The sequence below is a fragment of the Eleginops maclovinus genome, chromosome 3 (assembly GCF_036324505.1).
Source record: "Eleginops maclovinus isolate JMC-PN-2008 ecotype Puerto Natales chromosome 3, JC_Emac_rtc_rv5, whole genome shotgun sequence".
Taxonomy (NCBI): domain Eukaryota; kingdom Metazoa; phylum Chordata; class Actinopteri; order Perciformes; family Eleginopidae; genus Eleginops; species Eleginops maclovinus.
This window is the reverse complement of record NC_086351.1, coordinates 26108718-26250838: the sequence shown is the minus strand read 5'-3', so window position 1 is coordinate 26250838 and position 142121 is coordinate 26108718. Positions and strand designations below refer to the sequence as shown.

The following is a 142121-nucleotide window of genomic DNA, read 5'->3' as shown; positions in this document are numbered from 1 at the left end:
ATGTAAAACGTAATGTATTGCAGTCCCATATTGTAATGATCCTTACCTATTTGGTTAGTTCTAAATACTTCCCTCAATAAGGAGGTATTTTTTAGTGAATACAAGTCAGGTGCATCATTTCTGTGTTTTTGTAATGCTGTACCATTTTAAATGTTTTAGTTTGTTTCCAAACAGCTGTTAATTCTTTATTTCCAGAGACGACAAACGTACAGCAGTCTGTAGATCCTACAGCGGTGATCACATATAGTCCCTATGTTTGAAATGCAACAGAATATTGTTCATGTTTCTCTGATGCAAATCTTCAGTCATTTTTGCGAATATTTGTTATGATGTCATAAAATAAATCATTAATCATGTTTATTTATTTGGGCAGACACTGTTTAAAGAAAACATTAAAAAGGGTGGGATGAACGTTTCTCTGAGTTAGTGATCAGATCAGAGGTCAGTGCTTTTCTATTATATATTACTCACAAATACATCAAACACATCGACTGTTGTAAATATTTGCATACTGAATACTAAAAAAGATTCTTATTTAATTATACCACAAGATACTTTACTTTGAACATTTCTCATATAATCCTGAAGCAATTACTGTCGCTGAAGGTGTGTGAAATTGGTGTAAAAACGCTCAAGCTGGCTGTTAATTAATTCTTCCTTTGAAATGGCATTAAAACTCCCCTGAAAATATAAATCCCTAATTGCCGTAGTAAACTCTTACAGGGTTGGTGAGGAGGATATAAACTGGGAGAGCAAAACAACTTTGCTGTACCAGGTTCATTTGGAAGCTTTCATCCATTCGCGTCTTGCATTTCCTTCCCTCTGCCGTGGGGCAGGGAAGCGGACATGTGGAGGGAAGGCGGATGGTACAGGAGACTTTTACATTTCACTCAACTGCTCCTTTCTTTTATTTTATTTTTGCTGTCTCTCTTTCTCCGTCTGTCCCTTTATTGAGCTGCCAATCCTTTCATGGGCCTCCATAACAGGTTCAAATCAGCCAATGCTCCTCTGATGCTCTCTCGGTTTGTCTCAGTAAACAGGACCACTGGGACGGGTTCTGTCCCTGCTGATTTGACCCTTTATTGAGGCTCACACTTCCCTGGCCCCTCCACAGCAGTGTCCCCTGTTGGCCAACTGGTGCCACCAGCGGTGCAAAGTAACTATGGCGGCCAAATCCCCATTTAAATGTGGCTCAACAAGAGGCTAAGCCAAGCTTTGTACTGTGACGCGTTTGATACAAATGTCCGTACAGTTTTGTTTGATTTGATTAGGTTAAATATACTTTAGTAGAATAAAATGGTCAACAGAAAAAATGTCGGCTCTAGCTCACCCTCTGTCATTAAGCCCCAGCATGCAACAGGTGACCTATACACAACACACCCATGTGACAATAACCAGAAGTGCTCAACAAATACAAATAAAAGTGATGCAAACAAATAATAATAACACAAATAAGGAACTCAGGCTAAATAGCATTTTGGTAACTTTTACTGTAACAGAGTATTCCTACACTCTGGTACTTCTACTCCCACCTCTGGGTGCCACCATTCTGCATTGGGTTCCTACACACATCCATGTCTCCTGTCCTCTCAGTCTAGGAGACACACTGCCAACATCTATGTTTCCATGAGGGGAACCTCAATAGCCCTGTAGCCTTTGAAAGGTTGATGCAAGACTTCACTTACCTTTTTGCGACAACCCCACATAGTCATTGAAGTCAACAGATGCTGTTAAAGTTATATTGAAAGTGGAACCAGGATCAAGCAGGACAGACGAGCATCCATTCCAGTCTCCACTTTACTCACAGTAGGTATTGTTAGCCGTCCGTCTTTAATGCTTCATCGTGACTGCAAATGACCAGACTGTCAAAATTCCCAGAAACAGGTAGTCCTGTCACCTCGGCACTGTTAGTTTAGCTTTGAGTCAAATTCCAACATGTAGCAACTCAGGGATTGATTAAATCACAGCCAAGCCTCAAAACTCAGAAAAATCAGATAGTGATGATGTATTTAGATAAAAAACAACAGTAATTGTCAAAAACAACATCAAAAACCTTGAGAAGCCCCCACTGCAGGTAGTTGCATCTCAATAAAATATGCTTCTATAAATCCATTTAGATCATTCAAAGGAAGCAATACACAGTTTGGCCCCGAACACCTCAATAGAAAGGCTTTGACGGTGACGAAGAACAGTGAAGCCTACTCTTCCCATGAGATTTTATTTTTATCAGATAGCCTCGACCTTTGTGCCAGGTTCACTACTCGTTAGTGTCACACTTGGCCCTGGTAACCAATCAAGTCAAGTAAAAGGCGGGCTTTACTACTCACCACTACCTTCCTGTGTTGATGCCATGAGACCAAAGACAAGTCAAAGCTTCACAGTTGAAGTGTTGTGATAGTAATTTACTTTAATGTAGTTCTTCTTCATTACATCGACATTGCGTGAATGCATAATAAACTCATAAAGTCGTCTTCTGACTCTGACTGACTGGTTTTTGTTTAAGATGTGTTTGACCCTTGACCCCCACCATGATTACTTGTTATATGCGATACGAAACTTAATTTACTTTCCTTCGATATAATGCATGTACAGCTTTATTGCTTTAATCCTAACCTTTCCTTCTCCTCTTTCTTGTGGGCTTCTTTATTTATTCCCCCGACCCACCCACCCCCCTTTGGTGCTTCACAGCTTTCCCATCCTCTCCAAATCTCTCTCCCTTTCTTTTTGATTGACCGCCATTTCAATAGCAGTGGCCAAGGTTATTTGGCAGCCGCCACAGAGCACATTTGTTTGTCCCTCTCTGCAGTGAAGAAGACACTCTGCTATTTTAATGGACTCCAGAAGAGAGAGTTCCTTTGAATAAGTTTAAAAAGAAGGCCAGCAGAGTCTCTGGTTCTCTCTTTCTCCTCTCGCCTTCCCTGTCTTTGTATATGCTGACAAAGGAGTCTCTCTGTGTCTGCCATGGGACCAGATGTAGCAGGCAGCAGACAGGATGCTAACCCCTGGAGTCCATATGTTCCTCCTGCTATAGGACATTAAAGCTACACGTGGCAGCTTGGCATGTTGGCAGAGTGAGGTGACCCACCGTAAACACAGAGCATGGGAGGAGGTAAACTGCATCTCACTTGACTTACCAACAAGGCCCGGTTATGAAGATTTAAATTAAAGGAACCCAAAATAATAAAAGAACAGTTAACATTGGTTAGTTATAACAATCCTCAAACGAATTAATAAATAGGTCCTGTCACTACCCTATCTGTACCAGAAAGAAAACACCAGAAAGTGTCGACATTTTTGAAAAACTTTAGTGAACAACTGTTGCAACACAAACATCCAACAAAAAAAAAACTATCGCACTGAAGGCATTATAGACAGAGAGAGAGAGGGAAAGAAAGAAAGAAAGAAAGAAAGAAAGAAAGAAAGAAAGAAAGAAAGAAAGAAAGAAAGAAAGAAAGAAAGAAAGAAAGAAAGAAAGAAAGAAAGAAAGAGAGAAAGAGAAAAAGAGAAAAAGAGATTTGATTTTTCAAACCACTTTTATTCACAAATAAATTAAACACACCACATCAGAACAAAAACCAATTCAAAACAACTTCAATTCAGGAATTGACTGAAAACCAGCTCATCATTCTCCACTGAAACCAAAGCATTGTTAAAGCACCACATATTTTGAAACTCCCCCACATTTTCTGTCAGACGAAAATAACTGAAATCAGTTTTGACCCTCGCTCTCACCATGCATTTAAAGATCAGCACAGCATCACAAGCCATCGAGTCCCCAACTTTATTTCTCCTGCTGAGGTAGATGGTCATTTTGGCCTGGCCCAACAAAAAATTCAGGAGCTGACATTTCACCTTTTGTCTCTGGGTGTACCTGTAACCAAGACACTTTGGGGGAAAAAACCTCACCAAACAAAACAAACACCTGGGTCAGTAACTGAAAGAGACAAAGGAGTCGATCACATCCTGAGAAACAGTGGAAGATGGTTTCCCTTTGGTCACAGAACGGACAGGTATCAGAAACAGCTGGGTTGATCACTGAAACAAAGGCATTGACAGCAACCGCGGCGTGTAGGATCCTCCACTGTAGATCCCCCAGCCTCTTTGTCAGCGGGGGCTTGTAAAGCGCTCTCCACTCAGGCCTCTGAGTCTCAGACAGGGCCAGGTGGGCTCTCCACTGGGTGTCAACTCGGCCCTGCAGTCTGCTCTGGTTTAGCACTTTTGTCATAAAATAATACATCCTTTTGTTGGACATGGTGCTAAACTTAAAATCAGTGACATTATTTAACCAGAAAACTATCACATGTGACATCAGGAACACAAAGTATCTCTGGAAAAGAGTTATTTTCATTTGGTTCAGTAAGTCCGTTACAGAAAGCAACATCCAGTGCCAGTTCTGGTTCGCTGAGCTGCTGTTTCCAACCACTCAGCAGGAGGCCGGTCACTCGGACTGACCTGATGCCCAAACGTGCCGCCAGGCTCGCAGCATTGTCCAGGCGAGGGCCACACACCTCCAGCACATGTCCCAGTGTGAGGATCTTCTCTTCACAGAGTCTCTGCTGTAGAGAAGGCCCTATTCCCCACAGAAAACGAGTCCCGTGGACCACCGGCTCTTTGAGGAGCCAGAATAAAGAGGCACAGTTCTCCGTTCTCTCTTTCCGGAAAAGCCCCCACACCTTGAAAAGTCCCTTGTAGAAGCATGAGATTCAGCCAGGCCCAGCCCTCCACAGCGCTCCAGTACAGCACGAGCCACGGGTCTCCATAACAGGTCAGCAGGTCCAGTCAGGAACCTCTGGATGAAACGGAGCCTGAACGCAGCCCCTCTGCTTGCCAGGTGAACAAGTCCATGTCTCCCTTCTTCCTTTGGCAGGAAAAGGACGCTCTGCGGGACCCAATGCATGCGGTCCCAGAAGAAATCCACCATTAGAGCCTGCACCCTGGACAGCAGGTTTACAGGCGGGTCTGAACATGCCAACCGGTGAGCCAGCATGGAGGACACAAGGTTGTTCAAAATCAAAATACGCCCCTTAAAAGAAAGTTTTGGAAGGATCCACTTCCACTTCTTTAATCGGCCTTCCACCTTTTCCACGAGCCCGTCCCAGTTTTGTAAAGAAAAGGTCTCGTCACCGCGATAAACACCCAGGTACTTCAAACCTCCCCTCTTCCAAACAAGGCCCCCAGGTAAAACTAGACCATTAAAGTGGCCTGCCCCTATTGTTAAGGCCTCACTCTTCCCCCAGTTTACCCTAGCAGAAGAGAGCTTGCTAAACACACCCACAGTATCTATTAGAGCATTGATATCCTGTTGAGATTTCACAATCACCATTACATCGTCTGCATACGCAGACAATTTAAGAACATGATCGCAGCCAGGAGAAGAAAAACCATGTAGTTTGGACCTAAGGTTGTGTAGGAGAGGCTCTATGGCCAGGGAGTACAGCATCCCGGACAAAGAGCAGCCCTGTCTGACTCCTCTCTCGGCTTTAAAAGGAGCACATAAACTACCGTTAATCTTCAGTACACTCTCAATGTCCCTGTACAAGACCTGGATCTTGGCTTATCAGACCAGAGCTGAACCCAAAAGCCTCCAGCGTCTGCCACAAGTACTGGTGCTCAACTCGGTCAAAAGCCTTTTCTTGGTCCAGAGAAATCAGACCAAGCTCACAGCCCAATGAACCGGAGAGGTCCAAAACATCTCGAATCACAGTAACGTTGTCAGTTATCAAGCTGCTGGGTACACATTATATCGGGTCTACATGAATGACATGCTCCATCACTTTCCTCAGCCTGGTCGCCAACACTTTGGAGAGCAGTTTGTAGTCGGTACAGAGAAGGGATACAGGACGCCAGCTCCCAAGTTCCTGCAGGTCTCCTTTCTTGGGGAGGAGAGTGAGCACCGCCCTCCTGCAGCTCAGAGGCAACCTCCCCTTACTGAGACTGTCCCTGAGGACACCCAGCAGGTCATCACCCATAACAGGCCAGAAAACCTTATAGAAGTCTGCAGGCAGGCCGTCTATGCCAGGAGCCTTCCCACTCTGCATGCTCTGCAGGGCCTCCTGCAGCTCCTGGGCAGAGAGCTCAGCTTCCAGGTCTGCGCTGTGCCCCTCAGGGACCTTAGGAAGGCCTTCAAAGAAGGACAGCGCCGCCTCTGGCTCTGCCTGGTAATCTGACCTGTAGAGCTCTTTATAAAACCTGACAGCACACTGTTGAATGTCAGCCGACTCCTGAAGCAGCTGCCCAGTGTCTGACCGCAGGGAGTGCATCAGCCTCCTCTGACCGTTCCTGCGCTCGAGACCGAAGAAAAAGTGAGAGGGAGCATCCATTTTCACGATGTTCTGAAACCGGGATCTGACCAGAGCACCCTGAGCAGAAAACCCCAGCAGGTCGGACAGAGCTGCATTTCTACTTTTGAAAACCTCAACATGTTCTCACTGTCCTGTGGAGTCTGCCAATCCCTGCAGCTCCACCACTTCCCTCTCCAGAGCCCTCAGAGATCTAGCCATGTCCTTGGTGACATTGAGAGTGTACTGCAGGTAAAGCTGTTTGATTTGGACTTTCCCCACATCCCACCACTGCTGAAGACTACTGTACTCACTTTAACAATTACGGTAGTTTTGCCAAAAAAAATGTTTAGACTGTTTTAAAATGATTATCAGCCAACAGACAAACATTGAAGTGCCAATACGCACTATTGCACTTCACATAATTAATAAAAACTGAAACCTGAACAAGGGAATGGTCAGAGAACCCAACAGGACTAATGGAGCAGCTCCTGCTTGTATTAATGTGCTGATTGAAACAGTACACTTGGTCCAGTCTGGCTAGAGACAACAGATTGTCCCTACAGTGCACCCAGGTGTACTGCCGCTGGCCCGGGTAAAGATGCCTCCAAATGTCACACAACTCGAAAGATTCTGTGATCGTCATTAAGGCACTCCTAGAGGCAGCATGCGGTTCCCAGTGGTTCCTGTCCAGCACAGGGTTTTCTGTGCAGTTAAAGTCACCCCCCAGGAACGGATACTCCTCACTACTGCAGGTGCTAAGGGCATGCTTCAACTGTTCAAAAAATAAAAGCCTTCCAGAGCCCACACTGGGAGCATAAATATTAATAAAACATATTTTAACCTTCTCGAAAACAGCATTTAATGTCAACAAGTGACCTGGAATGACGTACTCAACAGTGCAGGAAAAGGGTGTGAAACCTCTGGCAAAGAGAATAGCAACCCCTCCACTATTGCTGCACTTATGGCTGAAGAAGCCCTCCCCACTCCATGCCCTCCTCCAGTCACTCTCATTGTCAGCAGTGCTGTGAGTCTCCTGGAGAAATGTCACATTCAGATTCTTACTCTCCATTAAAGAAAACAAAGATGCTCTCTTGGCATCCCCTCGAGCACCGTTAATATTCAGAGAGCCCGGCTTTATGTCACCCATAATGAAAGTATAGCTGCATCCTAACCAAGTCAAAACGATAACTGAAGAAAAGGAAAGGAGAGAAAAGACAAACAACATGTACTTAATCATTACTTCCAGCAGTTTCTTCTCGGATCTTCTGCAGTATTTTCCTCAGCCTGAAGATTTCCTGTTCGCTGAAAGTAAGCTGCCCAAGAGAGAGAGAGAGAGAGAGAGAGAGAGAGAGAGAGAGAGAGAGAGAGAGAGAGAGAGAGAGAGAAAGGAAAATACATAATTTGAAAAAGATAAAACATGTATTTGTTTAGGAAAGCCTTTTGTGATCACTGTGTCTTGATAACGCATCTTTAGAAAATGTTTGCTAATGAGTACTTTTAGTGAAGTTGTAGAGATCGTATTGAAACGCAGGAGACGTTCATTCTGTTCATTGTCTCGTTTAATCACACAGTCAAAGTTATAACAAAACAAGATGGCGCTGTCCTGTAAACCAACAAGCATGGGGCTCCACGTCATCGTAAACACAGATTAATTAAAGGGACCACGATCCCTTTTTACAGTCGTACTTTCAAGCATAAACCAACGGTCATATTTACAGGCATGAAACAACAGTGTGTAGAACCACACTTAAGAAGGAGGTGAATTATGTATATTACATTCACTACAAAGTAATGGATCTGATTACTTCTTCCGAAGCTGAATACACTTAGTATACCTTGATATATTTCATTGTTCATAGTTGAATGACTTTTACAATTATTTTATTTAAGCTATGCAAACATTTTGCTAGCTTTTCTTTTTCAATACATTACGAAATTAGCTCCATATTTTAAACATTCTTCACCAAAACAAGAGGGAACGTGTTTATTTAAGTACCAATTTAAGTCTTCTATTTTATAACTAATCAAACCAAAAATTACATTAGTTTATTGAAATCCCAGAAAACTGCCGTAAATTGCGTCTACATAAACACATGCGTAGAATCGATCGGGTTTCTGGTATGGATCAGGTAATGACAGGTCCATCCAAATGTTGCATTTTGTGACATGACATGAATGATATTAAAGGTAAGGATTGGTTCATTCACAAACATAATGCAGTTATTAAAGAGTGAGTGTAAGTTGTGATTAAGTATATTTAGAGGTTCAGAAATATCAGCTGCAACTCAGAGCAGGGACTGAGTTTGGACTTAAATCCGTGACCTTGGAATAAAACTCTGGATTAGTTTTAATGTTTTGTGTGTGACAAAGAGGAATTCATCTAACTGCATGGGGCTGTGTTCAGGGCTGTTCCTACCCTTATATTTTTTATATTTTGCCACTAATGGTTCTGGTAAGAGCAAGTCTGGTTATTGTTTATTTTTCCCATAGTATTTTTATTCTTTATAACACAAAACAAGAACAAAAACAAGGGACACAAAAGCCAACATGCCTCATCTGTATCCTGTAAGGCAATCATATGAAAACACTATGCATAAAAATAAAGTCGCAAATACACTACAACAGGGGTGCCCAACCTTTTTTGAACTAAGATCTACTTTTAAAGTTGATAGTGTGTCGAGATCCACCAAGCCATATCGAAAGCCATAGCGTAGCCACAATTAATTGTGCACCTATATAATAACACAATGTTCTGACACAAAGATCAAGTTTTTAAAATAATAACACATTTATTGAAGTAAATGTACGTCTGCAAAGAATAAACACAAGTAGGCCTAGGACTGGCCCGTAACAACACAACAACATACAACCCAATTAATACAATGCCTAATTCAAGTTGGAAAAGTGGTTGTCTACCTTAGTGGGACTTCTGGCACTGAGAGGAGGAAGCTAGTCTCTCAAAGTCCGGACAGTAGGAGCTGAGTGCCAGCCGTAAGCAGGCCGCAAGGTGGTCATCAGTCATGGTGGATCTGTATTTTGACTTAATGATTTTCATATGTGAAAAGGCAGACTCACACAAATATGTTGATCCAAAAAGTGCAGTCAAATTCTTTGCAGTTTGTCTGAGGTTGGGGTACTGCTCTTTCTGCATTAGATTCCAGAATTGGACATTTGTGTTAGGTGTAGCTCTTGATTTGAGCTCAATGTCATTATTTAGTGTGAGGATCTCATTCTCAATAGCACCGCTATCCAGGTTGAAGAGTGATGCCACTTTGGACGTTATACAATCCACATCTATATTTTCCCCAAATGGAAAACTGACAAAACTGACAACAGGCTCAATGGATGCAAAGTCCGTAAAGCGCCTGTCAAATGCTGACAAGATGCTTTGCACTTGATCATCATAACGTGCACTCACAAGCTCCGCAGTCTTTGCCCTGACGCTTAAGTTCTGTGTCCATGTGTGGAAAGTTCTGCAGATCACACTGTTGCAACCTGCTCAATAGAAGCTGTAACTTGCTTTTAAAGGTGTTCACGGAGCTGATCATGTTGATGATGTGCTTGTTCTTACCCTGCAGCTCTAGATTTAAGTTATTGAGCTTGTCAGTCAGATCAGTAAGAAAGGCTAAATCCAAGAGCCACTGACTGTCTTCTAGCTGTGCATACTCAGCATGGTTTGAACGTTTCAGAAATTCTTTAATTTCGGGCAACAATTCAGAAAACCGTTCCAGAAATGTACCTCTGCTGAGCCACCTTACGTCTGTGTGCAGCAGCAGATCTGTGTGTTCTGCACCGGTCTTCTCCAGTTACGCACGGAATAATCGCCTCTGCAGACTCCTGGCCCGAACAGAACAGGCAATCTTGTTAGCCACATCCATCACGTCTTTCATATTTAAAATCTTCCCGCATAACCCTTGCTGGTGAATTAAACAATTGTAATTCAGGAAATCCGGGAAAGATTCAGACTGTTTGCACAATCCAATGAACCCAGCAGTACGTCCAATCATTGCTGGAGCCCCATCGGTTGTAATGGAGAGGAGTTTGAAGAGGGGCTACTTGCTCTTACTAACGAATTCCATAAAAACCTGAAAAATATCTGTGCCTCTTGTGTGCCCTTTCAAAGGCAAAATGGTCCGCAGCTCTTCTTTTACACTCATATTGTCGAAAACCATTCTAATGAACACACATATCTGAGCCACATCCACAGCATCAGTGGATTCATCGAAGTGCAGAGAAAAACACTCACATGTGTCAATATCATTCCTCAATTGCTGTTCAACATCCTCCGCCATTCCCTCGTGTAACAGAATTTCTTGATAGCTGCACATCCTGAATAGCAGACACAATCTCCTTTCGATTTTTTAAATCGTCAAAAAGCGCATCTGCGGCTTCCATGAACGCTTCTTTCACAATCTCACCATCCTTGAAAGATTTCTCTCCTTTTGCAAGAACACGATAAGAAGCTATGGTTGCAGCCTTAATCGTGGTATTGGGCCTGGTAAAAATGGACTGTTGTGCTGCTAGCTGACTTTTCAAGTCCTTGACTTTTCGGCGCGCAGTGGTGATTTAGCTGGGAAGTTTGTATCGTAGCTCTTGTGGACCGTCTTGAAATGCCGCTCCAAATTCCATTTCTTTGGTAAAGCCGCATTTGCATTGCAGATAAGACAGATGGACTTGGCATTCGAATACACGAAAAAATAATCCTCCTCCCACTCTGAATGAAAATGATAAGTTTTAGATGTTTTAGCTTCTGCCGCCATGGTAGTATCCACTCGCTCTAGTCAAGCTTCTCGCGCCCTTCTGAGTCCTTAGTTAGAACCTAGCAACCATACCATGCGCGCGCAGATAGAAAGAAGCACGTGAGATTTTTTCTTTGATTATGCCTGATCTACCTTACTATAGCTGTACAAATCTACACACTGCTTCACGCGATCAACAGTTCATTGTGCCTATTTAAGATGTTTTAAGTTGGAAGTTTTAATGTAGGCCTATTTTACACAACAGTAGGAGGATAGCCTACTCACATTTTCTCGCGATCTACTGGAACTCAGACCGCGATCGACTGGTAGACCGCGATCGACTGGTTGGGCACCCCTGCACTACAACCTATAGTCATGGTTATGGGTTTCTGTAGCTAGTTTCCACTTTTATTTTGAAATGTTTTTTCCTCCTAGGTTGCGGTCGAACAGTGAGTATATCTTAGGAAGGTGGAGTGAAACGACCCGGAAGTACCTCAGTGGCAGCCATGATAAGAGCTGTTTGAATGATAGGAAGGGAGCTTTGAAACTTCATTTATAACCTCCTTTAGATTAGAAACACTGGACCTTACTTTACGAAAGGAAAGGAGAAAATGCGGCCGCAACATTTACTGTGAGGCAACATTCGGCAGTTCACAGAAACAGCCGATCCTGACGAGAAATGCGTTTTATGAAATGATCAAATAAAGTCCATAGTTCACAGTGTTTGGCATAAGTTTTACTTTACTTTTTTATTTCCATACAATTCCAGCCTAACGAAGATTATATGTCTCTCTGTTGTCTACAGAGAACTGTAGTTCCCCACAGCAGACGCACATTAATAACGTCCACAGGAGCATCCTAAATACGTAGGATAGTGTAAGTGCAGTCGGATACTCCTGGAGCCTGGTCGTCTTTTCCTAAGTCCTTTTGAATTTTCCTATCCACTATTCCTTAACCCCGTGATGTTTCACACAGAGGTCACGGAATAGAGCAGAGGAGAAGATGATATGAGCTGATTTTTGGACAGTGCCACCACAAGACTAGGGTCTTGTCTAGTTTTACTTCCTGTCTTTAGTTTCCCTCCTGTGCCTGATGGTCTGATTGTGTTCACCTACTGCCCTGTGTTTCACCTCCCCTACCCAACTGTGTCTCATCTTGTGATTACCCTTGTGTATTTAGTCCTGTCTTCCCTTGAGCTACTTGTGCGATCGTCATCGATGTTACCTGCCTGCTCCTGTCCGTGTTTCTGCTCCTGTTCCTTGTGTCTCCTGGTTAATGTTCGTTAGTTTTTCTTCATTTTGTGTTTTTTTACGTAGGCCCGTCTGGTCCCCCTTTTGTATCAGCTTTTCTGAATATAGCTCGCTTTTGGTTTAAACCTTGAAATCTGCCTTCCCTATCTTTGTACTGTGTTTGGGTATTTATCCCAACCGTGACACCTATTCATCCTCGTGACCATTAGATACATTCAGATCCTTTACAGAACCAATGAAGGGCCTCCATACGTGCTCAAACACATGCTGTCTGGATCTAAATATATGGTATACAGTACCTTCTCCAATGGGAAGCCACAACATCCGTCACAACCCATGAGTGATGCTTGGGCTGTGAGCCTCTTCCGAATAAGCCTGACTCCAATTCAGATTATCATGTCCAAGACCCCTTGTGTTATCTGGACTTAAAAGAAGCATTTTACAAGACTAAAGTTGATGGTCAGGACTGGTACGCCTTGTCGGTGAGTGACTATAAGCTAAGCTAAGTTAAATCAAGAATTCATGTAAAAATGAACAAGTATGATTTCATTGCTTAATTTGGGGTTTGTTTTGTGTTTGCATTGCAGGTTTACAACCTGATGTCACCACTAACTAATGTCACTGAGTAACTACGTTACCAACAGGGTAGTGTAGCTGTAGCAGTTGGGCTAATTAGTGGGTGAATTTATTGTGTATGTGAGCGCAATAAAACTAAAGTGACACGAGTTGTATCCGCCGTACTTGTTCGGATAACCCTTCCAGAGGGGAGTTTATTAAACTATAGCGGGTAGTTTAGTGAAAAACTGGACAGTTGTAAACCGCTGTCGGAGCCGTGCTGGAGAGAACACGGACCCCGAGCAGAGAATAGCCATCGTTGACGGGCCATCGTTGACGGACCGGCGTCGAGACCGGAGACCCGGAGTCTGTGACGGGAGCGCCCGTCAACAACGCCACTATAACGGAGAAGCCGATGCCAAGAGCTAACGGGGCCGTTAAAGGGCTGAATAACTTCCACAACCGTAAGTAAGGCCGTGTGGATAGCAAAAAAAACTGCGGAGCTAATAAAGGACAAAATGGCAGACGAAAAGCTAGATCTAGAGAGCCTAAAGCGGAGGCGATCAAATGCGCAAGATTAAAGGACGATTATGATAAACTCGTCGATGCCAGTAATGAATCGACGCACAGGGGCAGGTAGACCCAACTGACGACGACGGTGAGTTTCGAGACGCCAGTGAGCAAAAGTTCTGTGAAGCTGAGAACACAGTCATGGAAATGCTGTGGTCCAAGTATGCAGCACCAGACATAGGTGCTCTTGAAACGCAGTTCAAATCTGTTTTTGATCAGGCTGAGGCACTTGGGAGAGATAAAGTACTACTTTAAAAGTAGTGCCGTGGACACAGCAAGGGGTCGAAAGCAGTAAACTGGACAAAAAACTCCATGAGCTCAGAACTCTATTGGCTGCATGGAAAGGAAAAATGGGTGCTCTTTTTATTACTGAAAAAGGTGCGGTTCTCTAGCTAAGCTCTGTGGAATAGTCGGTTATGTCCGCAGAGCTGTGAAGAAATGGTTGGCTTATATAGGGAGAGCCTCTATGCCAGCAAAGTGGGAGACAGTACTGACAGTAAGGGAACTCAAAGCTGCATTCCAAGACATGTGCCTGGCCGCCCAGAAGGGAGTTGCCTTTCCTGTGACAACACTAAACAGACTCGTTGTCAGCAGGGATGAAGCTTCAGGTTTCCAAAGACTGATGGAAAATACACTTTAATGAAAAGCTGAAAAGTGTGAGTTCCATGTTAAGACTGTCTCCTTCCTGGATTACATCATTTTCACCAACCAAAATGGATCCAAAGAAGGTCAGTGCAGTGGCAAATTGGCCAACCCCCACCAACAGGAAAAAAGAGCAACAATTTATAGGCATTGCAAACTTCTATAGGGGGTTTATAAGACACTTTAGTGCCATTGCAGCACCTTAGCATGCTTTAACGTCATGTTTGAGAGGAATATTCAGGTGGGAGAAGCCTCCCAGAACCTCAAGAGACAGTTCACAACTGCCCCAATCCTCACAGTGCCAGAGCCACAGAGGCAATTCATCGTGGAGGTGGATGCCTCCATTGATGTCATTGCAGAAATGAACTATGATGTGGAGAACAAGGAACTTTTAGCAGTTAAAACAGCTTTGGAGGAATGGCGTCATTGGATGGAGGGGGCAGAATAACCATTTTTAGTTTGGACTGACCATAAGAACTTGGAATACATTAAAAAATCAATGTTTTTTAATCGTTTTCATTTTGTATCGTCATACCGACCATGCACACAAAATGTTAAGCCAGACGTTCTGTCACATTTGTACGATCCTGAACCTTTTGCCAAAGAACCCGAGAGCATCCTTTCACCTAACCGTGTGGCTGCAGTTCCATGGCAAATAGAATCAGTGGTGAAGCAAGCAAATGGTGAGAACCCTGCACCTAGTGGGTGCCCCAGAAATAGGGTGTTTGTCCCTGTTTTCGTTTGCTCACAGGTATTACACTGGGTTCACACGTCTTTGCTCACCTGTCATCCCAAAGTCCACTTCATTGTCAAGGTTTCCACATGTGTTATACATACAGAAAATTGAAATACTGTTTCTGGCAGTCCCACAGTGCAAATATAAACAAGAACATATAACATAAAAAGATAAGAGCCTAGAAAAAGGGGGGGGGGGGGGGGGTAAAAAGGGGTATAAAAAACAAAAACTAAGTAATATAATACATATGTTAGACACAATCAACACAGTTTGACGGTAGTGCAAGTAGTTCTTTAGTCCCGGGGTGAAACGCTCGACCTTCATGATCCAGCAACGTTTCTGGTAGCCGGCTATGAGGAAGCAGGTGGCAGAATATGTGGCGGCCTGTACCAGATGGGTTTGCTGCAGCCCTTATCGGCCATGGGCCCACATCTTAATGGAATTTGTCACCGGATTACTGATGCACTACCCAAGCTTCCCTCTGCCAAGTAAAATGCAGTGGTCATGTTACATCATGTTTTCTATATTCATGGTTCTCCCAAGGACATTGTATCAGACCGAGGCCCTCAGTTCATTTCTCGTTTTTTGGAAGGAGTCCTGCCATCTCCTTGGAGCCACTGTGAGCCTGTCTTCAGGATACCACCCTCAGTCCAATGGCCAGTCAGAGCCCATAAACCAGGAACTTGAGAAAGCTCTCTTGTGGCTCACTTTCCAGTTGAGGATTGCTTTTCTCAAATACGTTTTCCTGAAGAGTTTTTTTTGTTTTCCAATCTTAATCCCTTCCCTTGTATCTTTTTTTACTTTCACCCTGTATAACTAATGTCCTCTCACTAAAGCTTTAAAAGATTCCCTTCTCATACAGGCAAAGGTTTGGGTAGTATTTATTTCAAAGAACTCGTCTATCTGTCCTCCTATATATTTACAAATTCTTCATCTTGCAGCCATTTGTGCTGGAAATGCCATCTAGGTGGGTCCTTTGCCAATCTTTTCTCCACGCAGATTAAACCACAGGGTGCATGATCCGAGATAACAATATATCATATTAGTTTACCTTTCTGTCCGTTTATAGATGCATGTGAGATTTCATTACTCCAGCGTCCTCCAGGATCTTTGGTGTTTTTCTTCTTACATTCTCAAACAATTACAATGCAGCTGATCTGATAACAGTTCATAGTACAAACCAAAAATATACCAACACTAAATTTGTACATGTTTCATAGCGCTCTGTCTGAGTTGCTCATGTATTGAAATTAAGACATTTTTCTCTAAATGTGTTCTTGGCATCTCCAGGCAAATATGGACCTGAAAATCTGTCACAGTGGTATGAATACATCAATTCTAGTTAGTACACACATACATTCCCCTTTCAAAATTGGTCATTGTTTTCAAATCAAAAACGATCCATTTAATCTGCTCAAAGCCCATAATTACGGGAAATTGCTAAATGAGTCATGCAGAGATAAAAGACATTGGGTAATCCCACTTTTTAAAGCGTTGTCAATTGTTCCATTAAGAATCACTTTCTTCCTCGCTCCTCACATGGAGTATAATCCAGCTCAGTATTAAAGGCTTGACTTCTGCCAGCGTCTGGCAGTGCAGCTCTGTACCCGCTGCTCGAAGCACACGATGCACAACTATCTGGGGTGGATAGATGTCACGCAGGGGTCAGCGGCTCCCTGTGCAGGATAGGAATGTTTTCTCTCGGCCAACAGGGGAGCAGAACATGAAGATGGGGCTTCAATAGATATAGATACGGCAGCGCTGTGGAAGTTCATCTCTAATTATTATGTATCTTTACAGTGTTGAATCTCCGATTTTCTTTGGGCAAAAATCTATAAATGGCATGGTAATTGTGTCTGGTCTGCATGATTTTAGGATTAATAAATGGAGCCAATAATGAAGCAGCACACCAGGGGGGGAATTTCACATCACCTTGTATATACTTATCTATGAATTTATTACTGGGAGCAATTCCATTGAACAACGTTGATTAGTTTAGCTGAAGTCTGTATGGATATGAATGTGTATGTTTGATCCGGTTGTGTTCATTATTTATTTGCTGTATTCAGCATGCACTAATGACTCTCTGGACTGCAGCTACGGTCAGAGTGAAAGGAGGAGACAGGAGTTATTTTTACTATAATCTAATATTGTTAAGGGGCTCACTTTGTTGACGACTTTAATAATGTGTATTGTCACATGTTTTTCAAACTGTATTTACATGAATGTTTATTGTGTTATGGACAATCAAAGCTGAAACTGTATCAACTTGTAAATGAAAATCTGTCACAGTGGAAGGGTCTGAACATTAACAGAACACTGATCAATAATTATTCACAATGGACTACAGATACTTTAAAACTCAAAGCTTTGCTTCAAAACTAACTGTTTTACTAGTTTTGAACAAAAAAAAACAGTAGTCTAGGATCACATTATTTTGACCTTAATGGCTATAAGCAACTGCCACTGTATTACAAATAGAACCGTCTTTTTAATAGTAACATTAAACTGGAATTCATTTACATCTTAAATTATTAATATATACACAAATATCCAACCTTCAATTTGCCATTTTAAATCCACATCGCTCTGCACACTGACTAAAGAACAGCAACTAAATGAGAAGTGACATTATCCCAACCTTAAAACTGTGCTTTGTATTGGTTGGCATACTAGAAGAAAATATGTGTGTGGAAATCTCAGTTCATGTGTAGAGATGTGTATTTTGTATATTGTGTCATTTCTCATTTTTTATCTTTAATATTAATATTTATGCTTGCTTCTTGAGTGATATTAAGATCCCATTGGCGCTTTGCTGTAACTATTTCCAATTTCCCCTGTGTGGGACGAATAAAGGCCACATGCACAGCCCAATTCAACCCCTGGTTGCACCGTGAGTCGAGAGTCTGCAGCCTTGAAGGGTGTCATGTACCATCAGAAAGAAATCCACCCAGTCTTCCTGAGTGAGGGTGTGATCCAGGACTGTTCCAGGAAGAGGTGTGCCCACATTGTTTGCAGAAATGGCGTAGAGGGCAGTGCTGATGCCCTTTTGGACCAGATTGAAGACCAGCTTGGTAGTGGCTCGTAGTGAAAATGAAGCCTGTTCATTTATCATTATGCACATAATCTTTAATGAGAGAAATGTCAAATATTAAAATATTGAAAGTAGCAAAACTCTGCTGTTTCCATTCAGCCATAGTTATGGAACATTTCATCACAGTTTCACAAGTTCATGCGTTCTTCAAGGTCAGGGGGTGTTATTGTCCATGGGAGGATGGGGAGGTGGGGGGGGGGGGGGGGGCATGATCCTGGCTGCATCTCCTGTTAGTTGTTCCCTGTGCTTTCTTCTCTTGCATCCAACAACAAGCTCATTAGATGCGAGCAAAGTGACATTTCACCCACACTTCTCCCTCTCTCTCTCTCTTGTTTCACATCATTAAGTGGCGGCGTTGGGCTCAAAGGTTCCTGGGAAAATTCTGAGAGAAATGGCTCTCCTGGCAAGCAGCGTTTTGATGAGCTTGTCACTCCCTCACCCCAAACATGCCTCATTAGTAGTTCAGATGAAACACCTATCTGCACACACACACACACTCACACTCACACACACACACACACACACACACACACACACACACACACACACACACACACACACACACACACACACACACACACACACACACACACACAAACAGTTTCTTTCTCTTTCTGTCTCTCCCTCCTTCTCCCCCCCCCCCCCCTGTTTTGCAGCACTAATTAGCTGGCTTCTCCCTCTTCTGTGCTTCCCCAGTCACATCTCAAAGGGAGACGGATATGATTTTTCTTTCACCCAAAGGCCAACTTAATCAGCTGAATTAATGACTTTATTACCCGTTAGGCTCGGGGCCATGCAACACATTTCTCTCCAATGCCCCACGCTCCTCCCGCTATCTCTCTCCCACTCCCTCTTTTACCCCCTGCAGGATTTTTACATTTCAAAAATACAAATAGACCAGAGACAGAGAGGCACAGGGAGCAGCTATGGGTGGCAGGGAGATATTACCAGATAATAATTGAACGGATATGGAGTTAGAAGTACGCCCTAATGACTACTTTAACAATTAGCTTCAAGCCATTTATGTGTAAGCAGTGTGGGGGGGTGTCTCCAGAAAAAGAAAAGAGTACCAGCACTGTATCTGGTTGTAAAACGAAGAATACATGGTTCTTACAATTTAATTGAACAATGTCTTTCAAAGATGGAAAATGGCAACACACGGAAAGAAGACTCACTGCAGAGTTTAATGTGTGAACGCACCTTTTTTAATGGCCAAAACAGAGTAATTATAGTTAACACATCAGTGTCTGTCAGTAGATATAGTACCACAATTGAAAAACAGCGCAGATAAGGAGATGCACCATTAGTCTTTTCATTTACATGACAAACTCTAACAGAGCCCAAGGCCTCACACGGAATCAGGTCCGTCCTCTGACAGCAACATAATGAGCTGGTTCTGCAGCAGAGAGACCGGCCTCCTCGCTGTGTGACCACGGTAACAATGCACTGGGTTTATGTCGCCGTGACTACCAGAGACCTGTTTGTGCACATGCATTCTTGGCAAGATATGTAAATTCTGAAAGATTAAACACATGCATCTATAGGGGATTAGAGCAGAAAGACCTGCTAATATTCTCATAATCGATCAATGTGTTTTTAAAGGAAACATTGCAGAAAATGCTGTTTTCAACCTTCTCACTTATGGAAAAGATATACTTTATCTAATGGAAATTAGATTGAAACAGTGTTTGTCTGTTTGAGAAAATATTTGTTTTTAAATAAAGGTAGAATAAAAGCAGATTGTGGCATATCCTGCTTTCTGATTTAACCGCTCCTCAGGCTTTGACTATTTTCTCTCTTTTCTGACAATTTAAAGACAAAACCATTATCTAGAAAATGATTGCAGATTGATTAAAAATGATGTTCAGATAGTTCATATTTAGATTGTTATACCATATTTAATATGCCTTTATAATTAAGTGATGCTGCTCTGTTATCACATCCTGAACAATAACAGTGATGAGTGAGTGTGCTTTCAAATTTGCTGGTGATCTATACAGATCTATATATATATATATATAAGTGTTATATATACAGATTGTTTTTAAACGTAAGTTCAAAAATATTTGTATTAATTGAAAACCAAAAAAACAGTGGCTGTTTTCAGTGCAAGAATCCTGAATATATCAAATATTGTTCAAATTATTCAGATTATTGTTTGTGTTTCTCTAAAATAAATGACTTCTCAATGGAAATGGTTCCTTGCCTGCGAGGCATAATATACAAACCTGCCACAGTAATATGGTAAAGTTGGCTATGAGCTACAATATATTCTCCCAATCAACACCATTAATAACAACTGATGATCAGTTATTGACAATAATTGTGAACTGCAGGGGAATTGTACAGATGAAAAACACTCGCTAGCAGCTCCTGCAACCTCTTCCGAGGAACATGATAATCCAGTATGTGTGAAAAATAAAGTGGAGGTGCAATGATTCAAACTGAGGAACAGAATCTCCACCTGCAAGGTCGTTTCATTTATATACTTTTATACATATTTTTCCTTTTATTGGGCATTTTTATTAAACTTATTACATTGATATAAATGTATTTATTTCATCTAATCATTATCATTTGATCTTTTGTTGCAGAAATCTTACTTTTAACTTCATATGTTTGTAGAAATATTTAGATTTTATTTTTTCATATATTGTATTTATTCTATTGTAAAATGGAGCAATTGTCACAAAATCCAATTTCCCCCAGGATGAATAAAGAATTCTGATTGTAATATACGTTTATAATTAGTACTACTAATTGAAAAAAAAAAAACCTGAAAAGGAATTTATAGTGTGACATCTAACATTTAGTTTATTTTCCTTTATTAAATTCACAGTTTATACAGACATATTTCTTTGCAAAGTCTCACCTGAATGCAAACAGTGCAGTACAGAGACACGAGGTGTGAGTGTCTCCTCTTCCTGCTATATCCATCGCTCCTGTCCCACAGGACCTATTAGTCAATTACACCTGAGAGCTGCTGCTTATTATGGGCTGAAAACATACCTGAGTTCCAGCATCAAACACTTCCTTACCCGGAATTTTCTTCCTGTGATAAACATTAATGAGTGGAGTGTGTGTGTGTGTGTGTGTGTGTGTGTGTGTGTGTGTGTGTGTGTGTGTGTGTGTGTGTGTGTGTGTGTGTGTGTGTGTGTGTGTGTGTGTGTGTGCGCATGTGACATTCAGAAAAAAGGAAGAATTATTCATTAGCTCTCTATTTCGCTCTTTCAGCCTCCCTCCTGATCTTGGTGTTCAACAACTCTGGGGCAAATGCAGAATTGCAAATTAGCTCCCGGAAAAATCTAATTAATTAGCCATCCTCACAGGCTTCTTGTCGAAGTTTGGGCTGATGTGTCAACCGTTCCCCCAGAACTCTGAACAACAATGCGCAATATGGCACAGAGCGGAAGAAACAGAGGAGCGGAGAACTCCACAAAACAAAACTACCCTCTGTGAGTCAACTAACAGAACCCTTCAACTAACAGAACCCTTCAATCAGGGCCAACTTTCTGAGTCGACTCCTCTCAGGAAGAGAGAGTCCAGCAGGCAGCTGTCACCTCCTCTAGGCCTACTTCACACCCACTCAGAGGAGAAGTCAGCCAGAACAATGGCTTTACTGAGGCTGGTCAAAGTGAACATTACAATACATCCATCCATCCATCTACTCCCGCTTTTCCGTCAGGGTCGCGGAGGTAACAGCTCCAGCAGAGAGCCCCAAACTTCTCTTTCCCTGGCCACATCAACCAGCTCTGACTGGGGGATTCCAAGGTGCTCCCAGGCCAGCGAAGAGATATAATCCCTCCACCTGGTCCTAGGTCTACCCCTCGGTCTCTTTCCAGCTGGACGTGCCTGGAACACCTCCCTAGGGAGGCGCCCATGTGGCATCCTCACTAGGTGCCCGAACCACCTCAACTGGCTCCTTTCAACACGAAGGAGCAGCGGTTCTACTCCGAGTCCCTCCCGGTTGACTGAACTTCTCACCGTATCCCTAAGGGAGATGCCAGCCACCCTGCGGAGAAATCCCATTTCGGCCGCTTGTATCCGCGATCTCGTTCTTTCGGTCATGACCCATCCTTCATGACCATAGGTGAGGGTAGGAACGAAGATGGCCGGGTAGACAGAGAGCTTTGCCTTCTGGCTCAGCTCTCTTTTCGTCAAAACGGTGCAGTAAAGCGACTGCAGTACCGCTCCCGCTGCTCCGATTCTCCGGCCCATCTCACGCGCCATTGTTCTCTCACTCGAGAACAAGACCCCGAGATACTTGAACTCCTTCACTTGGGGTAAGGCTTCATTCCCTACAATACAACATTAATAAAATCAATTTGAACCCTTTAGTCCTCCTTACAGTGGGTTTTTTCTTTAAGATGGTTTCATTTATTATTTTTACATGTACATATAATCCTACATTTACTTGGTCACGCACAACATTCTCTGTGTTATTTAGCTTATTTTATGTATGTATTTTCTGACATGTATATAAATGTATTCTATTGTTTTATGTCCTATCTTTATTATGTTGCGTTGTTGAAGGAGCCTGTGACTTTTCATTGCCATATCTGCATTGTAGCTACTGTGAATATGACAATAAACCCCTTGAATCTTGAATCCTTGGATTTATGAAGCATTGACCTAACACACGCCCTCTGATGTTATCCTCTGGACCAATGGAGTGACCACAGTCCTGTTATCCATCTGTATTTAGAGATCAGTAAAAGCATGGGTCTGCTGTGTTGCATCAGGCAGGATGAACAGAGCAGCATCCAGTGAGCCAACACTAGTGTTAACACGCCATCTAGTGTCCAGTTAAGTGTGGTCCACATGAATATACCACTATTTTACGGTTTAGACTCTAAATCCATAGTGTGTGCAACATTGCAAAACTCCTATTTTAAAGACACAATTCCTGACATACAAAGTGCCAACATGAAAACACAAGTTTAGGCCTCATTGTAAATCTAATTTTCAAAATGCAGTAATTTAAGGGTTAAAGCTCTTTTTAAACCGGCTGCATGGTTTAAGGCGCTAACTATGAGTCGCTTTGGACGAGAGCATCATCTTAATGAAATGTAAAGCAATGTAATAATACCGACAGGTTTCAAAGCTTATGTGAGGCATACAGTTCCCTTAATTACACGTGTTCCTTCAAAATAAAATACTGTAGTATTACCCTGGCAACAAGCAGCAGGACGGCAACCCCCTCCCAAACATTTCAAAATTAAATGGTATCATTCTTTCCTCCTAGTACTTGTGTTTGAATACGGTTGAATGTTAAATACTTTCCACTTCTATGGAGTTATTGTACCTTCTCCACCTGATTAAAGTGATCCTCAGCCCACAGGCCTCACATAGGGGGATGTTCCAATTTTAAGGTTCAATATTTTATAAGACAACAAAGAAACTTTGTTTCACAAACAGTAAAGCGATAGACCGTCATAACTGTCATTTTATCTTGTTTTAGCATTGTTTTACGCCCTATTTCGAGAGATTTGTTTGTTGTGTGCTGTGAGATTTTGAAAGCAAATTTGATATTAAAACAGATCCATAGCATATCTCAATAATTATATGTAATTTAATACAATATATTTATTCATATTTTGGGAAATTTCCTCATGAAGGCCTCTTCAAAGTACAAAGTATGAATGAAAATGTTCCATTTATTTACAAAAAAAAAATATATATATACTGTAAATACATTTCTGGGAGTAAATGTCTGTACAAATGATGAGTTTACTCGACAACAAAATAAATGCCTGAGTTTCAGAGAAGAGACAGCGCTTCAAACATGTCTACACATATCGCTTAGTACACGTTTAACGTTGGTCTCATTATGGGCTGGTATTCCTCTGGACATGTTCATGCACACTCCGCTGCTGACCGGGCCCCCCTGCAGCTGCTGGGGTCTGCCGGTCAGAGGACAGAGCGGTATTTCACTGCAAACATGAGCCACACTGCACATGCGCTTTCTGGATAGGCAAACACACGAACACGGACAGCCAGCCTAACATGGTCGCCACGACAACACACTATCTCCTCACAGAATGGAGACCTGCACCGAACAGGAGAGACAAAGTAAAAAATAGAAAGCCATTAGAAAGTAATAAAATAACATACAACAATACAAGGTAGGAGAGCTTAGCTACAGCTTAGCATAATGGAATTAAAAATGAATTATTGTTAAGATATTTCAGTTCAGGGACAAACACACTTTAAAATGCACGGCTTCTATTAGTTAGTTTCTTTTTGGTTCTTTAAACCCTAAGATGCAAACACAACACACATTTTGTTTGTTAGCTAGCTAAATGACCACACAACATTTCATACTGTACATATTTGACAAATGAATGGCTTCCTATCAAGAACCAGAAACTGTGAACTAACAGGATAAAACCAGAAAGATATGATGCTAGTCTAATGTCACACAGACGTGAAGTGGTGTGGTTGGCTCTGAGAGTGAGGTGTTCTTCCCTCTCACACCCTCTATAGCAGAGGTATTCAACTCAAATTTAATGTGGACCAGTTAGGGAAAATTTCCTGAAGCAAAGGTCTGGAACATCAAAATGTCTAATGTCACGTTATGAATGAGTGTGATATACAGACGTGGACAAAATTGTTGGTACCCTTCCGTTAAAGAAAGAAAAACCCACAATGGTCACTGAAATAACTTGAAACTGACAAAAGTAATAATAAATAAAAATGTATTAAAAAATAACAAATGAAAATCTGATATTGCTTTTAAATTGTGGTTCAACAGTATCATTTAAAAAAACAAAATAATGAAACTGGCCTAGACAAAAATGATGGTACCCCTAGAAAGACTGAAAATAATTTGACCACAGGGTCAAGTTAAACTAAGGTGTGTCCTGTATTTCCTGTATTTCATCACAGTGTCTTCAGACTTGTAATCAGTCAGTCTGTCTATTTAAAGGATGAAAAGTAGTCACTGTGCTGTTTAGTATCATGGTGTGTACCACACTGAACATGGAGCACAGAAAGCTAAGGAGAGAGTTGTCTCAGGATATTAGAAAGAAAAGTATAGACAAGCATGTTAAAGGCAAAGGCTATAAGACCATTTCCAAGCAGCTTGATGCTCCTGTGACTACGGTTTCACATATTATTCAGAAGTTTAAGGTCCGTGGGACTGTAGCCAACCTCCCTAGACGAGGCCGCAAAGAGGAAAATGTATGACATATTGAAGAGACTGATAATACGAATGGTAACCAAAAAACCCAGAACAACTTCCAAAGAGATTAGAGGTGAACTCCAAGGTCAAGGTACGTCAGTGTCAGATCGCACCATCCGCCAAGGAGGACACCACTGTTGAATGCAAATCATAAAAAAGCGAGACTGGAATTTGTCACAATGCATGTTGACAAGCCACAAAGCTTCGGGGAGAATGTCCTTTGGACAGATGAAACGAAACTGGAACTTTTGGCCGAGTCACATCAGCTCTATGTTTACAGACAAAGCATACAAAGAAAACAACACTATACCTATTATGAAACACAGAGGGGGCTCGGTTATGTTCTGGGGCTGCTTTGCTGCATCTGGCACAGGGTGTGTTGAATCTGTGCAGGGTATCGTGAAATCTCAAGACGTTCAAGGCATTCAGGAGCGAAATGTGCTGCCCAGTGTCAGAAAGCTTGGTCTTAGTTGCAGGTCATGGGTCCTCCAACAGGATAATGACCCAAAACACACAGCTAAAAACACCCAAGAATGGCTCAGAACAAAATGTTGGACTATTCTGAAGTGACCTTCAATGAGCCCTGATCTAAACCCTATTGAACCTCTGTGAACCTGAGACAGCTGGAGCAGTTTGTTAACAAAGAGTGGGTCAAAATACCCGTCGACAGGTGCACAAGTCTCATTGAGAGTTACAAAAATGGCTTGATTGCAGTAATTGACTCAAAAGGTTCACTTAAGGGTACCATCATTTTTGTCCAGGCCAGTTTCATTATTTAAAACAAAAAATGATTCTGTTGAACCACAATTCAAAAGCAAGTCTGATTTTCATTTGTTATTTTTCAATACATTTTTATTTATTATTACTTTTGTCAGTTTCAAGTTATTTCAGTGACCATTGTGGGTTTTTCTTTCTTTAATGGAAGGGTACCAACAATTTCGTCCACGTCTGTACATTAGCTGTGACCAAGTAGCTGTATCAACGTCTGCATGTAATCAACAACGGACTGTCTCATCAAACAAACAAAGTACTCTTTGCTAACCATTTCACATCTTAACAGTTTCAGCCAATTATAGAACATATCATCCGAACACATCACAACAATGGAACAGTTTTAAGGTTTGTCTTTCTGTCCCTCTTATATTCCACTCCCTCACTGACTGTCTTTAGTTCAGTGAGAGAGCTGAGCTCTAGCCTGTCTGGCCAGGATTTGAAATCGGGGCTGAAATGGTGTCAGGGCCATTCTCATGCACATGTGAAGGTGCTCATTGGTGCTCCACTCACCACCTTCTCTCTCTGTCTCCCGCTAACTTGTCTCTCCCCTCACTCTCCTCTCCGCATTCTCTCTCTGTCTCCCGCTAACTTGTCTCTCCCTTCACTCTTCTCTCCGCCTTCTCTTTCTGTCCCCCACTAACTCGTCTGTCCCCTCACTCTTCTCTCCACTTTCTCTCTCTGTCTCCCGCTAACTCGTCTTTCCCCTCACACTTCTCTCCGCCTTCTCTCTCCCGCTAACTCGTCTCTCCCCTTACTCTTCTCTCCGCCTTCTCTCTCCCGCTAACTCGTCTCTCCCCTCACTCTTCTCTCCGCCTTCTCTCCCGCTAACTCGTCTCTCCCTTCACTCTTCTCTCCGCCTTCTCTTTCTGTCTCCCTCTAACTCGTCTCTCCCCTCACTCTTCTCTCCGCCTTCTCTATCCCGCTAACTCCCCTCTCCCCTCACTCTTCTCTCCGCCTTCTGTCTCTGTCTCCCGCTTACTCGTCTCTCCCCTCACTCTTCTCTCCGCCTTCTCTCTCCCGCTAACTCGTCTCTCCCCTCTCTCTTCTCGCTCTGTCTCCCGCTAACTTTCAGCTCTCACAGCTCTTTCCTGAAGTCATACTACAAACACAGTTCAGCTGTTGAAACTTCCTTATGAGGCAAGGATGCCACAAAACAAACACTAAAGTTACATTTAGCAAAAACGCAGGAGTTTGGAGTATATTGATGCTATGGTTAAGGAAAAGTCAAACTGAGGCATAAAGCTTACTGAGAAAGAGAGGAAGGGATTTCTTAACCAAACATCCCATGCTTTCCACTTGCTCACCTGAGGCAGGTGGCAAAGGCTCTCCGGGCATTGCGGTGCAGGAAGTGGATTGGGAAACCTTTGAAGGTGTGTCCGTCTGGCACTGCCCTCCTCACTGCGTCCTGGAATTCCTCGTTTCCACAGGAGACGCCGGTGCATCGCTCCAGTTCGTACGCTGACAGAGCCGAGGACAGCAGGTAGGACAGGTGATCGTCCCACACTGTGGCCAGATCCAGGTCCTGCAGGGGGGGGCACAGAGATCACACTGCATCAGTACGCCTCACATGACAGGCCATACATTAAGAGCGCTGTAATTAAGAGGGTTGAGTTCAGTCTGCATATGCATTCAACCATTATGTTGAAATATATACTAGATGTTTGACAAACACTCGCTCTGATAAATTCAAATTGGGTCAAAACATTATGATAAAAATATACTAGATTATTATATACTGCACACCCCTTGGGTTTCATCTTATAATGCAACTCTGAAATACACTCCCTGATCTTATATAATCAAATCTAATTTTATTGATATTTAAGCCATTTATAAAGCTTTTAATTATTATAAACTCAGTTTCAGAAATTCTTTAAAAAAAAAGAGAAATGTTTTAATATATTTCTATTCACTACTGTTCTGTGAAATAAGATGACATAATGAGAATGCCGACAGTCAAACCTCTGTGATGGGAATCTGGCATTTCACTTTTTATATTGTTCTCATATTGTCAAATTCATTTGAGGAAGATTACAGTCTCCTCTCCTACAGTTTGTCTTTTGAGTCTTTTGAATTCCTTTTCCATAAACTCTTCCAGCAGCCAGGCCTGAGCCTGAACGTAACAACACGTTACAATAAAAAATGTGCACCAAAACAGGTGGAATAACAACAGACTTCTTCTAGAGGAATGACCAACAGCTGTCCTTTGAATGCCCTCAGCAGCTCGCTCTCTCAGCAGCTCGCTCTCTCAGCACCGATGACTCAAACCTAAAACTCCCAAATGTGCAGGGCGTATGTCTGAGCGGTCTATTTACCTTCCTCTGCTCAGACACCAGGTAGCGCATCTCCAGCTCCAGCTGGTTGCTGGCAGCAGCAGGATCCAGAGAGGGGGCACAGAGCGGAGGCAGCGGGGGCAGGGAGGTGGTGGAGCCGGGGGCACAGACAGACTTCAGAGCCTCTTCACTCATTGCCTTCCACCGAGACTGATTCTGAAGGGAGAGACAGGGGAGAAACTGAGATTTAGCTGCTGCTCTTATCTGGCCTTACCTTTCCCTCACATAGGAGGGCCGTGTATAATCTGGGGGGCTGATGCCGCCTTCAGGGAAGGTGTCAGTACAGGAACTGCTGAGGAATGCAACTGTTGCAGATTTAATTTCCCTGGCAACCATCCAGACCCAACACACTGCTCTCTGCTCTGTCTGACTTCAAATCAGCACTGTCCCTCTGAATAGATCTTCTGTGGCACATTTAATATGGAGTGTAAAATAAGGTTTACATATTAAACTCAAATCCCTGTCCCTGACTATTAAGGCAATACCAGGCAATGAAAACATATGACCAGCACAATGACATTTCAGTGGCACCTGTTCAACACTAAAGTGCCATAACAATCAACGAGTACAACAATGAATGAATCATCAGGAAAACATATTTAGGAGTGGCTGTAGTTCAGGAGGTGGAAGGTCCTGCTCCAATCAGAAAGTCTGTGATCCAGCGGTCAGCATGTTGATGCATTATGTGTCTTTGGGCAAGTTACTTAAACCCTAATTGCTCTCGATGGCCAACAGTGTGTGAGTGTTGAGCCTCTGCCTCTGTATGAATGTGTCTTGTATACTGAAAGCACATTGAGGGGTTGTAAAGCCCGGACAAGCGCTTTATAAATGCAGTCCATATCCATTTCCTCTGTAGGGACCATAGACTGTATAAATAATAGACGTAGTATCCGTGACGTCACCCATAGGTTTGTGAAGAGCCGTAATGAAGCTCAAAGCGGGTGACTCCCAACGTCGACATCTTCTCAGTCTACCTCCCGCCCACTCCAGGCTAATCCAAATATGGACATAAGGTTGGAGCTGAAGCGGGCGTAGCTGTTTCACTGCTCAGCACTGGAGGTTGCCCCTTGGTAGGGGAGCCACCCTCTTACCTGGAAGTCAAAGACACAAAGCTCCACAGCGTCGGAGGGCTGGCAGTTGGCCCGGAAGGTGTGGTGGTTGAAGACACAGCCCACGGTGCGGTAGGGGGACGAGGGTTTGGGTTGGGGGACCAGGGGCGGGGCGTCTGGGTCGATGGCCCGGTGCACGTATCTGACCAAAGAGGGGAAGGGAAATCAGTGTCATTATAAATAATTACCAAATTGTTGGAAATGCCTGAATAATATAGTTCCAGTTAATGAAGTAAGGAAAGTCAAAATAAAACAAGGAAAACAAGGACAATTTAAATGAGAATATTTCAGAGGATGAAAGAGCTCCTCAAAAGCCTAGTTCCTCTCACTGACTTACTGTAACTTTACAAAATATATGAAATCAAATCTATCTCTAATAAAAGATCATAGCCAGAACAATAGTTGACAATAGTTGAAGTGCTGATTCTGTGACTGTAGCTTTAAATGAACTAGCTGCTGCTGGCCACGCCCCTTTGGAGCTGCTGCTGGCCACGCCCCTTTGGAGCTGCTGCTGGCCACGCCCCTTTGGAGCGTCATGCTCTCTCCTCTGAAGAGAGTTTTCTACCTGGAGAAACTCAGCCGTGATTAAACGCCATATTATGTTCCAAACCACATCCAGCATTATCTCTGAAACAGTATGGAGCTCAAACGTTTCTCTCTCTCGGTTTACCACAAGGACAGGACCTTTATATTACACACAGTCTCTCCAGTACAGCGTTAGCTCTGAGTGTTAGCGATGCTTGCTAATGTAAACACAGACCATATTACTTCCAGAACAGAGTGGTTTCAGCTCGCCGACCGCATATTGGGTAGGATAGGGTGGAACGTTGCCAGGAGTTCAATGTAAAGCCAGCCCACATTTCCCTTACTACCATGGCCGTATGCAGGTTTTTGGAAATACTGAAGTCCAAAAACAGAGCTGGCTAGGTTTGTTAGGTTTCCCCCCCCGATTTAGATATGTGCTTTTTAAGGCGTTTAGGAGGACATACAGAAGAGTCTAAAATGATCACGAAACGTCTGAAAATTAATGTTGACAATGTTTAATTAAATTGTTCAATAAAAAGAAAATGCACACTAAATGTAATCATAAGGGAACAATAGGTTGATTTTGTATGTGTTGATTATCCATGGAGAGGGAAGTGGACATAATCCGAAGAGAGGGCAGTTCAATGTAGACTCACTGAAATGACATGAATTAGTCTATATGAATGTTGATTGTTGACAATACACCATCATATTCCAAACATGAATAGCCTTAAATAAGAAATATTTCAAGGATTAATTTAACATTGATGTTATACATTTCTATCAAAAGCCAATGCAATCCTTCTGTGTCCAGAGGCATCCCAGCACTGGAGAACTTTTTCAGGATCCAGTGCTCTGTTTCTATGGACGTGCATCATTGCAAGTCCTGAAAGCCTGTCGTTTCCCATGCTTGATCGTAGCCAGGTCTTCAGCCACCTCAATGCAGAGAACAACCTCTCACATGAACAGGTGGTCACTGGTAGTGTGAGGTAGATGGAGAGGATACAGTGGATGTTGGGGTAGCACTGCATTTCTATCTGATTCAATGTTTCTTTTGCTGTTGATGCCAGCACTGTTGGAGGTTGGTTCTTTACCTTCCATCTGTGAAGCTCCTGGTTGATGGAGTCTGGCTGAGGTAGGTCTTCACTGTAACATGACACCATCATTTCTTGCTTTTTTTTGGTAAGTCTAGACAAAGCTGAAGGTATGAGATATGTAGCACGCATAGCTGGCTCAGAGTTTTCCACAAACCTGCTGTTTAGTTGGCTTGTCACATGGTCAATAAAGGGGTAGAACAGATTGAGTCTGTAATGTTCTTCAATTGACTGTGAGGGTGTGTTCGCTCTGCTTTTCTGCCTATTGGTAACACGCTTTTTTACTGGGTGGAAAGATTTCACAATAATCATTATGGCATGTTTTTATTGCTAGCCCTACAGAAAAAAGTCACACTAAAAGATACAGGATTAGTATGATTGATAAAAAGAAAATCCAGATTATATCTGAATCAACTGCTGTTGCTTATTGTTTGATATCTAGTTTATGTAAAGTACTTTAAAATCAATAACATCTACACTGATGTAAAGTGTCTGTAACTCCAAAATAAAGTACTTTCACCTCCAAACGGTACTCATCTGAAGTACTTTAGTACATTTGTGTACTGTTGACTTCTCCATATATCTCTGAACTGTTTAGAAAGTCGCTGAAATCGTCGCTGTCGCTCATTTTCAAGCAACCAATAATTTATTAGATGTGTTTAGCTCTGTTATGTTAACTGTTAGATCGGTTATGTTAGCTGTTATCTCTGTTACGTTAGCTGTTATCTCTGTTACGTTAGCTGTTATCTCCACTAAACAAACACACCACAGGACTTTACTGCCTTGGCTGCTAACAGCTATCCATTTAAATTAGTCCTTACCTCCGACTCGGGGTTTGTAGTCCCATTCGGCTTTGAGAAGCGGTAAAAGACGCAGTATGAGTACGGCCCCTTTCCGAATCTTCATATTTTTAGTAGTATTTCTCGCGCTGAATAGCGTCATAGTAACTATAGCAACAGCATGAGATGACGCGCTACGTTGTAACGTAGTCAGCGCTTAGTTCAGCTTGTGCTAAGCGCAGCATCCTGAGGCATGTCCTCCCGGGGGGAACTAATTACTCAGATAAAGCCCAATTATTTTTAGGGAATTATTTAACGACTTTTATTTTATACACCTCGAAAAAAAAATACCGAGGTCCGGACCTCGGTGACCTCAATGGTGGATACGGCTCTGCTTACTACGTCATCAGAACAGCAAATCTGGATCAGCTCGTTTGTACCCCCGTTTTTAGAGATGTGGGTAAGGAGGAAAAGAGAGAGGGTTGTATTTTCGGACACTTTGTGAGTCTCCTTACACCGGGGACACTTTTATGTATAAAAACTTTAAAAAGTAATAGGGGACCTTTAAAGAAAAGTTTTCCAGATGTATATCTTTTGTTAAAAAGTATCCAACACAGTAATAGGGGGGCAGTAAAGCAGCAGTTTTTGGTTTTTGTCTGGAAAACAAACAAAAGGAAGACTGTACCTGTGAGCCGTGAGACTCTCCCAGAAGGTGATGCTCCCATCGGTGCCGCGGGTCAGGACCCAGGTGTGAGGGTTTCCTTTGGCCTTGGTGCCCAAACACACATACGCATCCAAGCCAAAGCCCAGCAGGAGGCTGCACAGCAGGGTGGCGTGATCCTCACAGTCCCCCTGCACAGACAGGGAGGAGGTCAGGTCCTTCAGGCGGGTTCAAATGGAATCTGTATTATAACATGTTTATAGTTTAAACTCGCTTAACCTTAACAGAATGCAAAAATCATTTTATACAAACCCTTTCAACCCTGGTGTGATAAACAATGAGCTTCTATACGACAATTTACCATGACGTCCTAACAATATTAGACGTTCTTCCGGGTGGCAAAAGCCGACGAGTTCTCCGATGGCATCATAGTAACTAGTAAACAAATGAAGATGCTACGTGAGGTAAATTGCTTGGAAGTGAGACCCACCGTCGGCCGTAGCCTTATCTACATTTCAACAGGTAAGTTGATTTAAAAACAGACGTGGTGGAAATTCAGACATTGTTAACATGATCATTTAGGGACTGATTAACTAACTGATCGTTTTCTGTTGCTCGGATCAGATGGCACAGACGTGCGCTTTTGACGGTTAAATAAACAGCGTGCTGTAGCCTAGCGCTACTCAGTTAGGCATTCACTGAAACTAAACTCGCGGTGATGATACAATGTGGTACACACATCAGTCATCCATCAGCAGAAGCCTACAACTTTGTTTTTCTTTTCCTATTTCTCCCATTGACATTTGATCAGTAGCCTATGTGGCACTAGAAGTTCGGATTCTTCCTTGTATAATACTTTTACTTCAGGCATTGACTGGCAGGTCTTCAAGAGACCTGAAGTTTACTAATAAGTACGAATTTCCCCAGCTGAAGATAATTATGCTCTGCTATGATTTTGTAGATGGACAGGTCTGAGAATATACATGAAGCAGAGTTGAAAGAGCAAGCAGGGTTGGCAGCAGAAAGGTAAATGTTGGATGAATCATATCATTTAGAGGATCATTAAGACTTCCTCTTAGGAGTGTTAATATTTGGTTGTTTGCACATTCTTCCAGTCACTCTGCAATTTAACAGAACCACTTTTTTGACAGTGAACACTCGGGACCTGACAGAGCAAAGCTGACAGGTTCCGCTGGATAAATTTAAAAACCGTACACCTTTTGCTTTATATCTGGCGGTACGTTTTCGTCATCGTTTCACACAGTAGTAGCCGGCTGGATCTCTTCAGGTCAGTGGGAAGCCGCTCGCATTCTGCCACCCGGAAGTATCTTGGCGCATACTGTTTACAAACATTCTGAAATGGTCTATAGAGATGTTTAAAGCTCTAAAAGCTGACAGACAGATTGTAGAGTATTTAACTATATATTGTACTCTTTCTTAGAAGGCAGGGTACGGAGCCAAAGTATGAGTATTATCTTTCAGTGGAGTATTAGAGGATTAAAATCTCCTGAATTAACATATTATTTGTAAAATGATCAGTTTATAGGAATTATTCAACTTTATTCCAAATATTTCAACTTTATACACAAGTATAACCAAAATTACAATTTTATCTCCAAATATGAACAACTTTACCTGGAAATTTTCAGACTTATTGTAAGTCCTATATTTAGACAGACTTGAGGAAATTCACTAGCGCCCTCATACCATCCATGATGCTTGTGTCATTCATCCTGTCACTACGGTCTGTTTAACAGAAATGCAATATCCTGTTTTCACTAGCCTTTCAGTTAGCCTTTCTCAGAAGAGTTCAACACATTCTGTTGGAGGGAAGGGCTCTGTAGTATCGAGTCCTCCGTGGCAGTAAGCAACTCTTATTTTACTTGTAAAACTTTCCCAGGACAGCACTGAGTTGAGATGTTGCTGGCTCGGGCTGCCGGCGAGTCAGAATGATAGATGTTCCCCAGAAGTGCTAATATGGAAGGCAGCATCAGAACAGGCCGGGGACTTATGAGGCTAAATGAATTTTCCCTGGAATGAAACTCATAAATCACTGCTGACAGGGGCCACTTTGTGAGAGTTGTGTTGTGTCTGTCTCGCCAACCACTCACAGAGGAGAGGCAGGGAACATTTATCCTGCGGTGGTCTGGGAAATTCCCCACTATCTTGTACGGATGAAAATGCATCAGTCAGTCCTTTCTCAGAAATGACACGATCAGCTGTGCTCAGAAACGGAGTGAATGTAAACGGAGCTGAACCAAGTCAGCGCCATGCCTTCTGGCTCCTGGATCAAATGGTTTAAGACAACAGAAGTGTGTGGAACTAATTCAAAACATGCATTACAGTCAGAGGGGCCAGACTGAAGTTATCTGAGGATAAGATCCTTCAATAAAGAGACACTGGATATGATGGTTTTTTCTCTCTGCTGCGCTCTTTTGAAATCCTGAAGTCTGATATTAATATCAATGAAATTACTTGAAACAAGTTGAAATGACAAACATCACATAGAAAGCATGGTTGGTAAACATTTAGCACATTAAACACGAGTGCACTCACTGAAGGCAGATTTAAATAAGTCTACTGCTCACATTAATGCTCATAATTACTATATCCGTTTAGAATTTGGAGAATATGCTAAAGGTTTATCTCTGGGATCAGAATGCTATAAAATGAAAAGGTTTCCAACAGGTTCATCATCTAGAGTTTGCTAAAAACACAGAAGCAGAGAAAAATGAAAAGCACCTGTCAGCTTGTCATCTTCAGATCGGGAAATTAAAATAGGCAAAATGTCTTGATAGGAAAAAAAATACAGATAGTTTGTGAGCTCAGAGTTAACAGCAGAATGTTGACGGGCACTGGAAAATAGATGGGTGGAAATGACTGGAAGGTTGAGCAATACTGGCAGCTATCTGTGAGATGAGTGTCACATTTAGTCTGAATGTAGAAATGTAAACATAACAAGTAAAAGGGAAAGAACTAAATATTATTCAACCCAAACATCTATGTGTGCATTCCTTTTTGAATAGGTTCCTTCTTGAACAAACTTCATCTTGTACTCCTCGTCAGGTGGTCTGGACTGAGTCAACACGTGCCTGTACATGTATGTGGTACCATCAGATGTTCATGACACTCTGAGTAAATGAACTATGATAAGGTGTTAGAGGATTTCCTTTCATCTATGTAAGGTGTCGGACAAAACATCATTTTACAGCCGGTGAGATCATGTGGATAAAAATATACTATCTGATATAAATACCAGGGAAGACATGGCTCACAAAGAAACTGTCGGAAAAAAGTGTTTCTTTTTTTGTATTTTACTTTTGGAAAGCAGAATGTGATCTGGGTGATTTTATGACACTGTTTAGAAAGCATCTTTTGGAATATGATTTAACTGTTGGGGATTAACGGAAAGACAGTTTGAGATCTTAAAACTTCTTTCTATCAAGGCAACAAAATAAAAAGAATACTGAAAAAAGTATTTAGGATTATGTTGACTTTAGGATCAATTCATGTAACACCCAAATCTACGCACTACATTTTAATCATATTATTATATTCAGAAATACTTCATAAGTCTTAAAGCAGTATACATGCTTAAAAAAGAAAAGACGTCTTCCATTTGCTTATGTGCAATTCATGTCTAATGTTTAAATATTAATACAAAAAGAAGTTAATAAAAGTCCAGGTAGTTTTCTATGGGAATTCTTCTATTTTAGACCTAATGACACACTTCAGAGCAGGTTTGGTGTGAGAGGCTATCAGATCCGGCAGTATAGTGAATGAAGGCCGGAGCCAGTTATCCCTACCTTGACTCTACACAGGAACGCCATTAATGTGCACCACTGCTCCTGTTTGACCCCCCCTCCTCCCACCACCGGGGCCTTCTCGTGGGCCAGCAGGCTGACGAAGCGGGCTGCCTGTCGGGGGTTCTCCAACAGGCGCCCGGCCCGCAGGACATGCACGTAAGAACACACTGGTCTGTTGACACCGTTCTCATCCTGCGAAGAGCAGAGACAGTCAGTGGGGATGCTGGGGGGAGTTCAGGATTCAGGATGTCCCTATCCACTGTCTGATATGTAACTCATATGCTGCTAGGTTCATTTACTTCACAGTGAAAAAGAAAATGAATAAAGAATCTATTTAGTTTACATTTAACAAACCTGTGCAAAAATCTTGACCATTTTGGATTGGTGTGAGGGACGTATCTCCAGGAATTCCCTCCACCACTGTTTGGCATAAACCAAGAAGAGCCTCTCCTTATCTGCTGTCCTCTGCCTCTCCAGGGATTGCTGAATGACAAACACACACTTCAGTGTCTATGTTTAGAGCTCTAATGTTGCTCTCAGAATGCTGCCTTCAGATACAGACTCCTGATAGCAGCCATTGGAATCTGTTGGAATAATTCACCAGTAGCTCACAGTGGTTTTATTCGTGAATAACTGAAGCTGATGAATAAATAGATGGAGAAAGGAAGGGGTTGAGTGTGCTGACCTGTGTGCTGATGATGTCAGCGCTTAGAGTTTCTGTGAGAGGGGGGTACAGCTCCAGACCCACAGTCAGAACTCCAGCAGGGACTTTACATTCACTCCCTACAGACACAGGGATGTTCAATAAAGCTCTAGCCGAGCCACTAAGAGCAGGGAAGAGACACAACTACAGATTCTAAACCTTATATTTCTAACTGATGTTATTCATTTACAGGTAGAAAACACATAAAACTATTTATATTGTACAACATCGGTTTCAAAGCTGGGGGTAGGTACTAATATTTTTTTTATCTATAATTCTTGTCTGACCGTTTGCATAATGCCTAAAACATTATTCAGTGTCAGCCAAGCTAAACAGGTTCAACAATTAAATAACCCGCCAAAAATATGTAATACAAGATTTTTGTTGCAAAAAACACAAACGTGTTCCGTGTAGTCGGGAAGATCAGCTTTATATGTCATGATGGTAGATTGTGACAGCATGACATTCAGTATTACACTGTGGCTCTTTTCCATACCGACTCCCATCAGCTCCACAGCAAAGCAGGTCTTCCCATTGGGCGAGCAGAGGACAGTCCTCCAGTCCAGGAAGTAGGAGGAGACTAGCATTGTCTCACTTGAGGTGTCCGTCTTGATCAGCACCAAATGAACTGGGTCACACAAAGACAGCATGGTGGTCCCGTCCGCCATTTTGCCGCCTTCACCTGCAGTGCCAAAAGTTATTACAACATTACAAAGTTATAGATCATGTACAACAGCCAGTCAGGTCCTGATTGATCCCGAGACACCTACCTAGGCCCTCTCTGTGGATCTCTAAGAGGAAGCCCTCCCTCAGGTCAGGCTCGCAGGCACAGGGCACTGGCTTGGAGCGGAACCTCTGGTTGCGGAAGTGCAGGTAGAGTGTAAACGTAGAACACACCTGACCAGGTAAAGGCTCTGGCTCTTGGAGGTGCTCCAGAAAGGCCTTCCCACCAAGCACTTGGAGATACAGGTAACGCCTGGATGGGTCAATATTAGCTGCAATTATTTAAAAAAATGTCTCCAGTTAAAACTTCCATCACTTACAACAGACTGAAGGAAAGAGGCATTGTTCCAATGTTGGTTTATTGAGGCTTTTAAATTATGTCTCTTACTTTTTTTCAGCTGAGTAATATTCTGGTCAACAAAGTGAGTGGCAGGCTTTGGAGGGGATCCTGGTTCTGCATCTGTGAGAACTTCCTACCAAAGCAGACCAACATGACTGAACTTATTCAAGAAAGTGGTGATTGTGACAGGAAGAATCTATTTAAATTTTAGAATCAAATTAATTCAAGGGAATTAATCATTAAGTATGTCCTGTTAAAGGTTGGCCAACCTGGGTAAAGTGCAGGTCCTTCATCACATCATCTATGATGCCCCTGTGCTGCAGAGCATGTAGAAAATCTGCCTCGGACAGAGACCGATGTGCTGGCCCGTGGTCCTCCCTCACAGTCTCAGCCAGCACCTCTCGGATCTTCCCATGGATATTAATCTGATAACCAAAAAATATAGAATAAACACTACATTCTCATACAAGAGTCAGAAGGAGAGATATCAGACCTAACACATTTTTGTCAAGGTGTACAAATATCTTGTATAGAGAGACACATTTAAGGTTAATTATGCATCATTGGTTTCCCATACCCTACAGCAAATGTATGAATAGTAACATCTGACAACTGCTGACATCCCACTTCTGTGTTTGTGTACGAGCCATCAGCCAGCTTCACTGTGTTGGCGCAATTGTTGGTCAAAATGCAGCAGTGCTTAATATCTTGAAATTCTTCATGGGAAAGAAGGAACCTATATTTTGATAGAATCTTAGTACAAAAGCAGTTCTCAAATAGAGAATAGCTTTTTAGACATGAATATCTTGATGTAAACACAAACACAGTGGTTCCATATTCAGCCAGTCACTAGCATAAAATGTGTGTGCACTTTCGTCAATGACCGAGTCAATTTGTTATATGTTTGAAAAAGATAAGATAAAGATGAGATTTACTGTATTGATCCCAATTTGGGAAATGTTTTCGTCACAGCAACGTGTAAACAAGGCATTGCACATAATGTGAAAATGTAAAACAGTAGAAAATAAACAAACATAAAATACAAACATATCAAAATAAAAATAAAAGAGATCTACAAATGAAATATATACATATCGACAATGAAAGATATATATTTCTGTTGACTATCTGTCAAATATATACCATATGAAGGGCCAATTACAGCTTTGAAGATTTTAAAGTAGGATATTACTGAATTTGACATTGTCTCACAAGTGTGCAAGGAATAGCCTATTAAATTAAGTAGCTATAATTGTAAAAGGGACAGTGTAATGACACATTGACGAAGAACAGTTTTGAAGGGAAAAGTAGTGGAGTCCAGTTAACAAAGCAACATAAGAAACTATGTTATCCCTGTAATAAAGTGTTATGGCTGTTGGAATGACCTCCTGCATCTGTCCTTTTGGCAGGGCAGCTGGATCCGTCTGTCAGCTGCTGGTGGAGAGGATGCTCAGGGTTATCAATGATGGACAATAGTGTGTTAAGTGTCCTCCTCTCCACCAATAATGTTATTTAGCGCACCGATCTACCTTCGAAAACACAATGCATACCTACCAAACCTAGCATTCTAAGCATTTGGAAGTTACAGGGGTTTGCTAACCTTCAGAAGATGGTTGTGGATGATCTGCTTCAGCTCGGAGGCTCTCTCTGGAGGCAGAGACATCACTGCTGAGGAGCCCGGGAGGGTTCTGAGCAGAAATACCTAGCTACGTTATTAATAGTGTACAATAAGGAAAGATACGTGTGTGCTTGAGCACTATCTCAATCCTTGTAAACGTGTGTCGTCTGTAGCATAGTCACATTTCTAAAACAGCCACGGCAGCACGTTGGGGATGATAGCCACAACTGCCGTAGTTTAAACTATGGCGGAACAGGAAGCGGGAACGCGGCTCAACAGAAGCCTGACAGAGTCCCGAGGGCAACTGTCGCTTTCAACAATTCTGTCTTAGAAATAATTAATATACGACCAATTTGATATAACTGACAAAATTTCTTGTGTTAAGTTACTTCTGATTTAGTTCTAAATAATTTCGGTAGAATTTTGTCCAGCTTTCTTTTCAGGGATTATATCGGTCGCCTTATTTCTTTGTAATTTGTGAGGACCCATTTGTAGTCAAATTGTAGTGTACCTGTAACAAATTTTTTCACTGATTAAGCAACAAGTTTTACGTTAAGACAAATTAAATGAATCGTACTCTAATCCTTTACTTACCATATAGCCGTTTTATGTATATGTTTTCTAGTAATAGTATATAGAAATTGGAAGTTTATTTTGAGTCGATAGCCCAGTGATCTACAGATGCCAGTCAACAGACGAGAGAAAAATGAAGTTACTTAGTCAATATGAGCAAGGCCTCTTCTTGAAATATTGAATCAATTCCTGGAATCCATGTTGGGAGGCCTCCAGTCTGTCTGCATTGATTTAGCTCTTGGTCAGAATTCAATTATGCACAGCACAGCAGTGCAGGGATGCAGAGCTGAAGGTGGACCCAGAGTTAAAGAAAAAACACAAGCAGACCGCATAGTTTGGTAAAAAAGATGAATGTTTATTTTAAGAAGTATTTCATGTTTTGTTTTGTTTTGTTTTCTTCTTCAAACGTCATCTCATGTTCTCACTGCAGCTCAGCAGTGTACAAAACTCCCCTGAAATCTTATGTGGAAAAAAAACAAGAATTAATGGAATGTTATGATCAAATGTGTCTCTCCTGGGTTAAATAAGAACTAAATAAAAGCCATGTCCATCAGTGTAAACTAGCAAATTAGCAAGACACAATTTCCTCTCAGACATCATTACATGCTAATGACACATTGGGTCTAAAATCAACTCACACCTCAAGTAACTACAAACCCGTCAATACAGTGCTAACATGTTATGTGGGATATTGTTCCTCACGTTAACCTTAATCTGTATAGTAGGAAACCTTGGAGCACACATTTTTTTTCCATTTAACTCACTTCAAGGCACATTAAAAGCTATCTCAACCAGCAAACAAATAGATACAAACGTGTATGCTATCACTCTTTCCTAACGAAAATTGTATCCAAGGTGCTCCGCTACAACTTTTAAATTGCACTATTATAGCTTTATATTGGTCCTAGTCAACAGAAAACAAATTTGAAGATTCTAATGGTTCAAATTAAGAAGTCACACACAACGTAAAGCTAATATGAATCATTTTTGTAATGCAGTTTTGTCAGAAATCCAACGGACAATACATTCCACATGGGGGTACAAGATTTCAGCGCTGAACAGTTTGCCAGGCTGTTACCTTCCAAAAAAGGACAGCCTTGCTTTGGTTTCCATAAAAACAACATTGGGAACATACACACATGAACCCATCCAGTGGGTAAATACACGCACTAAGCGGTGAGGGACCCGACAGTTTATATGATCCATGTGACAACAAAAACCTGTAAAAAAGGTGCACAGAACAGAAAATAATCAGATTAACATTCTAGCAGAGTTTGAAACATCAGCAAGGCAGCTCCCTATGAAGTGTCCAGTCACAAAAAAATATAAATCTGGCCCTATTGGGATGCCCTGCTTAATGTGAATGGAAGAACAAGTGGGGTGCTCTGGAAAACTTCTATATGCATGTCTGATATGCACCTTTCACTACAGAAAAACAAATGAAGGAACATCTATAGGCCTGACCTATAGGAACCGGAGTCTTCTTACATATGGTAGGACGGACAGTCAAAACAAGTCATTTTATAAACCCATTTGTAAAATGTGTCCACAGATGATCAACACACATCAGACCATTACAAATAAAGAATGCAAAGACAACCTGTCAGATTTTTTTTGTTTTTTTGCTTTGTACTGCACTTTCAGTAAGTTTCTTCCAAAGCGATTTGCAATGATACAGTACATTCATCGAGTGAGAAGGAAACAAAATGAAATCATCGTGCTGGCACCAAGATCCTGAGATGTTACTAGTTTTGTTTTGATCTTACATGAAAAATATACACACAATCATTTGATCTAGCGCTCCCGCATTTTGACCTTAAGAAATAAATACCCTCAGTTATGCACATTTTACCATCTACATCTACTTGGAGAAGTACCTAATCCCAGGTACTGGTGCAAAATAGGAGTCAGTTTAAAGTGACCCAGAGTGTTTCACTGGGAGTACATCCAGACCACCAGCAGGCCCACAGCCACTGCTGCCCCAGCACCCACGTTGAGCAGGATGGGTCTCCAGTATAGCCACTTGTCCCGTTTCCGCTCTGAGTCGCTCAGTCTCTGTTTCATCTGCTGGACCTTTTGGGAGGTGCTGGCAATCCTCTCCTCGCGGTGTCGCTTTCTCACACTGAAACAAGATCGAGGAACAGTAAGTAGTCCGCTAATCTCATGCACAGTGCCACTGATCTTCCAGAAAAATATTACATAATAAATGTAAAATGAAACTGTAGGATGGTTAGAGATCAGAAGCTGTATTCATACATCTAATTCTAAGAATGATTTCCTCTTACAGTTAAGACAAGATCCTGGTAAGGATAAAACATAAATCACCTCAGCCCTTAAGAGAGCTTCTAAGTAAACTATTAGGAGTTGAGAGGAGCGCTTTTCTGAGGCTTCAGTTTCTTAAACAGAGGAGAAAATCTTGGAAAAATACGTAGATAGGTAGGATGAAAATCGGTTATTGAAATCAAATACTAAAATTACCAGGATGGTTAATAAACAAAATCAAATAAATAGCATGTGAATTAGCTACCGCAAATGTCCTGTGTAATTAAATGTTCTAATTTATAAATTAAACTCAGCCCTGAGCTCGGACTCCTTGCTATGAATGTTAAGGCTCAGTTAGGAGCTCTCAGAGTGTCAGAATGTTTGTGAATCTGCCCCTGATCTGTTACTTACTCCCCAGAGATGTCTTGCGTGTCAGGGTCCTGGCTGTCAGGTTCCCCTGCTGACAGGGTGTCTCCTGAGGTGTCCTCTGGCTCCGCACAGGGTCCCGGCTGACCGTTGGGCCTGTTGTCGTTGGGAAGAGGTCTGGGAGGAGGAGGTGGTGGTGGTGGGGGCAGATCTGTCTGAAAACCATCTCTAGACATCACTATTGGCTCATCCTGCTACAGGGGACGCAACAGAAAGACACAAAAGAAACAGTATGTTACTCCCAACTTACAGAAAGACAGACTTAGGCACGCTAAAGATTATGTTTCACTGCCTAAGATTGTGCCAAAGATTACTATAGTTAGTTAATAGTGAATCTTTAGATGACCAAATTCACCTCTGTGTTTACACATTTGTATTTTACAAAGTCAACACCTACTAGAAGCTGCATATCGTCAGGAACAGGTAGAGGTGCAAATGAAAGATATCAATACTAGGTGTGCCAGCTGAGCCCTCAGTTACCTGGAAAAGGCTGCTGATTAAGAGGCCTAAAGTGACTGGTCACTAACCTCTGCCTGCTTACAAAAAATGGTTTGAAATTTAAAATGAGAGCTGTAAAGTGTTCTAGCTCATTGACTAAATCTGTTTACATACACTGCACAATAGTTTCAATAACAGTGTATTTTATGGAATCCAGTTGCAGACTTTGGCTTTCCTGTCTGGTCTCAGGTATCAGAGGTTTGCTGCCAACACGGTGTACATATCATAACAATCCCGAGATATTTACAGTGTTACTCCCCAGCCCTGTGCTACCTGCGCTGCTGAACACTCTGGCAGGGTGAGCTTGGCTCCCTCGATGACGGCCATGTAGGAGAAGCGGAGCTGGTCTGGGGTCTGGATCAGGCCCATGCGGTACTCCCTCATGTCCAGAAGAACCTTTTGAATGTCTACTGATGATGGGTTCTTCCTCCTGTCCATCTGCAAAACAGATGAACATGTTAATAACACAGATGGAAGAGCTTTGCAGCTTAGCTTAGCTTCTAACTAAACAACAAAACATTCAGGCAGCTTAACCAAAGCTAGTGTCTTGTTTGCAAGCCTGTTTGGTAATGAAAAGGTCCGGGTTCCTGCTGGAGGTTTCCACATGTCCTCAGGGATCTTGATACATTATTATCATTATGTGCAATCAGCTGTTATCTAGACATACACATGCCCCATATGGTGCACTCATGTTCTTAATTTCCCATTAAAAAAAGTTAGAAATAGAATCAAACTCCAAAGATATTACCATTACATTCATAACCTAACAAGCACCAATCAAAGGAAAACATGAAGTTGATACTTATAACGTCTTTAACTGAAAAAGGTAAAAGGTAGGTAGCTCCACATTTCTCTTCTAAACTGGTCTGATGTTTAATAACTAGGGCAAAATTCCCAATCCTGATTTTAAAAAAAGCAAGTACTCTGAATGCGACATTGGGCTACTTCCAAACATACTGTACAGCTCTGGGAAAAAATTAAGAGACCACTCAAAATGTTTTCTTAAATCTCAATCTCTACATGTATGGCAGTGTCTGTTGAAAGCCAACACAGAGAAATGTTGTCAGTAGTTTACAGAATAAAAAATATTTGTTTTAAATGTACTCAAACGCATACCTATAAATAGTAAAACCAGTGGTCTGTTCATTTTTCCAAGAGCTGTACCTTCCAGATGAAGGTTATTTTTCAGTGAATTTTGAAGGATCTGTGTATTGACCTGTAGATTTGAAGTGGAGTGCAGGAAGTTAGAAGTTATTCCTTGGCCAAAGACTTCTTCAATGCATGAACCATTGAAAAATGATCAGTTAATTAATGTATAAAACCACCTTACCACAACTCCTTTTCAAATTGCAGCTATCTCCCAGTAAGTAGTCATAACATCATCCTCTCATTTGACACTCTTGTCAAAGTTTGAATCCCCTGACTAATGTTTTAACGCTTTGATTTCAACATTAGGCAACAATTCCCTTCAACATTGACTGCAGGTGCGGACACCCAACTCCCCTGATCTCACCAGGACCAGGCAGGTGTCCACCAAGGCGAGGGTCCCCGAGCGGCCAATTCCAGCGCTGCAGTGCACCACTGCGGGACCCTGCTCTGCTCCCAACGAGCCCGACTCCCGGACCTTAAAGAGGAAGTTGAGGAAGGAGGCTGGGGATTCTGGGACTCCAAAGTCAGGCCACGTGGTGTAGTGAAAGTGGTAGATCTCCCTCGACTCCCCCGTCTGCAACAGATAACATGTGAAGACTGACATCATTTGGAGCGCTCACAGACCACTGCAGGAGGATTTGTCACTAGGAAATCATCACACAACATATGATGCAATCACAGCGTTTATCCTCTCCATACATTTAGACTTAGATGCTTGTCCTAACAACAATACGACCAGTCAAGATGTTACAAGTTGACAGCTCAAATAATGCTCAGAGCCAGTAGTCTGAATAAAGAAAAACAAGCAAGAAAAAAAGACACAAAGCATTATTGTCTTATAGACTGCTTCTCATGCTCACCATTGTGTTTTGCAGTTCTAGCACCCGGATTGTGTAATAGGATTGGTCTTCCTCTGAGAGTAGCCTGACAACAAACCCTGTGTCAGTGAAAGACATTGGTTGCTCCTCTGAGGTGGGCCAGTACTGTGCACACTTTTCCTGTTGACACAAAAATGAATTGACTTAGTAAGCTGCATTTATCTGCAGAATAAATTAACACTGAGGATCCATTAGAGGTTGTTCACATGCTAAGAGACCATGAAACCATGCAATCCCACTTCATCAAGAAATACGACTACCAATGTAAAGGAATGTGCTCTGTAGACTCAATGCTTTGGATCATGCTTACCCTGAGGGTCTTTACGATCGAAGGTGAAGCTGATAGTGATACTAGTTTATGGGACTTGGCAGCTTGTTTCAAAAAGCCATAAATAGGCAGTACCCAAAAAGCATCGCACAAATATTTAGCTGATTTTAACCCTTTACCGTGATGACAAAACTGTATATAAATGCATTCTTTTCACGATATGACACGCTGAAACAGACATGCTGAAACCGACAGCCAGAAAAGCAATGATAAGCAGGTGTTGTTTACTTACAGATCCCTTTTCAATGATTCTGTTGAGCATTATAACAGCTTTGGTACACTGCTCCCAAATCATCAGCCAGAAATGACCACAGGTATTTCTCAAAGGCCCCTGTTGATGCACAAGAAAGAAATATACATAGAGAAAACATGTCTTTATAAAAAGTTCACAAAATATCAGAGCAAAAATGGTGCACATTCTTTATCAAATAGTTAAAAGATTAATCCATTCTTTTGCAGACATTGATATTGCTTGTTTTGTACCTGAGAAAGAATGTAAGCTCTTTGGGCTTCCTCCACCATGACTAAACTTGCATTGATGTAGTCATTTTCAGAGTTTTCAAGTTTCACCCGACTGTGATCGACTGAAACCAGATGGGAGCCCATACATCAATCACACATATGTCATCTACAATAAAACTTTGCTACGTATTTGTTTAATACTCACATGGGCTGACATCTCTGTAGCGGTTCAAATTCCGATTCACTGGGAGTTTAGCCACTTTATAAGGATATTCACTGGCTTGGTTACGGATCTCCTGTTGGAGGCAAAGAACAATGTCGGGAGTTAGGAGTTAGACATTATCGAATGAAAAACAAAGGGAGACATACAGTTAGACACACAGGTACATGCCTGTGACATCATGCATGTCTGAAGGGCCAGTGATACTGACAACATTCATGTAAAAACACACACACACGGGTAAAAGGTATTCAATCCACTATTGTATGTTGTGCCACGTTTATTGGAATTTAATGTCAAATAACACACATTTATATTGTGAGGCTTTTATGTTTTTTATGACGTGTGTATAGGTTGGGGATTAGGATGATTTACAAGATTCTACTGAAAAATAGTGATAGATCAAAATTAGATTTGACGCTTTCAAAGTCTCAGAATATAATAATATCATCTGAATAATTGTAGACCTTTAATGCAATTAGTACTCTGCAAAATAATATATGTTCCATAAACAAGCTTCGGGTAGTTAGTTAACTTGTATGACAACATTTAAAATCCTGTTTAATCGACAACATGATTGTTTACGATAGCGTGGGTATTTTCAGTTGCCTTTCGAACTTCCAACTATTAGCGTTAGCTAGACAACCTCTCAGATTACAGGCAATCCTCCGCTGAGTAGCTAATGTTAAATATTATATGGCTACAGCCTAAGCAGAAACCGGAACAGAAATATTATAAACTACTAACTGGGCTGTGTTGGACAGCTGATGGTGAAACACATGCGCTTTTCTCTGGAAGTCCTGATGAGTTCTCAGAAACAGCAGCTGACGTCTGCTAGCGTCATTCAGCATTAGCTAACTGAGCTCAGCCATGAAGACTGTGCCGCTGCACGTTTTCAAGCTAACGTTACAAGCTTTCTAGCTACGGAAGTCAGCGATTGCTAGTTTATAATTCGCCTCCATGGTGTTCACTATCACAGCAGCATAGCACCACATATAACCTCTACACCATGTTTCGAGTTGTATAACTGAACACAGTTAGATTGTTCGTGTAGAAGGCTAAAAGTAACCAGATACCGGGAAAGGTATCTTACAGGCTAGATACCCAAATTAGCTAGCCAAGTAAGTTAGCAACCGATCGTCATAGAAACACCAGAGGCCCAGTGTCCCGACTTACATTGTAAAGGTTTTGCCATCTCCCGGACGAATCAATGTCTTCAAATTCTTGCTCCATTTTATCGTAATAAGTGCCCGAGACACTTGCTATATAATCGCACAGTGTTTTCAGCACCGTTCACCAAGTTACTCCTTTCTGTCAGCCATCTAAACAGCAGTGTGTGTAACCCTGGGGATCCCTGCGGGGAGTCTGCTGCTCCTTCACAATACTGCATGCACGCTCACCGACTTGGGTTGCCAGTTGCGTATTTTTGTCAACTTAATAACAAAAATAAACTAAAATCACCTAGTTCTTTGTTAACAACTATATATTAAATCATATAAAATGTATTTAAAAAAAAATATATATATATATATAAACTGGTTTACTAAAATAGCAAATGTAGTTATTTAAAAAAGTATAATGCATCTTTAATTGTATTTACATTTTAAAGAAGCCATGATTAGAGTAAAACATATAGTATCATACAATACAAAATACATCTTTTTTAAACAAGTTTGCCACGTTCCTCTAGTAGTCTAAAAGTGTTCAAATGTGTTTTATTCTACTAAACTGGCAACCGCGGTGACCGGACGATGGAAAATGTAAAGAGATGTCATTTACTAGAGTTAACTAATAAATGTCAGCTATGCGTTTTAATTTTTTTTGAAATTATATGCTAGTAGTTTAGATCGACATGACAAGTTTCCACATACACGTTATCATGGAGTTCCTTAAAACAGGATTTTATCTAAACATGGGTTTTACGCGCCCCCCCGTGGTTAACTCCAGGATAACACGCTACAGGACCCGCCAAACATACAGACACAAGTGAACACATGACAGGCCTGCTAGGAAACCAGTTAAGCTAGTGTTGCTGGTAAATATTAGCTAATTGTAATCATGTTTGTAGCCCGTAGTATCGCAGCAGATCATAAAGATCTCATTCATGACGTGTCGTATGATTTCCACGGCCGGAGAATGGCGACTTGTTCCAGTGACCAAAGTGTGAAGGTAAGTTCAGTTTGCTAGTTAGTGTAAGCTCTCACAGCTAGCTTGTTAACATCACCCGTATTATCACACGCCTAACACCCTATTGGAGTGACTGACTCTCATTCCATTGTTGACACACGTAACGTTAGGTCATTTGCGATATATATATATATGGATACGTCTGAATCTCGAAGGAATATTAACCTTGTTTAATTTAGCTAGCTTGCTAGCCATGGTGCTTGTAGTGCAGAGGCTAGAGTACCTGCAGATAACTGAGATGTGTTGCAGTTTAATGTAGCTTCACGTTATCATTCAGGAATGTCGTTGAGGGCCCTGTTTTACCAGGCACACAAACATATAGAAAGACTTTCGTATCCGAAATATTTTGTATTACTGTACATGTTTTGTTATCTGCAATTTTTTTCAGGTTTGGGACAAAAGTGAGAACGGAGAGTGGCACTGCACAGCCAGCTGGAAGGTAGGCCACTTGCTGCTTATAACATTCATGTAACCACTAAAAGGCTTTTCCTTTTCATTTAATTGCATAAGGGAATATTACATTTGCATTTTTGCAATTACTGTTTAAGTCCTGTTCTGTCTGTTTTCACTTTTCTGATATTATTTTCTGGATCTAGTTTTGGGCTTTATTGGTATGACTAAAGATGTTTTGTGTGCAGACACACAGTGGTTCAGTTTGGAGAGTGACCTGGGCTCACCCAGAGTTTGGGCAGGTTCTGGCCTCCTGCTCCTTTGACAGGACTGCTGCTGTCTGGGAAGAGATTGTAGGGGAGTCCAACGACAAGCAGAGGGGACTGAGTCACTGGGTGGGTGAAACTCTGGCATCCTTATAAACTTACAAAGCACACATCACAAATATGTATTTCAGTTGATGATGATAGTACTGACCCAGTACTGTGTGGTTATAATAATGTTTTCCACTAACAAACCACCATTTACTTTCCGCCCCTAGTTAACATTGTAACTGCTAATAATTTTTTCTATAGTCTTCTCTTTGATACATGATCTTTTATGTTGTTTTGTTATAGATTAAGAGAACCACACTAGTGGACAGCAGAACCTCAGTGACTGATGTGAAGTTTGCCCCTAAACACATGGGCCTGATGTTGACCACCTGCTCTGCGGACGGAGTGGTTAGGATTTATGAGGCTCCTGATGTGATGAACCTGAGTCAGTGGTCCTTGCAGCACGAGATCTCCTGCAAGCTCAGCTGCAGCTGCATCTCCTGGAACCCCTCAAGGTGAGACCATGGTTTAAGTTGGCTACACCAAGAAAGGACAATAATAATGTCATTTTTTGTCATATCCTGCTATTGATATATTACAAATAACACAGCCTGTTGGATAATACAGTGGACTTTGAGGATTTGTCAGTGTATAATGTGTGTTTTGTCACCCTCCCACCTAGCTCTCGTGCCCACCCACCAATGTTTGCAGTGGGTAGCGACGACAGTAATGTGAATTATGGTGGGAAAGTTCAGATCTATGAGTATAATGAAAACACAAGGTGGGTTTCCCTGAATTTACGGATCGTTATGTCACAAAAAATCAATCATCCCGATTAGTTGAAAGAAAATGTCAATGATTATTAAAAAGTAGTTTTACCCATTGTTTACAGGAAATATGCTAAAGCAGAGACGCTGATGTCCGTCGCAGATGCAGTCCATGACATTGCATTTGCCCCAAACCTGGGGAGATCTTTCCATGTGCTCGCTATTGCAACAAAAGATGTCAGGATCTTTAAACTTGTTCCTATGAGGTGACTGATTCCATTATTTTCTCTGTTTAGTCAAAATGTTAATGTAAAGGACTCGCAATAAACACATCAGTCTAGTCGATGAAATCCTGCATTTCACTGCAGGACAGTATACATTATAACTGTTTTTAAACAGTTACACATGATGGAAATGAAATCCTTCTACTTTAAATAATTGTCTGAAACTTGGATCCATCTGACAGGAAGGAGAGCACCTCTACGGGACCCACCAAGTTGGAAGTGCAGATTGTGGCTCAGTTTGATAACCATAACTCTCAGGTGTGGCGTGTGAGCTGGAACATCACCAGCACCCTGCTGGCCTCCTCCGGGGACGATGGCTGTGTGCGCCTCTGGAAAGGTAGGAGGCTATTGTTGGTTTCTGATGACTGTTCATGGGTCTTATTTCAATTTTAGCGGTAGTTAACCAAACGCTTTCTTTGAACATTTTCAAAATGCTGGTTTGAGGGAAAAGTGACTCTCAGCAGTTATTAAGCGACTGTGGCTGATGCATTGCTGACATCACTATATTGAGGAATAATTAATCAGACGGTCCAATGTCACAAACAGAGCTCAAGTACTCGCACCGTGTTAAGATTGGGTTTCACCACTTATTGAAACTCTGTTTTGTCTCACTAAGTGGTGTTACAGGCACTTAACTCATCCACATAATGATGTGCAGCAGCATAACCTCAGTTTCGTGATGTTGTTCTTTTATTTTTACTTTCAAACATGTCATATATTATTTTAATGTATTGTATTGTATTTTAAAATTGTAGGAAATTGTTCAAACTAATTAAATTAGCTGAACAATAGATGCTGTCTTGGTCATATCTTTGGAGTTGTTTAAGTCCACAAGATGCATTAGAGTGTTATTATTCCATAGATCCATCCCATCTGTATGACATTTCTATTGTCCATTGTAATGCGGAATACACATACAGTTGAGAAATATAGCAAAACAAATTATAAGACGGAAAAGTAAAGCTGTATTCAAATTGTTCCATCAGCTTTCCCCCTTCTCTATGTGTGAAGGACATTATTTACTTTGAGTCATTTTAAGTAACAATACCTGACGCAGTACTGATTTGACTCCTGCAGCTAACTACATGGACAACTGGAAGTGCACGGGCATCCTGAAGGGAGACGGCAGCCCCCTCACCGGCTCATCTGGTCAGCCCACAGCTATGAGCACTGTCGTGGGCTCCTCCGTTCAGACATCCCAGAACACCCTAAACGGGATGTCTGCAGGAAGGTAGGTGGTGTGGTTCGCTGCCGCCACTCACCCAGCCCGACCCGCACCAGACAGAACTGACCACTCATTCCGCCTCACACTGACCGGGACTGCAGCTGCTCACTGACAAACTCCCCGGGCCCTCACTGACCAAATGCTGCACTCATGCAAAGAGCTTGGCTTCGAGGCAAAGAGTCGGCATCAAGCCTTTTGGATGTGTTGTGTTTTTCTTTTATTAGGCAATTTGCTCTTGATTTGTACAGATGCATGCAAGAGTAGTTTCCACTTTGTATTGTCATTGCTAACCCTATATTTGCTACAAAATGTAAAATAAACCTGTTGGTATATGTTTGACTTTTTCAAATGATCAATTTATTATTTTGTTACGGGAGATTTTTTTGTAAATATTGAGAAATTTGATTAGCTTCAAACTACTACATCCCGACATCCATTGTTGTGGCTATTTTCATTTTGATATCAGCAATTCAATCAAAGCTCACTAATTGGTCTCTTAATTTCATTAAACATTTTTGAAATTTGAATATATCCTCAAACAAGTATTGCCAAACTCTTTGCTGAGCAGAAACACAGCTTGAATGAACTTCATTAACCAACTAAAATGACAACAGAAATATAACAAAACATGCAGTATGGGTGTGAATACAGCTTCTGACATAAATGGCTTGAAAAAGACTACGTCGCTTTTTTAAAAGAAGAGATAACTCATCTTTCTCTTACAAATGAAGTCGTGAATTGATAAGCAATAACACTCCCTTTCTTCATTGTGAACAGAGCACTCTGGTTGTGTTCTCAAGCCATACTTTGTTGGGTCTGATCAATATCTTTCAGTTGCTAACTTCCTGCTAACTCTGACTACATCTTCTACAATTACACTGTTTTTAAAAACTATTTTCTTATAAGTGTCACTAAAGCCACAGTGGTCGCTGTTCAGCAACTGTAACAGGCTTGCGTTAAAATTTGGTTTATAAATAAACAGCTGTAACTATTTGATGTCGTATAAAACAGGTTAGAAGTTGCCAGTGGATGAACAGCTACCACTGTTTCTATCAAGAGTTGGTATGTGACTGTATTTATGTTCAACTAAATAACCTCTTACTCAACAAAACATCCGTCTTGTCGTTTTTGACTTGACCTTTGAATCGCCTCGAACCTCAGTAACAATACTTTTTATTGGATGAAATTCTCTGTTCTAATACTTTTGCAACCAAAGTTATTGTAACAAAATGTCATACTAGAACATAACTTTGTAGAAAAGCTTTTTTTGCATCCATATTCCTTGTTGACAAAGAATGAGTTTGGGTGGTTGAAGTAATGTGGTATTGTGATGCTTGTTGCATGCAGGATTGGCAAGAGAGCTCCCTTTGTCCCTCCCCTGCGGCAGCTGACCTCTCCAAAGATATCCCAACAGCATCCTGCATATTATTAATGTCTCCTCTGCACTGGCTACCACTTGAGTTTGTGTTAATGCATTTGAGATGTGCGAGTAATGTCCCATCCGAGGTTCTACTTGTAAAAGCTCTGTTTGTGTTGACTGCATTTTTCTGTTCTACACAGCGTACATTTATATTTGATCCAATATGTTTGCTGACGGTTTACCTCTTTTACTAACATACACCTTTAAAAAGACATGGACACATCACTTTTGTCTGCCATTCACTTTTTTCAGTTGCTTCTAAAACATACCTGTTTCTTCCTCCTTTTTAATCTCATATCTCCTTTGAATTGTTTCCCCTCTGTATTCCTTTGTCATCGTTTTCTTCCTGTCCACATGTTTGTCGTCTTCGTCTCCATCCATTTTCTGTTGCTTCAGGTATTTCTTTCCGCCTTTGGACCCTCCCAGAGCGGGGACCAGGTATGGTCACTTGCTGCCTCCCTCCTCCCTCATTGAGCACTGTGATGCTGAGCCCATTCAGCCTCAGCAACAGGCTCTTCCCCACAGACTGTCCTCCAGAGCACTGCTGCCCTTACCAGAGGCTGAAGGACAGTGATTTAGCAGTGTTATAGATAGAAATAAAAGGGATAAATATTGGGGATTGGCACAAACCACCCATGTGCCATTTATTTCTAATAAAGACTAAAATGTATTTCTCTATTTTCTAATGTTTTGTTATTTTTCTGTGCATAATATAGAAAAGGACTCATAAAGAAATGTGTGTTTCATGGCTAGCAGAGCCATTTTCTTTCTAAACTTGAATAGAATCGGAACATTTCATATATGTGGTTTTGTATTGTAGTGCTTTAAAGAATGTCTAATACAAAGCACATGTTTTGTTTTTGGATTAATGAAACATCTGTGTCGGCTGGCATTTTTTTCTGCAGGATAAAGAGGAAATGTACCCCTGTTTGGAAGTAAGGATAAATAGCCCAAGTTGTTTTTGCCATCGCACACAACCAGTGCACTTCATTAATATATGATTGCCTTGCTTAAGTGTCTCTGAGCAAGTAACTGGTCTTTATCAATTCAATGGCTATTGTATTTATGGACTTGAATTCTGATAGCAGAAACATACTTTCCAGCTTTACTCTAATATTAGGGAAATAAACTCAATTGGTTTTACAGGGAGGCTACAATTTAATATCATTGCTCACTCATTGATGCCCTTCAAAACCTGGAATGCATCGGATGCAGCTGTCTGCCAAGTTGGCGTTCTTGCAGCTGCTAAGCAGAACACTTGATATAACAAACTCCGCCCTTGGCAAGTTACTATCATACTCTACATCACTGCTTTTATGTCCTTTTTTGACTTTTATTTTCTTAATCTTTTATTTCAAACACATTCCATTGTTTAGTTTTTAAGTCATGTATACTACCATTACAGTATGGTGTAAAAAAAAAATGATATCCTCTCTCTTTCATTCAACTTGTTAGGACAAACACCCGATTGAAGAAATTAGTTACTCTCCAAACTGAGTCCAAAAGAATAACATGAATCCCATCCTATCGTGATAGACAATGTCCTCCCTCTACGTTTTTTTGACCAATCACATGTGTTTGAATTTGGTTAAGTCCCGCCCACATAACATGACGCTCACGCGGGCTTCCTGCGGATTCTGGGCGCTGCTTGCTCCTTCGAACTGTTGCTCGGTGTTTGTTGCGCCTGTTTTAAGTAATAATGAACAACTTAAGTGTTTGTGAAGTACCTTTTGAATCTTAGCTTCGTTTCGCAAAGTGTGTTCAATAGTTTATAAGGGAAAATTCGAGTTGGAATAAGAACCGTGGTCTCTTGGCCCTTCTGGAGTATTGAATGTAAGTTGAAGTACAACTAACGATAACGTTTGCGTTCTGATTTAACGCTTATTCTCTCTGAATTTGACAGTCTTTAAGGATTTTAGTAAGAATAGCTACCACTTTTTACTGCTGAACCTTTCTATGTTGTCTGTAACTCTTGTTGTTGAACACTTCTCTCTGTAACTGAATAAAAGAAGATAGTGGAGTAGCGTTAGTTTGGACAAACCCACTTGTTTTTAGCAAGTACCGTATACAAGCTAGCGTAAAGGGTAAGCTAACCTAGCATCATAAGCTAATCAATTGCTTTACAATTATTTGATGACTAGGCCCAACTGTAAAGCCAGGCTACAACATGTATGCATTTATTCAAAAAAACTTTCCTCGCTAGTTTTCACTAGGTGGTATCAATAAACTGACGATGACTTATGTGAATATACATGTAACGTTGTACACAAAGTTGCAGCTAGATTACACCATCTGTACACTGTACATTTTCAAAAAGCTTACTCATTAGACGTAGGCTACTAATCTGCCCTACATGTCTCCTGTTTATTTTCTCCAGTCATTAGATGGACTTCAAATGACCTGAAGTCAAGCCACATTTGGCTGTTTCCCTGCTCCATTCGAAAAGATGGCAGACAGTTTTTACAAGTTGGAAGATGAAGCCTTCCCGAGTTTCCTCTGCACGTCTCTGGACAGCACCAGTGGCCGTGCCACACTGGGGAATGTGACATTGGGTTCAGGCCCAGGGCTCCCAGTGGCAGCTTCTACAGTTGCTAAAATTAAACCAGCATCTGACAACAGGTGGGAGCATGCTGCTGCTTTGGACAGATGTGACTTGATATGGAAATGATCTCATGCATCTCTTTCTGAATCATCACACATGCTATCTGACTAGTGTGGACATAATGGATGCTGAAATATTTCAAACTCCTGTTTCAGAGGTTTCTACTGCATTTTAAGGCTACTTGAAATAGGAAGTACTGATATGCAAAAACTAGATAGACATTGACACGCCTGCCAAATAAAGAACTGAATATGGATACATGTTTGTTAGTAAAAAGCTGCTGCAGCCGTTTTTCTTTTGACATTTCATACAAAGTTTACAGGAAAAGCACTGAGGATGTTCACAGTTGCTTTGTGCACTTTTAAACAAACCATGATGTTGAGCGGTTTAGTATGTTAACAATCAGTTGTTTTGTTGGACCAATGCTAAGTTGTCTTGCTTTACAGAGAAGACCCTTTTGAGGTGTCATATCTGGAGGGCAAAGATCAGCAGGCCAAGTCACAGTCCTCTCTTAGGGAACAACCCATGTTTGCCCTAAGCTTCAAGGATGACTTGTGAGTATTTCCATACATGCTATTAGCCATCAGCTGATTGTATTTATTTATTTTTCTGTTGATGTTGTCTGTGAGTAACAAAGCTTATATTATCTTCGGTTTCCTAACTGTTTTTGAAAGCAGATTTTTTTTTGTTGGAAAATGCATTATGTTGTCAATTGTCACCTAAAAGCATAACCCCTGCTATAGAATAAGATGTATATTTCAATGTATTTTTTCCTGTGTTTGTTTTACAGTTATTTACATTTGGCAAAGAGGACCTGAATTACAGCCAGTCATACTAAAAGCTGCTTAATTGTAATACGCACATGTTAAATGTATTACTATGAAAAGATGAACATCCATAGCTATGTCTAACTCTAGTAATTCATATTCTACCTTTTCACATGAAACGTTTATGTGGTAATCATTTTTATACATCACTGACTGTATTTCAGGGACAATGCGGATGACTTCATTGCAGCACACCGTTTCTCAGACATGCTGGTAAAGATTAATTTGGATGAGAGTGCTTCTCAAAACAAAGGCTCCATGCTGAGGCTGTCTTCTACACAGATTGGCTCAGTCCACATCCGGCCCACGGAGCTTGGAACAGGTACATGGTATTGCACATGTCTTGCTTAATGTATAGGTATTACACTGAGGCAATACTCCCATCCTGATTATCAGTAATGATGCCAAATTGGCTTCACCTAATACTTCATGGACTTACAGGTTATGCAGATATGGTATATTTTAGCTTTAAATATTCTCATTATTAGGTGATAACACTTTTTTCTTGAAGATACTAATGCGCTCTGTTTTTACTGATTGTTCCGACAGATCTTTCAACAGGGCTGCTGACGTTTGCTGAGTTTGGACAAAAAGAGAACGCAAATGCAAAGGTACCAATTTTGGTTTGAGCAGTTGGCAGTTGAACTTTTTATCTGCGATAATTGTTTTGCAGTTATCCATACAGCCAACATCTGGTCAAATAGGTACAAATAAATACATTTCATTGCTCAAACAAAATATGGACTTTTCGTCATGTTAATATTATAAAAGAGAAAGCCATGCGACCCCTTTTGAGGCTTAACTTGTATCAGTTTTGCTTGTCTTTTATATAAGCATTTTCACCTTTTTCTACTCTGTATTTCTTCTTAAAATAACCCATTATACCTTTTAGGGAAGAACAAGTTAAATCCTTTGTTTAAATTAAGGTTTGTATTTTGTATTCTAGATGATGGTTTTATATCAAAATTGTCTTCTTTTTTTTTTCTCAAACTAAAACTTTGCAAATACTTGTTCTTTTCCTGGGAATTTAATTTAGGCTCAGCCTGTACCAGCTACAGCTGACGAGGACGATGTGCAGCGTGACGGAGTGGACAGTGACCATTTCAGTGGCAGTAACTCAAGCTTCCTGGCAAATGAGAAGCTCATGTCCATAGACAGCTTCAGTAGCGATATCACAGGTTCACACATTCTTTATATTTAAATTGCAGAAAAAAACACAGATTGCCGACATTCTGTAAAAGCTGGACTCATGTTGTGAACATGTGATTGTTCTCAAGATGATGACATCGATTCCAACAACCTGCCTGATGATGAGCTGGAGCTGTATTTCAATAAGCTGGTGCCTCCTGCCATGCAGAGAGGCAGAGTGGAGGGCCAGGAGATTCCTGCAACAGTAAGACTCTTCTCCCATTTCACACTCAACACTTTTATGACTTGTTCTCTTACACTTGCCAGCATTAGTGAACCTTTAGAAAACTGTGATATTTAAATAAACCTTTTAATAAAGTGTCATTCCCATAATCCATATCTGTCTGTGTCCCCATTAATTTTCATTTCTGACTTCATTGATCATAGGGACGGCCAGCTACTGACAACATTTCAAACCCAAGTTCTACAGAACGAGAACAGCATAGACATCAGTTTCTCGAAGACTACAATCAGGTGAGCACATTTACACACAGTTTTGAAATATGAACTTCTGGAAAGTACTGTTAAGTTTCATAATTATTAACTTTAAATTTGGAGAAAGAAACTCGATTCCACCCGCTTTCCTAATTCTAGCTCACATACTGACATTCTACAATTGTGATTACTTCTGTTCAAATCAAACAACTCTTAAATCATGTCCCTGCAAAATATATGTTTCACTTCGTATTTTTCTAATTTGTTTCTGTATCTTGTGTACCTATTTTTTTCTACAGGAGGACTTCCAGATGCCTGATGTGCGTCTTGCTGCTACAGGTATGGACTCCTGTCCAGCCAGTGATGAGGACACTGAGGATGAGCTGATGTCTGCCAGAAGGAACAGCCATGCTACCCGGACACGGCTGCCCAGCACTTCCAGACAACTGGTCAGAATAGTAAACATTGTTATCAGTTTTTTTAAACTCCAAAATATCAGTACCGGCCTCAATAATCCATTATTGAGTAGCTCCGTTATTCATGGGTCTTGTACCGTTGCTGTTTTTTGTGTGTTAATGTCTACATGTGGACACAGGTTGGGGAGAGCAATCATTCCAGTTTCCGGCCCGGCTTAGAGGGAGGCAGTTCTGATGACGAGGCTTCCAGTGGCCGTGGCCGTCCATCTCTGTCTGGGATTGAACACAGGCGATCGGCTGAGGGACAGGTTATCAACCCTCCAGTCACAGGTAGAATATGCAGCTTAAATCATTGTCGCTGCCTTGTTTATTTTTTCATTTGTGTTCTGGGGCTCTTTTTTATTTTCTTTCTTGTATTTCCAAGTAAAAGGATACCAAAGCATGAAATCATTCAACAAGGTGCTGTTTTTCTGTAGTTTTGAGGGACACAGATACGCCTCTCCTTAAGGTGTCCACACTTTTTGTCTTGTGTCTTCATGTATCTCAAGGGGATGGAGGAGGTGGGGATGGGAGCAGTGGGAGTGAAGAAAGTGGAAATGGCGGTGGGCTTGCGACCATCCCTCTCCCGGCGACTGTAGTCCAGACCACCTATGATGCCCTGCGTGGGCTGGGGATTGTGGGGAGTAGTGCTGTTGGTGAGGAAAATGATGGCAACCTGAATCTGCAAGGACATGATGGGACCAGTCCTTTCAGACATACTGAAGTAAGAATGAGACTCACAGGACTCATTTTATCAAAGATAAAACACAGGAGTAAAAAATACTATTGGCTGCAATTAAGTTAATTGGTGCAGTTTTTATTTAGATTGCTTACACAACATCTTGCATATTGAAGACAACATTTGTCTAGGCCACAAACACTTTCTGTTTGCCCTCATAATGTGGTTTATTTATTTAATTCTCTCTTTATCAATTATACACTAATAGTTTGAATGTTTTGCAGATGGGGGATCGTGTGGGTCCTGTAGGAATAGGAGAGGCCAGCTCTTCTTCCGGGGCCTCAAGGGGAACTCAGAGGCTTTCTCCTGTCAACAGGAGCATGGTCCTAGACAGACAGGACGCACTGGTGAGTGCAGATGCACGACAACCCAAATGTTACTCTAATAGCCCGACGTGTTTTCATTTTATGTGGGATGTTATGTGCATATATTTATTTTTTATCTCTATGATATCATCTTTTGTTTTGTTGAAATTCTGCTTTAAGGGAAATAATTAGCAAATGTAGACCATGCACATTCCAGACAAAGAGTTGTCTAGTCTTAATCTTCTGAAAGTAAGATAAGGAGTAAAATATACATTTCTAAAACCGATGGTCAGTCATAGTTTGTGTGCCTGTTTATTACTGAGGACCATTAGCCTCAATGATTTAGAAAATGTACAGTTGACTGTTGCATGGAGATGTGAAGCACGGCACAGCAGAATACAGTGATCAACTCAAAGCAGCGAAGGCTGAAATATTAATGCATATATTATAAGGCTCTGGTTGTCAATGTTATTCTCATTTCAACACCAGGATGCCATGGAGAGCTCACAGTCTAGGCCTGCTGTTGACAGACTGTTGGACTCTGCCTACCTGAGGAGTGGAGCTGGACTCCAGAAACCTCAGGACTCGGCCAGTCTCATATTTTCCTACCTTCAAGGCACCCAGGGGAGCTTCCACCTCTCTCAGGTACAATACACAACAGGGGAATGGGTGAAAGTCAGGATTTCTGAAAGACCCAAGTACCTATTTTCCCTGGGGAAGTTTTACTAGATGTCAGCATTGTTTATGAGCACACAATGAAACAAGGACACTACCATGGCAATCTGGTCATCATTGTTGCTTTTGGGCTTTTTGGCATCTTTCCCTACTGTCAAAGTGCATGGAGAAGGCCACCTTGAAGACGGAAGTAAATGACCCCCTCAATATTGCTTGTGGTACAGTTCCATGTAAAGTACTTTTCAGGACATTTTTAAATGACTGGTCTGACACAAGCAACCAAAAACATTTTAGGTACTGCTTCCTGAATGCCACGATGGGGACAATGAAGACGAAGATGATGGAGTAGATGAGCCTGATGGTGCCAGGTCTTCATTGGGCTTAAGAGGAGGGCCTTGTGGGAATGTATCTGTTGCAGAGGCCTCAGACGGTACCAGTGAGGATGACAACACTCCCCTTTCAACCTCCCTGGAACCCAAGTATTTCTCCCAGAGCATCCATCAGGACACAGAAGATTCAGATGATGGGTGGAATTATCGCCCCGACAACCTGGAGCAGGAATTTAAGCAAGGTTAGCTTTATCTGTGATGTTAAGATCTTTACCGAATTAATGGTCTGGTCTCAAAATCAATACAACTGGTACATATTAACAGCATGGCTCTCCTCTTCAGGTGCACATGCCACACAGAGTGTGGTTTACCAGAATGATGAAGGACAGTGGGTGACTGACCTGGCATATTACTCCTCCTTTGAGAAGGAGGTTGATGAGAAAACTTCAGAGAATGTTGGCCACTTACAGACTGAGGAATTTCTTCCTCCCAGTGAGTAAACAAGTCCACAGCTCAAATGCTATACTATTACTGATGTAATGTCATTTTCTTTGTTGTACTTGTATAAATCAATGCCTTTGGCTAATAAATAATCCTTTGCAGGTGATGCTTTGGAAAAGATAGCTAAGGATCAAGAGAAATTTGAGAAAGAGCACCAATTTATGCAGGTATACAACAGTCCCCCTTTTTGAAAGTATTGTTTGTCATATTCAAATGAATTGTAAGAGGCTGGCACACTCTCAGCCACGCTGTATTTAGTAAAGCCTCCTATGGTTTATTATGAGTATTGCTGTTCACACAGGAGGAGAACATTGAGCCTGCCAGCAGCAACAGCACCTTTAACAGCGACTCCTCTTGGAAGGTTCCCCCCAACAGCAACATCCTGATGAGGGCTTCGCAGGTCTCCACAGAGTACAAGCAGGGGGACCAGAGCTACCTGCGACTGACTTTGGGGCAGTTCTTTGGACAGCGCTCTGAAGCCCTTGGCTGTCTTGGCAATGCTGATGATTTGGATTTTGTTAAACGGGTTGGTACAATTATTTATTTATTTATTTATCTTAATTTTTTATACAAATAACAATTGACTTAGTATCAGCCTCTTTGGGAGTTTATTCTAAGACTATTAAGAATTTGTTCATTCATAAACCAATAGATGAGATGTGCATCAACATTGATGTGCAGCTGGCGTTTGATTGCTGACGAGGTCTAGCTGCAGATGTTTTATTCGTTGTTGTGTTTCTGCTAACTTTATGTCAAGTCAATATAGTCTAATGGTTGAGGGTGTGTTAACTTCTGACTAACATATAATAAAAGCTCTTTCTTCTCTCTTCTAGCCTTCCTTTGGCTACATCATTACCTCTCCAGAGAAAAGGGACCCATTTCCCCTAATTCATCCCTCAGAGTTCTCAGCTAGAGACAACTCTCCTCACAACGACACCATGGAACTCAGTGAGGCAGACGAGACACTCAACCCAGGTGTGTTCATAATATTATTATTTCTGAATCATCACCTTATAGCCTCATCTTTTGTAAATGATTTGGACTGCTTTGCTGATTATTACTCATGATCGTCTCCTTTGCAGAAGACCTGGACAAAACTTTTGAGGCACCAGGTCAAAGGATGTCACTGAAAGGTGAAACTGCACCGAGTGAACACGAGGTACAGGGACTTTTGATATGTTAATATGTAGGACCACATGCATGGCAGGATGTCTTTCTGACATAAAATCACTTCTTCTCTTCATAGGATCATACTGTTAGAGCGGCACCTGACCACCATGAGGGATCTGATTCAAGCCTAGGTAACGAAAGCGGTGCGTCCCCTCAAAGTAACAGCAGCCATCTGATGCTGAGTATCAGCACTATTGCTTCAGCCATTGCTGATGCGTCCGTCAGCACTGACCCATCGCAGCTGGCTGCCATGATAATGGAGCTCTCCAAGAGAAGTAGGGCGAGGAATCGACCTGAGTCAGCCCAACCTGTTGGACCTACCATCAACTTTGAAGAGGAACCACACTCGGTGGAACATGTAAGGCCGTGATATTTTGTATTTAAATGTATGCATTCTGGTTTTATCAACTATGTACTTCACAATTGCTCTCTATCTGGTTTGTTATCTTGAATTTGAACTAAACGAATAAATACCTTAATCCATATACATATTGCATAATATATTGATTCTTTGTGTAGTTTTTATTTAAACGGTCTCCCTAGAGGAAAATTCAAAACCTTATTTTCGAATTATCATTCTCTCTTAAAACTTTACACAGAACATGTAATATTTTGTAGTTCCGCAAGTCAGATTTGAGTTAATACTCTGTATTTACGATATTGAAGTGATTTCTCCTTTTTCAATGCTCCCCCTACGCAGATCCTCCGTGAGCCAGTTCAGAGCAGCCTGCTGGACACACTGCACAGAAGCACCTGTGTAGGAGAGCTGAGTGCCTTTGACATGGAGAAATACCTGAAAATGACTGAAGTGTCATGCAGCCCTGACGCCTCTGTGGCACACACTACCTTTGACCTGACTGCCTGGGCTAATAACCTCAGCAGCTCTCAAATGAACGCTCAGGGAGTATATCCTGAGGAACAAGGGAGCTCAGCTCAGCAAATGGACAGCAAGACTCAACAGAAGCCCACAATAACAGACACTGGGGAGAAAGGCCGAGGAGGAGAGACCTCAATAAACACTAGCTCATCAACAGTGCCAGATGCATTATCTTTAGGTCATAAGGGTCACTCAAAAAGAAGTTCTATCCCTCAACCCCGTAGATCTTTCAGCTCTGTTAGAAGATCTGTGGGCTCAGGGCAGACTTCAACTCTCCCGACTCCGGCAGACAAAAGGACATCCTCGGGCAGGAACCTTACAGAAAATGTCAAGCCAGGAGAACTGAACCAACAAGCAGCCAACAATATTCGGTCTTCCTTAGAAACACCACAAAGGAGTGATAAAGGATCCTCTGCTTCACCTGGATTGCAAAATGTCCTACCAGATTCCTCTAAAGGTTCCTCTTCTCCGCCACAGAGGGTGAGGCAGCAACAGCAGGAGAGACAAAGCAATTTTCCAGAGAAGATTCCTCCACCCGGGAATATCATGGCTGCTCCACTACATGGTACCTCTGTGAAGAAGCATGTTGGCTTCTCTGGCCAAAACAACCAGCATCCACTAGTCCCTGCACCTGGTGAGTACAGATACAGAAATAGGGAGTTTCTAATTAAAACCATACACATGCAACAGTTCTAAGCACCCTTATTCAAACAACTGTAAAGACCAGTAGCCACAATAATGCTAATAATGCACTTGATTCACTTTTCAAGGAAATAAACGATGATGTTGGCTCAGGGCAGACCAAATGGAAATAAACTACTAAACACTATGTTTTGAGAAATATTTCACTGATTCTGCAAGCCTCACAAACTATTGCGCATGATTACAAAGTATTGTCCCTGTGAGAATATTGAGATGGTAACTATACTTGTTTTCCAGAGCTGCTGAAGGGTTTTGCCGAGCCCTCTGTGGAGGAGACGCAGTATAACTTCAGACCCTCCACCTCTCCGCTTACTCACTCCTCTCCAAGTCAGACCTCCATTCCCAATGCTGATGGGTACTGCACTACAGATGGTTTTCAGTGAGTCAAAGAAATTAATAATCGTAAATTATATTAAATGGATATCTTAAAATGGCTTCAGTCAAAACACATCTCAAAATTATACAAATAATTACTTAATCATTCAAAATAAATAGTATGTTGTTCAGTTGATTCGCATTATATCTGTTGGACTCAGGCCTTTTGCATGTTACTTCATTATTCATGTATTTATTTTTTCTCATGTTTTCTTGTCCTAGTATGGTGTCCCCTGATTCGTCCAGTGGTGGTCTAGCAGGCAGACGTCCAGATGTTGACCTCTCTCCTCAGTCCACCTGCTCCAGCCCCAGTCTCAGCAGGCTCACATACATCTCAATGAATGATGGCACTGTCATACCTACACCTGACAGGCAAAAGGTACCGCAGGACGAGTCAATGCAAACATAACCTTAGCTGAAACCTTACTGACAGCTCCCCTCTTGTTCCACAAAGCAAACAGCTCTGTGCTTACGTGCTATTTGAAAAGGTAAACCTCAGGTCCTGCTAAACACATTTAAAAAAAGAAAAGAAGCTTAGTCTGTAGGTACCTAACTTTGGAACTAGAGGGTCGATGGTTCAAGTCCCAAAACGGACCAGACCGAAAGTGTGGGCTTGTACTTTTAGGGTTGCCAGTTTGCCTTCAGGGCACTGCTGAGGTGCACTTGATCCAGGAAGTGGAACCCCCGCATTGCTTCCTGGCGTTGTATAATAGCTGCACTCTGCTTTTAACAGTAGGATTGGATAAATACAGAGACAAGATTATATGAAAAATAAATATATAAAGTATATTTTATTTTTCTGTGTATGTATTCATCATACTTGTTGAATGAATTATCTTGAGTTGTTTTTTTGTTGTCCACAGAACAACTGTACCATGGCACTGAGCACCACCATCATCAGGTTCAGTCCAACTCCACCTCTGGATCAAGATGAACAGTCTGCCAAAGATATTCTTGGCTTTCCTAAAACCCTGGACCAGGTGCGACCACAGCACTCTAAAAGCCTGGACCCACTACCAGCACAGCAGTGTAAAAGCCCTGAGCCTTCGCGTACTGCATCAGGTCTGAGCTGCACTCGCAGCCAGAGTGAATGTAACTACCACTGCCCCGGGGACAGACCTGGGGATCTCTCTGCAGGTTACGGGAACCACAAGCACATCTCTGAGTCCAATGTGAGACAGCTGACTAAAGTTGACTCCGGCTATTGCAGTAATCTGAACATTCAGCAAACAAACAGCACTGCACCTCCGAGCTCTCAGTGGGGAGCTGCTAGCTCAGTGGCATCGTCAGTCTATGCTAGTGGCCTTGGAACGCCATCATACACATCAGAGGGACTTCAGTATGTGCCCATCCCTAGCTTTAAGCCCCAGTGTGCTGGCTTGATTGACCCTCCCCACCAAGGAGATATACAGTCCCTTCTCGCTGGACGCTCACTTTTCACCTCACAGCTGGCTCAGCAGTATTTGGGACCTGAAGCTCCATTACATCCTGGTGCCTATCATGTGGGAGCAACAGGAAATGGTCTCTTCAGTGTGTCCTCTACAGGCATGTCTTTTGTCTCTACTTTCATCAATAATATATACCAAAACTACTACAATACATAATAAACAGTTAATAATGATGCAACATGATGGTTGAAGCCCCCATGATAAATAATACAATGAGATACATTTGTTCTATCCTCACTTCCATTTCTTCCTTAGGCTTATCCAACACTGATCTAACAGGGAGACACGTCCATCCCACATCAGTCACTCTGGGGATTTCGGGCTCTGCTGGAACAAATCCCCTCAAAAGACCCCATCACGGCCAGCAGGATGTAGGAATGATGGGAAAACCCTTCAGTCAGTATGGTGCAGAGCCAATGGGGGCTGTTGGTCTTGAGGATCTGAGAGGTAGCCATGGACTTAATTTCTTTTTACCTATTTTATTATACTGTGTACACTCTTGAAATGATAAAAAATAGATTTGACTGTTGTCTTTTTTAATGTTTTATCTTGGAATACCATAATAAGTCATATACAGTATATGGAAAACAGTTTTGTTAAATACAGGACAATAATTATTTGTTTTGATTCAGAAAATTGCATCAAGCATTTTCACTCTGAGTTCGTAATTGTTGCAACACTGTCTCCATTTACAATAAGACTCTACTTAGCACTTGTTCTCCATGGAGGGGCAGCATTTCCCTGTGTCAGCTCTCCCTGTTCCACTGTCATCCTCAGGACAAGTGGTGGTGCCAGAAGAACTGCGGTTCCCTCACACCTGCTGTGTAGGCATCGCTTCACAAACCTCCCTGAGTCTCTTCAACCCCTCGGAGAGATGGCAGCAAGTAGCAATTACTGTCACCAGCTTGGCCATTGATGGAGAGAAGGTGAGCAGTGTGGGCTTGATGCTATGAAGGCAAAGAGCATACAGGTGCATCTCAATAAATTAGAATATCATGGAAAAGTTCATTTATTTTATTAAGTCAATTAAAAAAATCAAACTCATATAATATATGGATTCATTACAAACAAAGTGAAATATTTCAAGCCTTTATTTGTCTTAATCTTGATGACTACGGCTTACAGCTAATGAAAACCCCAAAATCAGTATCTCAGAAAATGAGAATATTTCATAAGACCAATAAAAAAAACAAAAACGATTTTAATACAAAAATGTCAGCCTTCTGAAAACGATGTTCATATGTATGCACTCAGTACTAGGTTGGGCCTCCTTTTGCATGAATCACTGCATCAATGCGACGTGGCATGGAGGTGATCAGTCTGTGACACTGCTGAGGTGTCATGGAAGCCCGGGTTTCTTTGATAGCGGCCTTCAGCTCGTCTGCATTTTTGGGTCTTGTGCCTCTCATCTTCTTCTTGATAATACCCCATAGATTCTCTATATATCTCTATGCTGGCCAATCAAGCACAGTAATTCTGTGTTCATTAAACCAGGTCTTAGTACTTTTGGCAGTGTGGGCAGGTGCCAAGTCCTGCCGGAAAATGAAATCAGCATCTCCATAAAGCTTGTCAGAAGAAGGAAGCATGAAGTGCTCTAAAACTTCCTGGTAGACGGCTGCGTTGACTTTGGACTTGAGAAAACACAGACAGAACAGATTGTTGCTGGGGTGATGGGGGTCCTTTAATATCCTACTGGCCTTCTTCCTACACCGCTGGGTGTACAGGTCCTCCATGGATGGCAGCTCCGTCCTGGTGACGTGCTGAGCAGTTTTCACCACCCTGACATCTTGGTGGCAGGACAACAACCGCCAGACTCTGGGACCTTGATTTCCCAATGAAATGCAAAATGTACTTTCATCTTTTCAGATGAAAGTACATTGGACCACTGAGCCATAGACCTGTTCTTTTTCTCCTTAGCCCAGGTAAGACACTTCTGACGTTGTCTCTGGTTCAGGAGTGACCTGACACGAGGAATGCGACAGTGGTAGCCCATGTCCTGGATACGTCTGTGTGTAGTGACTCTTGATGCACTGACTCCAGCCTCAGTCCATTCCTTGTAATGCCAAAAATATCTTTAAAAATTGGGTCCCAAAAATGTTAAATATCAGCTTGTAATAACTATAAAATAAAAATATTTTAATCTAGTTGTAATCACACGGAGATTGGAGATCAATTGGATAATCCAGCACTAACTCTTTGTCCACCAATGTAGCAATCAAGATACGTGTTCATGAACACCATCTAACCACCTGCTGTGATTGACTGTAAGACTGGCAGTTAAACAGGTTCCTTAAATGGCCGAATAGTTATGATTCAGGGTCACCCCTACTAACAACAGTGATCTAATTCCTGCTTGTGTCTTTGTTGCCAACCTTACAGGTGGATAGCCTCCCCTTCCAGTGGCTTATAGTGAAGAACAAGACCATCATTGCCCCCAAGAGTACAGAGGAGCAGAAGGTGTTGTTCGTCCCTCCTCAGGCTGGAGTCTACCAGTGTGTCTTCAGTGTTTGCTCCTGGCCTGCATCCGCCGAGACAGAGATTGCAGCCAGGGCCAACATCTTTGCTAAAAGAGTGGTTCTGCTTGCCATAGCAGAGTATCCTGCACTAGAGGTGAGGGCCCCAAGTAGAAAAATCCCACTCTCCAGAGATTCATTCAACATTGTGGAGATTAAATTGCTAAACCCCCTTTTATTTAAATCAAATGTTGCATATTAAGCAAGACAGGATCTTAAATTGCGTTTGATTCCCAGGTTGAATTAAATGAATCAGCCTGTCTGGATTTTGGAGACCTTTCCGGAGGTAGTGGCAGATCCCTTCCTCTCAAACTGCTCAACAGGACTCATGCTACAGTGCCCATCCGTCTGGTCATCAGTGCAGTGAGTAAAAACCACAATTAGACATTTTCTCAAGCGCTTCCTTTTCTTTGCAATTCAAAAGAGCAAAAAATAAGCAGTGAGCGTGATGAATAATATCCGAGTGGTTCACTTTTCACATCTCATTTACCCAGAATGCTACAGCGTGGCGGTGCTTCACCTTTTCCAAGCACCCTGTTACCAACACATCTGAGACGACAGAGCAGCCTGGACACATGGCGGTGATGAATCATGTGATGCATGCCAGCTACGAACAGGTTAGAATTGCCATAATCCTTCTAACCTCAACCAGCATCTTGGTCTTAATTATTAATTTTTAAATGTTTTGTTTTGTGTTTTTAACTAAAGCATGCTCAGGCAATTGTGTTATCCACCCACATGTTTTTGCTGTGAAAAGAAAGGTAGAGATGTGGGTAACACAGATAACAGTTCCAATTCTCTGTATCCGCTAATAAACAGTGGAACGTGCTTCATCCATAACATGACACATTTTCTCTGTTTTCAGAATCCACAGGGCTTTATGGTCTGGGTTCACTTTAAGGCCCCTCAGAAGCACACAGTTTCTTCCGGTAATCAACTTGGATTAAATACTTAACACTTTATGATAGTAACTGCGTATCTATCCTTGCGTTACTCATTATTGCACAGCTGTAGTTCTATGACACTAAAGAATATCAGGAGAAACATACATACACACACTTTTCAATGTATATACAGACCAAATATTTTCTGTTAACCCTATCTGTGTTTGGCTGTGCTTTTCAGGAGAACTTGGTCCTGCTGATGAGTACAGTGCTCGTGTGGACATTGAAGTGGACTCTCCTGGTCCTAGTCATGTGATCTTTAGTGTTCCCCTCCAGGCCAGGTGTGGAACTGCAAGGGTACATGCTCCTAAAGACCTGCAGGTACTCAAACTGCCATATTGTTTTTGTCGACTGACAGTGTAGCTTTGCCCACCACTACAGTTCAAATACATTGTTATGCATTTTTGGATCTGTGATTAATAAGACTCACCAGCTTGAATTGCATTGGCCAGTTGATTGAACTGAAAATCACTTTACCAGAGCAAGATATATTTAAAGATAATGAAAAACATTGTCTCAAAGACGCAAACCCATGGAATATTCTTAGTAATTAGGCTAATCAGTTACTTATTTGTGTTTAAGCGCAGTCAGCCTGTAACTTTTCCAAACAGGTTAATTAGTTAAACTAAACTGTTAGATAGCATTAGCATTAGTAAAATGAGTATCATCCAAATGTAAAGAGGTTATATTCTGGATTCTTTAGAGCCCGTCATGGTGATTTTGTCAATAGTATAAACAGCAGCAAGCAGATGGAGAATGAGTTTTACATCTGTACAAGTACATGTGAGCACTCTTGGCTTATAACTTTGAAATGTTGCTAGTTTTTCTTATTTCAAACTGCATCTAAATGTGAAAGTGTGGATTGTGTTTCATATATTGTCAAAAGACATTGGGAAATGAAATGACTAGATCAATAATGAATACAGACAATTTTGTTCAACACATTTATTTGGATTAAAGCTTTTTTTTATCATCATGGTTAGTTCAGCTTTTCCTGGCCTCTGAAGAGTTGGCAGTAAAATACTTTTTGTGCTACTTTTGTCTAGACCGTCAGTCTGTCTGCTCCACTGGGTAAATCTAGTCAACAGACGCTGCCATTAAAGAATGCAGGAAACATTGACGTGCAGCTGAAACTCAAGGTAATTCTGACCTTTACTTTTCTTATTAGATCTGGGGTTCGGGTAAGCCTCTATGACATTTTGTGCTCAGACTGTGGCACATACAGTGGGGATTCATTGCTATTTATTTAGCTTTTTTTTTTCCTCCATTGTATCTCCATATTTCTCCATCTTATTATTCTCCACTTCTTCTTCCTTTTGCCTCCCAACATTCTCATGTCTCATTCAAACGTTTGTCCACTCACTTATATTCCTTCTATAGTGCAGTGATGCTGAGGACAGTTTTACTGTGACACCTGATGAACTGTCCCTGAGGATGGGAGAGGAGCAAGGCATCGTGGTCTCCTTCAAAGCACAGGGCAGCAGGAAATATCAGGAAAGGTATACCAACATATATTGCTTTTGCAGTACACTATTTATGTAAGTCAGAAATCCCAGTTCAGTACAACATAGTGCATTTTACAACTCTTATCTTTTTATATGAGGGGGACTTATTATGCTTTGATGAACAGTTCATAAGCATGAGTCTTGGGTTATACCCTTGTAAATCCCAGACGTCGCACGTCTTCAGTGGCCATCTTTACAACCCATTTGGGACTGACTTGGTTGTGCTTGATGTGTTGCAGCCTTCTCACCATCTTGGTGCTTCCATCAGGACCTCAGTATGAGGTCACCCTGAAAGGCGAAGTTGATCCAGAGAACTGTGGGAAAGCTCCCAGTCCCTCTGCTGTCGTTTGTCCCACTGTCGCCAGTGATGTTCCACCAATCCTCTCTAATAAACAGTTTGTAGCCTGGGGAGGAGTCACTCTGGGACGAGCTGTGTAAGCAACTTTTCCCTTCATTTCATCATTTGTTTTGGCTACTGAAAAAAACACTTGTATATGTATCAATTATTCATTGGAAAGTAATCAACCTGAAGTCCGGTCGTCTATGTTTTTCTATTAAATCTTGTGTAATGGTATTCATAAGAAGGGACAGAAGACGTCTATAGAGAGTTATTTCTCAGTAGCTATTGCAACATAATGGACAATTTCTCATTGAAAGTACTGACAGCAGTAAGGAGCTAAAATCCCAAATCCAATTCATGCATTCTTTCTCTTGGACCCAGGTTTAGCTCAGCTGCCTTATTAGGTCAGGACACAAATATGATTACTTGATATCACATCAAAGTTTTCAAACATTTAGTTTGAAATGGGACTGCTGGACACAAGCTGTTATGACATAACTTATTTGCCATTGCTTTTCAGCCAACAGAAGCTGGTTCTAAGGAACAATTCCACCAACGGCACGCAGCAGCTACGGTTGCTTATCCGTGGTCAAGACCAGGACTGTTTTCAGGTAGATTGTAATATTTGCAAATTGGAGAACATCTCATCTGTATTCTCTGTTTTGTGTTTGGACATCCTGTCATAATGCCATAGTTTGTGTTTTTTGTGAAATTAAACAGAAATACACTGCAAGTGTATTTAATCATATTTTCTTTGCACAACCAGTTTGACTGCAAAGATTCATGTAGCTAAACTTGGATAGAAAAGAGGCTTTTGATCAATACAATTTGGGGCAGGTTTAAATTCGGGAAGTTTTATCTTTTAACAGTCCAATTGTATTGTTTATGTAATAAAACAGAGACTGTAAAACAGTATTTAAATGTTTCTCTTTCAGCTGCAGAGTATGTTCAGTCCTGAAGAGCGCCTGACCCGACATGGAGAGCTGTCCATTCGTCCCAGAGAAGATGTGACCGTCCACCTGCTCTTTGCTCCCACCAGAGTGGCCTGCATGTTGGCCAAACTGGAGATCAAACAGTCTGGAGTCCGGCCTTCACAGCCAGGGGTCAAATTCACTGTGAGTACCTCAGGCCAGACCGGTTTTCTTGCTTCTTTCTCTGTAGTTATCTACCACTTAATGCACTGTACTTTCTTACTCTCCCATCCTGCCTAATGTATATTACTGTCTCTTTTTCATGTTTTCGCAATTTCTATAGAAAGACTTGCGAGATTCTGATTCCTTGTTTCCTATCTTCAGATTCCACTGTCGGGCTACGGTGGGACGAGCAACATCATTCTGGAGGACCAGAGAAAACAGGCAGACGGCTATGTGGCAACGTTAACTGACATCGCTGTTGGTCGTGTCAGTAAAGTGTGTCTCTGTGTGAGGAACACTGGCTCCAGAGCGGCTTTCATCAAAGCTGTGGCATTCTCAGATGTGCACACACGGTCAGTTATGGAATCCTCTGTCATCAGCATCGCCCCGTCACAGTTTGTGCTTAAGGAAAGGACACAGGAGGTAAAGAGACATTTTATTACAGATTTGAACCACACTATAGTTCTTCAAATACTACAAAAAGACATCAGAATTAGTAATAATAATAATGCTAGTGCTGGGCAACGATTACAATTTGTAATCGTATGATAACATTTGGTTTGCAAATAAGGAGCTTTTTAACAGCCTTAAGTAGTAGTTAAAATATTTTTCGAAAATGTCAACCTCAACATTAATTAATGTCATCAAATATAAAACCAAAGCTATTTGTCACTTAATTAATTTTAAAAGCTGTTAATGCGTAATAAGTTTATCAATGCGATAATAACGCGTTAACTTCCCCACCCTAAATAATACTTGATTTAGCCGTAGCTTTAGCCTCACATCATCAGATCAAATTGCAAATGCTTATTAATCTTAATTAGTTGTGCCATAGACAATACTACTTCATGGAGGAGGAAATGTAATGTACTATAAAACCTTGTATCCAATATAGAAATATTTCATTTATTTATAAGTATATTATTTGAACAACAAATGTATTATATGGAAATGAAGATTGAATATCCTGTAAACAATTGCTTTCCTGGAAAAAAAAGAAGCTTTAATGTAGATTTCTTAGAACCTCTACTTGGCCTTGACTTTCTTAAATCTTGTGAAATAATGAGTGGAAAATGTGTTCATTATTTTTACTGCTGAAAGTATTTGTTGTTTTTTTATTAGTATTTGTGGAATTCCTGTAGGAAATGTTACGCTTGCATCACCAAGCACCACTATTATTCGTTAGCCTTCACGCTTTACACAAAACACACAATCACATCATTGTGAACTCCTGGTGACGAGCACAAGTTTCAAGGTTTTATTGGTCATATGCACAGCATATACAACGTATATGTTGGCAATGAAAATCTTATATCCCATGCTCCTCCAACAACTCAACATACGTGGTGCAAATAAAGTCTAGCTTTAAACTTGAAATCCTCCTTTATATTTCAAGGAGCATTACTAAGAGTTCTCAATATGGGTTGGTTGCGCTGAGGGACTAGTGAGCCAGTGGAGTGGGACAATCCCTGCACTATTGTCTTAAATCTTTTATGTGCAGCTGATTGTTTTTCTCCGAACAAAAATATCCCACCCACATCTTTCAATACTGACGCGATAGCAGCTTCAACAAAAGTTCCATGTCCACAGCTGCAGCTATGGACGGTTGTTTTTGAAACAAAACTCCTTTTTAGCAGTTAGTACTTTTCTTTAAATCTTTTTCTTACTAATAATATTTGTTTGTGTTTCCAGGTGATCACTGTACTAATAAAGTCCACTCAAAGAGAACAAGCCCTCTGTCAGTCGGCCAATGTGCTGCTGGCTACCGTCTGTCTGTTTTGTGGAGATGAGGTCTCCAGGCAGCAGTACAGGAGGTGAGGCCTGCCGACGCTTAGTTCAGTCAACTTGCTGAAAGAGTTCTGTTGGCGTGTATGGGAATTACAGTAGTATTCATCAGAAGGAATGTAGAGAGAGTGTAACTGTTGACATTGATGACGTTCAAGCACACTTGTTCCGTGATAACTTTGGAGAAAAAGCAACTAATTGTAAGTGATATGTAGATATACTGGTTTTCTTTAATAAAACATGCAGTTTAGGAACATCTCAAATAAAAGTAAATCAAGGAGAAAAATATTAAAAAATTAAGGAATTTCAAGTTTGTTGTCAATGGCCACTCTGATGTGCATTAGTCAGTCAGCAAAAATGACTGTTTCTGGAACCTCTTTGAAGCTGCCCGGTTTCAACACTGATAATCACGCCATTGATTTCTATTCTTGATGATAGCTTTGAATGAATACATATTCTTCAAGAAACTTTTGAAAGCATTTATAGTCTGTACATCCAAATCCAAATGGTTCTGCTTTAGTAAGAAAGCTGTTTTCTCTTCTCAGATTGCTTCAGAGCAAACCAGAGGCTGTGAAGAAGGCTCTTTCTGAAAACAGTCTGCTGAAAAACATCAATTTCTATGAAACGTTTCTGGGAGAAGAAAACCTTACAGAGGGTAAGATGTCTTTATTGTGCTGCTCAAACATTATATGTGCATTCTTGTCTTTAAAGAAAGAGAGTCTGTTTGAAGCAAACTGTTAAAAAGAACCTCTCAGTAGATACTTTAAAAGTCATTATCTGCATTGCTTTTATATTTTAGTTTGCTAATGTATTTCTGATTATTTGATTAATAGTTATCTATACCCTGTAGTCAGTTCATCATAAATTCTATTACTGATGCTCAATACTCTGAAGGTGTTCTTTTGAAAGCCTTTATTTATAGATGAGTATAAAGGTATAGAAAAATATAAAAACTAATATATTTCACTTAACAATGATGTTGTAATGCATGTCTAAAATATTGCCGTTTCTGAATTTATTGACCTTTTCTGTAGCCTACGACCTGCCTCAGCGACCCAATGAAGCTCACATCTTCTATGGAAATATGAGTAAGGTAGTGGTGTCGTTGGTTGGAAGCACGAACGGTGAGCTGCTGCTGCCCTCTGCCAAACACAGAGCAGAGGCAGACAGGTACTGTCAACCTCATTTCTAACATACTCATATATAAATAGATGCCTACTTTTGTTTATCAGTATTGTAATGATTCTCCGTTATATACTCATCTCATCCATTTGGGATGTACATGGCTTTAGCATGCACTCTACTTAAGAGGCACACTGACTTGGAAATAGAAATACTCTGTCTGTACAGTCGTTATGGTGAACACCTTTAAATTAGATATGTATCACCTTGGCCACAGTTTTTTGTATTGTTTTTTTTGTGATTTCCAGTGCTTTGGCAAATCGCAATGTGTCTCTGGATGTGCTGCCAGTGAAAGGTCCCCAAGGTCCAGCACTGAGAGTGCCAGAGCCAACCTTAAAGGTACCATAAGTCTTCTTTGCTAGGACAATGAGGAGATGAGTGTGGAATATGTATGTGCTGTTTCAGAAAATAATCTGCACACGGCATAAAATATAATTTTTTCGATGCAGAGTGTCCCTCCTCAGGTTTCAGAGCCATTACACAGGCGTTCTGAATCCTGGACCCTGCACCCAGAACAACTTGTCCTTGCAGCTCCCACCATCAGTAAGTAGGGTCTATATTTTAAAAGCATATTGTGTGAACTTTTATCAGCTTTGTTTTATATTGCTCTACATATTTTAAGTATGATTGGTGAAGCAAGTTATTCCTACCATAGGACAATAAAACAGTTATTGGTAGACAGCAGCACAAATGATGTTTTGTTGCTGTTGTTTGTAGATGGTGCATCCGCCACCTGTCAGGTTCAGATCCAGAACAATACTTCCAGAGAGCTGAGCTTCGATCTGTCTTGGCCTGCTCACTGCCTCACCATCACCCCTCAGCATGGAGTTATTGAGCCTCAGTAAGAATACACATTGCTCGTAAAAATATATTGGCTATGGTAAAGGCAAAGCTATTGGTTTAAATTTAGAGCCCATGTATTTTATTGGATCCTTTTTCCCACACTATGTCAACATAGCTTCACGAAATGACTAATAACAGAGAGAAGATCCAGTGCTAATGTGATCCTCTGTCCCAGTGTGTATATGTGATTCGAATCATTCCACCTATTTTTATGTCATTTGAAAAAAAGGTGCCACCTACAGATTTTGATCAGTCCGAACCCCTCACTAGCAACTAAATCTACCCTGCTGCCATGGAGTGGACAGATTTATGTCCAGTGTGACAGTCAGCAGAAGGTATGGAACACTCACTCAAACTTTGTAAACCTCAAGACAACTCAGTCATTTGCTGTGAGAACCTAAGAACTGAATGTGTGTGTTGTGACCACTGTTTCAGTTGATTAAGGTCCAGATTCGTGGGGACCTGGCTCTGGATGTGTCCGCAGCCCCAGCAGACTCCACTCTGTCAGCCCTGCCTGCTCAGGATTCCACTCCAGTGCTGCCTGTGTCCAGACACACCGTCAGGCCGTCACTACCCCAGCAGACCCCACAGGTGCCTTTAGCCCTGCTGGAGATCAGCAACAAGACCATCATGTTCCCCAGCACTCCTTCAGGGGAAACATCGGGTAGGGATGGGAATGACCGCGGCTCAAACCTTTCTGTCTTCTACATCGAGGCTGAGCAGTTCAGCAATATGTGGTTGTCCCTTCTGAGCAGCCTTAAAACAATGATCCAGAAGCCTGATAATGGGAAAACGGTTTCAATCTTCAGACTAATGTGGTCCTCAGTCATACTCTGTAGGCAGAATACTGTTTAGTATCTGTGGGAGACTTTAACTCTGTTTCTCTTCTTCAGAGGCTCAGCTGGAGGTGCGGAATAGAGAAGTGGAAGTCAGGTGGTACCTGTCATCATTTGCTCCTCCATATGTCAAGGTGCTTTTTTCTTCTTCTTATAGTTTTAACTCTTTCTTCTGTCAACTCTGTCTGTCAAGAATCTGAAGCTTTAAGTTGTTAGTTTATTTCTTTATTTATGTCTGTTGTATATCCAAATGATCCATCACCTGTTTCATGACTTTGGTATTGCGTTGATCTTGTGAGTTGGCACGCTGGATGTTGTTGTTCAGACATCCCTTCGTGTCTTGTTCCCGAGCATTGAATGAAAGCAGTGACTCAGTGGTCCCTTTTCTCTCCACAGGGGGTTGACAACACAGGAGATGTTTACCGGGCCACTTACACTGCCTTTAGATGCTCCGGGGCCTCAGGCACTCTGGGGGCCCATGAGAGAATGCTGGTAGGCATCCACAACCAATTTAGAGTACTTTATTATACAGTGATGGGACAACATTGACTGCTAATGTTTTGGGTTTCTAGAAGAAAAAAAATGTTGTGATCCTGGCCAATCTTAGGTAAGAATAACCAATACAAATGATGTACAACAGCCACTGGGGGGGGTATCAAGGACAAACTCTCAAGGTCCAATTTAAAACCTTTTTTGTTTTTTTACTTAACTTAATATGTCAAGTAAAAAAAAATATGATTAGATTTATTAAAAGCGTTCTGTTGGTTAATGTGTATGTTGATAATTGATATGGCTAAATCAGTTCTGACTGTTCTTGTTTTCTTGCTCTTCCAGGTGCCTATCACGTTTCTTCCCAGGGACAGAGGGGACTATGCCCAGTTCTGGGACTTGGAGTGCCACCCTGTGTCCGAGCCTCGGCAGAAAACCCGAATCCGCTTCCAACTCTGTGGCACTGTGAGGACTGATTTTAATTTTGTGGGACTCAAACACCATACTACATAGAGAAAATGAGCTTCTTGTTTTATGTTGGTTTCATTTAGATTGAAATACGGTTATCAAAACCACTGTTAAATTGTACTTGAGTGTCAATCTTTGTTTTTGTTGATGTATTGCCAGCGAACCTTAGGAGACAGATATGTTAATATGAACTGAAAAACATTGTGGATTTGGCGCTGTTACCTTAATCTGTTTCTGTAGTGCCTTGACTATGGCTTTGTAGTGTTGCTGGCAGAACTAACAAATGAGAAAAGTGTGTTGTGAGATAGTAAGCAGAGCCCCCCTGCTGAGATAAGCCTGCAGGCTTTGCATGTGCGTTGCTTTAATGTGAAGTGTTATGACAGACCCAGTTAACTTAAGAGCATACATACACAGTGAGAGGGATGTCGGATGGATGGCTCCACATAAGTAGGTTAAGTGGCTCTGATGTTAGAGCTTTTGTTGTTGTTGCCTTATTTCTTACATGCAGTGTTAAAGTGGAGTGCAACATCCTGCAGAGTGTTAAATGCTAATCTGTGACTGCAGTTTGCAAGACTTTGATTTAGATCTGTACCTCACAGTGGGATGTGGGACTAAATATGCAAAATGTTTCAGTTTCTACATACGACTGAGTGAGGATGTTTCCTACAATCAGTTTAAGTGTGTGTGTGTGTGTGTGTGTGTGTGTGTGTGTGTGTGTGTGTGTGTGTGTGTGTGTGTGTGTGTGTGTGTGTGTGTGTGTGTGTGTGTGTGTGTGTGTGTGTGTGTGTGTGTGTGTGTGTGTGTGTGTGTGTGTGTGTGTGTGTGTGTGTGTGTGTGTGTGTGTGTGTGTGTGTGTGTGTGTGTGTGTGTGTGTGTGTGTGTGTGTGTGTGTGTGTGTGTGTGTGTGTGTGTGTGTGTGTGTGTGTGTGTGTGTGTGTGTGTGTGTGTGTGTGTCCAAAGGGAGTGAAGTCTGGAACAGTGGAAGGACCACAGGAAGGAGACTGCTCTCTGGTGAAGACGGAGGCCACAGTGAAGAGCAGGAGGAGAGCTGATGCCTCTGCAGGCAAAAGCAGGTGAGACACGGCTCCAGTAGTCCTTTTGCTTGGGAAGCTTTAGAACTGTATGAAGTGACAGTCATGATAAGAACTTCTATAAATGCTTCGGAAAAGTGTGTCAATGCTTTCTCCGTTAGCAAGGGTCTTTAAGACACTCAGAAATGCTGTCATGACTTGGATGGTTATGCTATAAAGTCGGTTTCTCATCTTGAGGTGATGATTCTGCTCTGTTTCATCCCACAATGTGTCATTCTCAGTCAAGAGGAGGCCGTGCGGAGGGGTGTATATTCTCCACAGGATCTGTACACCTTCCCAGCGACACGGGTGGGTGAGTCCAGCACTCTGAAGGTCAACATCCGCAACAACTCATCCGACACACATGAGGTGAGGCTGCCTGTTTTTGAAGATGAGAGAAAAATGATTCCTTTCTCAATTACTGCAGCAGAAATTAAAATGCAATATCCACATACAGTATGCAGTACTGTCTATTCCGAATACAGAGAAACTCTCCCTTAGCTTGAAGGCAGTTGGACTGTCTTTGGTTTCAGTAGTTTCTGGAGATGTGGCGAGGATAAAAAATCGTCAGAAAGTGAGAGTGCTGATACTAACTTGCATTGTGTACCCTGTTTTCCAGTTGCCAATACAAAGTGCATGACTGTCTTAACTTGTACTGAATGATTAGTGTAATAACCCCTAGCTAATCTTCATTATGTTGTGCATGGATTTGATATTTGATGTGTGGCTTCTCTAATTGACTTGCAGCTGACATTTGTAAACCCTATGGAGCCTTTCCACATCAAGCATTCCAAATATTCTCTGAGGTGAGTCAAAGGGGTCATTATCCCTGATAGAAACTCCGTTCTGCATTTTCATAGTAGCCAGGTGAAGCATTGGGAATCTTTAAAATAAGTACCTTTTCCTGTTTTTACTTGTCACTTCGCCATCTGTCCATTAATTTGTTAGAGGTGTTTTTTTATGTAGAATGGTAAATACTATGTGATGTAAACCTAGAGTCTGGTTATGTTATTTTCCCATTGTGACTGCTCACTGTGCGAGGTCCTGTGAGACGTTGGGACCTGGAGGATAATGTTTTTATACACAGTACACGCCTGGGAGAGTTCTGATGTAATGCCTAACTAAACCTTTGGGAGTGGTTGCCTGGCCACAGGTACCAGTTGAGCTCTGCTGATGAGGGACTGTGTTCAGAATGGCACGACACATGTTCTGTATTGTTGAAATGGGAAAAGCAATCCAAAAGTGTAATGGGGAATAAACATTTCAAACCTGATCTTCCCTAAAAATAAAGTGTGTGTGGTATTCATGCTCAACATTTCATATCAAAAATGGTTGTCTACTGTCAATCCTTTATCTGGCCAATAACAGCTCTTCTTCTCTCCTGCCTGTTAGATCGCAGCACTATCTGAAGCTACCTGTCCAGTTCAAGCCCAGCACTGCAGGCAGACAGGCTGGCGTGCTGCTCATCCAGTCAGAAACAAGTGGAAGGCTTGTTATTCAGCTGACCGGTGAGGCATCGCCTTGAATCTATGACACCTCCTCATGCTAGCTGGCTGGCTTTGGGGGGGATGCTCTTCCCTGTACTCTTCACCGTGGGACAAACCAAAGGAAAAGGCAAAACTGCACAGTTCTAAGGAATAAATAAAGAGACAATGGACTTAAATCTGTTCCCATCATCATCATATTTTAAGGTTGTATATATGGCTCCACTGATATATTTGCTGATGACCTGGAGATGACTGTGGCTCTGCTGCCAACACAGATGCTCCTGCCTCAGGATGTGGTTCAGGTGTCCTCAGCTGGCCCATGAAAACGGATTGTGCCTGAAGCTGAATGATTTTGCCTGACTGGCTCACAATTAGTCTGTACGACTGACATTTCACAGAGCTAATGATTGTTGTCCCTTCACTGTGGATCTGGTATTTGCCTTATCGCCTGCCCCTGCCACGTCAGACATTACAGGTTGGGATTTGTTGGGGACTACTTGGAATTGTTCACACAGGAATTTCTTTGTCTGATTTGATTATTTTAATTTGCCATGTTGCATGGTATACATCTGAAAAAGGGCCTTGCATTATTTGTATTCTCCCAACTGATAAAGTAATTTCTTGCAACCTTGTGATAGTTAGACTACTGGAGATTTATGAATTCAGTTTTTCATAAAGGACATTTCTATTTCAAATGTATGTCTGTCCACATTTCACAAAATGTTCCTATTCTTCTGTACTGGTGTGGTTTCTATGGAGATGGCTTCTCATCCTGCACAGTGGCCTTCATCAGCACCATGTGTTGAGTTCCAAGCATCTTCCAAGACTCATTCCCAACAGTCCAGATGTATTTAATTTGGTCCTGATCAGTGAGGCTCACAGCTATGTTAGAATGTTTAATGATTGTTATCACATGCTGAAAGAGTTTCCTCTGGTGGGGGGTTTTGTTCGGCAGCTTGCCAGGCCTGCTTAGTGTGGTTACCATGGCAAAACAGTGTTAATCACCGTTCCAGTCAACAAAATGACCTACCAATTTCCTCTTTTGGCAAATGGTCAAAATTGCTTGAGGTATTGGATTCACATCCGTTCTTGATTTTTAGAGCTGGAATGGCTAGATATTTAAACTTTTTAAAGGATGAGTTGTTAACCTTTGAGATGCCACATACTGTCAGCCTTAAGGAAGTGAAGAACACTAGAGATGAGCATTATTTTCCTGCTAGTAGACCTTTAGAGTTTTTATGTGAAGGCAGTATATTGTCAAAGGCAGCTCTCAACATCCCCTGACAACTACCCTGACACATTATGATTCACAATTTGTACATGCTTTAAATAGCATATAATGTAATATATTGTATGTTCACATTTTGAATAAAGTTTTGTCTTTAAAAAGGCTGTCTGTTTTTAAGTAGCAAAGATTGGGGGTATACAAATAAGACTGGTAGCTTTGTGTTTCTCTGACTGGGCTCTGCTTGTGTTGTTTACAGAGGATAATACAAGCCAAAACACCAAGTAGATCTTAAAACAATAGAACTTTAAAGAAAAGATAATGATTCAAACAGGATTTCAGCAGCATGAAATACACTTGATACCATGCAGCATATAGTTGCTGTCAATGTAAAAAAAAATGGAATATCATTTCACCTTCCATTTCTCTAATTTAGTCTGTACAACATCAAAGCATGTACACAATGCAAGGGGAGAATCATTTTTTCAAATGCAGATGTCTTGCCACTGATTTGGTTTAAAAACACACTCAGCACCACACCCCCCCAGGTCTGAGTGTTCTGAGTTGCACGGTAATTTCAGATAAAATGGGATCTTGCTTTCATTGTTATTGCTCCTAAACTGGAAAGTCTTTTCTCCGTTGTTTAGGGCGGCACAATTAATCAAAATTCGAATGAAACCACAAAATGGACTAGTGCAACATTCAATTGCAGGAAGTGCAATATTTGTTAAGGTGTTAAAAAGCATTTTGAATGAAGTATTGTGGAGTTGCAGAGGTATATCCCATCAAACCAAACATATTTGGTTTGGTAAAGATCCACTAAATCACAAAATTGTGATTTTAGTATGTTATTCATTGATCATGAGAACAATGATGCATGATCAATCACTCTTATTGTGTATCATATCGCAATCGCAATCATTCAACATAATCACAGTTAGTTGAGTCTTCCAGGTGTTGCGGCCTCTTGTTTTGCTGTTATATCTGATCCTGTGATCTGCAACTGACCTGTGACCCGTGTCAGCTGGCTGCTATACTGAGAGCGGCCTGCAAGGGTCGCCAGAGCCCCTGCCTCACCGGCCTGTCAGTGTGCAGCAGGGCAGCTCAGCTTTATTTTTGCCCCCTCACTGGAAACCGCTGTAGTGCAGTTGGACTTGACGTCTGAACACAACATCACAGACTGTAAGCCAGCAGACACGGCGCCTTAGAACGTTAGCGACTGCATTAACAGGTAGGAGCCTGCGACACTTCTTTCTCTACACTGTTATTTCTGTATGCAATGCGCTGGAGCCTAAGGCGGCTGGACGGATCCTGTGGTTAAGCTAGCGGGTGTGGCTAACTCGCCCTGCTGTCCGGTGATGGCTCTAACGGCTGAAGTTGCTGTAAGAGTTGGGGCTCCTTCCAAGCTGCGCCAGACAGCAGAGCTAAGCTAACATGGCTAAATTAGCAGCTAACTGCGACTCTCAACCATTCATCGGGGCCACAGAACCACATAACCCCTCTGTGACTGTCCCCCTGTGGGGTACCGTGCACCTCCACTGACCGTGACCTCCAGCTCCTCTCTCAACATGTCTCATCCTGAGGGTGGAGACACAGATTTTTTTCTGCCTGTCTGCTGTGTCTGTCTTGCCCTGTTTGATTTGATGAGCAAGCTAGCTGGGAGGCTAGATTATATATCTAATAGCAGGAGCTGTCACTCAGGTGTTAGGCCGGGGGCTGCCCAGCGTGTTTATGCAAAGTATGAAAGTGCTTCCATCCACTCAGAGAGATCCTCTCATCTTTAACATGACGAAGGTTACATTAACAGTCCCCATCAAGATTTCACCCTGAGACATATGGCCATGTCAAATTGATTTTAATATGGGCATATGTGTATTTTCTGTATCTTATCAACATCTCAAACCTGCTACAACAAAAGTTATCATCTTTCTGCTGCAGATATTTGCAAATTAAAACCTCCTGAAGATAAATGTAGCATCCACTGAAAATGACCATGCCATTTTGCAGACTATGACCTACAGTTTAAAACTGTTAGTCTTATATGAACACATGTATGCTATGTGAGCCTGGACAGTGGCACTGTCTGTCCACTGATCAGCTTAGCATGCATTTTATTCTGTGTGGTTGGGGAAGTAATGTCTGTGCAGAGTGTGTGTTCTGTTTCCTGCCAGACTTGTTAGCTGTACATGAGCCCCTTCTCTGACCATGCTTCAGTCAGGCACCTGTCGATAAGGAGGAGATTTAGAGCATTGAACCAGTGGTATTTCGTATGACAATCATTTGTTTTCGTTTGTTCTTCTCTTCATCCTCTCTGTTTACCTGCGTGGGACCCCCATACATTCTCTCTAAAGTTGTCTTTCCTCCCTTTTTATCTCATTTACACATTCTTTCTCTCAACGGGGAACTTGTGTGCTTGTGTCAGAGCCGTTGGGACAGTTGTCTCGGTGGATGCCGCAGCTCTGTGCAGGGTTCAATGAAAGGACGCTGGTGAATACTGATGAGCAGGTACCTGTAAATCATGGAGACATACGTGAGGCAAACACTGCCAACATGCCAGGGTGTCACCCTGAGAGGTATGGGATTATAGTAAGGGATAACACTGATGAGTGCTTTCGGTGCCAGTCATCTATATGTTGAGCCTCTTTTATACGTTATTTTAAGTTAAAACAGGCTTCACCCTCGCCCAGTAGGTGTTTGTCTTTGTATATTATATTATTAAATACATCTTGAGTCCATGTGTTATATTCTTATTGCACAGTTATTGCCAGTTAATGATAAAAGTATACTTAACAATAGTTTTCGCTACAGACACTATAATATATTCTCTAATAACTTAATGGATCTTCATCTATGTTGAAATGTTTTAGGTAACGGGCCTAGTTTTAGCCATACAGTTTCACACTATTCCCCTGACAGTTGGAGGCAGTAAAGCCCCCAGAAAAGAAGCAATATGCCAGGAAAGAAAGAAAGAAGAAGAGTAAACTGATTTGGAGACAGTTAAAGAGAACAGCTCTCCTTCACAACACATCTTTAATGTCTTTACAGATGTGAGCAGATGTTAGGGAGTCACACAGATCAACAGGGGCTCCTCAGGTGGTCCCGTTTCCTGAGAGGGGAAGCTGCTGTTAATGCACATCGTTGACTCTATGAAGAACATGTATTTTATTGTTTTAAGCACTTTAAAAACACCAAGATGGCTGTCTCGTGCGTTCACGTGAGTTCGTTATTCCGATACATGAACTTCAGATAGTGCTGTTATTGGCCAGTTAAATGATGGGCAGAACACAGTCATTTTGATATGGAATGTTCACCATGAATATGACACACACAGATGCATAATCACATAAAACTAAAATCAAGTACTGAGAGAACACACATGCCTGGCAATGTAAACTAAGGGAAAGTCCCAACAGTTCTTCCTGGTCAACACTACACCCGTCCACTTAGTTTTATTAAGACCTGCCCAGTGTTTTTTCCATAAAATAGTTAAAAACATATATTTTTTAAACTGTTTTATAGTTAAATGTAAAAGAAATGCTGTTATGTCTTCACACTGTTAATCCAGAACTTTAATTTGGTATGTTGAGGGTAAAAATGAGCCCAAGCGTTCATTGCCACAACAGTGTTTTCGCATCTTGAACTTGACCGTGTTACATCAGCAGATGTTTGTTGCCATGGCGCTACATGTTCAAACTCTCTGAGATGATGAGCACTTTGGGGACTTCTTATCCATCACAACATCAACTTGAGAAGATCTTAAACCTTTAAGCTTCCACTCTGAACTGAAGGTGGAGTTTATTAACATACAGGGAATAAAACACATCAAGTCATGAAATAACTGTGTGGACAAACTCAGTGAGCAGGCTGTGTGTGTGTGTGTGTGTGTGTGTGTGTGTGTGTGTGTGTGTGTGTGTGTGTGTGTGTGTGTGTGTGTGTGTGTGTGTGTGTGTGTGTGTGTGTGTGTGTGTGTGTGTGTGTGTGTGTGTGTGTGTGTGTGTGTGTGTGTGTGTGTGTGTGCGAGCAAGTTTTACACAGCTCCCTGTAGTACTGTTCTCAGAGCCAGACGTCTGTGTCCATCTGTCTGTTTGTGTTTTTGTCTGCCTCTCTTTCCAGTCTTTGTGTGACTGTAACCGACCGCCAGTCAGTCTGTGTGTGTGTGTGTGTGTTTTACCCTTTGCCAATTAGCGGCTTCTCACCTCCTGAGGCGAGAGGCCGAGTGTGTGTGTGAGACAGAGGAGGGAGACTTGACAGGGCCTGTCTGCTGCTGACAGCTCAGCCTCAACCTGAACCCTCTCTACTGCTCTCTCTCACACACACACTGCAGTCTGAGCATTGAACTCCCACTCTCTCTCTCACACACACACACACACACACACACACACACACACACACACACAGGTCCTGAGCTGCAGCCAGTTGTGGATAATGCAGCCTTGTCTGTCTCGAGCTCATGTGACACGCCAAAGCGCGACAGTATTGTGTTTGTTGATCGAACACAAGACGGGCAAAAACGAGTGCCAGCCTGCACCGGAGTGTGTGTCTTTGTCTGGGTTGTGTGCCTCTGTACCCGCAAACACAATGTGTGTGATTGTGTGCCTGCAGTAGTTGGCATGTGTGTGAGAAAAATGTAAAAGCATATGAAGCTAAGGGGGGGGGGGGGGGGGGGGCTGTTCAACGTGTTCTTTATGCAATCATCCAAAATGGATCATTCATGCTGCTGTATAATTAATCATGAAAAGCTCATTACATTTCTGCTACCAGCGCAGTTTTCTGAGTTTAATCTCGTCTAAAACAACTTTTGGGAAAACAGATTGATTGGACCATTTCTTTAAAGTAATTTGGCAATCCATGAACAATAATCCATGTTGCAGCATATCCTTTGAAAACACTACAAGCTCGGATTTCCTATTTGGGCGCCAAAAAGGTAAAACATTCTTATCTGTGTTATGTCCCTGTTCTATGTCCCTGTTCTATGTCCCTGTTTTATGTCCCTGTTTTATGTCCCTGTTCTATGTCCCTGTGTTATGTCCCTGTGTTATGTCCGTGTTCTATGTCCCTGTTCTATGTCCCTGTTCTATGTCCCTGTTCTATGTCCCTGTTCTATGTCCCTGTTCTATGTCCCTGTTCTATGTCCCTGTTCTATGTCCCTGTTCTATGTCCCTGTTTTATGTCCCTGTTCTATGTCCCTGTGTTATGTCCCTGTGTTATGTCCCTGTTCTATGTCCCTGTTTTATGTCCATGTTTTATGTCCCTGTTCTATGTCCCTGTTCTATGTCCCTGTTCTATGTCCCTGTTCCCTGTTCTATGTCCCTGTTCTATGTCCCTGTTCTATGTCCCTGTTTTATGTCCCTGTTTTATGTCCCTGTTCTATGTCCCTGTTTTATGTCCCTGTTTTATGTCCCTGTTCTATGTCCCTGTTCCCTGTTCTATGTCCCTGTTTTATGTCCCTGTTCTATGTCCCTGTTCTATGTCCCTGTGTTATGTCCCTGTGTTATGTCCCTGTGTTATGTCCCTGTTCTATGTCCCTGTTCTATGTCCCTGTTTTATGTCCCTGTTCTATGTCCCTGTTCTATGTCCCTGTTCTATGTCCCTGTTCCCTGTTCGATGTCCCGGTTTTATGTCCCTGTTCCCTGTTCTATGTCCCTGTTCTATGTCCCTGTTTTCCACATGTTGGAGCCTCGCTGTGTTCTGAATGAATGTCTCCACACATGGTGTTCGATCAAAAGACTGATTGAACTCTCTGAGGAACCCTTTGCTTTTATTTATAACTATTGAAGGGTGGTTCCATCCTCAGTCAAACCGCCCCTTTAATAGGCCTTGTACAATTTCAGAGGCTCATAATGACACCAGGAGGATGCTTAACAGAAATCCAGATCCTAACCAAGATCTTGTTTTATTTCTTAGTTCTTTTCAGAGAAGTTAAACCCATCTGTCTAAAATCACAGATCCATTCGCCAATAAATTAACTGTAAGTCCACTTAGAATTAATTTATTTCAAGCACAGCCCTAGCATTTTGTGGGTTTTTGTGCTCATAAAAAGTGTTGATTGCTATTTCAAACTTTCCTTTGGTCTCAGTATTTATAGAATCTTGGATTTTAGATGTGTCTACTGTAGGTCACACTTTAATGAATCTGTTGAGATGAATATATCTCACTTTGCTCATGCTCAGTAATACACTGACTGGCCCATGGGGGGAGCTACACTGTTTGTTTAGGACATGTTTCACATGGAGTGTCTCTCAAATCAGTAATTGGATTTCGATCAAATCTGGCTGAAGGATCATCACATGGGGGTCTGGGCATTGTTAAATAGGTGGCACAGTGATGGTGGTCTGTGTTGAGGGGATTGCACCCTTCTTTATTGATGGCTATCATGAATAAAACACAGTTGTATCTAGCCTCTCTCCTCTGGCCCCCACATGCCAACTCACAGCCCCGAGCTCTAGAGAAGAGAAACTCCAGCATTTGGTTAATGGCTCCACATTTCCCACACTGATTAGGAGCCACAGACTGCAGTAGGAAGTGTGTGATAACGGAGTTAAGAAGCTTCTGGAACAACTGCAAAGTGCTGAGACAGCTCTCTGATAGTGTCTCACAGAGAACATTTAGACACTTTAGTGTGTGTTCTCATACACTCTGTCCCTGTTAGCATAGCTTCATTTAACCATAAGCTCAGGGGCACTTTAGTAATTCACACACACACACACACACACACACACACACACACACACAATTTTCACTTTAATGCTCTTTTCGTGCAAACCTCCACTTCTTTATTCAACTGAAATTAAATGTTGACATCCTCTTTGTGTGTGTGTGTGTGTCATAAATAGCCCTGCTCTTGTTCTGGTGGTGCTGGTGTGAGCCGTCTGCTGCCTCTTTGTCTCGGCGCTGAAGGCTGGATGTTAGCTCTCTGCATTATTTATGCCGGGTGACTGCGCTCCGCGGGCCACAGACTACGACTTAAAACAATCTGAAGGTGGAAGGAACTCTGGCTGAACTCTCTGAAGATCTTTCTGGAGACAGGAGACACGCTGCTCTCAGTTGCAGTCTCACACGCAGGTGTCTTACAGCAGGAGCTGAGACCACCTGATTCTAGAGCAGGACCATTTTACCTATGATCTTAATGAGCCGGTCCCAGGGGCGTGCTCAGACGATTAGACCTGGCTCATGGGCCGTAAAGCTTCGGACAGTCTGCATCAGATAGGGCTGAACTGCACTCGTTGTTTTAAGAGGTTACATGCACTGTGCCTAAAAGGATAAATATATAAACTCATCAGTCCTACGGGAATATGTGAATCAATAGTTGAATCATGGTATCACTGATACCCTTAGGGTGTCTATGACTAACTAATATAGATCAACATACAATATTCAAGCTAACAAAAATATATATTATTTACACAGCTCAGGAAAAAATGAAGAGACCACTCCACATTGTTCTTAAATCTGTATCTCTACATGTATGGCAGCCATTCCAGTTTCTGTTGAATTCCAACACAGAGAAATGTTGTCAGTAGTTTATAGAATACAATGAAAAATCATTTAACTCAAAGACTATTAATAGTAAAACAAGAGAAACTGATAATGCTGCAGTGGTCTCTTCATTTTTTCTGGGGCTGTAGATATACCCTGTTTATTTAGATTAGTTAGTGAGTTACAACTGTGATTGAAGGAGTCAACAAGAACACAGCATTTTCTGTTCCCTCACAGGCTGCATCCCGCATGCATTCTGCTAAATTTTAATTCATCAAATCACACATTTTGTATAATTAAAAGTCTGATTAGAGGATTTCTGAGGATATGTTTTAACCTCTTGCAAAGTTAAACATTGTTTATAGAATGATCTGATCAGAGAAGGATCTCTTTCAGGGGTTTATTGGTCTTTTATCAAACTATAGGTGGTGTTGTTACACATTTCTCTGCATGTTTCACCCAAGCCCCCAGGAAGTGCTCCGTACTCTGAGAAAACTGAGAAAATATTCGTAGTGGCCAAACGGCGGGAACTTCAACTTCTGTATCAGTACGTGACGTCACCCGGCCCAGAAATACTTTTTCCCATTTACTTACTTTGGGAAAGAGGCGCCTGTGAATCAGCGGATAATTTTTTTAAAACAAAATAAACTACCCAGTATGAACCATTCTACAGCCCCTATTAAAACATTAGGTCCTTAAAGTTGTAACATACACTAAAAAGTAAACCCAGATTTATTTTCTCTCTCCATTCATTCTGCTGAGCCGAGATCAGGGGCGCGGCTTAAGGGGAAACTCAACTGCGCATGCTCTATGCCCTTGACAGCCAGGCATGATGGGTAATTTGTGACATTTCGCTCTCGAGAATCTCAGGCCATTTTGTCTTCATGCCCAATGAGCAGCACTCATAGAAATGAACGAGGCCTCGCCTCAAACGCTGGATCCAGTTCTTGTAATAGACCCATGGTTTCAGCTGGCACTGCAGCCTTCTTTTGTAGGAGGTTGTTTCAGGTTGTGACAGTGGTTTGGGGAGAGATATGAAAGACCCCCTTTCCACAGAGGTGGGTCCAGGCCTGGTTCAGTGACTGTGCCTGATGTCTAACAGTTTCTTCATGTTTCCACTGCAGCAGGCTCTTGGACCTAACTGGTTCAACTTGCAAACAAACAAGCTGCCCACTAAGTACTCTTCAGTTTGGTGGCTCTAAATCGTATTATTGATTAGTCGGACTAGAGGCTATGCTAACATCATCGATGGAACACAAGAGAAACGTCTAATTATACAGTCCTTTATTTATGGTGCTATGCTGCACCAACCATTGTCAATAAAAACGGAATTAATGAGAAGTGTGCATCAGGACGCTGCTGGTGGGACAGTGGATTACTTATGAGAACCAGCTGGCGTCAGGAAACAGGAGACCATAAGGTTGCAGAGGCTGCTGAGCCACAGTGGCATGACACCGATGACGTGGCTCTTGTGTACACTGTGATGTCGGAAATGTCAAAACTCAAATTAGCTTTGTAAGTCTAATCGAAACATGAAGGCAGCTCCAAAGCCATTGTTGTCAGGGTTGAGGGATCTGTGGTGATGTCATGACGTGGCTCTTCTTTGGTTCTGGTTGGTGGGAAAGCAAACAGCTTCTTAAGTGGTTAGGTAAGTTGAACCAACTGTGAAGCACACATTCCCCATCACAGAACTAGAGGGGCATCCATGGTCAGTGTGTTAGGCCCCCCACAGTCCAACCCAGATATTAACATGTCTACCATTGCTGATGAGGAGAACATTTCCTATTCCAGTCCGGCTCCGTGCTCCACTTTGGCTCCACCGTCAGCGTCTGAAGAAGTTGAAAAACCAAATTAGAAAGTAAATGGGCTTCTGTTCGTTGGCTGATATTCTGACCACTTGCTGTGGACCTGATTGTGACAGCATGGGGAGGAGAAGCACAGCGGGGGGCAATCTGAAATCAGTGGAGCTGCTTTGGTATCAACTATTTCCTGGTTATGACGACCGCTGACCCAAGGATGTACCTGCTAGTTTGGTGACTAAGCTTATTTGTTGGAAACATTGACACAACTTTACGTAGTTCCTGCGGCAGGAACAAATAACAAATGTTTTTTCCATTGTGACTGAGATCCTTGGCACCACATGTATATTTATCTTAGGTCTTATATGAACTTAATTATAGCCGAAGTTCTTTGACTTTAACAAACTTGCACACACTCTGAAATTGGTTCTGCTGATCTTTCATTAATGCTAATGAGTGGATGACGTCGCGGCGCCCTCAGGACAAGCCACATTTAAAATGTGCACATTGGCATTCTGTAATAAATCCCTCACCCCTGTTTCAATAAATGATATAATATTAGAAAAATGCCCTGAGGAAGTACACTTTAAAACCTGACCAGTTAAAACCATTCTAAACTTTTTGAAACTGATCACACTTTGACTGAAATGTTTTAAGTTCAAATATAATCTTATTGATTGAGTACTATTTACTAGTAATTTTGAAGTGACACAAACTTATTTTTTTAAGTCAAAGAAACACTACATATGAAGTTCTTTAAGTAGGAATTTGTAAAATAAAATACAATCAGTTACAGTTAACTTAAATATGTGTATTACCATTTAAATAAAAAGCATTTAGCTGTATAAACGCCAATATGAATTCAAAACTCTGTTTGAGTAATACTCAAAACTTAATGTAGAGTACTCAAAGGTTTATATAGTCATACATATTATGTATGTCCCTGTAACTCATTAAAAACACTTTAACAGACAATTTAAATGCAATTCACTGTTTTTCTAACCATAAATGGTTTACCAAACAAAAAACATTATATAAGTAGTTTGGATGATACTTTACTTTTACTTAATACTAAATAAGAAAAAAAAAAGTGCCAGGGCCTTGAGAAATATGTTTTACTCATGGTAAATTTCCTTTTAATAATGTATTGTGATGTGGCAATTTTTATGGAAAATGAATAAGAGAACTGTGGATGAAATAACTAGATTAATTCATTTAATAAAGGAAATGTCTTAAAAATTCAAGGTAATTCTTCACACATTGAAGCTAAAATTATGTAAATATCCAATATTACCTTAAACAGTTCTCCTCCCAAAAGGTGTTTTTTAAGCCCCAACACCATCTGCTTTTTTGGTTTCAAGGTTTTATTGGTCATATGCACAGCATATACAACATACAGTGGGGCAAAAAAGTATTTAGTCAGCCACCAATTGTGCAAGTTCTCCCATTTAAAAAGATGAGAAAGGCCTGTAATTTTTATCATAGGTATACCTCAACTATGAGAGACAGAATGAGAAAAAAAATCCAGGAAATCACATTGTAGGATTTTTAAAGAATTTATTTTCAAATGATTGTGGAAAATAAGTATTTGGTCAATAACAAAAGTTCATCTCAATACTTTGATATATACCCTTTGTTGGCAATGACAGAGGTCAAACGTTTTCTGTAAGTCTTCACAAGGTTTCCACACTGTTGCTGGTATTTTGGCCCATTCCTCCATGCAGATCTCCTCTAAAGCAGTGATGTTTTGGGGCTGTCGCTGGGCAACACGGACTTTCAACTCCCTCCAAAGATTTTCTATGGGGTTGAGATCTGGAGACTGGCTAGGCCACTCCAGGACCTTGAAATGCTTCTTGAGAAGCCACTCCTTCGTTGCCCTGGCGGTGTGTTTGGGATCATTGTCATGCTGAAAGACCCAGCCACGCTTCATCTTCAGTGCCCTTGCTGATGGAAGGAGGTTTTCACTCAAAATCTCACGATACATGGCCCCATTCATTCTTTCCTTTACACGGATCAGTCGTCCTGGTCCCTTTGCAGAAAAACAGCCCCAAAGCATGATGTTTCCACCCCCATGCTTCACAGTAGGTATGGTGTTCTTTGGATGCAACTCTGCATTCTTTCTCCTCCAAACACGACGACTTGAGTTTTTACCAAAAAGTTCTATTTTGGTTTCATCTGACCATATGACATTCTCCCAATCCTCTTCTGGATCATCCAAATGCCCTCTAGCAAACTTCAGACGGGCCTGGACATGTACTGGCTTAAGCAGGGGGACACGTCTTGAACTGCAGGATTTAAGTCCCTGGCGGCGTAGTGTGTTACTGATGGTAGCCTCTGTTACTTTGGTCCCAGCTCTCTGCAGGTCATTCACTAGGTCCCCCCGTGTGGTTCTGGGATTTTTGCTCACCGTTCTTGTGATCATTTTGACCCCACGGGGTGAGATCTTGTGTGGAGCCCCAGATCGAGGGAGATTAGCAGTGGTCTTGTATGTCTTCCATTTTCTAATAATTGCTCCCACAGTTGATTTCTTCACACCAAGCTGCTTACCTATTGCAGATTCAGTTTTCCCAGCCTGGTGCAGGTCTACAATTTAGTCTCTAGTCACCTTTGACAGCTCTTTGGTCTTGGCTATAGTGGAGTTTGAAGTATGACTGTTTGAGGTTGTGGACAGGTGTCTTTTATACTGATAACGAGTTCAAAAAGGTGCCATTAATACAGGTAACGAGTGGAGGACAGAGGAGCCTCTTAAAGAAGAAGTTACAGGTCTGTGAGAGCCAGAAATCTTGCTTGTTTGTAGGTGACCAAATACTTATTTTACCGAGGAATTTACCAATTAATTCATTAAAAATCCTACAATGTGATTTCCTGGATTTTTTTTTCTCATTCTGTCTCTCATAGTTGAAGTATACCTATGATGAAAAATTACAGGCCTCTCTCATCTTTTTAAATGGGAGAACTTGCACAATTGGTGGCTGACTAAATACTTTTTTGCCCCACTGTATATGTTGGCAATGAAAATCTTATGTCCCATGCTCCTCCAACAACTCAACATACATGGTGCAAATAAGATAAATAAAATAGTGCAAAAAGAGAGAAGAATATTTACAATAACAACAATAAAGATTTGAAGATGTGAAATATATACATATGTGGAATACATTGAAAGTATTTAAACACTTTACACTGTTGAATGAGGAGGTATGGACATATGCATATATTACTTATGAACAGATATGTATGGCAGTTTTGTATAATATATACATATATATATATATATATATATATATATGTATATATACATATGTATATATGTGTACTATAAACAGATGTGAGTAGACATTCACAGAGGTCAGGAGTTCAGCAGTCTTATAGCCTGTGGTATAAAACTGTCTCTGAGTCTGGTGGTCTTGGTCTGGATGCTGCGGTACCGTCTGCCAGACGGCAGCAGACAGAACAGATTGTTGCTGGGGTGATGGGGGTCCTTCAATATCCTACCGGCCTTCTTCCTACACCGCTGGGTGTAGAGGTCCTCCATGGAAGGCAGCTCCGTCCTGGTGATGTGCTGAGCAGTTTTCACCACCCTCTGTAGAGTCTTAGGGTTGAGGGCGGTGCAACTGCCATACCAGGCGGTGATGCAGCCAGTCAGGATACTCTGGATGGTGCACCTGTAGAAGTTGCAGAGTATCCTGGAGTCCATGTTGAACTTCCGCAGCCTGCAGAGGAAGAAGAGCCGCTGTCGAGCCGTCTTGGATATGACCCTGGTGTGATGTGTCCATGTCAGGTCCTCACTGATGTTTACCCCGAGGAACCTGAAGCTGCTGACTCTCTCCACAGGAGTCCCGTCGATGGTGATGGGTGTGTGTGCCTCTCTCTGCCTCTGCCTGTAGTCCACAATCAGCTCCTTTGTTTTGCTGACGCTGAGATGGAGGTTGTTGTCCTGGCACCAAGATGTCAGGGCTGTGACCTCCTCTCTGTACGCAGTCTCGTCACCGTCTGTGATCAGGCCGATGACGGTCGTGTCGTCAGCAAACTTGATGATGGTGTTGGAGCTGTGTGTGGCCACGCAGTCGTGCGTGAACAGGGAGTAGAGGAGAGGGCTGAGCACACAACCCTGAGGGGCTCAGGTGTTGAGGGTCAAGGTGGAGGATGTGATGTTCCCCATCCGCACTGCCTGGGATCTGCCCGTTATGAAGCTCATGATCCAGTCACAGAGGGCGCTGTTGAGCCCAAGGTCCCTGAGCTTAATGATGAGCTTGGAGGGCACAATGGTGTTGAATGCTGAACTGTAGTCAATGAACAACATTCTCACATAAGTGTTCCTCTGGTCCAGATGGGAGAGGGCAGTGTGGAGGGTGAGGGAGATGGCATCATCCGTGGACCTGTTTGCCCTGTAGGCAAACTGCAGGGGGTCCAGTGAGTCAGGGAGGGAGGAGGTGATAAAAGTTTTGACTAACCGCACAAAGCACTTCATGATGATGGAGGTGAGTGCAACTGGGTTTAGTCTTTTTGGGGACAGGGACAATGATGGACTCTTTAAAACATGTGGGGACTACAGACTGGAGCAGTGACCTATTGAAAATGTCTGTGAACACATCTGCCAGCTGAACTGCACACACCTTGAGAGCACGGCCAGGGATGCCATCAGGTCCAGGAGCCCTGTGTGTGTTGATCCTTTTCAGAGATCTACACACATCTGCACTGGTTAAAACCAGTGAGCAGGGATCCTGGACCTGATCCTTATGTGCCTCCACAGCCAGGGGCCTCTCAAAGCGTGCATAAAATGTGTTCAGTTCATCTGGGAGAGATGCAGACACTTCCTCAGCACCACTCGTTGTCCTTTTGTAGTCTGTTATTGTTTTTAGTCCAGACCACATGCTTCTGGCGTTGGAGCCCTTGTAGTTAGACTCCACCGTGTCCCTGTATTGTCTTTTCGCACTGCTAATAGCTCTCCGGAGTCCATACCTGGAATTCCTGTACTCATCCAAATCACCGCCATTGTGCGCGATGGCCCGTGCTTTAAGTTTAGCTCGGACCTCGCCGTTTATCCAGGGCTTCTCATTTGGGAATGTCCGTACAGTAATCCGCGGCACGACGTCATCGATGCATTTGCCGATGTAGCAAATGACCGCGTCAGTGTGTGTGTTTATGTCGTCCTCCTCAAACACACACCACTCCGTGATACCAAAGCAGTGGCGGAGAGCAGAGTCAGACTGCTCGGACCAACGCTGCACTGTCCTCGTCACAGGTCGGTCCCTCTTCATTCTCTGCCGGTAAACGGGGAGCAGAAGAAGAGATATGTGGTATGACTTGCCGAAGGGGGGGGCGGGGGAGGGCTTTATATCCATGCCGGAAAGGAGTGTAAACATGGTCCAGTGTATTTCCACCGCGCGTGGGGCAGCTGACGTGCTGATAGTATTTCGGCAGGACTTTCTTCATGTTGGCTCTGTTAAAATCCCCGGCCACAATAAATGCGGCCTCTGGCCGAGAAGTCTCTGTCCTGTCGATAATCCCATACAGCTCCTCCAGCGCTGTGTTGTTGTCAGCGTGCGGCGGAACATACACTGCTGTTAAAACAACCGATGTGAACTCCCTCGGCAGATAAAAAGGCCGGCATCCGATCATGATGTGCTCTAGGCTGGGAGAACAGTCCGAAGAAATTATTTCCACATCTGAGCACCAGTTGTTGTTAATCATGAAGCACACACCTCCACATGTGTTGAAGTCACATGTGTTGGTCAGGGCATAGATCATTGTAAAAAACATGAAATTGATACATATTTTGCCCTGAATCTCAATGGCAGTCCTCACTGGGTAGAAGAGCAGGGCCTCTGTTGAGCTGGCTCTGATCAGAAGGAGCCAGTCGGGTTCATCAGACTGCACCACCAGAAGACCAGAACAGAGAACTGCCTAAGCTATCTATGAAGCTGCTTGCTTTGTGATATATCAGGGGACAGTCAAAGAGAACCGTCAACAACTCATAACAACATTCCATGAATGAGATTTGGATTCATGATTAATTTGTAATTGTAGTGTTACTAACAATCATTCCCATTGTATTATTTAAAACGTTCTGAGAGTGAATGTCTCCTCGCTGACTCAACCAAGATCTGAGGACACCAGGACTGTGTGTGTGTGTGTGTGTGTGTGTGTGTGTGTGTGTGTGTGTGTGTGTGTGTGTGTGTGTGTGTGTGTGTGTGTGTGTGTGTGTGTGTGTGTGTGTGTGTGTGTGTGTGTGTGTGTGTTAATTGACAGTTGCTCCATTTTAGAATATAAAGATAAATACATTCTATATAAAAAACAATAAGATTAAAAGAAAAAAAGAATATAGACATAATATTTCTATAAACATAAAATGTTAAAGTAAGATTTCCAATTAAAGGTAAAATACAGTAGAACATAACAAAAAGTATTATAACAAAGGAAGTTAAAGTAATAATGTGCAATAAATGCTAATTTAAAATAGAATTTTAAAAAATCCATTCAAAAACAAGTTGAACTAAAATGTCCAATAAAAGATCAAATGAAATAATTACAATATAATTATTTATATAAGCATTAGAAGTTAAATAAAAACTGCCACATTGTTCTCCCGGCAGTCAGGATAGGATTGGTGTGTGTTGTTGGTGTGTGTTGTTGGTCTGTGTTGTTGGCGTGTGTTGGTGGTGTGTATGGTGTGGAGGAGGTGACGCCTCACAGCCCCTGCCAGATCTTGAAGGAAGTTTTCCCAGCTCTGAATCAGCTTTAATTGCTGGGAGTCTTTGAGAATACCAAGAGCTGCTCTAACTCCGCTCCTTTCTCCTGCTCTCTCCCCGTCTCCCCCTCTTCTTCCCTTCATGTCACTTCTTCCTTCCTTTCCCTGTCACAGAGTCGGGCGTGTTTAAAACGTGGTGGTGGTGGGAAGTGTGTGTTCGGTGTGTGAGTTGAAGGAGGAGATTGCCGCCCTTTGTGGCTCTATTGATTTCTCTGCCTCATCAGCCAGCAGTCCATTATTTAAGTCCTAAAGTTATATATTCCCTGTTAGTATGTCTGTCTTTAACTTAAGAGACAAGGTGGTATGATGAAGTGCATGAACATGTAGAACTCGATTCACAGGTGCACAGTCAATATGAACACAGTGTGGATTAACTCTTTTGATGGGTTTCCACAAAGAAGCCAAATAATAAATAAATAAACAGACTGTTTAAAGGCCCAGTTTCACTTGAAGCGGAAAATAAGTCGACATTTTATTTTCATAATGGGTCAAATGTGTAATGAGAACAGGGTCACTCAGAGATGTATTGCACAGATAATTACCATCAGACTGCAGATTCATTCCGCTGTACAACTGCAGTGCATTGTGGGCGGACCTCTCACCCTGGAAAGAAAATGTTGCACATTTTAAAGTTAAATTCCTCCGTGTGATGCACTTTGCAGCTAAGTTAGGAGGTTAGCTTTATGATGTGTGCTCTTGCAAACCTGGTTAACAATTGTGTGCACTTTTAACAAGGTCTGGGTGTGTTTATTATAAATCCAATATTTTTCAGACCAGCCTTGTTTAGTCCGGTTGAATGGACTGGAGCGGTTCATCAGTGGTGTGAACGCATTCCGCACCAAAACATAGGAGGCGTAGTGTTAACACGTCAGAAGAAGGCGGAGGTCTTCAAAATCTTTGTTGAAAGAATGAAGCAGAATAGATTTAAACAGAGTTTTGAACAGTGCTGTGTAGTAAAAAAAAAGTTCTGTCAAGAAATCATAAAACAATCTGATCAGAGCCCCCTGTCGCCGGTGAAACCTCCTCCTTACTGCAGAACGTCTCATAAATGTTATAATGTTGTCTGATTATATGATCAGAGGCGCTGTCCACTAGAGTCTGTTGATATCTCTCCAGATTAACAGCAGCATGAACATAACCTGCCGATGCTCCATGGTGGAGGCTACGGTAGAAATTGCCAGGATTTGCATTTTTACCCCTTAATGTCTGACCAAATGTTGAACAGCATTTTTGTGCACATGACTTTTGTTTACAGTTTATAGTCCATTTGAGGTTTGCCTTAGTCAGTGCATGCCAAACCTTCTGAAAAATGTAACAATGTAACAAACTCACGTCTGGTGCGCACCAGAGAACCGGACTATGCGACCTGAGAGACAAATTAGGCTTCAGCAGGCCGCCACAGTCTAGGTCATCATTGGGAAACGCAACGTTTTTCAAACATCCCAAAGTACATTCTGTTCTACAGCTGTGTTACTTAGTGTTCAGTCAATTCCGAAAATATAAATGTTACATACCTGCTACTTATGGGGCGCTCCAGCATCTCAGCTCGGACGTCCCTGAGAGACAGCATTGCCACCTCCAACACCTCTCTCTCACCACACAGCATCCTAAAGGACCTATGCCTGCTGATGCATTGATGAGCACCCAACAGATGCTCCAGGTTTGCCTCCCTGCAGCAGATGGATTCCAGCGCAGTGTCCATGCTCCGGCAGCACCCACACACACACACCAATCACTTCCACCCAGACGATGGAAATTGACCATCTTGTAGGATCGTATGTTGGCCTATCCGGTGGTAGTCAGAAACTACAGGTTTCCAACCTTTATCAGTGTTGATTATTTTCAGTTCAGTTCATCTTTAAGTGCGTCTATTTTGTCCTTGCGTAACTGGCCCTGCAATTCACTTAGCTTAGCATGTTTCGTACTGCAATGACGTTCCAGGTTGGTCTTTTTCATTACAAATGGCGATTCTCCACACATAAGGCAAACTGGCCTGCCTCTTACTTACATCAAAAAAGTAATCCTCAGTCCATTTTTCTTGGAAAACACGACATTCACTGTCAACCTTTTGTTTTTTGGCGGAAGCTACATTAGCCATCAGCGGTTAGATTTAGAAATGACACTGCGACTTCAGCGTGACCCTCAACATTCAAAAGTAAACAAAAAGAAAATGTAACTTTTTCTCCTTCCATCCTGCTTCTTCTTCAACTTCTTCCTCCACTTATGCTTGTAATTTATTAATTTATATATATATATTTTTTCTTTTTTCTTTCTTGCCTCTGCGGGCCGGATGAAATGCTTTGGCGGGGGGAAAATGGCATGGCCATATTCAGGGAGGTCCCCTGACCTTTAAGCTTAACAATTGAATGAAAATGTGTTCTCTGGATACCCACAAGTCTCCTCTTTACACACATGGACACTTCATGCTGATTACATGCAGTTTGGGGCAAAAAACATGCAGTATAAATGTGTTGTTTTCATCTTTCTTAAAATAGTGTATTTGAATATTTTTGCGTGCTGGGGACTTGGAATTGCATGAATTTGATATGTGGATCCAATGAGCCCAATAATATTCATGTGTTGTGATGTTAGGCCCCATAGGGCCTTCAGAGGATGTATAGCTTTCCTAGGTTTTTTGACAAAAAGGAGGTTTCTGTGCAGTTTCCAGAACAGAAGTGCTCAAATCGTGGAAAAATGCAATTCTTGCAGAAATCTAAAAAATGTCAGATTTTTGATCCAAATCACAGCATAGATTATTCTATGTCTTGGTGTCCCAATGTGATACTTTAATGGGATTTTTGACCATATTAAGCAATTCTCGAGTGGTAAATATACTTAAATGGTAAATCTGTTTATCAAATGGTATCAACACTAAAATTGCTTCAACAACTTATGGGACATTAATAAAGCATGATTGCATCTCTCAAATACTTGGACCAATGTTCTGAGCCCTAATACACTTTTTTCATTAATTTAAATGAATAAACTATGTTTATAATCGATTTATGACTAGAAATAACTTGACCCAGCTTCAGATAATGTAAACCACTTCTATATGACACACTGTTGAGCTGCTATCTCCCTCTAAAGACCTCCTGTTTTAACATTAAAATTTTACAAAAGTGTCCTAAAAAAAAACCTCATGCTTTACCAGGCAATCTTCAAAAAGATCCTATGGGGCTGCTGATGACAGAGTCACGCCTCATGTCAATGCTTTGGTTCTGTGAAGAGATTAATATTGTGTCAATACTGAACTAATATTCATACACAATAAACTTTTAAGTAAGAAAACAAGAGAATACATGTGCAAGGAGTGATTTGAGCCAACTGAGCAAGCGCCATGGAAAGATGGACCATGCAGGGGCATTTAAACAACCGAGTGTGAGGGTGTGTGCTGTATATTTTGGGCAGTGAGTGAACAAAGACAATCTGAGTACATCTGAGTATTGACCGGCCTTGACCGCTGTGTAGATGATTCAATCTATAATGCTCTATGAGCCGTAAACGTTTTGATGTGGTGAAGTTGCAATGTTTGCATGACCATCTCATAATTTAAAGAGTCCTACTTTTTCTCCCTGGTGAGACCAGCGTGGAAATCTGTCAACTGTCTTCTTACTAGACCTCAACTGGCTCCACTTAAAAGTAAGGCCTCTCTGTCATTGAACAGACGTAATTTGTAATATTAAAACAATGGTTTAAAAATGTATCCACGATTTTATATTACATTACGCAGTGAAGAATACCAGTAATAATATATCAGGCATACTTTACTTGCCTGACATAATCACTCCAAATAGACTCCACTGGCTCACTGCTGTACTGCTCTGCTTCCTGTTGATAGACAGATATGCTAATAAGACTGATGAACTTCGTGAATATAACATTTCCACTTAATTAGACCTGATTGAATATTTGAAGAAAAATAATTAAACAAGTGGTGGCAAAAGTATGCGGATATTTTAATAAATTAAAAGTAGCTTTTCCACCGTATATAAATACTCTGTGACAAGTCAAAGTCATGCATTCACAACCTTACTTAAGTAAAAAGTATTAGTATCAAAATACACTTAAAGTAAAAAGTAGTCATTATGCAGAATGGCTCATTTGAGAATAATATTTATTATATCACAGGTCTCAAATTCTAGATGAAATACTTTCACTTAATGTAAAACAACTATATAATTATAAGGAATGTTAAGTATGACGAAAATATTTTTGAAATGGAAAAAAAACATATTTTTTTGACATTAGAATACCAGCAGTGGCCCCAAGCCAATTTGTGTTGCATCAATAATGTTGCAGGTAGTTAATGTAGGAATTATTTTTTGACTACTTTATATACTGCAGGGTAGCTTAATCCATAATAATGCATCATCATTTAGAATTTGATTTATATTTTTGAAATAATCTCATTGTTCAAAATTACTAATGCTGTCAAATAAATAGTGGATTAAAAAGTACAACAATGTCTTCCAAAGTGTAGTGGAGTAGAAGTATAAAATGGAAATACTCAAGTAAAGTACAAGTATCTCAAAATTATACTTGAGTGCAGTACTTGAGTAAATGCACTTAGTTACACAGCTTTATACTGTGAATGGTTGAGATCCAGGTCGCATTTTTAGGTTACGAAGTTGACTTTATATTGGAGGGGGGGAATACATTATCTAAATTACTGACAGGCATAAGTTATTCAGTTATTGGAAAAAGAAAAAAAAATACTACTAACTAACATGGTAGACATTTTGATATGTACACAAATGGTGGGACACGAACAACTTAGATATTTTTATGTAGGCTTCTTGTACCTTAATACATGGAGTAAAGAGCGCTATCACAAAGCAAAACTTAACAATAACAACAACCGTGATGCCTCAGCATGAACACATCAGACTGTATAAGGAAAACACAGACACTCGTCACCGTGGTTACAATAGCAATCGATCCAGCACTGTAACCTCATTTTGGAAAACTGCGGCTAGTGCTAACTCAGCTAACAGTACTTTTCTGCTCCTCTGCTTTTGACAATGCTATTCCAACTGTTATGCCCTTCATTTTATAGACATGAATTAAACCGTGGAACCTTCGTTAGATGCATGTGAGTGTTTGTTTTAATTATCTGGAAAATTACAGTTACGGTTAGCTAGCTAACGGCACGTAACATATCTAAAACATAATCTCTCAACTTTGTGAACTAATGCACAGAAACTTTAACATAGTTCAAGCAAAGAAAGAATCAGGCTGTATAACTATATATAACCAGTGCTTAATTTGTAAATCATAAGGTGCCGGAACGCAAAGTACATGACAGCTCAGGGATGACGAGACGCGTACAGGTCCCGGAACGTATACATAAAAGGTGCTGAAAACAACATGAACATGTCCACTTGCAACGCTGTGGGACATACAAGCCTCGATTTCAAATAGTATCCATGGTATAAATGTTATGACGATAATTTACAATTATTTTAGGATAGTACGCACAACGCACAACAACAACACATCACCACAGGTGGGACTTCAGTATACAGCCAGCAATCAATTTCTCAACAGGTTTAACGTGTAAAAAAAATATGTATTATTCAAAGATTGGCACGGCGGCCTATTAATAGACAGTATGTTTGCTCACCATATTTAGTTGTTTAAAACACCCCACATCACGAGCATGTCCGGATTGTCCTCCATCTCTTTTTTTATACTTTTACTGCGTGTGTCTGTGGCAGTTCTGTGTCCTTTGGCCACCCAGGACCTCACGTACGGGACTGGATTGAATTTAGCCAGGGGGGGTCCAACAAGATTTAGGAAGAGTAAAGATGACATGGTGGATGTGAGCAAAGAGCTACGGGAGTGCAAATCAAGTTCATTTGTGAAAATCCGCGCTCACATTCAGCACTTGCAATTGGAATGCTGTTGACAGCAACAAGTAACTCCATCAGCTCATCGGGGGGGTCTTTGCCATCTGAGTCTCTGTACCTTCTGTAGGCCCGTATGACTGCGCGCGGGTTGGCAATGTTGAAGCGCTGACACAGTGACTCGACCTCAGTCTCTCCATACAGCGCACCTGCGTCCTCGGGCCAGTATTGTGCGTAAAGCACCTTCAACTCCTCAATGAACTTGTTATATCCAGTTTTATCTGGCATCCGGCCTCCTTGAGATAACATACGGTTCTCCAAGTTCTTGGCCACAGTTAGAAAAAACTGCTTGGGGTCGAGTGATCCGTCGCTTGATTTTCCTCCATTCAGCGTGATGCCATGGAAAGAGTTTTCCTCAATTCCCCTTTGGCTCAGTTCAGTGTAGCGACCTGGCCGATCCGACATGGCCTCAAGTACCCTGATTTCCCGACAAATTGACTTGTGTGCTGAAATGATGGTAATGTCTCGTTTTTGAAGCTCGACTGAGAGCTCAGATAATTCTTGCAATGCATCGCACATTATGCCTAAATTGTTCACAAACGCATGCGAAGATAAGCGCATAGCAAGCCCACTGTATGTTTGCTTTGTGACACTGTTACGGGAGGGATCTTCTGATGCAGTTTTGAAATGCTTGTAAAGTGCTGGGTAGTTCTTCCACACTGCTTCAACGGTTCTAAAACTTGATGCCACCCATCTAGTGTCTAAAATACGACCTATTTTGCATAGCTGGACATCCAAGCTCTCAGCTGACTCTCTCAGCTCCATTCGATTTTTGTTAGATGTGCTATACAGTGCATATCTTGTCCATCAATATTTTAAAGTGATTTATAGCACCCATCTCTTTCACTACGTCTGCGACTGCAAGCTCAAGCCTGTGGGCTGAGCAGTGCCACACAGTAATGTTGGGAAACATGGCCTGGAGCCGACTCGCCACTCCGCTTTTACGCCCTAACATAACCGAAGCACCATCACAAGTTACTCCAATGAGGGTCTTAGAGAGAAAATCCTGTGTCAAATGCAGGCGCTCCAGAGCAGACAACAGTTTGTGGACAATACCTTGAGCAGTTAGATCATCTAGCTCTACGAGTTCAGTAAAAATGTTTGTAGGCTTGTCCATATCGGGCAACTGAGCCCTAATGTATATTATCAAGCAGCTCTTTTTGCTTAAACTGGTTGACTCATCCAGCATTACACTGATTTTGGGAGTGCACTGTACTATTTTTTCAAACAGTTTTCTTTTCATTTCTTCAGAAATATGTTTCTGTATGTTTCCACATGCAACATTGGAATGTAAAATTCTCCCCATATCGAGTCCATTTAATTCTTGGCAATCAATCTCCTGTTCGAAGCCATATGCGGGACGGTGGCGTTTAGCCTCCTTGTACGCCGTGCGAAATACGCGAGCTGTAGTGGCCATCTGTTCAGACTGACTATTAATTATAGATTGTCCTAAAGTGTCCACTTTTGCCTTTTCGAGAATGTTTGCTGCTGCTAGGTGAGCCTTGGTACGGGCATGTTCAAATACCTTTTTTCTAAGTGCGCGTTGCTGTTTTATAATATCTGAAGCAGATGAGGTTACTGTGCATAAAACCCACTCTTTTGCCAGTTTCATCCCCGACGTCTTCTCTGCCCCCAAAGTCCCCACCGCCTTACACGTTGTGCAACCCAAACCTGATTTTCCCCTAAAAAGCCAGGGATAGTAAGTCTGCTTCACTTTTAGCTGAGCTTCTGTCCAAGCAGTTGTGCATCCCATCCCTGACCTGTCGCTGGACGTCCCACACTCCTCTACGCTCTCCTCTCCTACTGACTCTTCCTGCTGTAAGCCTGATGTCGCGGTTCCACTTGCCTGCTCCAGCTGTTGTACCGGGCTAGTTGATGCCAGGGTACCCACCGGTTGCTGTTGGTGGTCCACCTGGCCGACGGTAGCTGGCTCCTGCTCCGGCTGGCGGTGAACCTGACCCGCTGCTGACACGGTGCCAGCCTCCTGCCCGGGCTTGGCTAGCTGTCGGTTAGCTAGCTGGCTAGCTGTTGCGGTGCTAACCTCCTCCTGGTTTTGACCATCAACATGACCGCTGCAGCTGCCCTCGTCGCTGCTTGTGGAGGCTTTTCTGACTCGTTTTGAAGTGTCTATTACCTCTTCCTTCTTTTTGAAGAAAGACAGTAAATTTAACTGTCTTTTTGACATGCTTGCATTTAATTAGTTTCTTCCTCTCTGCGAAGTGCTCCTCATGTGGCGAATTTCAAAAGTGAACGCGTTTGTCCGTTGGTCCAGCTTTTCAGTGCGTCAACACAGATCTCCAACTCTTTCAAATCTTAATCTTAATAAACGACATGAAATTCTTGGGATTTTTTTCTGTAAATTAATATCTGTATATTTTATTTCATTTTAACCATTTTTTTATTTTTATTTTTTGTGAGAGGTACCGGATATGCCCAAATAGGTGCCGGAACACAGGGTGGCCAAAATGAAGAGGTGCCGGATCCTGTTCTGGCAGGATCCGGCTCAAATTAACCACTGTATATAACTATAATAACTTACCAGCACTTGAGATTATCCAGCCATGCAGCTCCTCCGACAGCCTGCAAACCTAACTGAACCGCCCTCCAAAATCGCGGGTATCTTGTCTTTTCAAGACGCATGCGGGAACAGCTATGGTTTTAAATGAACATTTTCTTAGTTTTCTAAGGTTTATGAGCATCGAATATAAATCATTTCAATAGTATTACTTAATATATAATAAAAAATACTCCTCCCACACTGTAAATGTATTACATGAATAAAAGGTGTATACATTTAAAATTTTACTTAAGAAATTCTAGTTCTAGTTCTAGTGAATCTTGATATTACCATGGAAAAAGTATGACAGTTCATTACATATATTTTACTCCACCAAAAGGTCTATTTTTGAGTGTAGGGAGTCTAATTATCCTTAATGCCATCAGTATGGTGCCACGGCTATAGAAACCGTTAATATTATACAGAAACACAGTATAACAGTAGCATCACGGACAGGTATCTAATGTAGTGAGAATGAAGGCCAATTCTAAAGCAAGAAACCCAGATAACACAAATCTCCTTTCAGTGCAGGCATATCTGCACCTCATCATCTCTAGCAGAAGTACAATTGTATACATGTTAATGATTTGGTTGTATTTAAAGGTAAGATAGTGTTTAGGCCTGACAGCCCACCACTGCCATTTGCATTAAAATGTCCAGTTTTTCCACGACAGCATCTGTAGGTCAGACGTGCCATGGCTCCTCTAACTGTAACGCTGCTGCAGTATCATGGCCACCAGTTGTTGAATATTAACTATGTTCACTTCGTCTCAGCAGATGGAAGCTAATTCCCACCCCCCTCAACAGTGTAGAGATTAGGGAACATGTGTCGATCCCTATGTCACACATCACTTTTCATACATTACTTAGGATTTCGACTAAAATTTAGAGCGACAGATCTAATGATCCAATATCATTATTCACTCAACAATTGTGGTAGATAACATGCTGCCAAACAGCTTGATGTAATGTTCACGCCTTCAAGTGTGCAGCAGTTTATATCAACCAGAGCAGAGAAGAGAAGGAAGGAGGAAATATCTGTCTGAAGAAACAGTTTATATGTGGGTATTCATCAAAGACTGGGATGAATTAATGTTTTTACAGTGAGGAGAGATAGGAAGAATACAAATGAATAAGACATAGAGAGCAGATTGATTATAATGTACACAAATGTAAGGTGTTAGTCTGAATAGAGCTAACGTGTGCATGACCTTGGAATCCTATGTAATGGACTGTAGTAAATATATATGTATAAATATATATATGTATATTTATACTTGACATTAGAATATGGCTGGGCAATACATTGATGTTAAATCCGTATTGTGATATGAGATGGTTATCTTCTTATGGATATTTAAATAATCAAAATTGATGTCTTCCTCTAGGCCAGTGTTTCCCAACCTTTTTTGAGCCATGGCACATATTTCACGTTAGAAAAATCCCACGGCACACCACCAAATAAAAATGTCACAAAAAGTTTATATAATGAAATATAATGAAAATGTAGTCTCATTTTACTTACTCAATGTGAAACCTGGGCTTGTTTAGTTGAACACAAATCTGATATTCTTGCAGGAATTGAAGAAAGGCAAACACGAAGATCTTCCTCAACAGCTCTGAGTCTCTCTCTTTTCTTAGTCTTTAAAGTAGTCATGCTTGAAAAGCCCAGCTCACGCAGATAGGTGGTGGAGAAAGGGAGAAGAGCTGAAATTGCTTTGTTTCCCAGAATAGGAAACTCCTTGGCAGCAGTCAGCCAAAAACTGTCCAAAGGTAGATCAGCAAAGCTCAGCTTTAGACCACGATTCTGTCTCAGTTCAGTTATTTCTTCCTGCTCCTGCAATGTCATGTCCCTTCCAACTGCAGTTGAGCTATATGGGTTCCTCACCCAGTCAAGGCAATCAGTGGAAAGTGAAGGGAAATAAAATGACAACCTCTGCTCAAGACTTTGCAGATGTTCACCTATTGTCTCACACAGTGCAGCACTGTTGACACTCGGCCATTTCTCTTGCCATTTCTGTGTGTTTTGGAACATTTCAAGATTGGCACTTTCCACATGTTGTTTCCAGAGCAGCACCTTTGAACGAAATCCCTGTATTTTATCTGTACTTGTGAGCAGGTTTTCATTTCGGCCTTGCATTCGTGTGTTCAGGTCATTCAGATGTTGAAATATATCTGCCAGATATGCTAGTCTTGCACACCACTCATCACTTGAGAGCAACTTAGCGTCATCATACTTCTCATTTGTCAAAAACACTTTAAGTTCCTCCCGCAGCTCATACACACGAGCTAAAATTTTGCCACGGGACAGCCACCGGACCTCCGTGTGCAGCAATAACACTTTATGCTCCGCTCCCATTTCCTCACACAATGATGCGAACATGCGGCTTTTCACAGGTCTCGTTTTCACAAAATTTATCATGCGCACAACATCTCCCAGTACAGGAACTAGGTCTTCTGGCAATGTTTTGGCAACGAGTGCTTCCCGGTGCAGAAAACAATGCGTCGCGATGACATCTGGATGTTGTTCTTTCACCCTGTTAACAAATCCTTTGGTGCGCCCGACCATGGCAGCTGCTCCATCGGTGCACACACTTACGCAGTCTTGCCACTTCAGTCCTCCTTGTTCAATGTACTCTGACACAACTCGAAAAATTTCTTCTCCTGTTGTTCTTTCTGGCAATTCCTTGCAAAACAGAAACTGTTCTCTGATGGTGTCTCCGTCTACAAAGCGCACATTTGCCATAAGTTGCGCATGTCCACTAGGGCTGTGCAATTTAATCGATCCTGCGATATATATCGATATTTTGTTTCCCGAGAAAGTATCGATATTTCAGCCGCGAGTATCGATACATTAAATCCCATTCAAATCCCCCGTGTTCCGCCTGGCACTCTGCTCGCTGCCCATTACGTCAGCCAGCCGTTAGTGTCGCTGTAGAGCATTTCTAGATACACAGATCTAGTGTGTCTTCTTCTCGCGGTGAGTGCGAAGCGGTTCAGGAGAATGGCGGCGGACATTAACCCAGCACCTCCGCGCTTAAAAGCAGATGTGTGGGAGCACTTCGGGTTTAAAAAGAAGAAGGAAAGTGACAATTTAGATAAAACTATTGCGGTTTGCAAGCTGTGTCACACAAACGTGAAATACTCTGGAAATACCACTAACCTACGAACCCACCTACAACGTCACCACCCGGACAAGGTAATGCTAACTGAGAAACTCAAGAAGCTGCGGCCGCCTGCTGCACCTTTTAATTCTCCATTGTCCATTGTGATACTGCACTTTATGTACTTATGTTTCAAAGGCTTGTAAGCTACAGTTTGCACTGTTTCAATAAATGAAACAAATTTTCTCACCACATATTTTGATTCATTTTGTCCAGCATTTGCAAGCTGTAGACTCTCTGTCTAGTCAGAGCCATATATTGTGTAATTGATGCTTTCAGTTTTCAGTTGAATTAATTCAATCCAAGTCAATGGAACACTCACCAAAGATGTCACCAAAATCACACTGTCCCTTTAAAATCTTTCAGAAAATGATGTAAGTGTATCGAATTATATCGAATCGTATCGAATCGTATCGTTGGCTGAATATCGTCATATATATCGTATTGTGAGATGAATATCGTGTATCGTATCGTATCGTGAGATTAGTGTATCGCTACAGCCCTAATGTCCACTGATATCCGTAGATTCATCAAGTTGTAATGCAAATTTAGCACTGATGCGCAACTTTTCCAAAACTATCTTTTCAATGTCTGCAGACATGTCTTGAATACGTCTGGAAATTGTATTATTTGAAAGAGGGACTTGGGCTAATTCTTTAACGGCGCCAGGGCCGAGCATCTCTTGCAAGATAATTTTGCATGCAGGCATTATTAATGTCTCTGCCACGGTGTGTGGTTGTTTTGATTTGGCGATGAGTTCAGCAACTTGGTAGCTAGCTTTAAGAGCTTTTTCACCCGTCTTGGTGGTTTTCCTCAATAACGCTGCCTGTTTCCCAGTCTGTTCACGCAGTTTAACAAAATAGTCTGTATTCTTGTTTTGAAGTGACGGGTGTTTTGTCTCTAAATGGCGTTTGAGTTTACCTGGAACCATGGCACTGTTGGACAACTTTTCCCCGCACACCAGGCATAGCGGAGTTGGAGCACTTGGTTCCCCGGTAAAGGTAAATCCAAAGGCAAGATAACTTTCACTGTACTGTCTTGGGCTCACCTTTTTTGTTTTCTTCTGACCAGTACTCGTGCTAGGGCTTTCATCTGGGTCGGAATTTTCTTCACGACCCAGGTCAGATTGAGGACTTTTTCTTTTCAAATATTTATCCATAGTTATCACCTGCACTGTCTCACTCGAAGCATGGCTATGAACTTCCGGCTGCTGCGGGACATATCACTCTTCTTCTTTGTATTTTTTAAGACCGTTGGCAACCAAACCAGCAACAACTAGCATTACCGTCACGACATATCGCTCTGATACACTGCCCTCTATTGGAAGAGCATCGAATTGTTTTGCTGTCACTACATGCCGCTCACTTAGAACCAATCAGGTGAAATTGGATAATTTTCCACGGCACACCTGATGATTTGTCACGGCACACTAGTGTGCCGCGGCACAGTGGTTGGGAAACACTGCTCTAGGCTACATTACAAGAAGGTGATTTACTGACTGTTGTATCTCTTCTATCATTTGCCTTGAGTCAGTAAATACACCTTTACTTGTTATTATTTATCAAAATTCTCATTTCGTAACTATTGTAAAAGCCTCAATGGCATACATAAAGTGGCAATATGGAGGTGCTTGGAGAAAGATATTGGGATGTTTCACCGTTAAGGTTGGAGGATTAGTTAGTCTGCAGTGGTGAGGCTGCAGATCTGTCAGGTTTCCTGTCTCACACTGGGAGTGACGTGTGCAGATCATGAGTCCTGCAGTCAGCTCCCTCCCTCTGCACCGGCCTCCACAACTCTCCTCAGTCTGTCCTCTCATCTCTCTGTTAGCTGTCTCTCTTGCTGTCCCTGCCCCCTCACACCTGTGTCTATGTGTTCATGGGACTTATTGTTTTACAGCACATTCCCTCTCACATCCTGCTCAGAGAGATGGGTTGTGTTTCTACTGCTGCTGCTGGGTTTCTGCAATGTGCAGTGCAGAACGTTTGTCCTCTGTGTTTGGCTCTGTCGGTATGTGGGCCCTCTGCCAGTCTCTGCTGCCCAGTGTTCCCATGATGCTGCCATGCTGTACTGGTGTCAGGTGTTAGGTAATTCATCTTGCTAGGTCTGCTCTGTAATAGTCATAATTATTGAAAAAAAGGAGTTTCATTCACTTTAACTTAGGAAACATCTTGCATTTATTTAAAGAAAAACTTGGTTGATTATGCTCATTTATTTCATTAGTATTAATAGAGGCTCTCTTTCCATCATCTACAGCTGAATTACACCTTTTGTTTACCTTAAAGTTGATATACATCAGTGCACTTTGAGAGAAAAATTAGGAGTTTAAAAAAATGCTCTGGTGAACATGTTTTGTGCCATTTTTTCCCTTTATTGCAGATAGGACCAATGTAGTAGAAAGGGGGACAGGGAGGGAGGACACGGAGCAGAGGTTGGGGTCGTACCCTGGTCTGCTGCAGCAAGGTCTCTATATGGGCCATCCGCCAACCAGGTGAGCTTTACAGCGACCAACCAGTGAGGAGCCCTTAACCCAGAAACACATTGGCTCTATATGAACGCTGATGACAAAGCAAAAAAGTCACACCCATATAGCATGGTGAATAAACAGAGCTCGTATTTCAAGACTGGTTATGTGGGTTGCAGTCTCCGGACAGCCCCCTCACCCCACAATATAGCCCCATTCCAACCCAGCCGAGAGTTGGTTGTGTTTCATCTGTAATATCATTAAGTTTAGGTCAAGAATTAATGAGTATATCTCTTAGATGAATATCTGTTAAATGACTTGAACATGGTCATGGACTTGGTAACCTAATAATAGCCCCTTGTGACTTGTTATTTTCATATTCTAAGATACATGTTCAGTCGTGACCCACACTTAAAAGTGAAAGCCCGTTTTAGTGCAGGCTAGTACCAGCATGCATCTGCCAGAGGGCTCCTCTCGTCCTGCAGATCTGCCCAGAGAGGGTCAGGGAGCAGACTGGCTCATACCATCCCTTGCCATTCTCAGCCATGCCAGTCTGTGCGTGTGCATGCTCCAGCAGCATATGGCGGGAACATGCTGTCAGGGGAGCTTGTCTTCTGGCCTGGCCTCCCCCGCCCAGGGACAGATGGCGGCTCACTGGGCCCTGAAGAGCAACTGTGCTGTTTAAGAGAGTGGGCCCGCTCCCTTCACAGCAGACTCTGTGATGCTCATATATTCAAATGTGCCTTTTCAGGCATTCTGTGTTACAGCTGTCCATCAACAGGCAGTCACTGGAGGTAGATATCAAACATTAGGCTGTAAACAAACAACATCACGTCACAACCGCTAAGCTACCATAGGGCAGGATGTCTCATTTAGTCACTTGTTAGCAAGTGATGTCATTAGGACACACAAATGTTTGTCGGGTGGGGGGGTTACTGACATATTTCATGGAGAAAAACAACACATGCTAACCTCTCTGTATTACCCACAAACCTTATTTCAGGAATTTAAACAAAAACTCATTCACAAAACCATTGACTCTGAGACAAGGGAACCTGGAAGTGCTAAGATGCTAATTCATTTCTGGTTTTAAGACTCATTCCAAAACCACACATACTGTATAAAAGATCTCTTTACACTAGGGATGTTAAGATTCACTAAATAACTAAACATTCAAAATGCGAGTGCACCCGTTGAAAGAGTGCACATCCACTACGGTTTAGGTTGAACTCGCGATGCATCTATTGTAGCATCTTTGTATCGGTAAAAAAAAAGCGATTCATTCATACAGTATATAATATCCTCTCATCCACGTTTGTCAGGACTCCGCAGAGACGATGTTTGCTCTGATTTTTGATCTTTGCTTCGCCACTACGGAGGTCGAGAGCCGCATCAAAGTTATCAACAAACAAGGAAGTGGAGCAGAAAGAGATACACAGCGCACTGAAAAACGTTTGGAAACACTTCGGATGTTTCAAGAAAGACGGAGAACTTGACAAATAGTAAGCAATTTTCAAAACAATGCCGTGCCGCTATAAAGTATTACGACAAACTTAGCGACGCACATAAAGAGGCGACATGGCGTGGATAGCACGTCTGCGGCTGCCTCCCCATCCTCCTCAGATTCAGCTGAAGCTAACCCGGCTAGCCCTAGCGGCTGCAAGACTGGTGAGCAACGTATCGCAAATTTTGTTCACGCTCCGCTAGCTAACAACTCTACCCGTTCCAAGGCAATAACAGAGGCCATCACCTTCTTTATCTGTAAAGACATCCAGCCGAGCAGTGTCACAGAGAATGATGGCTTCCAACACCTCCTTTATTGTTCATATAGAAAGACCACCACTGCTTTCTGCTCACTGGTGAGTCAGCCTACTGAATGAGATTTAAGCACATCAGTCTGGGTATTGCACTATGGCAGTGGTTCCCAAACGGTGTGCCGTGAGACAAATTCCGCTGTGCCGTGGGATTTTTAAACAATTAGGTCTAGTGCATTTAACTGTACAAAAGGCTATGAATGATTTTTAATTTACTTTATTGGTACTTTGTCCTACATACTTATTTCACAATATAGAAACAATAGGCCTTATATGCTTTGGCATTAGTAAATTAAAAAAAAAATTCACACAGGGTATTGCGCCCAGATATGATTATAAGTGTGCCTTTTGATTTTGGTTTGGTCTTTGGTGTGCCTTGGCCAAAAACAGTTTGCAAACCACTGCAATATGGTAATTGTTATTTGCACATCTTTAATGATGGGCAATGCATCCTAAATGGTTTAACTGTGAGGTGTTATAACATTATACCGTACTCTGGAGAAAGAGAGCACTACTACAAAGGCCTGTTTGTGAAAGGTGCAAGTGTTTTTTTTTTAGGTAAAAAAGGAACAGCATAATGGGATGCGCAGTACTAGTACAGAGAACCAAATATGTAAAGCACTTTTTTGTTAATTTATGATTTGCTGCATGTAAGGAATAAAACTAAATCCTCTGTTGTACTATATTGAATTGTATCATTATTTTTGCATTGTGTCGAATCGCTTCGTATCACCCCGAATCGCATAATGTTGAATCAAATCGTATCGAACTGTATGGCAACAGGGGTGAATTGTATCGCATCGCCCGGTGCTTCAAATGTATCGTAATGTAGGTCTCAGTGATGGAGATGCACACCCCTACTATACTCTTACAATCTATAAGATGTAGTGAAAGCTGCAGGTCATCACATTCCCCTGATGGACATGTTCTTTAAATCTTTGTGTGACTCCATCAGAATATGTCATAGGTAAAGTTGCACAGGAACATTTAGACATTTTCAGACAAATTCACAGATATTGAAAATGATGTAAGCCCCGCCCCCTTAGTAACTGTTGCCATGCCGTCGAGCTAGCCATACTGACACATAATGCAGTTAATGATGGTAACAGCAGCAGATTTATGACTCAAAACTCTCTGTATTGTTTTAACCACCAGTCTCAGACGTGCTATTTATACTTGTACCTCTGACTGACGAGTTGATGTCGGTATTGAATGATCTTTGAACCCCTTCTACTGTCCATGTGTAAAATGTGTAAATGTACTCAATTATTAGCAGTGCCCTTCCCCCTACTGACCATAGTTTATACAATGTTTTGTCCAGGCGTATAAAGCATCCTCTGCTGGCCTCATGGACACGCATGGAAAGCACGTCCAGTAGCAGTTTTTCAAGGTTCAAAGGTTTTATTGGTCATATGCACAGCATATACAACATACAGTATATGTTGGCAATGAAAATCTTATATCCCATGCTCTTCCAACAACTCAACATACATGGTGCAAATAAGGTAAATAAAATAGTGCAAAAAGAGAGAAGAATATTTACAATAACAACAATAAAGATTTGAGGATGTGAAATATATAGATATGTGGAATACATTGAAAGTATTTAAATACTTTACACTGTTGAATGAGGAGGTATGGACAGATGCATATATTACGTATAACAGATGTATATGGCAGATATGTGTACTACAAACAGATATGTATGGCAGTTTTGTATAATATATATATATATATATATTAGGGCTGACCTCCAATATTCGAATATTCGACGATTCGATTCGAAGAGGTCTGATTCGACTATGAACCTCGTAGCCGAATCTTCGTAAAATGTTGTTATACAACAAAGACCATACCATTCTGACTATATGGGGTGCCCGCGGCAGCCGAGCATTAATTGTTAAATAGAATGTCTGTTTTTGTTATATAAAAGCCTATTTTAATGCAAAATCTGTCTATTTTATGTTAATAAAGAGTTCCAATGATTTGTTCGTTTAAATGGTAGTCTTAGCTTATTACGGTGTTAATAAATCACACCCACTGCAGTTGCGCAATCCAAATGAGCGCAGGTGAGCAGCACACAGGACCGTTAGTGTTTACGGATTTATTGGCTCACAATGGCTACTAAAAAGACATCAAAAGTGTGGAGCTATTTTGAAAAGGTTAAAGATGACCCGAAGAAAGTGAAGTGTAAGTTGTGTGAGCAGGTTCTAGCATATCACACGACGACAACCAACATGGCATATCATTTGAAGCGGGTAAGGCTTGTTAACTTTACAAACAAACAAACAGTTCTACCACTCTTTTATCAATACAGGCATTAAAATATTATTGTTAATATTATTCTATCATTTAGTTACACCTGCAGTGTCATGACGACAACTCAGCCGGCACGTCTGCATCAGCGGCGGCCCCTAGATTAACGCAAAATAAACTTGATTTGAGACCACCACTTTCAGAGAAGAAAAAGGGAAATTACTGAAAAGATTGCGGAGTTTGTGGCACTTGATATGAGGCCTGTGCGCATTGTTGAGGGTGGGGGATTTAAAGAACTCTTGCGCACACTTGAGCCAGGCTACACCGTCCCTACAAGAGCTACGGTGATGGATATCGTGCACACAAAATATCTATCGACACGGTCAGAGATATACAGGGCAATACAGGACTGAAGCTGTCAGTTTCACAACTGATATCTGGACCTCGCTTCAGATGGAGGCTTATCACAGTCACATCACATTTCATCAGTGGAGATTGGCGACTGGAGAGTTTTGTTTTAGAAACAAAAAAAATGGAGGACAGTCACACAGCCGATCACATTGCACGAGAACTGACGGAGATAATTTGCGAGTGGGACATTCCAAGTAGCAAGATCGTTTCTGTGGTGCATGACAACGCAGCAAACATGGTTGCGTGCACCAACCAGTTGGTCCAGCAGCCCTCCTGGGGAAATATGAAAGGGGTGCGCTGCGCGGGCCACACATTACAACTCTGCATAAACAGCGCTCTGAAGCAGGACCCCATTTGCCGCACTGTTGCTGCTGCAAGGCGCTTGGTTTCTCATTTCAAAAAAAGCGCAAAGGCCACCACAGCACTTCAAGATAAACAGAAACAACAGAACGTTCCTCAGCATGAACTGATGCAGGATGTTGTCACCTGTTTGAACTCTATTTATTTGATGCTCGATCGCTTGATCGAATAGAAGGGGCCAGTTTCAGCAGTGCTCACAGATGACAGTGTGAGCAAACGGTCCGATCGTGACCTGGAGCTATCCACATCACAGTGGCGCACAGCAAGGTTTCAAGGTTTCAAGGTTTTATTTGTCATATGCACAGCAGATACAGCGTATATGTTGGCAATGAAAATCTTATGTCGCGTGCTCCTCCAACAACTCAACATACATGGTGCAAATAACATAAATAAAATAGTGCAAAAAGAGAGAAGAATATTTACAATAGAGAGAAGAATATTTACAGTAACAACAATAAAGATTTGAGGATGTGAAATATATACATATGTGGAATACATTGAGAGTATTTAAATACTTGTGGAATGAGGAGGTATGGACAGATGCATATATTATGTATAGCAGATGTATATGGCAGATATGTATAATATATAGATATGTGTACTATAAACAGATACAGTGGGGCAAAAAAGTATTTAGTCAGCCACCAATTGTGCAAGTTCTCCCATTTAAAAAGATGAGAGAGGCCTGTAATTTTTATCATAGGTATACCTCAACTATGAGAGACAGAATGAGAAAAAAAATCCAGGAAATCACATTGTCTGATTTTTAATGAATTAATTGGTAAATTCCTCGGTAAAATAAGTATTTGGTCACCTACAAACAAGCAAGATTTCTGGCTCTCACAGACCTGTAACTTCTTCTTTAAGAGGCTCCTCTGTCCTCCACTCGTTACCTGTATTAATGGCACCTTTTTGAACTCGTTATCAGTATAAAAGACACCTGTCCACAACCTCAAACACTCATACTCCAAACTCCACTATGGCCAAGACCAAAGAGCTGTCAAAGGAGACCAGAGACAAAATTGTAGACCTGCACCAGGCTGGGAAAACTGAATCTGCAATAGGTAAGCAGCTTGGTGTGAAGAAATCAACTGTGGGAGCAATTATTAGAAAATGGAAGACATACAAGACCACTGCTAATCTCCCTCCATCTGGGGCTCCACGCAAGATCTCACCCCGTGGGGTCAAAATGATCACAAGAACGGTGAGCAAAAATCCCAGAACCACACGGGGGGACCTAGTGAATGACCTGCAGAGAGCTGGGACCAAAGTAACAGAGGCTACCATCAGTAACACACTACGCCGCCAGGGACTTAAATCCTGCAGTTCCAGACGTGTCCCCCTGCTTAAGCCAGTACATGTCCAGGCCCGTCTGAAGTTTGCTAGAGGGCATTTGGATGATCCAGAAGAAGATTGGGAGAATGTCATATGGTCAGATGAAACCAAAATAGAACTTTTTGGTAAAAACTCAACTCGTCGTGTTTGGAGGAGAAAGAATGCAGAGTTGCATCCAAAGAACACCATGCCTACTGTGAAGCATGGGGGTGGAAACATCTTGCTTTGGGGCTGTTTTTCTGCAAAGGGACCAGGACGACTGATCCGTGTAAAGGCAAGAATGAATGGGGCCATGTATCGTGAGATTTTGAGTGAAAACCTCCTTCCATCAGCAAGGGCACTGAAGATGAAGCGTGGCTGGGTCTTTCAGCATGACAATGATCCCAAACACACCGCCAGGGCAACGAAGGAGTGGCTTCGTAAGAAGCATTTCAAGGTCCTGGAGTGGCCTAGCCAGTCTCCAGATCTCAACCCCATAGAAAATCTTTGGAGGGAGTTGAAAGTCCGTGTTGCCCAGCGACAGCCCCAAAACATCACTGCTTTAGAGGAGATCTGCATGGAGGAATGGGCCAAAATACCAGCAACAGTGTGTGGAAACCTTGTGAAGACTTACAGAAAACGTTTGACCTCTGTCATTGCCAACAAAGGGTATATATCAAAGTATTGAGACGAACTTTTGTTATTGACCAAATACTTATTTTCCACAATCATTTGAAAATTAATTCATTAAAAATCCTACAATGTGATTTTCTGGATTTTTTTTTCTCATTCTGTCTCTCATAGTTGAGGTATACCTATGATAAAAATTACAGGCCTCTCTCATCTTTTTAAATGGAAGAACTTGCACAATTGGTGGCTGACTAAATACTTTTTTGCCCCACTGTATGTATGGCAGATGTGTATAATATATATATATATATATATATATATATATATATATATGTATGTGTGTACTATAAACAGATGTGTATAATATATATATATATGTATGTGTGTAAAAAGATGTGAGTAGACATTCACAGAGGTCAGGAGTTCAGCAGTCTTATAGCCTGTGGTATAAAACTGTCTCTGAGTCTGGTGGTCTTGGTCCGGATGCTGCGGTACCGTCTGCCAGACGGCAGCAGACAGAACAGATTGTTGCTGGGGTGATGGGGGTCCTTTAATATCCTACCAGCCTTCTTCCTACACCGCTGGGTGTAGAGGTCCTCCATGGATGGCAGCTCCGTCCTGGTTATGTGCTGAGCAGTTTTCACCACCCTCTGTAGAGTCTTACGGTTGAGGGCGGTGCCACTGCCATACCAGGCGGTGATGCAGCCAGTCAGGATACTCTCGATGGTGCACCTGTAGAAGTTGCAGAGTATCCTGGAGTCCATGTTGAACTTCCGCAGCCTGCGGAGGAAGAAGAGCCGCTGTCGAGCCGTCTTGGATATGACCCTGGTGTGATGTGTCCATGTCAGGTCCTCACTGATGTTTACCCCGAGGAACCTGAAGCTGCTGACTCTCTCCACAGGAGTCCCGTCGATGGTGATGGGTGTGTGTGCCTCTCTCTGCCTCTTCCTGTAGTCCACAATCAGCTCCTTTGTTTTGCTGACGTTGAGATGGAGGTTGTTGTCCTGGCACCAAGATGTCAGGGCTCTGACCTCCTCTCTGTACGCCGAGGATAGATATTCAAAGTTGTCAAGAGCTGCTAGGAGATTTCACAGCATCCCCTCCACCTCCACGCCCTCAGAGAGGATATTTTCCAAAGCAGGTTTCATTGCCAACAAATCAAGGAGCGCACGTTTCCCGACCAACGTGAACAAGCTGGTTTTTCTGGCACACAACCTCAGAAAAATCAGACAATCACAGCTGCAGTAGAACACTTTTCTTATGTGAAGAAGTGATTTTTTTCTTTTGGGACAATTGTGAATTAAGCTGGAGGCTGCGTGGAGAGCGTCTCTTTCTCTCTCACTCTCTCTCTCTCTCTCTCTTTTTGCTGCATGTGCACTTCTTGAAGCCCATTCGATTCTGACTTTTATTATGTTTATTTTTTTTCGTTGTTGTATAATTGTTTTTATTTATTCAGGCAGGCTTATTGTATTTCTAAAAACATGTATGTCATTTTGCACTAGTTCCAGGCTGTTGCGATAAGTTTAATTATTTATTTATTTTATCCCGATTCCCGAGTGTAAACTGAATTAAAAGCCAAGAAATAGGTTCTTAACTGAGCGATAAAGGCATGTTTTGGCACGTTGTTGTTTTTGAAGCCATTTTGTTCCGATTTTATGTGAACTGTTGTGATGTTTAATATGCCCAGTTTCGTTCATCTGGCTTTAAATAAATAAAGGTATTCATTTCACACTTACCATGTTTTTTGAGCTCTTTTGTTTGAAACGGAAAAATATTAAGGTCTAGCTGCTATCTGAAAAAAAAAAAAAGGTTCGACTATCAGTCGACTACGGCAAAATCTGAAGAATCAGATTCGACTATGAAAATCCTTAGTCGAAAACAGCCCTAATATATATATATATATATATATATATAGGAACCTGAGGCTGCTGACTCTCTCCACAGGAGTCCCATCGATGGTGATGGGTGTGTGTGCCTCTCTCTGCCTCTTCCTGTAGTCCACAATCAGCTCCTTTGTTTGGCTGACGTTGAGATGGAGGTTGTAGTCAGGGCTCTGACCTCCTCTCTGTACGCCGTCTCGTCGCCGTCTGTGATCAGGCCGATGACGGTCGCGTCGTCAGCAAACTTGATGATGGTGTTGGAGCTGTGTGTGGCCACGCAGTCATGCGTGAACAGGGAGTAGAGGGGAGGGCTGAACACACAACCCTGAGGGGCTCCGGTGTTGAGGGTCAAGGTGGAGGATGTGATGTTCCCCATCCGCACTGCCTGGGATCTGCCTGTCAAGAAGCTCAGGATCCAGTCACAGAGGGCGCTGTTGATCCCAAGGTCCCTGAGCTTAATGATGAGCTTGGAGGGCACAATGGTGTTGAATGCTGAACTGTAGTCAATGAACAGCATTCTCACATAAGTGTTCCTCTGGTCCAGGTGGGAGAGGGCAGTGTGGAGGGTGAGGGAGATGGCCTCATCCGTGGACCTGTTTGCCCTGTAGGCAAACTGCAGGGGGTCCAGTGAGTCAGGGATGATGAGGTGATACAAGTTTTGACTAACCGCTCAAAGCACTTCATGATGATGGAGGTGAGTGCAACTGGGCGGTAGTCATTGAGGCAGATGGGTTTTGTCTTTTTGGGGACAGGGACAATGATGGACTCTTTAAAACATGTGGGGACTACAGACTGGAGCAGTGACCTATTGAAAATGTCTGTGAACACATCTGCCAGCTGAACTGCACACACCTTGAGAGCATGGCCAGGGATGCCATCAGGTCCAGGAGCCCTGTGTGTGTTGATCCTTTTCAGAGATCTACACACATCTGCACTGGTTAAAACCAGTGAGCAGGGATCCTGGGCATTCCGTGCCTCCACAGCCGGGGGCCTCTCAAAGCGTGCATAAAATGTGTTCAGTTCATCTGGGAGAGATGCAGACACTTCCTCAGCACCACTCATTGTCCTTTTGTAGTCTGTTATTGTTTTCAGTCCAGACCACATGCTTCTGGCGTTGGAGCCCTTGTAGTTAGACTCCACCTTGTCCCTGTATTGTCTTTTCGCACTGCTAATAGCTCTCCGGAGTGCATCCAGTGTATTGCCACCGCGCGTGGGGCAGCAAACTGACTTTCTTCATGTTGGCTCTGTTAAAATCCCCGGCCACAATACATGCGGCCTCTGGCCGTGAAGTCTCTGTCCTGTCGATAATCCCATACAGCTCCTCCAGCGCTGTGTTGTTGTCAGCGTGCGGCGGAACATACACTGCTGTTAAAACAACAGACGGAACTCCCTCGGCAGATAAAAAGGCCGGCATCCGATCATGATGTTCTCTAGGCTGGGAGAACAGCCCGAAGAAATGATTTCCCCATCTGAGCACCACTTGTTGTTAATCATGAAGCACGACACCTCCTCCCTTGCTCTTCCCTGAGTTTATTGTCCGGTCCTGGCGATGAATGGAGATCCATGTGGAGCAATGGTGGTGTCTGTTATCGTGGGGTCGAGCCAAGTCTCCGTGAAAACCAAAACATTACAGGTCTTAATGTCCCGTTGAAATGCCATCCTGCTACAGAGTTCGTCCAGCTTATTATCCAGGGATTGGACATTTGCCAGAAGTAAACTCGGTAGAGGAGGCCTGTTTTCACGTTTCCTCAGCCTGATCAGGACCCCAGCCCGGGGTCCTCGCCATCTCTTCCTCCTGCGCTCCACAGGTAGAGCTCCAGCAGGTAAACACAGAGACTCTCCATTGTTTGCAGGTCGTCGTGGATTATTGTTGTCCACCAGCGACCTGATGTGTAAAAGTTGTTCTCTATCATATTGGATGATAGGGCTCGCTTGGGCGGTTTGCATGTTGCAAAAAAAGTTAAAAACAACCAACAAAGTAAAACAATAAAAACACTAAGATGTGGAGTTGGTGAGGAGCTCGAGACACGGCAGCCATCCTCTGTGCCATCTTGCTTCCTTTTTTTTTTTGGTCTTGACATACAGTTGAGTCCAGCAGCGAGCAGAGATCCGGTGTTTCCTGCAGTAGAGACATGGTGTGGCGTAATGATGAGCTCAAGTTCAAGGATTCCTGGACTGTGGAAGGAGCTGCTCTCTCTGCCAACACAACACTGTCTCTGCTTCAGAGGAACACAATCCATGCTAGAGTTCCACACTGTCAAACATAAACACACTTCATAGGCCTACCGTACACCACCACACACACACACTTCACATCCAGCCATTGAACTAGGGCACATACACATATTTATAAGTGTTGTCAACTCCTGCCACCATTAACAAATGCTACACTTCTCTCCATAACTTCATTCCTTTTTCTCTCTCACTTCCCCTCTCTCCTGCCGAAATGGGGTAACTGAGCGTGTCGGTAGCTGCCTGCTCTGTCTGCTGCTTTAGCTCGGTCAGAAAGAGAGAGAAACATTCCTGTATCTGGTTTTCTTTGAGATTATTTCTGAAAGTATGAGTGGAATTTCAATGCTTTTATTTGGCATGGCGTATTGAAATTCAGGTAGACTCCAGTCAGCTCTGTTGCCCCTCACCAAGACGCACGCACGCACGCACACAGACACTGGGCTGGCTTTACATTGAACTTCTGGCAACGTCCCGCCCACGTGACACCTCCCAACCTATCGTCCCCCATATACACTCGGCAAGCTGAATCCCCTCTGCAGCACCTCTGTGTGTGTGTGTGTGTGTGTATTCAGCAGGATGTCTGCAGGAGGGACTTAGAGTTGTTGTTTATATAATACATATAATGTCTCTGTTCTAGTGGTAAACACTGAGAAGTGTTTCAGAGAGAGTGCTGGATGTGGTTTGGAGCATAATATGGGGTTTAATCACGGCAGCGTTTAGCTGAGTTTCTCCTGGTAGAAAACTCTCTTCAGAGGAGAGATCATGACGCTCCAAAGGGGCGTGACCAGCAGCAGCTAGTTCATTTAAAGCTGCAGTCACAGAATCAGCACTTCAGGAACAGGGCTGAGATAGAGGGGGATGAGGCATGCTACAATGGGGGATCTGTTTGGTATTTTAAGCAAAACACTTCACAGACAAGTTTTTTTCAGCGATGAAATTATTTCCTCACTACATTTCCCTACATTGGAATCAGAATTTCCAGACCCCACACACACACACACACACACTCTCACACACACACACACACACACACACACACACACACACACACACACACACACACACACACACACACACACACACACACACACACACACACAGCTCCCTACTCATTAACCTATCTCCATTGCTACCAATCAGTAGCGCCCCCTCTAGCAGCATACATACAGCACACTCTGCCATGTGTGAAATGCGCTGTGGTTGATCCCTACCCACTCTGAAGAGGGGGGAAAAGAGAAGTTGCATGGACAGAGAGGACAGAATACCAGGGTGGGAAAGAAGAGCAGGAAAACTATGAGTTTTAAATGTGAGGAGGAATGAGAGAGGGTGGTGGAGGAAGAATTCATAAAAATAAAGTCATGAGGGTAGAAGAGGAGAAGAGCGTGAGGAGGAAGAACAAAATGACGGGAGGAAGAAGGGAGAGGAGGTAGCAGAAGAGACGAGTTGAACAAAGAGTAGAGACACAAATAATCTAGAGGAGATCAAAGAGAGACAGCCAGGATCCAGACTCGTGAAGCATTGCCCACGTCCTTTATCAGCATCATTTAAATGATGCAGAAATAACAAGAGGATTAATCGATCAACATCAAATTATTCATAACTTTTTCAATAATGGATTAGTCATTTAAGTCTCTGGCAGAAATGCCAAGTGTGAGGATTAGCTGCTTTTCTCCGATTCATATCGTTGTGAAAAGAATATCTTCAGAGCTGTTGCACAAAAAAATGTATTTCTATGTTCTGGGAAACTCAAAAAGACATTAAACCATTCTTATGAGCTTTTTATAGACTAAAGGATTCAGTATTATTCCTTTTTCTTTAAATATTATACCTGGGGATTACAATAATAAAATACAAAAAGTATCAATACTTAATCAGTTAGCTGTGTGGAAATGAGCATCGTGATTATTTTATTTTTATGGCAACATCAGGCTTGAATTAAAATTCTATTATATTCTGAATGCATTATGCAAAATGTAATTTTATGAAGCAGATTGGCCCCATTGTCATCGAAACCCAAAAAAGCTATTTGAGTCAGTATCAACCAATACTGGTGCATCCCTCATCAATAGAAGTTGGTAACACAGTTTCAACCAAAGTTATTCAACCCCCCATTGCACATGTCTCACCTGTTTGCAATAAATTAAGTTAAGTTTAAGTAGTTCAATAAAACAAATATTACAAGGATTTTAACGAAAATTCAACACAAAATGATACTTTTAACGACTACTGCAGTTTCAAAATGATTCAACCCCTTCATGACAAGCATCTTCAGTGCTTAGCACCCTTTTGCTGTTCTGACCTGCTGCAAACGTGATGCCAGACACCAGCTTCTGACAGCGCTTCTGAGGAACTGACCTCCAGTTCAGTAATATTCTTGGGTGTGCATTTTGCAACCACCTTTTTCAAATCCTACCAGAGATTTACTATGGGGTTCAAGTCAGGCGACTGTGACGGCAACTCTCAAATCTTCAATTTGTTCTTCTGAAACCAAGCCTTGGTTGACTTTGAGTTATGCTTGGGATGGTTGTCCTGTTGGAAGGTCCAATGATGCCCAAGCTCCAGCTTCCACACAGACGGCATGACTCAGATTTCCTGATACTTGACTGAATCCATGCGCGTCGCCACAATAGTATTGGGGGGGGACACGTCCCGTTTGGACCCCCCCACATTAGCCATCAAAAATATGAGTGCATGACTGCTCTACTAGTCCAGCGTTCTTTCCATTGCTTCACAAACAAATCCGTTCCACGTTATCAGTAGGGGATTACCCATATCAACAGAAATCCACTCCGCGTTTGTTTTTTTTAACACACAGCAGCAGCAGCATCACGCGCGCGGCACGCTGCGTGATGCGCATATCCAAAACATTCACTGTTGAGAATCGGATCACGAGATGGACATACGGAATTTTTTTTCGAAGAGGAAAGTAAGTCTGAGTTTTCCCTTGAGTGGCCAAACAGCTAAATTGCATTCTTCCATGGTCAAACACAGCCAGCTTTTCTAATAAGAATGTTAGCACCCTTATGAGACATTCTGTCTATATTAGCAATATAATTAGCATACTAGCTAGTCAGTCACAAAGGTCATTCAGCGCAGCGCCCACCCACTGCACGTTGGAATCAACCAAATATGAGCTAGATCAGCTATATATATATATATATATACTTTGTTCAGCTACTAAAGCTTAGAGCAGAGGATGATGTTCTAAAGCGTTGGCTCAGTAAGCCCTGTAACCATTACACAAGTCCAGAAGTGCAGAATGAGATGCTAAATATTATGGGCAACTCCGTTGTGCGAAAAATATCAAAGGAAATACATGAGGTGTCCACACTCATGTACTCCATCATAATTGATGGAGTACAAGATTTGTCTGGGAATGAACAAGAAGCCATATGCCTACGCTATGTAGATAGTGATTTGCTACCTCATGAGGACTTTGTAGGCCTCTATCAAGACTCCTCAACAACAGGGAAAGAGTTGGCTCGGATGGCAACTGATGTCCTCCTTCGATTGAACCTGCCCTTATCCTGCCTTCGCGGGCAGAGCTATGATGGGGCTGCCAATATGGCAGGTGGAGCTAAAGGCGTTCAGGCAGTCATAAAGGAAACACAGCCTCTTGCTCTCTACGTTCATCGTGGTCCTCATTGCATTAATCTGGTGACTCAGACAGCCTGTAGCACAAGCACTATTGTGTCTGATGCGCTGGATTTAGTCCACAAACTTGGCAACCTGTACCATCTATCTGGGAAATATAAGACAATATTTAAGGAGGTTGCCCAGTCTGAAGAAGGGAGTTTCAGAACTCTGAGGCCCCTCTGCCCCACACGATGGCTCATGAGGGTGGTAGCTATCCAGGCAGTTGTAGATCAATATGAAAAGATTTTGGTCAGTCTTGAGGAAATGGCATCTGGTTCCTCTGACACTTGCAAGGGGGCTTCTGGAGAGGTTTCAGAAGGGGCACATTTTGCTCAGCCTGATTATGGCCCTTGAAGTTCTAAAAGAACTTGAATGTCTCAACCGCTCCCTTCAGAGCAAGACAGTGAGTGTCTGAGGGATGCTGGCTGCGGTTGATTGTGTGAAAAACACAATTCAAGTAAAGAGATCTGATGAAACATTTCATCGTATATATACCCAAGCCTGTGATATGATCCAGGAGTTGGACATTGAGGCTATCCAGACTCCTCACATCCGGAGACCCCCAAAGCGCTTCACAGGAAATGCACCTGCATTTAGACCTACTTCCCCTGAGGAGTTCTACAGAATAGAATTCTTTAAAATGTTGGATGTAGTTGAGGTCCAGTTGACAAAGCGCTTTGACCAGAGCAGCTTCCAAACACTCAACATACTGGAAAGGGTGTTAATAACTGGAAAGGTGGAGGATGTGGATGTGGTCAGTTCTTACCCAGAACTACACCAGCATTCTTTGGAGGTACAGCTGGCAATGTTCAAACTTCAGTATCCCTGCAGCACGGTCAGTGAAGTGGTGGATACCCTGAGAGCTATGCTGCCAGAGGTTCGAGGTTTGTTCACTCAAGTAGAAGTGTTGGTCAGGCTTCTTCTTGTTGTGCCATGCTCCTCAGCAGAAGCTGAGAGAAGTTTTAGTGCCTTGAGAAGGCTTAAGACGTGGCTGCGCTCTTCAATGTCTCAAAAGCGCTTGAACAATGTGGCTGTTTGGCACATCCACCAGGAGCATCTTGACAAACTTGACTTAGGGGAGATTTGCCAGTCATTTGTGTCTGCAAATGACAAAAGAGGTCACACTTTTGGAGCCTTTGTATGATCTCTTACTTTTGTTCTAACTGTAAAAATCCTGCTGTAGGCATGATACAGATAATAGGGGAGAAATATGATTATAGGAGAAGATACAGAGCATTTAATGAAAGGACAAAAAAAAGGGAAATCAACAATTTTGGGGAAAGGATGGAGATAGTAAAAGCAAGTCTTTAACAGGTTGTAAGGTTGTATTGAGTTATAGTTTTATGTTCTGCAGGGCACTGAAGAGGGCTAAGTTTGATTGTAATAGGCTCTGAGTAGCCTAGGTACGCATTTTATGTTTCCTCATAACTTTTTTTTCAAGAGATTTTTTGTTGCATGACATTAAAATAGGGCTATATGTTGCCTCAAATTTACCTCATTCTTTTCTAATTCACTCTTTGATTTTTTAAATCCTCATATTTTGCTCTCATTAAATAAAGTGCCAAAAAAGTTGTCAGTGTCAGTCCTCTGTGTATTACACCAAAACATAATAGTAGTCAGTAATTGCAGACCATGCCGGCTCCAAGGAAAAACAATGAAAGAGGGAGATCATTTTGAATGTAAAATGCACCAGAATGCGGGAAATTGAATCTACTTCTTTCAAAATTTTATGGGGGAGGACCCCCACACCCCCCGTAAAAATGTGTCCCCCCCACATTCAAAAAACTGCTGACGCCCTTGACTGAATCAATCGTGCCCTCCACACGCTGCAGGTTTCCAGAGCCAGCGAAGCAGTCTGAAAGCATCACTGAGCTTCCACCATGCTTCACTGTAGCTTCAGCTTCATTCTTCCTCCAGACATACCACTGATCCATAGGCCCCAAAAGTTCCTGTTTTGTTTCGTCACTCCACAGAACGGAATTCCAAATCTCCTGCAGTATATTTATATGGTTTTGAGAATATTGGAGCCGACTTTTCTGGTTCTTTTGGGTCAGTAGTGGTGTATGTGTTGGAGTCCGGGCATGGAGCCTTTCAGAGTTTTGTATGTGCCTTACTGTGCTGACTGACAGCGCAGGGCCTGCTGCCACCAGGTTTTGCTGCAAGTGCTTTGCAGTCACTCCTGGGTTTTTGACCACAAACTATTCTTCCAACTGTATCACTAGGAACATTCAGTGCTTTGCTATCTTTTCGTAGACTTTTCTTTGTTTGTCCCTGCAATGATCCCTTCTCTGAACTTCTTTTGGCTATTTTTCAAACATGCAACCAAACGTCATTCTTAACAAACCCCTAGCCAGTCCCTGGGTACGGTGGAATTGTCCAAAATCTGCTCCTAACGTTTTTCCCTATCTACTATTCCTTGACCTCTGTGTGAAACATCACAGGGTTAAGGAATAGTTTATAGGAGAGTTCAAAAGGACTTAGGAAAAGAGAATCTGACTGCACTTACACTATCCCACGTTTTTATGATGTCCATTAATGTGCGTCTGCTGTGGGGGACTACAGTTCTCTGTACAGGACTACTGAAAGACTCTAGAGACTCTGCACCGTGCTCTGATGGTGTTGTTTTATGCTTTATGAACGAGGACAACAGAGAGACATATATTCTTCATTACCAAGATTGGAATTTAAATAAAAAGGAAAGTGAAACTTGTGATTTGTCTGCCAGGTTTGCATGACGGATGGATCTAAATAATAATATAATATTGCTATGTTAAAACAGGAAACCAAACACAAAAACTAAGATCATGTCCGCAGCAAGAGGATGTATTTAAAAGAGGGTCAGCTGAAATAAAAAAAATTTAAAAACCCTGTGCAAATCTGATGGAAATACTCTTTCATGTAGTAAATTAAGGAAGGTAACAGTCCCCTCCAAGTCTTGGAAAGGCTCCAGCTATGACTCAGCCAAAATTGTCAATGCATGAAAAACAGAAGAATGTCACATCTTGAACCAGGTGCTATAAAAAGAGCTCCTCCCATCACAAGTTCCACCAAAGCCAGAGAAGTGACAAAAATGAAATGGCAGCTCAGTCGATTATAGGGCTACAAAAAAGTGTCAGACAGACAAATATAAGGGCGTAGGAAAGGACGAGTCAAAGAGGGTGGATCAGACAATAGCAGAGGAGGAGTTGGGACAGGAACTGAGAAGATGACAAAGACAGAATGAGGAGAAATCTCTATGTAGACAAGATGAAAGTGGATCCAGAGAGGGAAGAGGAGGGCAGGAGAGATGGGAACAAGGAGGAGAGAAGCTGTAGGGTTGTTTAGAAGATGAAAGGTGATATGGGATGGGAAACCAAAGGGTGTGAATATGGAGGAGTGAAGGACAGGAGTGGAGGAGAGAGGAGCAGTGGAGGGTGTGTAGAGGGAGGGAACGAGCTTGATGGGTTTTTTGAAGATTTTTCTGGTTCGATGCCTGAAGCAATGTTCGTAGTGAACCAGGCTCTTTTAAATGTTTGTTCAATGACATATATTACGTCAGTTAATATCCAATTTGTGAATGTCTGAAAGGTATAAATGAGACTACATCATGCTGAGTGGTGCTGATGTGAAATCACGTTGTTCGTTTGCAGTGGTACAGTGACGTGAAGTCTGTCAGGATTATTCGTCAGATTTTGGAATATCACAGAAAGAAATCTCTGTGGCAAACACACATTTATGATACTTACACCTTCTGTGTGGACAGGAATAGGGTATTTACTAACAGATTTTAAATCGTAGATAAAACGTGCAAATGTCTTTATCCACAGGTCTTGTTTCAGGCCTCTAACCAAAACACTTTCATCTTTGGTTCTACCAGAAGTGGTAAAATGCTGACTCATTTCCAGGTTCTAGAACTCTGATGTTGGCTTTTTACTTCTGCCCAATACATTTACACTTCCGGGTGGGTCTACAAAAATACATCATCACTGCAGCACTCTGAGAGAGCGAGCATTAAGACACCAGCACAGACAGAGAGAGAGAGAGAGAGAGAGAGAGAGACAGAGAGAGAGAGAATTGTGTGTGCACTGCGCCACTCTGCAGCAGCACTGACTGACAGCCGTAGCATCAATACTGTCTGTCTGTCTGTCTGCCTGTCTGTCTGTCTGTCTGTCTGTCTGTCTGTCTGTCTGTCTGTCTGTCTGTCTGTCTGTCTGTCTGTCTGTCTGTCTGTCTGTCTGTCTGTCTGGATGAAGCAGTGTCCCCCTCCCTTCCTTTCTGACTTTTATAAAGAAGCTGTTGATGATGCTGTAGTAGTAAACCTCTCCCTGCAGAATGTCTCACCAGGGCAGCATATGAAAAAAAAACATGAGTGGTTTCCAGAGTTTCAGCTCCAGAGCTTGTGTATTTCCTCAGTTTGTCCTGGTGAAAGATATATATTGCTGTTGTGACAGGACGTCTTTTTTTCTCACCACAGTCTTTTCTCGTCTCACCTTGAGTTTGTTTTTCTTCTAAGAGTACTCTGTAAACTTTGTTTGTGGAAAAGAGCAAATAAAGTAATCATTATCAGCTCCAACACTCAAGCCGCAGCTGACGAGATTAAAACACAATTCATGACTGTAGAAAGTGCTGCGGTGCTTAGAGCGACAGAGAGCCATAAAGCATCAACCCGCCGTGCTGGTCCCCTCTGATCCTGCATGATTATCCTCGCGGCTGAAAGAAAGATAAATGACATTGAGATACAACAGCAGACTTATAGGCTGATAAAGAGGCCATAATATGTCTGACCAGGCATCCTTCTCCCTCCATCGGGTCAGACATGATTATCTTCAGGTGGACGGGACCTTTAGATAACCCAGCAAACAGGGACCAGGGTTCACAGAGTGGTAACATTTGTTGGCTCTGCTGCTGCAATGCAGCACTGTGTCGTCCTCTCCGCTCTCTCTCTTCTCTCTGTCTCTCCCTCCCTCCCTCACTCCGTCTCTCACCCTTATCTCCCCACCATAACACCACTGCAGCTTCACTCTGCTCACTCAAGGGGAGTCAGATGTAGAAAATAACTATAACATTAACCACATCCAGAACCTGTTCTGGTGTCTCATGTAAATAGTAGTGTCATTTAGTGTGTGTGTGTGTGTGTGTGTGTGTGTGTGTGTCTGTGTGTGTGTGTGTGTGTGTGTGTGTGTGTGTGTGTGTGTGTGTGCATGTGTGTGTGTGTGTGTGTGTGTGTGTGTGTGTGTGTGTGTGTGTGTGTGTGAGATGCCGAAATGCAAAGCCTGCAGAGATAAGCCGGGTTAAATTGTGCGTACAAGCTGTAAGCTGCCTTTCGTCTGGGAGCAAAAGCACTTTTCTCGTCCTCTTTCGTCTTTCATGTTGAATTGATGGTTTTATCTCCCACACAACTATTTCTTTCTTTATTTTTAACAAATACATTCTAGTTAGGTACAGATTGCTCTCAGACAGTGGCTGCTTTCAGCTGGGAGTACAGATGCGTACAGACTAAATGTCAGAATGTTCCTCTGACAGAGTGAGAGCAGCCTCTGGGTCTCACTGTCATGCTGACCGTCTGCAGCTGATTCTCTGTCTCATGGGGGAGTCAGAGGCAGCTCCACAGCTAGAGGAGGAACACTGAAATGTGGCTTCAGTGACTCTCACTGAAGCCACATTTACTCTAATGGCTGTTAAAGGCTCACACTTCAATTAATTATCTTCCAAACGTCCTCCCAAAAATAAAATAAATGTCTGTTGGTGGCAAAACATAGGTTTATGTGATTGATTGACAGGTGACTTGACTGATTAAATGTTGTGGTTCCTCTCAGCCTGACCCCCTTACCTTTCTCTACTTCAGATTTTCTCCTTCAGTTTCTGACAGAGATGGATAGAATCCCAGAGAAAGATAGAATCAGTCTGAAGGGTTTGTTTGTTTGTTAAACATGAAATATGAAAGAGAGAGATTAGTATGTAGAATCTCAAAAGAGTAGATTAAAATACCTCATTGGAAACAATCCAACAATGTTTCCAAAGTGAACCTTTTGCGACTGCAGCAGTGAGTAAAGATAGAAAGCAGAGAGGACACTGTCAGTGCGGACAGCAGACAGGGAGGTTAACTTAAATATAATCCTGTTCAGGAAGATCCTGAGAGAGACCATGTCCAAAACCATTCTTCTGTCTCACTCCAAACTAAAATGAGAAGTTAGCAGCCCTGAATCACTAGTAACAGAAATATATGTTTACCAGAATACTTCCAATAAAAAGTTATTCAAAAGCACACAGTGGTTGAAGTTGGATTCCTCTCCGTCTGAACCAGCTGCAGCTAGTGAAGAGGAAAAGAACACATGTTGTCAGCTGTGCAGAAACACTAAAAGCTGTTATATTGTTGAGGTTAAATTGTTTATGCATCAATGAAAACGCTTTATACTGTATTTATAGGGTAGGTTTTACCCCGTACACTTAGTGAGTTATCAAGTTTTAATGAGGCCTTGATGTTATCAGGTAACAGGTCATCTGACTCTTTACTTGAGTCAAACCAAAGTCACACACACACAAACACACACACACATACACACCAGTCCTCCCCTCCCCTCTCTGTCTGCTCTCTCCTCCCTGTTTGTCTCACTGTCTTTTTCTATTCTCATTATCTCTCGCTCTGTCTCCGTCCCCCTATTTCTTGCTCTGTCACTTTCCTTCTGCCTCCCTCTTTATTCCTCATTATTCTGCCCACATGTCTAGACTGAAGAGAAACTCTTTCTGTCTGCGTTCATGATATTCCAGCCCTTCTCTCAGTTTGGTTTTCCACCCCTCAGTGTTTGGGGTCCTTGGCTGGCCGTCATAGATACACTCCTGTGACATTGTGTTCAACGCAACAGATGCTCCGTCCTGTAGCTCCTCCTTTCATCAACAAGCAGACAAAGAAATATCACACATGGTGTAGTGTATGGATCGCATTTTCTAAAATCTGTACCAAGTGATAAACAAAGGTGTGTGCAGGATGTCTTCAGAGAAGAGTTATTGCTGGATGCAGCGTTGTCCTTACAAACAGATGAAACAGAAAGGTTTTATTCTTTGTTCTGATTTTGAATGATTGAACTTTTGCTGTGTTTGGGTTCTGAGAGACTGCTGCAAACCAAGCTGAAGTGAGTATTGTCTGTGGCCCTGTCTTACACACAGTCTCAGTCCAGGCGAGGAGTCTTAAAGGAAATCAGTGTGCTGTCCCATGATGCCTCAGTGTGCCCCCTGCTAAGCTGTCAGATCCGTGTTGTATTGTGAATCCTGGTGGAAGGGACACTGTCTGTGCGTTACCGTTCAGCCTCCAGTTTATTAGGGCCTGAGCTCGACTAAAGTCGCAGCGAAGACCAATTGAAATCCTAGAGATTATATATTACAAATTTTCAGTCAAATGAATTGCGTTTTTGAGGCCCTTGGCATAATTAAAAGCTGGAGATATTTTGAACACTTCTCGGGTCAGGTGTAAATATACTATATATCTGATGGGGGTCTCATAATTGGCACACGCAAAATGGCTGTATAGCGCCACCTTATGATCACAGTTTTGTCGTGCTTTCACTTACAAGTCTGAAAGTTGGTAGACATATGTAGCATGATGGGACAAACAAAAAAGTGAGTGAGATGTATATCGTAAACTCAACAGGAAGTACGCCATCTTTTTTTGAAGTTCAATTTTTGCCCTTTTTAAGGGTCAATTCTTTTTAGGATCGACTCCAAATTTGACCAGTACCACCAGAAGACTTGGAGAATCAAAATGAGTTGTACAGTTTTTGCACATTCCATACGATTTTGCCGTGGCGTGGGCGGATAAACACATGTCACGCCAAGAAACAGGAAGTAGCTGTATTTCGGCCATATTTAGTCCTAAAATGACCAACTCTCCAATTGATGATCCCACTCCCGCCACGAAGACAGCTGCATGACCACAGTCACTCATATACATAGTGCCCCCTGCTGGGACCTGGAAGTAACAACTTTTGGAAAAGAAATTCCTCCTCCTCCCAGATTATTCAGATCTCTCTGAAATTTGATCAGATAAGCCATAAGAGGTGGGGGAAGCTCCATAGTGACGCTTGTGTGTCTGGGAGTAACGGCTTGGCTGTGGTAGTGCAACAAAGTACGACCCATGTCCATGAGCATAGAAATGCCAAACCCTTTCAAAACTTCACAAGTTTGATGAGGACCATGCCCTGAAGACAATGTTCACATCTATAGCTTTTTTTTTAATCACACTGTTGAATTTTTTATGGATTTTTGAAATGTTGATTGAAATGCATTGTTAAGATTTGGAGACTTGGGCGTGCAGGGAAAGCACGCAGAGAGTTGACATTTCAGTGATTATAAGGACAGGACATGTTGAGGAAGCACAGTGAAATCTGTGGACATAGGGGATTTAGTTACATTTCTATGCATTCTTGAAATTTTGGATTTTGATTGCGCGATATGCTGTCTCTTGCTGCTTTCACAATCTGCCCCCTCGTGACCCCCCATCATGTGTGTGTGTGTGTGTGTGTGTGTGTGTGTGTGTGTGTGTGTGTGTGTGTGTGTGTGTGTGTTTAGGGTCTGGAAATTCTGATTCCAATGTAGGGAAATGTAGTGAGGAAATAATTTCATCGCTGAAAAAAACTTGTCTGTGAAGTGTTTTGCTCAAAATACCAAACAAATCCCCCATTGTTGCATGCCTCATCCTCCTCTATCTCAGCCCTGTTCCTGAAGTGCTGATTCTGTGACTGTAGCTTTAAATGAACAAGCTGCTGCTGGCCACGCCCCTTTGGAGCTGCTGCTGGCCCCGCCCCTTTGGAGCTGCTGCTGGCCACGCCCCTTTGGAGCGTCATGATCTCTCCTCTGAAGAGAGTTTTCTACCGGGAGAAACTCAGCTAAACGCTGCCGTGATTAAACGCCATATTATGTTCCAAACCACATCCAGCATTATCTCTGAAACACTTCTCAGTGTTTACCACTAGAACAGAGACATTATATGTATCATATATACAACAACTCTAATTCCCTCCTGCAGACATCCTGCTGAACACACACACACACAGGTGCTTCAGAGGGGATTCAGCTTGCCGAGTGTGTATGGGGGACGATAGGTTGGGAGGTGTCACGTGGGCGGGACGTTGCCAGAAGTTCAATGTAAAGCCAGCCCACATTTCGGTTATGATGTCATATCGGCAGCAAATCTGGATCAGATTGTTTGTACCCCCATTTTTAGAGATGTGGGTAAGGAGGAAAAGAGAGAGGGTTGTATTTTCTGACTCTTTGTGAGTCTCCTTACACACCGGGGACACATTTTTATGTATAAAAGACATCAAAAAGTGGAGGGACCTTTTAATTTAAAGGGAGTTGTTGAAAATCTCTCAGTGTAATGCATTGAACCGCTATAAAGTCTTTAACACTTTTAAAATCAACCAAAAATGTGTATGCATCAGTCTTGTATCAGACTGCATTAGTGTTTATGGACTGGCAACTGTAAACATACGTACACATGTCAGGACTCCATCTTATAGATGTTCAGAGCACTGACCAATCATTGTGATATGTTGGACACAAACCTCAGAAACCTGACTTATTTTACTTTCTGTCTGTTTTTTATATTGACTATAACTTGGTAGATTTTTTTGATGGTGACAATTCATGTCACAGCATGAAATATGTCATCCTAAAGGCAGGGACTCATTTCATATTGATATTGATAAGTACTTAATAATGTAGCACTAGTTCTTCATGTTGTTTCATAATGCTGAAACTGCTGCTCCAGCCTGGTCTCTTCAGTACCATTAGTGAGCTGTGTGCAGCTGTACACACCGTGTGTCATGCTGTGCAGCTCTCACTGTGGTCCACACATTCACACAGGACATTGATGATAAGCCTGACCTTCACTACATTAGATTTGGTGTGTGTGCAGTCCCGTGTAGGTGTGTCAGTTTCAAGATGACAGCACAGTGTGTTAAAGTACTTGCATGTCAGATAAAGTGTTAGGGAGGGAGTGAACTGATTATAAGTCTACACAGATGGATTGTGTGTGTGTGTGTGTGTGTGTGTGTGTGTGTGTGTGTGTGTGTGTGTGTGTGTGTGTGTGTGTGTGTGTGTGTGTGTGTGTGTGTGTGTGTGTGTGTGTGTGTGTGTGTGTGTGTGTGTGTGTGTGTGTGTGTGTGTGTGTGTGTGTGTGCTTGTCTGCACAATCCCTTCTCTGCTGTGTGATTTACAGGAGATCTCTTCCCAAAAACACTCTGTTAGCTATGGTACAGACGATAGTCCCCCCCTTTGCATGTTAACCAGACAGTTTAATATATTCTCTTATGGATATCTTGAACATATTTGGTTTGGAAGTAAGTGTGTATGTGTCTTAATTTGTGGTTAGCTTAAACAATTCCAATTACATTATCGAAGTAATTTTAAATCAATTAACTCCAGCTATTGTTGAAAACTCTGAATCCACAAGTTGGAAACAGGTGTGTATGCAGTTTTGGGCGCAGAAACTATCCTCTTTAAGGTTTACCCTTTCAAGGCTAGTCATTCATCAAGCTAACTAGCTTAGCCAGCTAGGTAGCTTTGGTCATTAATCAGCATCAAAGTGAAGAACTAGTGTTAGCTGTGTCAGCTAGCTCCTGTTGATGTGAGTGACACCAAGCCACTCTATATTTCTATTCTATATTTGACATGAGTAATTAGAAATAACCAGATAGCTTTAGCATTGATGTGAGCAACCTTGTTATGGATAAACAAGATAAAGGTGAGAGGACATGAAATGTTCATCTTTTGTTTGGAAAAGTTATGTAATAAAAACACATAATGGTTTATTATATTGTTTTCAGGTAATCCATATTTGTACGGGCACATGTAACACTCTAAATGAATATACTAATACCAGAGCTCCACCTCTCCTGAGTCATAGGAGTACTTCCTAAACAAATCTATAATGATCCCACTTGCTCAGCTAGAAAAGGCTACAGCTTTTCCCAAAATACGCGACCTGCTTTGATGGCACAAAGCCACGGCAGTTCATTTTCACAGACACTCTGATCAGATTTCATTTAATGTGATAAGCGGGATCGACATGACCAGCCAACCAATGTTATTCTAACACTGATGCTTCATCAACAGTTGGAGTGTGTGTGCGTTTTTCTGCATTGATATGTCCAACAAATGCAAGTGTGAACATTACGGGAGATGTTTCAGTAAGTCTGCTGATAGTGTTAGAATGAACACACACTTCACCATGTAATAACTCTCCTAATTTACTGTAATTCTTGATTTATAGTTTCCCTGTGGCTGGTATTGTAATTCGGGGCCGTTAACCAACAGATGTATAGAGCTCAACAGACGGTGAACTGATCAGTGTGTATGGTCTCTTTGTTGTGCTGTAGATGAGAGACACCTGTATGAGTATTAATCCTTTTTTTTAAATGTTACATGAGAAAGGAAAATTCACTTGTATTTATAGCAGATTTCATCAACTGTAATGTGTAAAATCAATAATGATGACACTAGAGATATCACCAAGACTTATTCTACGATTCTTTAAACCAAAGTGAACACACCGCAGAGACAGCCAGTAGCCAACCAGCATTCTGCACCTGCCTGAGAGGATGTCTGCCGCAGTCTGTTTTGTAAACCTAATACAGCAGGAACACAGCTCGTTGTTATTGTCCAATTATTAAAACAAAGAAGCGTCTGCGGAACCATTTTCCCACCACTCCCTCAAACAATGAGCCTTTGACAATGTGAAGGTGTGTTTGTTCTTGAGGTATTTTTTGTTTTTCTCCCTTCCTGTCTCTTCTTTTGCACTGAACAGCCAGAGTGATCTCTGTAATCTCAGACACTATCCATGGCCAGACACTGGAAATGGTGTGTGGAGCTTTATGAGGTCACTTATAGGCAACCCAGCACAGCAGCTATTGTGCACATTACTGACTGGTTCCTCTTTTATTCTGATGGTGTTCATTTTCTTCATGAGTATCTGTTCTATTAGTAACTGATCCAGCTGTGCGTCGATGTAGAGAAACTTTTTTTTTTTTTTTCCGCTGTGAATTTGCTGCTGTTGTGCATCCATTGCGCTGTTGCATCCCATGACTACCTTTCACACCAGGGAAAGTTGATCACTCTAAAGCCGGCTAGCATGGTGGTCAGAACAACAGCCACCCCCTCTGAAATCTGTAGAAGGACGCAGAGGATGCTGGGTAAACCAAGCAGACGAGGAAGGGAGCTGGCTCCAGATTCATGGAGAAAAGAAGACATGAGCCATGTCTCCCCCCCCCCCCCATCATGGACAACGTAAGACCACTGGCTAACTGAATGGATGGGATATCTGTAGATTTTGAGATTAAATATGAGAAATGTGAGAGTCTTTGTTATTATAAAGAACTCTTATTTCCCTCACCAACTTACACACACATCCCGACCTCTTCCTTCTGTTAGGCTGACAGCAGTTACTATGAGTCTGCAATCAAACCCTCAGAGTGATTCATGCTTCCCTCTCTCTCAAACAAACACACACACAGTGTGTATAGCAATATACTCAAACATCTATAAAAAAAATGACCACAATACATAGCACAATAGGATTATTGTGTTAGTAGGTATGACTGTTTTGTGAGTTATGCTCAGCAAAACAACAGGGTCACGCACACACACACACACACACACCCACACACAATATTTTATGGTGACATTTTTTATGACATGGTTAACGTTTGAACAAAGTTAAGAACATTTTGAATGTAAAAACATATTGACAGAAACCTCCAGGACAAACTACAGCACATTATTCTGTTATACTTTTCTTAACCTACCCTTTTCTGTCTGGAAGAATTAAAATGATTAACTGAAGAGGTGAGGAAAGACGACAGGAAATAAGAAGAATCTACAGAGGGAGAACGGACGGGCAGACAGCAGATCAAGAGGGAGAGAAAGAGAGTCAGAGAGAAGACGAGGGGAGGAGGTAGAGGGAGTCCTCTTGGAAGTCGGACAGATGGGTTGTGTTAGTGCAGCTCCACTCACACATGGACTCTAAGCACAGAGCCTATAACTGGCTTTGTGTCCGGCAGTCATTAATAAATAAGCAGTAGGCTATCTCATTGGAAAGCTTGATGAAACAGTTCATTGTAAAAACTCAATGTTTACAATGTTTTATTTTTTATTCAATGGAGATTTGTAATGAATGTAACGTTAACATGAACACAGTAAAAATGTCCCTGCGAGTAAATCAAAACTACATTAAATTCATTATTGCTGTACAACAATATCACACAAAAACCTTTTATTTACATCAGGACAGCAGAAACTCTGCATATATTCTGACTGAAAACACATCTGTTTTCATTGCATTTTGGCAACTAAATTATTGCCTAAAAAAAAGAAATCACTTTATAGAGTTAGCTTAGGCCTTGTTGTAACACATTCACCAGCACTTACAATAATAGGACTTGCTTGAAGTGAATATATCTGCACTTTCCTTGTTGTTCAGATTTTGATTCTTTACGTTTTTTGCATTTATTGTAAGTCGCTTTGGATAAAAGCGTCAGCCAAAAAAAGATTGTTTACTATAAAGGTTCAATTATTTAAAATATGCATACTTATTCTGATTGTTGTCCTTATTCATTAACCTAATTAAATGTCACACACTCGCTGGTTTACCATATATTGATCCTTCACATGTTGGCAGTGTTGGGAAGGATACTTTCAAAACGTATTCCGTTACAGAATACAGAATACATGCCCAAAAATGTAATCTGTAACGTATTCCGTTACATTACCCAATCTGAGTAACGTATTCTGAGTAGCCTACTTGGATTACTTCCACATTGAATTGCATTTTATAAGTGTAGGAATGTGGCCATCAAATCCTGCTTACTAAACAGGCCTATTCTGGTGTGTTCTTCTGTTCCAACTGGCTGAATGTGTTAGGCCCAAGTCTGCATACTACAAAAATCTAACCGCAGTCTAAGCTAACACGAGCTAATTTTACCTAACGATAGCTAGCAGGTCAAACAGGGCTAGTCAGAGTCTTTCAACGGCTCTGGGTCTAGTAAATCATCACATAGGATACAGATACTGATACAACTATAAAATAGCAAACTGACCAGTAAAACTACAGCAGATGACTACCCTGGCTAATTAAAAAATAACTTACTTTAAGATGCTTCTTCAGGTTGGAGGTGGAGTCTTTGCACGTGGAAAGAAGGATGGTTGCACTGCAGTTATATTTCGTTCTCCCTTCTCTTACTTTAATGTGAAATGCTGTTTGAATTTCCAAGATATAACGTATTCCTGCCCTGGCTCTGTTGGGCTGGCTCCAGCTCCAGCTCTACCTCTAGCTGCTCCTCTTCCGACTCCATTGTAGGCAACTGATCACGCAATTCAAATAGTTCATTTTCATTCGTTTTCATGTTGGGGCTTCTAGGAAATGCATCAAGTTCTCTCAATTTATTTAGAGAGTGAATAAACTCATGAAACAGAAGCACCGTCATGTAATCCATTGATTTCAACAATGTAACTGTATTCTGAATACCATCTATTTAAACTGTAACGCAATACAGTTACTCATAATTTGTATTCTAAATACGTAACGCCGGTACATGTATTCCGTTACTCTCCAAGGAATATTCTCGTTGGGGCTCTAATCAGTGGTTGGTGCAAACTAGCTTTATGAAAATCACAACTGGACTGCTTCTCACCCAGAGCCCTGTGTGCCACCTCGTACCTGCAGCTCAGAATTGTTGACTCATTGGTGCATCTTCTTCATGTTATGGTGTTGTTTCTTGTTTATCGGCATTAATACAAGAATCCTTCTGCAATAAACCACTGATTCAACAGTTGAGCTCTGGTATCTTTGTGTAGGGTGTTAGACCATTGTTCACCTCAGCAAAAGCACAGGTGTAGTTGCTAACATTAAAATCTGAATCACATTCATAGGGCTAGTTCCAGGGTCCAGGAATTGTTCACGCCTGCCCACCAGCATGGCCCACCACCATGGCCCACCTCTGGTAACAAAATGAGTTTCATTTGGGCTTTTCCTAATATGACAAGACATGTCTTTGAAAAACATAGGCTTTACACATGTGAATACTAAAACTGGCATTTAAAGGAAGCTTAATGTTTGGTCAACATGCCAGAACTGAGTGTCAGGCTCTTGCAACAGGCAACACATGCTTAATACTGTCATCACGCAACCTTACAAGTGAAGTTCCAGACAGCCCAGGCTTCTAGGAAGGATCTGACCCTAGATCTGCCTGTGGTACTGCTTTATCTCCAATGCACCCTTATCTACTACAAATCAGTCCCATTCACTGAAGCGACTCTGCAGAGTAAATATGTTCATGTTCACGGACTTGTTATGAACTATCCAAGGACATTTGAATAACAGGAACGTTCTTGTGGTTTCCTCTCTGCTCATCGGGGAGGTTTTGATAAATAGGCCTTTCATCAGCTCTGCTCATGCTGTTAAACTCGAAAAGGCTTGAAACTGTGCCTTCAGCTCCTGAGATCTGCAGAAGTAAAATAGCTCTTCAATCCCCTCCCAACATAGCTCATCAGTTTCATTCTTTCAGACAGGATCCCTCCTTCAGGCTGCGTCCCACGTCTTCCTCTTGCACCAGTGAGCCTTATTGTCAGTGCTCACCTGGGACCGTGAGCAGAAAACGCTCATTTACACGAAGACAAGCGCTCTCTAAGGGCTCTGAAGACTAAAAGGGTTTAGGTTCCTATCAAGAGCTGTAACACTGTAGGGCTTCAGCTATGAGTCCCCTCTTTGTGGTAGGATTATTTTTTCAATGAATACCACACCAACGTTTAGAGTCATACAATACTCCAGAAGCACATCATGTAGCACATAGAGGAGAGAGGAAATGCATCGTTTTCTTGTTGAGTAATATCCACTGGGCAATTGGAAGTCAAAATCAACAGGCATACACCAGAGACAGTTAAACTATGTTAAAAACATATATTTCATGACATATATTGTGTATATATTAAATAATACTCAGGATTAACAGTGTCCTCAAACTGTAAGATTGATCACTGGAATCACATTACTGCTTGTGGTGGCCACTGTAAAGGTGTCTTGGACCTGCAGTGGGATTCAAATTAAAATAATAAATGAAGTCTAGACCTTTTAGATGATTCTATTAAAATGTGGTCCCA

The 142121-nt window shown here is 42.0% G+C and overlaps 4 protein-coding genes across 8 annotated transcripts; 2 read left to right on the top strand and 2 right to left on the bottom strand.

The window, feature by feature from the left end:
- Positions 1-23421: 23421 nt before the first annotated feature.
- cep76 (centrosomal protein 76) lies at positions 23422-39737 on the bottom strand. Its single transcript, XM_063878432.1, has 13 exons — positions 39498-39737; positions 38167-38322; positions 37946-38030; positions 37605-37829; positions 37331-37516; positions 36817-36914; positions 36486-36614; positions 36132-36323; positions 32350-32516; positions 29249-29408; positions 28140-28313; positions 27129-27346; positions 23422-23916 (listed from the first exon to the last, which is right to left on the bottom strand). The coding sequence occupies exons 1-13, from the start codon at positions 39558-39560 to the stop codon at positions 23778-23780; spliced, it is 1992 nt and encodes a 663-aa protein (XP_063734502.1). The 5' UTR covers positions 39561-39737; the 3' UTR covers positions 23422-23777.
- A 685-nt stretch (positions 39738-40422) lies between these two features.
- Positions 40423-47712, bottom strand: ptpn2a (protein tyrosine phosphatase non-receptor type 2a). Of its 3 annotated transcripts, none has more exons than XM_063879471.1 (9): positions 47488-47712; positions 46297-46387; positions 46113-46213; positions 45862-45960; positions 45284-45421; positions 44788-44997; positions 43548-43712; positions 42762-42970; positions 40423-42210 (listed from the first exon to the last, which is right to left on the bottom strand). In XM_063879471.1, exons 1-9 carry the CDS (start codon positions 47542-47544, stop codon positions 42021-42023), a joined length of 1260 nt encoding a protein of 419 aa, XP_063735541.1. In that variant the 5' UTR covers positions 47545-47712; the 3' UTR covers positions 40423-42020. The 3 variants fall into 3 exon arrangements, with proteins under 3 accessions (XP_063735541.1, XP_063735542.1, XP_063735543.1); XM_063879472.1 differs by having other exon boundaries at positions 42762-42967; XM_063879473.1 differs by lacking the exon at positions 46113-46213.
- Positions 47713-48246: 534 nt separating this feature from the next.
- On the top strand, positions 48247-53712 carry seh1l (SEH1-like (S. cerevisiae)). 2 transcript variants are annotated; one of them, XM_063878955.1, is made up of 9 exons: positions 48247-48480; positions 48887-48937; positions 49137-49283; positions 49506-49717; positions 49885-49983; positions 50095-50235; positions 50436-50590; positions 51331-51484; positions 53295-53712. In XM_063878955.1, the coding sequence occupies exons 1-9, from the start codon at positions 48370-48372 to the stop codon at positions 53470-53472; spliced, it is 1248 nt and encodes a 415-aa protein (XP_063735025.1). In that variant the 5' UTR covers positions 48247-48369; the 3' UTR covers positions 53473-53712. The 2 variants fall into 2 exon arrangements, with proteins under 2 accessions (XP_063735025.1, XP_063735026.1); XM_063878956.1 differs by having other exon boundaries at positions 52826-53501.
- Positions 53713-54097: 385 nt separating this feature from the next.
- cep192 (centrosomal protein 192) lies at positions 54098-81510 on the top strand. Of its 2 annotated transcripts, none has more exons than XM_063878954.1 (52): positions 54098-54731; positions 55276-55517; positions 55947-56054; positions 56492-56649; positions 56877-56938; positions 57364-57505; positions 57605-57720; positions 57903-57989; positions 58250-58399; positions 58546-58696; positions 58915-59129; positions 59369-59491; positions 59939-60094; positions 60419-60695; positions 60796-60945; positions 61057-61121; positions 61256-61480; positions 61788-61929; positions 62040-62113; positions 62201-62482; positions 62825-63635; positions 63941-64082; positions 64301-64457; positions 64942-65623; positions 65782-65973; positions 66304-66452; positions 67906-68136; positions 68277-68402; positions 68534-68656; positions 68905-68968; positions 69165-69304; positions 70030-70122; positions 70364-70482; positions 70728-70922; positions 71349-71439; positions 71764-71943; positions 72124-72384; positions 73654-73775; positions 74292-74401; positions 74781-74916; positions 75177-75267; positions 75378-75471; positions 75646-75769; positions 76001-76106; positions 76207-76435; positions 76665-76741; positions 77004-77099; positions 77442-77561; positions 78525-78637; positions 78877-79003; positions 79382-79440; positions 80027-81510. In XM_063878954.1, the coding sequence occupies exons 2-52, from the start codon at positions 55345-55347 to the stop codon at positions 80157-80159; spliced, it is 8349 nt and encodes a 2782-aa protein (XP_063735024.1). In that variant the 5' UTR covers positions 54098-54731; positions 55276-55344; the 3' UTR covers positions 80160-81510. The 2 variants fall into 2 exon arrangements, with proteins under 2 accessions (XP_063735024.1, XP_063735023.1); XM_063878953.1 differs by having other exon boundaries at positions 62037-62113.
- The last annotated feature ends 60611 nt before the right edge of the window (positions 81511-142121 follow it).

Bases quoted from the DNA above. Each gene is read 5' to 3' on its own strand.
- cep76 (XM_063878432.1), bottom strand. From the start codon at position 39,560: ATGTCTCTGCCTCCAGAGAGAGCCTCCGAGCTGAAGCAGATCATCCAC. The intron at 38,323-39,497 runs GTTAGCAAACCC...TTTGGTTATCAG, and splicing joins TCCACAACCATCTTCTGAAG to ATTAATATCCATGGGAAGAT. The intron at 37,830-37,945 runs GTAAGAGACATA...AAATAATTGCAG, and splicing joins TATTACTCAGCTGAAAAAAA to CTAATATTGACCCATCCAGG.
- seh1l (XM_063878955.1), top strand. From the start codon at position 48,370: ATGTTTGTAGCCCGTAGTATCGCAGCAGATCATAAAGATCTCATTCAT. The intron at 49,718-49,884 runs GTGAGACCATGG...CCTCCCACCTAG, and splicing joins ATCTCCTGGAACCCCTCAAG to CTCTCGTGCCCACCCACCAA. The intron at 50,591-51,330 runs GTAGGAGGCTAT...TGACTCCTGCAG, and splicing joins CTGTGTGCGCCTCTGGAAAG to CTAACTACATGGACAACTGG.
- ptpn2a (XM_063879471.1), bottom strand. From the start codon at position 47,544: ATGGAGCAAGAATTTGAAGACATTGATTCGTCCGGGAGATGGCAAAAC. The intron at 46,388-47,487 runs GTAAGTCGGGAC...TGCCTCCAACAG, and splicing joins GATGGCAAAACCTTTACAAT to GAGATCCGTAACCAAGCCAG. The intron at 46,214-46,296 runs GTGAGTATTAAA...ATCTGGTTTCAG, and splicing joins CTACAGAGATGTCAGCCCAT to TCGATCACAGTCGGGTGAAA.
- cep192 (XM_063878953.1), top strand. From the start codon at position 55,345: ATGGCAGACAGTTTTTACAAGTTGGAAGATGAAGCCTTCCCGAGTTTC. The intron at 56,650-56,876 runs GTACATGGTATT...TTGTTCCGACAG, and splicing joins GCCCACGGAGCTTGGAACAG to ATCTTTCAACAGGGCTGCTG. The intron at 68,137-68,276 runs GTGAGGGCCCCA...TTTGATTCCCAG, and splicing joins CAGAGTATCCTGCACTAGAG to GTTGAATTAAATGAATCAGC.